This window comes from Salvelinus fontinalis, chromosome 34 (assembly GCF_029448725.1).
Source record: "Salvelinus fontinalis isolate EN_2023a chromosome 34, ASM2944872v1, whole genome shotgun sequence".
NCBI classification, from domain to species: domain Eukaryota; kingdom Metazoa; phylum Chordata; class Actinopteri; order Salmoniformes; family Salmonidae; genus Salvelinus; species Salvelinus fontinalis.
The window spans coordinates 4,981,610-5,125,788 of record NC_074698.1 but is presented as its reverse complement, the minus strand read 5'-3'; the positions used below and the strand labels follow the sequence as shown (position 1 = coordinate 5,125,788).

The 144,179-nt window shown below is 43.6% G+C and overlaps 4 protein-coding genes and 1 long non-coding RNA gene across 23 annotated transcripts; 3 read left to right on the top strand and 2 right to left on the bottom strand.

Annotated features, from left to right (window-relative positions):
- Positions 1-38,941: 38,941 nt before the first annotated feature.
- LOC129832906 (uncharacterized) lies at positions 38,942-46,752 on the bottom strand. Of its 4 annotated transcripts, XR_008756023.1 has the most exons (6): positions 45,628-46,739; positions 45,301-45,425; positions 40,987-41,101; positions 40,605-40,793; positions 40,159-40,323; positions 38,942-40,043 (listed from the first exon to the last, which is right to left on the bottom strand). It is a non-coding gene; the product is annotated as an uncharacterized LOC129832906 (long non-coding RNA). The 4 variants fall into 4 exon arrangements; XR_008756025.1 differs by having other exon boundaries at positions 38,942-40,323; positions 40,546-40,793; positions 45,628-46,752; XR_008756022.1 differs by having other exon boundaries at positions 38,942-40,323; positions 45,628-46,738.
- A 4,738-nt stretch (positions 46,753-51,490) lies between these two features.
- On the top strand, positions 51,491-74,092 carry LOC129832904 (chromobox protein homolog 1-like). Of its 2 annotated transcripts, none has more exons than XM_055897027.1 (6): positions 51,491-51,724; positions 54,149-54,301; positions 58,476-58,650; positions 66,237-66,420; positions 66,526-66,620; positions 66,778-74,092. In XM_055897027.1, exons 2-6 carry the CDS (start codon positions 54,199-54,201, stop codon positions 66,920-66,922), a joined length of 702 nt encoding a protein of 233 aa, XP_055753002.1. In that variant the 5' UTR covers positions 51,491-51,724; positions 54,149-54,198; the 3' UTR covers positions 66,923-74,092. The 2 variants fall into 2 exon arrangements, with proteins under 2 accessions (XP_055753002.1, XP_055753003.1); XM_055897028.1 differs by lacking the exon at positions 51,491-51,724 and adding an exon at positions 51,736-52,045.
- A 108-nt stretch (positions 74,093-74,200) lies between these two features.
- LOC129832902 (endoplasmic reticulum membrane sensor NFE2L1-like) lies at positions 74,201-88,498 on the bottom strand. The gene is made up of 6 exons (XM_055897012.1): positions 87,908-88,498; positions 85,671-86,456; positions 80,348-80,515; positions 77,885-77,974; positions 77,630-77,785; positions 74,201-77,490 (listed from the first exon to the last, which is right to left on the bottom strand). The coding sequence occupies exons 2-6, from the start codon at positions 86,205-86,207 to the stop codon at positions 76,150-76,152; spliced, it is 2,292 nt and encodes a 763-aa protein (XP_055752987.1). The 5' UTR covers positions 86,208-86,456; positions 87,908-88,498; the 3' UTR covers positions 74,201-76,149.
- Positions 88,499-88,611: 113 nt separating this feature from the next.
- Positions 88,612-102,574, top strand: LOC129832903 (coatomer subunit zeta-1-like). Of its 15 annotated transcripts, none has more exons than XR_008756020.1 (10): positions 88,614-88,779; positions 90,331-90,399; positions 90,550-90,634; positions 91,426-91,520; positions 97,526-97,581; positions 98,491-98,568; positions 98,796-98,919; positions 99,232-99,356; positions 99,881-99,919; positions 100,757-100,789. XR_008756020.1 is itself a non-coding variant. In XM_055897015.1 (10 exons), exons 1-10 carry the CDS (start codon positions 88,720-88,722, stop codon positions 101,982-101,984), a joined length of 687 nt encoding a protein of 228 aa, XP_055752990.1. In that variant the 5' UTR covers positions 88,625-88,719; the 3' UTR covers positions 101,985-102,574. The 15 variants fall into 15 exon arrangements, 13 of the variants coding, with proteins under 13 accessions (XP_055752988.1, XP_055752991.1, XP_055752989.1 ...); XR_008756021.1 differs by having other exon boundaries at positions 88,625-88,779; positions 98,868-98,919; XM_055897015.1 differs by lacking the exon at positions 99,232-99,356 and adding an exon at positions 101,937-102,574 and having other exon boundaries at positions 88,625-88,779.
- A 25,121-nt stretch (positions 102,575-127,695) lies between these two features.
- Positions 127,696-134,443, top strand: LOC129832901 (uncharacterized). Its single transcript, XM_055897011.1, has 7 exons — positions 127,696-128,044; positions 128,178-128,276; positions 128,925-128,984; positions 129,157-129,262; positions 129,470-129,741; positions 130,716-130,902; positions 133,630-134,443. Exons 1-7 carry the CDS (start codon positions 127,928-127,930, stop codon positions 133,794-133,796), a joined length of 1,008 nt encoding a protein of 335 aa, XP_055752986.1. The 5' UTR covers positions 127,696-127,927; the 3' UTR covers positions 133,797-134,443.
- The last annotated feature ends 9,736 nt before the right edge of the window (positions 134,444-144,179 follow it).

Below are 144,179 nucleotides of genomic sequence, written 5' to 3'. Positions count from 1 at the left end.
CATGGCCCCATTCTGCCAGGTGTCAACGGTACAGGCTGGTGGCAGTGGTGTAATGTTGTGGGGAATGTTTTCCTGGCACACATTAGGTCCCTTGGTACCAATTGAGCAACGGGTCCATGCCCCGAAGAATTCACACTGTAATGGATGCAAAGGGGGGGGGGGGGGGGGGGGGGGGGGTCCGACTAGATAGTGTACATAGTAACCTGGACATTGAGCGTATATCAAACAAGGATAATTGTAGTGGGCCTTTCAAAATATTGTGTATGATGATTTTAGCTTCTGCTTTGACTGACATCTGGCCCCACCAACCATCCAGTTACTGCCGTGATATAACCTACTACACTGCAACTATCTATGGTATTTCCATCAGTGATTTTGGAAAACCCTACACTTCTAAACACAGTTGGAAGGTTTCCAAAACCAATATACGGCAGATCTATGGCACCTCAATGAGACTACCTGGCACCGTACCTCCGGAAGATGGAGAGCGAGAGAGGGAGAGCGTGGTAGAGGGACAGAGAGAGGTAGAGAGAGAGACGGTGCTACCTCTCTCTGGTCCATCTCCTGAGATAATGACGGGGCTTCTCATCCTGCGCTGGGCTAAACGAGGAGCCGAACAAACGGCCGATCACACGCTCATACAAACACTTTGCTCTCGCTACGGGGAGAAAACAGAGATGACAGTGTGATGAATCTCCATTAAAAGACACTGGCGCCTTTTATGGTGACTTTGAAACTTTTACGGGAGGACAAGGTAGCGGTAGAGAGAGGGAGGAAGAGAGAGGGAGAAGAAGAAAGGGGGAGAAAGAAAGGGAGAGGGAGAAAGGGAGGAGAAAGATGGAGGTAGAGGAAGAAGTGTCACAGCTGTGGTTCTGTTTTTTATTTTGTATTATTATATCGTCGATTCCAGGAAGTAGTATGAAAGGGTGCATTATGGGGAGTATTGGATTGCGATGATGTTCTTCTAGATGGATGGTGGTATCTGTGTCAGCTCTGGGGTCATCGAAGGTCTCTGCTGTCAGAGTATCTGCCTGAGACCCTGAATATCTGCCCGAGACCCTCAGCCTATCAGTCCCATAGACAGAGCACTCAACAGCATCAACAAACAGCTGATGAAAACCTTGAGTGATGACTTAAAAAGGCCACAAACCAAGGCAGACGTTTTGGTGGGGCACTATGTTTCTTTGAACAACACCAAATGACTCTGAGAGAGTGAGCAAAGCTCAAGCCCTTAGCTGAATTGACACACCTTAGATTTACGCTAGCGCCACATGTCCCTGGGTCGTGCGTGGGAAGTAATGGCCCCTGCTGACTGAGCCGATCATTAGGACATTACAGGAAATCAATGCCATAGAGCTCGCCACTCATGTTTGTTTGGCACAAATTCGTTTGCGCCTCTTAATCTGAGGCTAATTAGCTAGCGATCGATACAGCAAATTGCCTGAATTCCCTAAGCCCGTAAACCAATGCTAGCGACAGACAGGCAGGCAGGGGTCTTAGTCCCTTCCACCACCCCCTTTGGACAGACTGACATCCCATCACTCATGATTTAACCAAGGTCTCAGTGCTTACTGTACTGCTTGAACTGTTGTTGACATTTATGTACTGTACTACGAGCACATGATGTGAGACCTACTGATGATCGAATGGAGAGTCTAGCTAACGCTAAAGTGCTAACTTCCACCTTTCAGGACAGGAGTGCAGAACTTTTGACTGGTGCTTTTCATCATCATCCCTCTTCTCTTTACACTGCTTACCTGTGGATAGGGTTGAAACATTTTCCCCAAACTTTCCCAAAAATGCCCCGTTTTTTTCTGGAAATCCTGGTTGGAAGATTCCCAGAATCAGAAGGGAATAAGCAGGAAACCCGGAATCCTCCGAATCAGGATTTCTGGAACACATGGGAAATTTGGGAAAGAATTTTGCAATCCTACTTAGGGTCATTCTTACAAAACTGACATTTGCCAAAACATTCTGTCATTCTACACAACATTTTCTCTTGGATCACTGAGATCAGGATCTGTACTTGTCATTACCACAACAGTTTTCAAAGTCCCAAAAAGTTATCAACAAAGTCCAAGCAAGTTATCAACAATTTTTTTACATTGCTCCCCTAATGAAAAGACCTAAAACTGAAAATAAAAATATTTAAAATGTAATTATTAAAATATATTTTGTAATTTATCTAATTACAGTAACAAATAACCCCTTTTCAATATTTTTGGGTCATAATCACTTGTTTATGTATTTTATTTATGTACACATATGTGAATAAAGTACAAAGTTTACACTATCAGATGAATCCAAAATTGCTAAAGTACATGTTTGATTTTTCGTAATATTTCCTAAATATTGGTGCATTACAGTAATGATGAGCAGGTTTTGGAGATGAGACTGCGTATTTCGGTACTGAGTGTTGCATAGTTTCCTATTGACAAACTGTGCTGATCTTTATCAAAGATTCAAGAACCCAACAAATCATCAAAGTGTGTCATTTGTTAATCACAAATGACTTGCATAGTACTAAAATCGCTGATCTTAATTAATGGACTCTACCAAAAATACCCCTCATTTCATTATAAGTATGTATTTTCAAAAGTCAAAGTGGACATAAACATATCAAATTGGCTTTTTTTATACAAGCTCTTTACAGGTAATATTGGTGTGTTAGGATGTGGATATTTGTGGTTGTAAAGTATTTTAGATGTATTTCTGGATTGAATGGGCAAACGGCATAACACAATATGCCTATAATGTATCAAAATACATGAGCTATGGTCCAAAAACTGTGTTTGGATATCAAACAAGAATATAGGTAAGTGTGAAAACAAGTACACATGTCCAAATGGGGGTTATCCTCCTTTAAGTGGTGGATACGTCTCTGTCCCGAAGCAAGCACCAGTTAGCCTGGTGCTAGCCTGGTGCTAGCCTGGTGCTAGCCTGGTGCTAGCCTGGTGCTAGCCTGGTGCTAGCCTGGTGCTAGCCTGGTGCTAGCCTGGAGCTAGCCTGGAGCTAGCCTGGAGCTAGCCTGGAGCTAGCCTGGAGCTAGGCCCATCTCCCGGCTAGCCGAAGAGATCCATCAGACAATTCCTGGACTTCAATACCTCTTTTGCCAATTGGCCTGCCGACACGGAGCCCCGCCGATCCATCATGACTGGTCTGCCGACGTAGCCGTTCGAGGGGGTTTCAACAGGCTCTCCCATTGTGACACCATTTAAGCCAGGTGAAGTCACCTCATAAGTGGGGGTGGAACTATTGTCTATTGCTGTTTTGGTTAGTGATTATTGTCTTATTTCACTGTAGAGCCTCCAGCCCTGCTCAATATGCCTTAGCTGGGCCTTTTGTTCCACCCCCCACTCATGAGGGGACTTCACCTGGCTTAAATGGTGCCTCTAGGGACAAAACCTCTCTCTCATCGTCACTCAATGCCTAGGTTTACCTCCACTGTACTCACATCCTACCATACCCTTGTCTGTACATTATGCCTTGAATCTATTCTTCTGCGCCCAGTAATCGGTTCCTTTTACTCTTTGTTCTGAACGTACTAGAAGATCAGTTCTTATAGCCTTTAGCCATACCCTTATCCTGCTCCTCCTCTGTTCCTCTGGTGATGTAGAGGTTAACCCAGGCCCTGCAGCCCCCAGCATCACTCCCATTCCCCAAGCGCTCTCATTTGTTGACTACTGTAACCGTAAAAGCCTTGGTTTCATGCATGTTAACATTAGAAGCCTCCTCCCTAAGTTTGTTTTATTCACTGCTTTAGCACACTCCGCCAACCCGGATGTCCTAGCCGTGTTTGAATCCTGGCTTAGGAAGGCCACCAAAAATCCTGAAATTTCCATCCCTAACTAAAACATTTTCCGACAAGATTGAACTGCCAAACGGGGTAGAGTTGCAATTTGCAGTTCTGTCATACTATCCAGGTCTGTGTCCAAACAATTCAAGCTTTTAAAAATCCACCTTTCCAGAAACAAGTCTCTCACCATTGCTGCTTGCTATAGACCTCCCTCTGCCCCCAGCTGTGCCCTGGACACCATATGTGAATTGATCGCCCCCCATCTATCTTCAGAGTTTGTACTGTTAGGTGACCTAAACTGGGACACATTTAACACCCCGGCCGTCCTACAATCTAAGCTAGATGCCCTCAGTCTCAAACAAATTATTAAGGAACCTACCAGGTACAACCCTAAATCTGTAAACACGGGCACCCTCTAAGATATCATCCTGACCAACTTGCCCTCTAAATACACCTCTGCTGTCTTCAACCAGGATCTCAGCGATCACTGCCTCCTTGCCTGCGTGATTAATGGAGCCGCGGTCAAACGACCACCCCTCATCAGTATCAACCGCTCCGTAAAACCTTCAGCGAGCAGGCCTTTCTAATCGACCTGGCCCGGGTATCCTGGAAGGATATTGACCTCATCCCATCAGTAGAGGATGCCTGGTTGCTCTTCAAAAGTGCTTTCCTCACTATCTTAAATAAGCATGCCCCATTCAAAAAATGTAGAACTAAGAACAGATATAGCCCATGGTTCACCCCAGACATGACTGCCCTTGACCAGCACAAAAACATCCTGTGGCCTTCTGCATTAGCATCGAATAGCCCCCGCGATATGCAACTTTTCAGGGAAGTCAGGAACCAATATACTCAGTCAGCTAGGAAATCTAAGGCTAGCTTTTTCAAACAGAAATCTGTTTCTTGTAGCACATATTCCAAAAAGTTTTGGGACACTGTAAAGTCCATGGAGAATAAGAACACCTTCTCCGAGCTGCCCACCTCACTGAGGATAGAAGACACTGTCCCACCGATAAATCTACGATAATCGATAATTTCAATAAGCATTTTTCTGCGGCTGGCCATACTTTCAAACCTGGCTACCCCTACCCCGGCCAACATCTCAGCACCCCCTGCAGCAACTTGCCCAAGCCCCCCCCCCCTTTCCCCTCCTGCTTCACCAAAATCCAGACAGCTGATGTTGTGAAAGAGCTGCAAAATCTAGATCCCTACAAATTAGCTGGGCTCGACAATCTGGACCCTCTCTTTCTAAAATGATCTGCCGAAATTGTTGCAACCCCTATTACTAGCCTATTCAACCTCTCTTTCGTATCGTCTGAGATCCCCAAGGATTTTAATTCTGCCACGGTCACCCCCCTCTTCAAAGGGAGAGACACTCTATACCCAAACTGTTATAGACCTATATCCATACTGCCCTGCCTTTCTAAAGTCTTCGAAAGCCAAGTTAACAAACAGATCACTGACCATTTCAAATACCACCGTACCTTCTCCACTACACAATCTGGTTTCCGAGCTGGTCATGGGGGCACCTCAGCCACGCTCAAGGTCCTAAACGATATCATAACCGCCATCGATAAAAGACAGTACTGTGCAGCCATCTTCATCGTCCTGGCCAAGGCTTTCGACTCTGTCAATCACCGCATTCTTATCGGCAGACTCAATAGCCTTGGGTTCTCAAATGACTGCCTCGCCTGGTTCACCAACTACTTCTCAGATAGAGTTCAGTGTGTCAAATCAGATAGCCTGTTGTCCGGACCTCTGGCAGTCTCTATGGGGGTGCCACAGGGTTCAATTCTCGGGCCGACTCTTTTCTCTGTATATATCAATGATGTCTCTCTTGCTGCTGGTGATTCTCTGATCCACCTCTACGCAGACGACACCATTCCGTGTACATCTGGCCGTTCATTGAACACTGTGCTAATAAACCTCCAAATGAGCTTCAACACCACACAACACTACTTCCGTGGCATCCAACTGCTTTTAAATACAAGTAAAACTAAGTGCATGCTCTTCAACCGATTGCTGCCCGCACCCGCCCGCCCGACTAGCATCACTACTCTGGACGGTTCTGACTTAGAATATGTGGACAACTACAAATACCTAGGTGTCTGGTTAGACTGTAAACTCTCCTTCCAGACTCACATCAAGCATATCCAATCCAAAATTAAATCTAGAATCGGCTTCCTATTTCACAACAAAGCCTCCTTGACTCATGCTGCCAAACATATCCTCATATAACTGACTATCCTACCCATCCTTGACTTCGGCGAGGTCATTTACAAAATAGCCTCCAACATTCTACTCAGCAAATTGGATGCAGTCTATCACAGTGCCATCCGTTTTGTCACCAAAGCCCCATATACTACCCACCACTGCAACCTGTATGCTCTCATTGGCTGGCCCTCACTACATATTAGTTGCCAGACCCACTGGCTCCAGGTCATCTATAAGTCTCTGCTAGGTAAAGCCCCGCCTTATCTCAACTCACTGGTCACCAAAGCAACACCCCCCGTAGCACGCTCTACAGCAGGTATATTTCACTAGTCATCCCCAAAGCCAACACTTCCTTTGGCCGCCTTTCCTTCCAGTTCTCTGCTGCCAGTGACTGGAACAAATTGCCAAAAAATCTCCCTCTCTAACTTTAAGCATCAGCTGTAAGAGCAGCTTAACGATCACTTTACCTGTACACAGCCCATCTGTAAATAGCACACCCAATTACCTCATCCCCATATTGTTATTTATCTTCTTGCTCTTTTGCACCCCAGTATCTCTGCTTGAACATCATCATCTGCACATCTATCACTCCAGTATTCATGCTAAATATGTTACATTTCTAGCCTTTATGGCCTCGTTATTGCCTACCTCCCTACTCTTCTACATTTGCACACTCTGTAGATAGATTTTTCTATTGTGTTATTGACCGTACGTTTGTTTATGTGTAACTCTGTGTTGTTGTTTTGCCGCACTGCTTTGCTCAATCTTGGCCTTGTTCTCAACTGGCCTACCTGGTTAAATTAAGGTGAAATAAAATACATTAAAAAAATAAAAATAATCATCTATACAATAGGTCATAGTAAATAAATGAAGTTAACAGCAGAGCACAGCCATTAGAATTATCTTATTATCATTATGGTTCTCATTACCGAAACGGACCTAAAAATGACATAGTAATGAGACGTTTGTGTTTCGTAATGAGTTGACCTTAGCTCAATATGCAAATAATAGGAGACATTATGAGTCAGCAAACAATTGACCCTATCTCTAAAGCCCATTCATGCCTCTGTGTTGGTAAGATAATGGTTCTCTGACTTTTTCCCAATTTGAGCTTTATAGCCGTTTCAGTAATGAGAAGGCCAATTGAGATAAAGGGGATGTTTGAGAATCTAATTCTGAAGGCATAAGTGAATAAATGAATTTAAGTTGTGCTCGTCTAAGGACTAATCTTCCAGATGATACATCATGGGTCAATAAAACTTTATTTGAAAACTGTCTGGAGTTTTTACAGGAACTTGAAAATGTTTTATGGTAATGAGACACAAGACACATTTACGTAATACATATTCTAGATTCATGTAAACTTCAACTAGTGTACAATTATTATGATTCATGGACAAACTACACCTAAATATTCAGTGTTTTATTCAAATAAATTAGTTTTTACTCATGTAAAATTGTATAAAATTACCAGAGAATAAAATCCAGACACGTTTTAATCCAGACACATTTCAGTAATGAGAATTTGGAATTTTTCAGAGAGTTGATTTTTGCAGATGCATCATGGTTTTGAAACTCAATTTGCTACAGACATGTTTAAAATTGGTTTCATGAGAATCACCCACCTGTGGAAAAACATCTTAGCAGAATATGTTACATTGACGCTGTCCTGTATTTTGTATCCTCTTGTTGTTCACCCCCACAACTTTTTAATAGTGACATAAAACTCAGTTAGACCGGACTGATGGAATCATGTAAAGTTTCCCCACAAAACCAAAGCCTCTGTCCTTCAATGACTTTTTGTTATTCTTTCCGTTCTTAAAGAAGCAGCTCTAGTTGCTGCTATTAAGCTAATCCACTCTAACATCCTGAGGAGCTGATGACAATTAATGAGGGTAATTTAGTGGAGAGACGTTCTGGACCAGCTCCTCTTCTCCTCTCGTTTGGACACCCCCATGCCCCCGTCCGCCCTGAGCTGGCCAGCGGGGGAGTAGCGTTGTGGGTGTGGGGCAGTAGAGGGGGGACAAGTGGGGGAGGACAGGGGCCCTGAAGCCTGGTTGGTGGAAGAAGTATCTGAATCGATGCTAATGCCCTCGCTGGGTCCTCAGGGTCCATTTGGTTATGAGGAAGTGTCGATGTCCACTGAAACTTTTCTACTGAGTGTCTGTGAGTGTGTGATTGTACTGGTGGCCCTGTGTAAGGGGACTTGTATGGGGATGTACGATGGCTGGTTACGGTGAATGAATGAGCAAGTTACTCCGATTTTAGTGGCCATGGGGTGCTACTTTTTGCGTTTGAGTAGGGCTTGTGAGAATGTGGCTCTGCATGTACAGGATATATAAGTGGGTTTGTGTGGGTATATATTCATGTGTGTGGATGTGTGTGTGTGTGTGTGTGGTGTAGGAAGCCACTGAGGGAGTAAACACCGGCTCTCTCTCCTGTCCAAGAGGAAACAGAAGCTGTCCTTCACTGGGACAGGAAGTGAGGTCACAGACACATGATGATGTACATACCAATATACTAACATATTGAAATATACTAAAGCCAATATATGATATACCCATGCCGATATGGAATAAGCAAATAATTTGGGTTTTACAATTACAATAATAGGGATCCAATAAGAATGCTTACTTTCGTTCCTCTTGTCTCATTCCCAGAACCTTAGAATCTTCAGGTATTATTATTTGTGTGTGCAGAGACGTTCCCAGCGTTCACGAACTGGGAGGAATGTCTGGAATGCCGTGGCGTTTCCCTTCTCTTACGCTCCGCTCCTAATGGGCTCTCAGGGAGAGCGTGGCAGATGGACAGCCGGGCCCAGGCCAAGGGGAAGTCTCCCGGTGACCTTCCTACAAGCGCCTCCTGCTTTTATTGGATGAGAGGAGCACTGGGGTCAATGGCGGGGTTGCCTTGCCACGTCAGAGGGGTTCGCTTCCTGGATAATAATTCTACCCAGGAGAGGAGCATTACTCTGCGGATGTTGTTTTTTCTGAACACACCGCCTCCCTTTGCCCCCCTCGTTCCCCCCCCCCCGCCTCCCATCCGTAGCGTGTGAGCCTCCCATTTAGGCAGCAGACCCAAGCATCCTCTCAAAGTGGGTGTCTCTCCACTATTTTAAACCCAACACAACACCAGACTGAGAGAGCTGAGGGACACAGCAGGAATGCTGCTGGTTCGATGTGACAATGATGTAAGTTCTATCCTGGGCTTCCCTGCACGCTACAGTACATACCGCGCTCCATCCATCCCTCTATTCTCTCTTTTTTATTCGCCCTCTCTTTTAAAACCAAACACATTGTTCACCATTCTTCATTCCTCTATTCTCTCCACCTCTGTCTCACTGGGGATACAATTGTCCTTCTTTTTCACTCCCCCGTACCCCTCTCCCTTTCTCTTTCTTCCTCATTATCTCTCTTCCTTTAACTTTCTCTATCTTTCCTTTTCTCTCTTTCTCACTCTCTTTCTCCCTCTACCCCGTCACTCCCCCTTTTTGGGCCCGCAGGGCTTGGTACCACACCACATTACCCTACGGTCTCTTCTCAGTGCCACGCTGGCACAATGTCCAGTCAGGCCAGAGCCCCCCAGTAGAGCTCCTGCCTGTCCTGTCCTGACAAAGGGCCCAGCTTGGCCACACTCGGCCCAGGGATGCACCCTGTATGCATTTCTTTTGAAGTAGTGCACTATAGGGAATAGGGTGCCATTTGGGATACATCCATAGACTCTGAGCTAGGGGCTATGGGCAATGCGCTTGTAACCAAAATGTTCACCGACATCTAGGAAAGTGTGTGTAGTATTTTAGCCCAAGTCGGGGAACATTTCAGACAGCAAATCTGCCGAACTATAGAATATGGAGAGACGGGTTGTTCCACCGTTCCGGTGCCTTTTGAGAAGTGTAACGTGGTCAAACAAAATCATAATAATAATGATTTCACCCATTTTAACATTCTGTCATAAAGAGCACTTGTTCCCATCTCAAGAGTTTTTGATTTTTTTTTAAATGACCATAGCAAATGCCAAATAAAGTAACAGTGTTCACCGTGATAGGCTTGACGATTTAATCTTAAATCAGCCATGATTCCCCTTGTGATAGCGGGAATGGATGCTTGTTGTGTGTAACAGGGGGGGGGGGGGGGACAATTGAAGTTTCACCAAAATGATTTAATATATGATTTAATAATAGAACTTCAAAACAGTTCTAGCCTGTCTATCTATGGGTAACAGGATTGGTTTGTTGAGTTCAGTTTTCCACCACAAAACACGGGAAAATAGCCAAAAAGAGTAGAACCGGCTCACCTGCTTTTACACCACGATTTGACCGTCTTTTTTTGTTAAAAAAATAAACAGGAATAGGTTCAATTCACCTAAAACGAGAGACAGACGTGTAACTGCATCACTAATCACACAAAATAAATAATCCCCTTCAGAAATGACCGTCAGAGCAACGATATAACCAGGGCTTTGCAATGATGTTGGAAACCTTGGACACATTTGGGGGGTTAAATCGGTCATATCTTCCTAGAAGTCACAGAGGTTGCACGGAGGGGCACGCCAAAGTACTTTAGCAACTCTTTACTCGTATATTTAAATCAGATGTATTGAATTATCCGTGGGGTCTTTATTAAGGGGTGCTTCGTTTAATATAACAGGATTTTAAAATTCAATATCGACGCGCAATTTCTACTTCAAATCTCAAAGGAACGACCCAGAACATGACCCGACAGGAGACAGATTTTGAACCCATGTGAACTTTTTTAAAAGTCCTGATACATTACTGCTCCATTATACCAGACAGGTCAATAATGCCAGTTCACTGGAATCCCAGCTGTCTGCAGATTTATCAGTCTGATATGTTGGGTGGTTGGTGGTATAGAAAAACACTCAAACATAATGGTACACTGGCCTTACAGACTCCTTCTTTCTTTACGAAGCCAGGCTGACTCCAAGACACTTAAGAAGTATGCCTCCTCAATGTAGGCTAGACACCCCCCCCCCCCCCCCCCCCACCTTCCACACACACACATACATACAAACCGACCCGACACACCACCTACGCCATCTCCACCACTGTCTCCTAACCCTCCCCTGATTGGCTGGAGTAGAGGCAGAGGGATCAATGCCGATAGCTCGGCGTGTCGTTTCCTGTCTAGCTGTGGGCTCATTTACTGAAGTGCAGGGATGGAAGATGGCGAGGTACCGGGGAACTGTGGCTCCAAGCTCTGGGCTCTGGCTCCGACTCGGTCTGGCACGGGGCCCAGTCGCATCGTTTGCCACCGGCGCAGACAGACAGACTGAGCAACTGGAGCGAGCCAGCGAGGCCACCGGTAAGTGAATTGAGAGAGAAAGCGGGGTAGACTTTGTGTCATAGAGTTCGGAGTAGGCATCGGATTGACTTGTGGAAATGTAACCAACATGACAAACTGAACCACAAAAGTCTAACATTCAAAGATCAACCAACAGTTATGCGCTTTCATAAATAACCAACACGGCGTGCCACACTATCCATCAAACCCACAACCTTAGAGGAGTGATAACCAGCTCAGTATGCATCCTCTATCATCTTTTATACCCTCCTCTCCTCCCCCTCTACATTTCTCATTTCTCCTCTATTCTACCGCTTTCATTTGCAGTTATTGTCCGCATAAATCAACCAGGAGACTCTCCTGTCCTGCTCCTGTCATTGTCATTTGTTTCTCGGACCGCAGAGTTTGGCTCACCCACCTGCCAACGAAAGTGAAATAAAATAAAACCTCTTCGTGACATGATGAGAATTGGCCAATTTGGAGCGTCCCCCACACAGACAGACACACACACACACTGGTTGTAAAACTAGCTACCTTGCTAACATGAAATATTACAGTTACGGAACTGTTATTGTCTAGTTTTCATTTTGTTTTGAGAGGGCAGGTTTTATACAAGCAGAGGTCTCCATTTGACATGATTGGACAGCCTATCAGATGAAGCTGGCAGCCTGGCCCTCCAATAAGATTAAACCATGTCGGTGTTGTCAGGCACATGGCAAACGGTGGGGCCCTTATCAAGTAGGAAGCAAGGACTCGTGAACAGACACACATCAGCTCACATGTGCGTACGCAGGAACACACGTACGCACACACGCAGTCACAGAGATATGCACACATGTTCAGCCTAATTTGATTTATGCGCACTCCGCTGGTAGGCTGGCATTTGCACACATGGCAGTTATTCAAGAAAACACATGCATGAGAAGTCATGCTGGGATACCGCTCCTTATGGTTTGGTTGAAGTGCACAGACCCTTCCTCTTTTCGACTGTCTCTCCTCATATGCTCCCTTTTTCCCCTTTCCTTGTTTTCACCGTATTTCCTCTCCTCCTCCCTCTCCCGTCTTCTTTTCCCTCTCCTCCCTTATCCTCTCCTCTTTCCCGCTGCTCTCACCACCTATCCTGCTCTCCCCACCTATCCTGCTCTCCCCCTTCCTCCCAGCTTATTGGCTCTCCCTTCCTCTCCTCTTCAGCTGCAGTGCAGACAGTAATGATGAGCTATGTGCAGTCGGCTCTGGGATGAGAGACACATCAATCTGTCCACACTGACAGACTTTACATTTGATTTGTTTTCTGTGTGACAGCGCTGTGTACCGGTACACACACACACACACAGAGAGACAGAGAGAGAGAGAGAGAGAGAGAGACAGAGAGACAAAGAGAGAGAGAGACGAGGTGGAGGCAAAACATGAGATGGAAAGTGAGAGAGAGAGGTCGATGGAGAGAGCGCGATAGGGAGAGAGAAGAACTGAAGGAGATTGAGTGAAAGATGAGTGCCCTGAAAGGGGGGGTGGTATGTCCTTTGATAAAGAGATAAATAGAGTGAGTGAGTGATGAATGCTTGACCGAAAGAGAGGTGGGGGGGTTAGGAGAGAGAGATACCTGTCCTCTGACAACCAGGCACAGGTAGAAACAAATTGTGATATGCCCTCTGATAAGCAGAAAGGGAGAAAGAGGGGGGGGTGCAAAAGTCAGCTGCAGCCATGGAAAAATATCCGAATGAAATCTCCAAATGTTCTTCACACTGTGTATATTGGCTGGTAAGGGTGAGACTGTGAACCTGTAGTGATTTACCAGTTGGCTCTCAGAAGCTGATCAAATTAGCCAGGCTGTTCCACACATCCCAGCATCTCAGACTGCACACCCACAAGGTAGAGGTAGACTACCACCATGTGTTAGTCTATTGGTTTGTGTTTTAAGAAAAAAAACTCTGGTTTTCATTAAACCTAAAAAGCTTTTAAACCTTCAATCTTTTGATTTATTTATTGGTTTTAGATCACAACAGAATCACAACAAATGATATATGCATTTACCTCACCCCCCACCACCCCCCATTTCATAAGACACTGTAATTGGTACTATGGTAGAAGTCATTGTTGACCCTAAGAAATAATAATAATAATAAAATTATACAAAATTATACAATGGGTGGGTCTAATCCTGACTGCTGATTGGTTAAAACCGCATTCCAGCTGGTATCTATTCCACAAGTTACAACCGGCTAAATCTATGACGTAAAAATGCCTATCTCAGGCCGTCATTGTTAAATAATAATTTGTTCGTAACTGACTTACTTAGTTAAATAAAAGGTACAAAAAAATCTATAAATAGAAAAAAAATCTAAAATGAGATTTACCATTTAAAAAAATAACAATACGTTAAAAAAATTAAAATACTACTCTGTTCCATCTGACTGCGCAATCCACTGTCTCATTAGCCCAGCCAGGCAATTTATAAACTTGATATCCATTATAAAAATACATTATCTCACATTTCTTTTAGACTAACATTTAGTTTTCAACAGCGGCGATTTGTATAAACCTTGCTGTCGGTCTCTCCGACATTTGCAACATTGTTTCAATATTCAAATTCGATCTCTTATGGATATATACAAAGAAATGTCAATTGAAAGAAGGTAAAACAAAATGAAATGCAACTAGTTTGCAGTCTTTCCAGCTTCAGTTTGAAGTAATCGTGTTAGCTGTGTTGTTGGCTAGCTCCTCTGAACAACAGTGTCCTGACACGAGAGCACATTTTCTATGCCAGGCGAAAGCGCGCCTCATTAGCTCATTGTTATGGATGTATCCAAATAATTGTCACTAGAAAAACAGATTAAACAAATGCAAATGCAGCTATTCTGTTATTCTGTCTGCACTGTTTGCCATGACTGTAAATTAGCCCTAGTTGACTAGCTAGCATACAAGGCAAAATAATGTTGCCAGCCAGTATGGCAATGGAACATTTCGAACGAACGACTGGGTCGCGTCCATAGATACAGAACAAAAAGACTGAACGACTGGGCCTCTGGCAACCGAACCGATAGAACGAATGACCAGCCGGCTTTGGTAGCAACCCTAGATTTGCGTCGGGACTATACTTGTGGAAGGATGAAATAGTATAATACATTCATCAAAATAACGTTTTTAATGAAAATATTTAAATCATTATTGGAATATGTTGGTAACCCCTTGTATAATGTGATAATGCCCTCGAAGCCGCACCCGAGCCAATATATCCTCCAAACACCGGCTTCGAGAGCATTATCACTGCAATGTATATCATTTGTTTGGCGTTGGCTTGGTCATTGAACATGTATCTGAAGTGTTGTTGTTTAATTTATGCACTTCAAAAAAAATCATAGATCTAAATCTGGGAAACCACTGACCAGAGATTTTCCATCCAATAAAGGATAAATGGAATGGAGCATTTTTCTCCATCTGTTGAGATGGTATGTACATGTACAGCACGCCTGTGAGGCCCGTTCCTTTCCCACATTAAAGTGAGCAGGATGCGCCCGGTGCTTCGGAAGAGAAACTACACAAGAAAGAGAGAGAGAGAGAATCTGGTGGCTTGTCGCTAAGAGACGGCGCGGTGTGGTCACCGGCGGGGATGTGCTGTGGCATAATGGGATCGGTGTACGAGGCTAAGGCTGTATTAAAAGGAGATAATTGAGTTGCTCACTCGGGCGAGACCGAGACTCTGTGTGTCGCTTTGTACTAAAGGTACAGAACCAGAGAATGAGAGAAAGAGAGCTCGTAACTCTACTCATCTCCCCTGTCCCCCTCTCTCAGAAAGCACCCTCCAATGAACACACACACACACACACCTTCTCTCTCTCTCTCTTTCTCTCCCTCCCTCTCACACACACACACACACACACAAACACACAGATAGTGTGAAGTGCACAATTCCACAATTTGCCTACCCATTCCTCTGAAGTGACCATGTGACCGAGCATAGTCATTAAAACTTTGTCTGGTCACTTACTGCAGACCTTAACCACGTCACTCAAACATGAGTCAGATTCTGTCCCAGATATTGTTTCGGGTTATATACTGTTAACATTATTTACTGTCACATATCCATTGTCCAGTAATGGCTCTATAACCCTGTCACTCTATCTCTGTCTTGGTTCTAAAGCTCTGTCTTTTCACTAAAACATGACACACACACACACACACACGTACACTGTCTTCTCACTAACACATGACCTGCTCAATCACTGTAAACACTGAACCGTCACTCAAACCCGAGTGCTTGTCAACATACTTTACTGCCATTACTACCCCCCATTCCCCCCAGACATTTAGTAGGTCTATCGCTGAAATACTGCCCTGATAAAAGTAGGCATACTACCCTACCCCCTGCCCCTGAAATTGTTTCCTGTCACTAAGCATCACTGTGGCGTGGTGAAAGTATTGTGTTCCCACTGAAACACTGTCTGACGGCTGGGTCACTGGTGGTCTCAACGGTAAAGTTGTGTCGCTACACCCGCTGGCAGGTGGCTAAAGATGTGTCATGTCAGGTCTCACAGGCAGGTTGACTGTAACTGATTTTTCTCTCTCTCTGTGTCTCTCTCTGTGTCTCTCTCTGTCTCTCTCTCTCTCTCTGTCTCTGTCTGTCTCTCTCCCTCTCTCTTCCCCTCTCAGCAACAGCACAGAATCCTCCAGAAACACGTTTATAACAAAGAAAAAAACACGTTCAGCTCCAACACTGAGTTGTGGTGGGATGCATTCCTCTGTACATAAGCACTCGTGTTGTATGTCTATAATTGTTTTTGGGGAGCATATGAGATTTTCCCCTTACAGCTAAATAAATAACAGAAGAAATAAGTGTAAAAATGAGGGGAAGGAGGGATGAAGGCAGGGATGCTGGGGCTCAGCTGCGACTCGTTCTCATTTTCAATCTCGTCCCAATTAATTTGGCTGAATTAATCTCACGCTGCGTGCAGACTCCGCTGCTACAGCACGCATACACACGCACACACACACACACGCGCTCTCTCCAACACACACTCTCTCACACACAATGCTCTCTCTCTCTTTCTCTCGCTCTCACACACACACACACACACACACACACACCCTCCTCCCCCTCTCCTCCGGCACCCAGCACAGTGAAACATGAAATAGTGTCTAATGCCACCATCCATCTGGCATCTTTACACCCTCCCCGCTCCGCAACCCTGCCACCCCTGCCTCGCCCTCCCTCTGACATTTGGAGAGAGGGGGCAGGGGGAGGAGGGATTTTATGATTTTCCATTTCTAATTAGAAGTAAGGAGCGAGTTCTCAGGTGGTGAAGTAGAAGAGCTTCTCATCTCCTCTGGCTCCATGGGAGAGAAGGGGAAAGTTGTCTTACGTGTGTAGACTCCCTGTCATAAATTCAAGTTACATTTGGCAAAAAGGTTGTCGGTTCTCCATACGATTGAAATGTAACAACTTTTAAAAGTGCATTACGTTCACTAGATACACAGATCTGCAACACACCAGCTAATCAGAATTCTGTGAGAAAAGCCAAGCCTCTCTTTCCACCAATGAGCATCTACAGTAGCTCCACATTTGATTGGCAGGTCACCTCTATGAAGAAGGCGGAGCTGAAGAACTCTTCTTTCATACACAAGTTCACCCTGCCACGCCATAGGCCCCTCCGAGGTGTCAGGGTTCTAATTTATGCATGTGGGACTGAAAGGTTCCTCCTCAGAGGGGGCAGGCCAACCGACAGTCTGCATTCCAGTGTTCCCACGGGCCAGATTTACGAGCGGAGGGATCTTGGCCTTCCCAGGTGCAGATTTTACAGAGATCCCCATAAGACTGTCTTTCTTTCCCCCTGAAATGGCTCCCTGATTGCCCCCTCTATTCTCTCTACCCACCCACCCCCCCTCCCCATCACCATTTTGAAAGCTCCCAACGTTGGGTGAATACTCCAGTTTAAGAGAAATACGCATTCAAGGGACATGGCAGAAGCTGGGTTGCTATTAAAACCTCTCTTCTCCCCCTTGTCTTCCTCTCCTCTTTCTCTTCTCCCTCTCTCCCCCCTCTTTGCCCTCTCTATTCTCCCTCTCTCCTCTCTTCCCTCTCTCCCCCCTTTGCCCGCTCTCTTCTCCCTCTCTCCTCTCTTCCCTCTCTCCCCCCTCTTTGCCCGCTCTCTTCTCCCTCTCTCCTCTCTTCCCTCTCTCCCCCCTCTTTGCCCGCTCTCTTCTCCCTCGCTCCTCTCTTCCCTCTCTCCCCCCTCTTTGCCCTCTCTCTTCTCCCTCTCTCCCAGCAGGATTTGGTGTCCCTTCAGTGGCTGTCCTGTGAGTCGATCCATCAGGCCAATCGATCCAGATAAAGCTGCCATGTTGGATCCCCCAGGCTTTAACTCAGTTACTGGAAGTCCCCACGTACACACATCATTTACAGTGTATTTCACGCTGCTCTGCATTTACCGTAGGGAAGATCCCGTCTTTTAGCTGTGTATATTGGCTGGAGTACTGGCTGAGGCTAGACCAGCATACCATGGTGTACACACCCTCTGAAGATCCAGCCTAACGTCAGTGTGATCTTCAGAATAGACATATGTGATATTGGTCAAGAAGGTTAGACTTTTCTGTTGTCCTCCTCACATTGAAGTGCCATGTTCAGTCACTACATCTGATGTGTGGTGAACATCCTGGTAAAAATGGCTGCCACAAGTGAGCAGGGAATGTAACAGCAGATATTAGCTGTGTGCTAGCTGGTGTGTAATAGGCAGTAAATCTCTCCGGCGCTCTCCTGGCAGGACGTTGCTCCGCTCATTAGATGGCTGGCCAACTGCCCCTTGGGTCGCTCGGCGACAGGTTACCCGGGTAACGGTGCCACAGGCAGAGCCCAGGACCCCGGCCACTCCTTATTGGTTGGTTGCAGCAGGGTGTAGTCAAAATGGAGGTGCATTCTTATTAATGTCGAGAAATGACTAAGAACGGCAAAAGAGGCTATACTTGCAACGTAGAGTGTGTGACTCTTTTTCTGGCCTGTGACTCGGAATGAGAAGGGTTCCTGTGGAAGCGCATGAGAGGATCATTGTTGGACTAAATCAGAATGAGAGTGAAATGAAAAGTGGGCTTCTTATGCGAGTCATATTATGTGGTACTGAGAAAGAGGCCGTTTGGAACGACGCTCCAATGCCACGGTCTCTAACGGTCACTGCTGACACCTAGGGGCCAAACCCAGGCACTGCCTTCCATTGCTACTGACACTGTAGGTCCATTGGAAAACAGAAGTGGGTTCATCTGAACTGTGACTGCTTCGGATTCGCCAGTCGTTATTTTCCTCTGGCCATTCTACTCAGTCTGACCCCTTGTGAGGTCAAGTGGTCCAAATGGGCAAAGGAACACAGAGCCCATCATGACTGAATGCAAAAATGGCAAAACAGGAAACCTCACTTTGACTTGTGTCTCTTTCACTGGTATGCCCTTGTTGCTATGTGGCTGGTCTTTTGGTCCGATCATCCCACAACACCGCTGTAGCCTATGTCAGCCAATGACCGTTCCCCGATGGCGCATCACACTGGCTCTGTTTCAGCAGCGCTAGTATGTGACGCGGGGCTCTCAGTGTACTTAGCATGCAGCGCTGCTCACTGATCTTTCACTGTAATGGCATGCTGATTTCATATGAGGCTACTCGCCACGGTGATATTATTATGGTGTGCATTGCATTGGTATAAATCAGCATACCGTGACACCAAGTGTGACACACACACACACATTCGTTTCAGTGTCATGATTAGGTTCAGGAGGTTCAAACTCCTGGCCTCAGCCTTTGTGCCCACTCTTCCAAAAAGCCCTCTGAAATACAGACTCTTATACCATAGCCTTGACAGGAAAGAGCATACCATATTGTGCCAATGTGGTCCAATGAGACGTCCTCGGTCAGGGGAAGTCCAGGGGTCAGAGGTCAACCCCAACTTATGGCCCAGCAGGAGGTCAGGCCATCTTTCCCTCCCTCACACTGACTCAAAGAATGGACAGAGTAAAAAAACCACGCTCTGACCTTTCACCTCAGGCTTGACTCCTTTCTCTCAAACTTCACTCTCCTCTTTCTGTGCCTTTCTCTTACTCTATCTCTGTGTCCAGTGGAGACCCACCCCGAGGCCTTTGTGTCCCCTAGTAGACGACCACAACTCCAAACGTCCACTTCGAGGGGGTCAACCATCGGCCATGGCGACGGGGTTGAGTCTGGGGTCGCGCTGTCATCGTGGGGACAACGATCATCTAACAGCCAGCTCCTCTACCGGCCAGGTCAGCCCGGGGTCACCTGCAGGTCAACCACAGCGTGTCATTGTCCGAACACCCCCCCCCCCCCCTCCCGGACATAGTACCCACCACCCCTGCCATCGCCATACACCCCCCCCCCCCCCTCCCTGGAGCGTTGGTCAGTCTCGAAGGCATGCGGTCCGATCCATCCAGGGCCTAATCATTACAAATGGAGGGGGGAGCAGCGTAAACAGCCATCATTACAGACACTCTGCAGCGCACTCACGTCCACTTTAAACGGCCATTATGGCTAAGGGGCCATCCGTAATGCCTGCTCAGTAGGCAGGAGAGAGGGAGGGAGGGTGTGTCCAGAGGGAGAAGGAAGAATGAGTGGGAAAGAGAGGCCTTTGTTGAGGCGTTACTGTGTCCTCTCCCGTGATGTTTTGTCATTGTATTCATGATCGCCTTCAGGCTTAGTCTCCATCTAACCTGTTGACCTGAGTGTTCCTCATTACGGCCATGCCTCCTCCAGAGGAGGGCGCTATCCCCTCAGAGAACTGGGCAAGGCGCCGTGACCCGGCCTTCACCTCTCCCCTCCATTCAGGGGGCATCGGAGGAGAGGTCACCAGACGGTCGCACAGAGGCTTCAAAATGGCCTCCATCGTTTTCTTGGGAATTAAAGTTGGTGTGCTTACCAAGGGTCGAGGGTGCCAAATCAAATTAGCCCTCCAGAAGGCTATTTGACGTGTGTTGTCAAATGTTGTCAAAGCATCACATGGACAGCACACAATATCCCTGTTAGCCGAGCAAACACAGACGTTGTAAAACCTAGATGTTATGATATTGTGGCCGTGGATCATGTTTAGAGGTCTTCCTGAGTTTGCATGAAAAAGGGATGAATTTCATTATGTTGTGCAAACAACGGCCGGTAGCAAGCTAGTGTGTGTGTGTGTGAGAGAGAGAGAGAAAGAGAGTGAAAAGGGGAGAGAGAGAGAGAAGGAGGGAGAGATGTAGGCTGTGGGTTCAACGACAGGGCAATGACAGACTTCCCATTCTCCATCACAACCCAGCCCTGGGGGCAGGCAACGCAAAGCAGAGGAGCGCTACTGTTAGCAACCAACTGCTCCGTGTGTGTGTGTGTGTGTGTCTTTTTAAGTGTTCAGAGGTACCAAACGAGCCCCATATTGTACAACAGCCGGAGCGATCGAGAGAGAACAAGATGGAGGACAGGAGAGAGGGAAGAGGCTGAATGTAGCGAATGACAAGAGAAGAGGACCAAAGAGGAAAGGAAAGGAGAGTGAATGAGGGCAGAAGGGACTGAGTAAAGACAGGCAAAAAGAAAGGAGAGAGAATGAAAGAGGAGAGAGATGGGTGACATTAGAGAGAAATGATGGAGGGTGACAAGTCGCCCTGTGATAAGTGACATCATCCCTCACCATCATCCACCTCCCTACCCTCACCCACACACACACACGCCATTACACTTCCAGTGCCAACGCACCCCCTCGGCGGTAAATACATGACATCACAGGTCCACCATTATAGGCGTTGTCTAGGCGACCAGCACCCCAACCCTCTCCCCTCCCTCTGCCCCCACACCCATCCCTTGATTTCTTGAATACATGTATGGATCCTTCCCTCTTTATACATCCCATTCCATGTCTCTCTCCCTCTCTTTCCACCTGCCTTCCACCCCATCAGCGGTGGGGTCGCTGCGAGGTTGGCAGGAAGAATCAGGCTCCCTTGTGGTGCTGCGCTGCACTGCTCTCTGCTCCCTCCGCCGATGAAACGAAAGCCCAACCTCCCTCCCTCGCTCGCTCTCCCCTCACTCCATTTGTTCTCATTCTCCTCTTATCTCCTCCGTACATTCTTCCCCCTTCCACATTCCTCATCCCCCCCCCTACCCTCCCTCCCCGTCTCTCTCCATCCACCCCAAAATGGAGTCACGCTAGTGATGCGGGTTGGTTCCCGTGGTGTCTGGGAGATGAAGAGCCCCTCACTGTTCTAAGAGAGAGTGTTCTGCCATAGCAGGGGGGGGATAGGTTTCCTCCAGACGTGACGCTTGGCATTCAGGCCAAAGAGTTAAATCTTGAGATTCCCACATATTTACCCTGATTTACACTGAGAGAGAGGTGATTTACCACGGTCTGACATGCCATGCCAGGGGGTATCACCTTGATGTATGGTGCTGGGAGATGTGAGGGCTGGTTGACGGGATGGATCTGTCTCCATCACATCAGAAATAAGACCTTTGTAGTCTGGGCTAGTTCAGTAGAAGAGCAGAGTGAATGTTAAGATTGATTTGAATTTGGTTGCTTATGGGTACATTGTGTGACTGTGTGTAATAAAGGGTATGTTTGTTTGTATGTAATGATGATGTGCGTATATATTGTACACTGTATATACAGTGCATTCGGAAAGTATTCAGACCCCTGGACTTTTTCCACATTTTATTACTTTACAACGTTATTCTAAAATTGATTGACATAATTTTTTCCCTCATCAATCTACACACTATACTATACCCCATATTGATAAAGAAAAAACAGGTTTAGACATTTAGACAACCAATAACAAACTGAAATATCACATTTAGATAAGTATTCAGACCCTTTACTCAGTACTTTGTTGATGCACCTTTGGCAGAGATTACAGCCTCGAGTCTTCTTGGGTATGATGCTACAAGCTTGGCACACCTGTATTTGGGGAGTTTCTCTCATTCCTCTCTGCAGATCCTCTAAAGCCCTGTCAGGTTGGATGGAGAGCGTTGCTGCACAGCTGTTTTCAGGTCTCTCCAGAGATGCTCGATCGGGTTCAAGTCCGGGATCTGTCTGGGCCATTCAAGGACATTCAGAGACTTGTCCCGAAGCCACTCCTGCATTGTCTTGGCTGTGTGCTTAGAATCGTTGTCCTGTTGGAAGGTGAACCTTAACCCCAGTCTAAGGTCCTGAGCGCTCTGGAGCAGGTTTTCATCAAGGACCTCTCTGTACTTTGCTCCGTTCATCTTTGCCTCAATCCTGACTAGTCTCCCAGTACCTGCCGCTGAAAAACATCCCCCACAACATGATGCTGCCACCACCATGCTTCACCGTAGGGATAGTGACAGGTTTCCTCCAGACGTGACGCTAAGCATTCAGGCCAAAGAGTTAAATCTTGATTTCATTAGACCAGAGAATCTTGTTTCTCATGGTCTGAGAGTCTTTAGGTCTTTTTTGTCAAACTCCAAGCGGGCTGTCATGTGCATTTTACTGAGGAGTGGCTTCTGTCATAAAGGCCTGATTGGTGGAGTGCTGCTGAGATGAAAATTCTCCCATTTCCACAGAGGAACTCGAGCTCTGTCAGAGTGACCATCGAGTTCTTCTCCCCCAATTGCTCAGTTTGGCCAGGTGGCCAACTCTTAGAAGAGTCTTGGTGGTTCCAAACTTCTTCATTTAAGAATGATTGAGGCCACTGTGTTCTTGAGGACTGTCAATGCTGCATAAATGTTTTGGTACCCTTTGCCAGATCTGTGCCTCGACACAATCCTGTCTCGGAGCTCTACAGACAATTCCTTCGACCTTATGGCTTGATTTTGCTCTGACATGCACTGACAATTGTGGGATCTTATATAGTCAGGTGTGTGCCTTTTCAAATAGTGTACAATCAATTGATTTTACCACAGGTGGATTCCAGTCAAGTTGTTGAAACATCAAGGATGATCAATGGAAACAGGATGCACCTGAGCTCAATTGAGTCTCATAGCAAAGAGTCTGAATACTTATGTAAATAAGGTATTTCTGTTTTTTTATTTGTAATACATTTGAAAAAAACTCTAAAAACCTGTTTTCGCTTTGTCATGATGGGGTTTTGTGTGTAGATTTCTGAGGAAAATTGTTTATTTAATCAAATTTAGAATAAGGCTGTAATTGTAAATAAGGCTGGAAAAACGGAAGAGGTCTGAATACTTTTCGGAAGGCACTGTAAATGCATTTGAGAGTATTCAAGGGTGCGTCAGTCTGTGTTTAGTTGAAAACCATTCTTGACTCTCTGGAAGTCGTGCTACGCTGTGCTCAGCCATACGGCTCAGTTTGAGAAACACCAGAGAGCGAAAACGTACGTAAAGCCAGAATCCCATTCAACCCAAAGCCTCACTGATCCCTCATACATAGGTCAAGAGTTCAAGGTCAGAATTCAGCTACATCATCAACATAAAGCTTGAATGAAGAAGATGAGTCCAAAGTGTCTCCAAAAACAGACTTTTGCTTCCCTTTTAAGGGAAGAGAAGCTACGGATTTCTAAGGAGTTGTACGTTTTCTCGCTCTTCAGATGATGCATCCATTTACAGTGGTTCACTCCCTCTGACTGCTCCCAGCATCGAGCTGCAGCAGTATTCATCACCACAGAACATTAACCCTACGATTACCCCTCTAACATACGACATACGCTATCGTTCAAAAGTTCGGGCTGACTTAGAAATGTCCTTGTTTTTGAAAGAAAAGCACATTTTTTTGTCCATTAAAAAAACATCAAATTGATCAGAAATATAGTGTAGACGTTGTTAATGTTGTAAATGACTATTGTAGCTGGAAACGGCAGATGTTTAATGGAATCTCTACATAGGCGTACAGAGGCTCATTATCAGCAACCATCGCTACTGTGTTCCAATGGCACATTGTGTTAGCTAATCCAAGTTTATAATTTTAAAAGGCTAATTGATCATTAGAAAACCCTTTTGCAATTATGTTAGCACAGCTGAAAACTGCTGTTCTGTTTAAATAAGCAATAAAACTGGCCTTCTTTAGACTAGTATCTGACTAGACTGAGTATCTGGAGCATCAGCATTTGTGGTTTCGATTACAGGCTCCAAACTTTCTTCTGAAACTGGCCTTTAGACTAGTTGAGTATCTGGAGCATCAGCATTTGGTTTTGATTACAGGCTCAAAATGGCCAGAAACAAAGAATCTTATTCTGAAATTCGTCAGTCTATTCTTGTTGTGAGAAATGAAGGCTATTCCATGCGAGAAATTGCCAAGAAACTGAAGATCTCATCCAACGCTGTGTACTACTCCCTTCACAGAACAGCGCAAACTGGCTCTAACCAGAATAGAAAGAGTAGTGGGAGGTGCACAACTGAGCAAGAGGACAAGTACATTAGAGTGTCTAGTTTGAGAAACCGACGCCTCACAAGTCCTCAACTGGCAGCTTCATTAAGTAGTACCCGCAAAACACCAGTCTCAACATCAACAGTGAAAAGGCGACTCCAGGATGCTGGCCTTCTAGGCAGAGTTGCAAAGAAAAAGCCATATCTCAGACTGGCCAATAAAAATAACAGATTAAGATGGGCAAAAGAACACAGACACTCGACACAGGAACTCTGCCTAGAAGGCCAGCATCCCGGAGTCGCCTCTTCACTGTTGACGTTGAGACTTGTGTCTACACTATATTTATGATCAATTTGATGTTATTTTAATGGACAAAAAAATTAGCTTTTCTTTTAAAAACAAGGACATTTCTAAGTGACCCCAAACTTTTGAACGGTAGTGTACATCCTCCTCTACACGTCAATTGCCTTCTCCTCTTCTTGTGTTATGTTTCCTAACACCATCCCCACCTCTCCCTTGACATTCCTAGAACCCCCCCCCCCCCCCCCCCCCCCGTTGCCCCCTTAACCAAATCAACCTGTTCTCCATCGTCAGGCCCGTGACAGAGCGGCTTATAGATGGTAGTTCAAGCGCCACGCCGATCAGAAGTATTGAGCATAGCGTAGCAGAGTCAAAATAAGTTCAATTGAGCGGGGATGATGGGTAATGGGTTAGGATGAGGCGAGGTGCCAAGGTCCTTCCCCTGGAATGGGATAGGCTGGCTTGGGCTGGAACACAGTGGGGGGGGGGGGTTAACATGGTGGATAGGGAAAGAGGGGAGTGAAGGAGAAGAGGAAGTGAGGGACCATCGGGGCCAGATGGAGTAGTTTTAAATTGCAGCAGGGGAGAGAGTGTGTGTGGGGGGGTTGGGAGGGGATGACTAGTAGTCACAAAGTGCAAACCGTATGCTCCCGAACTAACGTTGTCAAAGTACGTACCCTGCGTGAACTCGCTCAGTCTCAGTGAAAAAAAGCAGGAGAGGGTGAAAGGGAGAGCAAGGGCGTGAGAGGGAGAGTGGGGGACAAGGGGGAGCGGGAAAAGGAGAGAGAGCCGAGAGGGATAGAGAAAGGGCATTACATCAGTGCCTGGGTGCGTTGGCTCGGTGCATCTGGTGATGTAGAAGCACAATAATAAATACAACGTTGATCCTCAGAAAGCCCTTTTCTCTTGCAGCGGAGGGAATGTAGAGAGAGCGGTGCACAGATGGGCCGGGGAGATGCTAAAACCGCCTGTCACAGCAGAGAGAGGAGAGATGGAGAGAGGGAGCGAGAGAGCAGAGGAGGGGGGGGGGGGGGGGATTTGAGAAGGAGAAATAGAAAAGTCGAGGAGGAAAGAGGGGAATGGAAAGAACGGATTAGGACAACAAAAGGGACTGCGTGTGTGTAACAAAACATTTTGTTGGTCCCCACAAGGTCAAATGCTATTTCTAGGGGGTTCAGGGTTAAGGTTAGGGGAAAAACGTTCTATTTTTGTGACTATGTGCTCTAGCTACCACACACACACACACGTCTTAGTGTTTTTGCAGAATGCTTACACACTGAAAGTGAATGCTTCGACAAAAGCATCAAAACCTTAACTTTTGTAACCATGCCTTAAACAAAGGCACCAAAAGTACAAACACATTTTCTGCTTTGCACTCTGTTTGCAATTCTGCAAAACACTACACTGTTTCTTACATTAGACACTTCGTTCAAGAATGAAATCTCTTGCAATCATCGGGAAAACACTTCTATTCAAAATGCAAAACAGACAGAGAGAGAGAAAGGAGAGAGAGAGAGAGAGAGAGAGAGAGAGAGAGAGAGAGAGGACAAGAACAAAGAAGGGGACCAGGCAATAGACGGAGACATATTTCCGACGACATTAGGGCCACTTTGGTGGACCATGTCATAACTCATGGCCTGACGATGAGGGAGGCTGGGCAGAGTCCCAACCTGAGTCACTACACGGTAGAATCCAGAATACGGACATTTAGACTGGAGAACAGGTATGTCTTCAACTTTCTACACTAGACTGTACCTATGTAATTATTGCACATCATTCTGCATCACTGTACAATACAATGTAGCCCTACAATATTAGGTCTATGCTCCTCAATGAACAAAAAAAAAATAGGTATAGTACTGTGAAGTACATGTAATATAGTTTTGATGTTACTGTGTACAGTATGACAGTACAGTATGTAAAAAAGAACCTAATGACATCATATTCTGACATTTTCTACAGAACTGCCAGACGACCTCCTGAGGGTGGAAGGAAACGTCTGTTCACCATGAACAGGAACTGTCCGTTGTCAATCTAGTGTGGGCAAACAACACCATCCACCTACATCAACTACCAGAGCAAATCATCTCGGATCACACAACATTCCATAGTATCAACCGTGTCAGTATGTCGACACTCCGCCGCATCTTGCTTCAACACCAACCTACGATGAGGCAGATGTCCAGGGTTCCATTTGAGAGGAACAGCGTTCGATGTCCAGGGTTCCATTTGAGAGGAACAGCGTTCGATGTCCAGGGTTCCATTTGAGAGGAGCAGTGTTCGATGTCCAGGGTTCCATTTGAGAGGAGCAGCGTTCGATGTCCAGGGTTCCATTTGAGAGGAGCAGTGTTCGATGTCCAGGGTTCCATTTGAGAGGAGCAGCGTTCGATGTCCAGGGTTCCATTTGAGAGGAACAGCGTTCGATGTCCAGGGTTCCATTTGAGAGGAACAGCGTTCGATGTCCAGGGTTCCATTTGAGAGGAACAGCGTTCGACGTCCAGGGTTCCATTTGAGAGGAACAGCGTTCGATGTCCAGGGTTCCATTTGAGAGGAGCAGTGTTCGATGTCCAGGGTTCCATTTGAGAGGAGCAGCGTTCGATGCCCAGGGTTCTATTTGAGAGGAACAGCGTTCGATGCCCAGGGTTCCATTTGAGAGGAACAGCGTTCGATGCCCAGGGTTCTATTTGTCCAGGGTTCCATTTGAGAGGAACAGCGTTCGATGCCCAGGGTTCTATTTGTCCAGGGTCCCATTTGAGAGGAGCAGCGTTCGACGTCCAGGGTTCCATTTGAGAGGAACAGCGTTCGACGTCCAGGGTTCCATTTGAGAGGAACATGGGGCACCTGCAGCTTGTAGTTTTGACTGAATGTGTCTGACCCACCCCACCCCCCACAGACATTGTAGTCCTGTGTTTGAGTTACACCATATTCACGGTACAGTGTTTGCATTTTCTGTTACAGAGAGTCTTGGACTTTGATGCAGCTGCACAGCCTCATGAGTTCATTTCCATTGATGAAGCTGGATTCAATCTAGCTAAAACCAGGCGTCGGGGCTGAAATGTTACAGGACAAAGAGCCGTTGTGAATGTCCCTGGGCAGCGTGGGGGAAATATCACCTTGTGTGCCACCATTAGTCTGCAAGGAGTTCTCCATCACCATGGCACCCTGGGTCCCTAACATACTGCTCACATGTTCATATTTCTGGATGCACTACATAATGCAGCTGTACAGGACGGACCTGAGCAGCCCGGGTTTGTTGTCATCTGGGATAATGTTAGTTTCCACCGGGCTGCTCTGGTCAGGGACTGGTTCAGCAACCACAATAACTTCCCAGTTGTATACTTGCCCCCTTACTCCACAGTTCTCATTCCGATTGAGGAATTACTTTCGGCTTGGCGTGTGTATGATCGCCAACCACATGACCGCCTGCCTCTTCTGCAAGCAATGGAAGAGGCATGCGGAGACACTGAGGTGGGGTCAGTCCAGGGTTGGATGCAAGGCAATATTTTCCTCGTTGCCCAGCCAGGGAGGACATTGTTTGTGATGTGGATGAGGTGATGTGACCAGACCCTAACAGAAGGCGGGATTCATAAACCATCCACCCCATCCCTTGCTATACTATTTTTTGTTGATTATTTTTTACTGTAATTATTTTTACAATAATTTTACTGTAATTATTTTGTTTTTGTGAGTTTACAGTAACATATTGTATTGATTACTGTACTTCTACTTTTCTTTGTGTTTTTTGTTGTAAAAACTTGCAAAGGCCAAAAAAGTAAGCTGTATATATTTATTTCTGAAGCCTTTCTATTTTTTGTGTTCATTGAAATGTGAGTAGATGTACTGTGCTGGAACAATCTTTCACAGAAGCCTGTATGAGAAAAATGAAAAAGGTATACAAAGTATTAAAGACAGCAGTGTTTTGTATAAAGTCCATCAGTGTGTTGTTGCTGCTTTGAAAGAGTAATTCAAAATGGTGCAGGTGTGTCTCATTTTGTTGTAAAAATGCCATTTTGAAAAAGGATTGTTAGGTTTTGATGGCAGAGTTTCATTTAGACATAGAAGTGAGATATTTATCTCTTACTTGGCTTGTGTGTAGCGTTTGACAACAGTGAGCCAAATTCCGCAACAAGTGTGTAAGCATTCGCAAAACACTGTAATTATCAGCACCGTCTGAAATGGTTCAGGGTAGATGACATGGCTCCTAGTAGCTGACAAAAAAACAACTCTGTGACCATGGTAACATTAGACAGAGGGTGTCTTCTCTTGTCTCCCTCCCTCCACCAGAATGGTTGCCAATCGTAAAACACAGCTCCTGAAACAACTGCGATCCAAGTCATTACAGCATTTGGAGTAGAAAGAGGGAGAGGGAGGACCAAAGCGGAGGAAGTGGGCGAGGAAGCATATTTTAATTAGATCTGCTGCTGTTTGTCTGCATGTTCGGTTATTTTATTTGCCCCCCCTAAGTTTTATGAGAAATTCGTTTTTAATCGTTGTACATAAAATACTGTAAAAACACCAGTAAATCACCTCCAAGTGATAACATTTTTGTCAATCTGTTCCAAGTATTCCCACGCAGAATAGTATACAAACGTAAGCATGGTTTGAAATTATGTTTTTGTCAAACATTATATTTTTTGGGTCTTCTTGCTCCATTTCCAGTCTATAAAATAATTTGTAATTATGTTCTGGCCGCCGACCATATGCTCAAGACAAAATCGGTCCTCGGCTGAATCTACATATAGTTGACGATCCCTGCCTTACGGTATCAATACAGCTTTAATAAACCTTGCTCTGAAGCATCACCTCGTGGCCTAAAGCAGAAAAGCATATAGCTGTAAAGCATTCAGTATCGGACAGAGAAGGTATATCACGATCCCATTAACGCCTGGGGTGGGATATTCGTATCAAAGCCTGCTATTAGTAGTGGCTCGGTTTATGGCTTAGACAAGAGAACTGAGATAATAATGTATTGATTTTTCTTGTTCACTGTACCGACAGTGCAAGGACTCTACACACTAGACTAGATAGTATACTACAGGATAGGGGGAGTGAGGTCCAAAGTGATATGCACTCCCAAGGGCACATAGGCTGAGTATGCACTCTGTTCTGGTAGTGCTCTGCTTGTAAATATTGTTATGTTTGGGAAATGCGTATGTAATGCGTATGTTATACCCAAAAGAGCGCAGAAACATTCAGTAAATTGATTGTGTTTGGACACCTCATTTACCATTACTACTCTTGTGACCAATGCCTGATTCAGAGGGATTGGGTTAAATGCGGGAAATTTCCTCTCCGTGTGATCTGTACTGAGAGAGTCAGTACATTGGTTTTAACAGCTCACACAAAGGACAGTTTATATCTCTTTCAACTTGTACTTTAACTGCCACGAAGACACGTAAATCACACAATACTACCTAGTGCTACAGCAACATTTTACATGAACCCAATCACATCCAGCTTCCTTGTTAACATGGGATAACAGCTCCCACAAGCAGTCACGATACTCAATTAAAATACCCCTTTATATCACTTGATATACATGATTACACACACTGAGTATCCAAAACATTAAGGACACCTGCTCTTTCCCTGACAGGCTGACCCAGATGAATCCAGAATCCAGGCTGACCCAGATGAATCCAGAATCCAGGGTTAAACGCAATATTAGGAAAGTGGTCCTAGTGTTTGGTGTACTCAGTGTACGCTACTATGCAGATGCCCTACAGTCTGCTTTGCCTATGACAATGGTGCCACGGCTTCCCTTGGGCTGTAGTGTGCCAGAACCTTTTACTTCACTATAATGTTGGACGAAGAAATCTTTACAATTTTAATTGCAATTGTTCTACATTTTATTGTGTCAGTGACCACTCTCAGTATTTGTTTAAAAGAGAGCACTCAACACTATCCACAAGGTGGCAGCATTGAATAACCTTTGGAACTCATTCTTCCACATTAACCGGTGTGGACAATGCAATGGCACGTTCAGAAGATGTGCACTGTATTCCAATACTAACTCATGTGTTACTTTCCTCATCTCCTGCAGTGCCTCTTGACCCATGCTGCGTACAAAGTAGGGTTTTCGAGCACAAAACAGAGACAGAAGTGGGTGATGCCATAAAGGCATCGCAACATCATGACAACATGCAGTAATCAAAAGAAAACATAGTATTTGAATTCAAACTGAGATCATCCTAGAGCGTTATAACACATACAACGTATCCCAACACCACATGGTAACACTAAACACTCTACATTCTAAGAGTGGACCAAAAAACTACATTCTACACCAAATCCAACAGCTCTACGTTGCTACCAAAGAGAAAACACTCACTGCAATTTTGTGGATAAGTAAGTCTATTTGTATCATAAATTAGAGCTTCAACAGATTTGCCATTTATCCATAACTCTTAGCTCCAGTCTCTAAACTCCCATAGCAGACAGGTAATGTTGTGTGTGCCTCTGTGTCTCAAAGGATGGGTTCATATACATCCTATCAGCTTTGGGGTCCTCTCTCTGCCTTTGAGAAGTCCCTGTGTGGAATGTGGTGGAGCTTGGCCCTGGAGGAGCCTTCAGTGGACAACTCATCGGTCTGGGACCTCCATCCTGTCAACACCACTGATTGACCAAAGAGCCAATGACCTCAGTGTTTGACCAGGTTGAGCGTGCCATCAAAAGGCCCTCGCCCCATGGCTTTCAGCAGGCCTGTAAAAGGCCTTAGGGAGATGAGCCTCTCTCTCAGCCTCGACTGCGTCAGTGACAGGGCAATACTGCCCACTGACCAGAACTATGGAGACCTTTGCCCACTGTCCCACAACCACACTCCACGAGAGCTCTATATTTAACTAAAACATGTATACTCAATAAAACAGAATTGTTCTTTTTACAGTAACAACTGTTTTGTGCCTTTCATTTACTAGCGCTTACATTCAGAATGATGATATTCAGATACATTTCATTTTTAGAAATGTGTATTAAACAGTTTTATAAACTGCGTAGTTTGGGTGCTAGATGGCGCTGCAGTGGATAGCAGCCTTCTTACAGCCCCTGACCAATTCTGCTATCTTGTGTGTTTTTTTGTACACTGATCAGAAGTTTTTGTAATTTAAAAAAAATTATTATTTTTATTATTATTTTTTTAAATGTCTACTTCAACGAGTCGGCTGCTCCGGATGTTCCGTTTACTCCGGGACAGCCCCTAATCCCCAGGACTCGAAAGAGGAAGTGGCGGCGAAAAAGAGGCAGGCCAGTCGGTACCCTGATGAGACAACATTGGCGATCAAACAAGAAAATGCATATTGAAAGGTTTCTCTTAGCCGGTGATTTTAATGGAGGGAAACTGAAATCCATTTGACCTCATTTTTACCTGTGGAACTAGATGTGAAAAAACTCTAGATCATCTTTATTAAACACACAGAAACTCATGCAAAGCCCTCCCTCACCATCCTTTTGGAAAATCAGACCATAATTCTATCCTCCTGCTTCCAAGCAAAAACTCGAACAGGACATACCAGTTTCAATACGGAAGTGGTCTGATGACGTTTCCCAAGCACAGACTGGAATATGTTCCGGGATTCATCCCATAACATCGAGGAGTTTACCACATCAGTCACCGGCCTCATTAATAAGTGCATCGACGACATCATCCTCACAGTGACTGTACATATCCCAACCAGAAACCATGGATTACAGGCAACATCTGCACTGAGCTAAAGGCCAAAGCTGCTGCTTTCAAGGAGTGGGACACTAATCCGCAATAGTTAGTGAAAATCACTGGAGAAGCCAAGCCAGAAAAAAAAGCCATATTACACCTACGTGTTGTGATAATTGCGTTGTTTGCTGTATAACCCGTTTGTTCGTATGACTTGACACTGTGATATATAGGCCGAGACAATAGGAAGACACAGTGGCAGAATAAATTCAACCACACCTTTGTTTTATCACAACACCGGAGAGCAACATCTGTCCAGTAAAGTCCACAAAGCATATTGCATGTAACAAACAGTTACATTATCTACAGCATGTTCAAACAAGTTAATGTTTCCGACATTTTCAGACCACTAAACAATTGATTTAGAACCACGGAGAGTTACTGCAAGTCGCAAAGAAAACAGATGCTGCCTCCACTATTCACCACCATTTCAACTTCAACATAATCTAATCACCTATACTAATACAGTGACAACTCAAAGATACCAAAAACGATTTAGTCCAATAAACATAAGTTAAATATGATGTGGCTGTCCATGGTACTGATTTGTGTGTTTGTGTGTAAGTAGAAAAAAACATGTTGACTCACCCTATTTGTAGAGAAACGCCAATGCCAACCTCCTCTTTCCTGTTGCCTAAACGGTCGATGGCTGTCATACAGTACACACTTTTAGTTTTTGTTGTCCTAGGCTACCTGGCTAAAATGCTTGCTAGCTAGCCTAACTCCCTTTCATGGGCAACGATGCACCAGGCCAGCTAGTTAACATTAGCCTACTATATCTAGCTACATTTTGAATTACATCCTCTCAGGCAAGGGGCACAGTGTATGAATTTATGGTTGGATTAGAATCGCCATTATAATCATTGGCCAGTATGGAGAATGAAGTAAAACCAGAAGTCCAAATCCCTATCTATGCTAATTTAGGAAAGGGCCAATTTTAGCTAGCTAGCCACCGGAGGATAACGACACAACAATTCAAGTGTTTTTTCTGTCAATGACATTTGGCATCTGTTGTGATGTGATTGGTGCGAAGCCAAATCCCAACTGGCTTCCCTTTTGGGGTGTTCCAGGACCATTCGCAGCTGAGCTTATTCAGTTTAGCTCAATGCTTAGCGGCTTTTATTATTTATATTTTCTTATCGAGGGAGGCCAAATGCTCGCTGGCTTTCCTTGCATTCAATGCTACGGCGGAAACTATGTCATACTCTTTTTGACCAGATGGCATCAGATAGATGGGCTACACATACGACACATGCCGTTTCGTTCGCTTTGATGCTTTCTCCAGTGAGATTCATTCAGCTTCTTGCAAATGTAAGGACATTTATGAAACACAGACAAGAAAGATAAAACGTACAAAATAATGCAATATTTTTTTCTTGGTACATTTTTGGGGGAAAGCTGGCGTTCATTGGCATCTCCGAATACATGCCACTGCTAATCTGGACAGTTATATGAAATCCTGCTACAACCTCAGATGAGCCATCAAACAGGCAAAGCGTCAATACAGGGTTAAGATCAAATCCTACTAAATTGGCTCTGATGCTCAACGGATTAAAAAGGGCTTGCAAACCATAACGGATTAAAAAAGGGGAACCCAGTCATGAACTGCCCAGTGACACCAGCCTACCAGATGAGCTAAATACCTTATATATGTGCTTTGAGGCAAGCAACACTGAACCATGCATGAGAGCACCAGCTGTTCTGGACATCTGTGTGAGCTCGCTCTCCGTAGCCGATGTGAGTAAGACCTTTAAACTGGTTAACAGTCGCAATGCCGCGGGGCCAGACGAAATACCAAGACGTGTACTTAGAGCATGCGCTGACCAGCTGGCAAGAGTCTTTACTAATATTTTCAACCTATTCCAAACCCGGTCTGTAATACCAACTTGTTTCAAGCAGACCACCATAGTCCCCGTGCCTAAGAACGTCAAGGTAACCTTCCTAAATTACTATCTCCCCATAGCACTCACATGTATAGCCATGAAATGCTTTGAAAGGCTGGTCATGGCTCACATCAATACCATGATCCCAGACCCCCTGGACCCTCTTCAATTTTTACCCCCCTCAACAGAGCCAAAGATGACACAATCTCTATTGATCTCCACACTGCCCTCACCCACCTGGAAAAAGAGAATACTTTTGTAAGAATGCTGTTCATTGACTACAGCTCAGCATTAAACACCATAGTGCCCTCCAAGCTCGTCACCAAGCTCAGGACCCTGGGACTGAACACCTCCCTCTGCAACTGGATCCTAGACTTCCTGACGGGCCGCCCCCAGGCGGTGAGGGTAGGCAACAACACATATGCCATGCTGACCATCAACACAGGGGCCCCTCAGGGGTGTGTGCTTAGTCCTCTCCTGTACTCCCTGAATGTTTGTTAAAGTATGTCATTTTGAGAATATATTTTTTGTACATCTCAAAATAGCACTCTACTCGTTTAAGAGATCTGTGTTACAAAAGAGATATCAGCTGGCTACAGTAGGCTAGCCAAGGACGATGCTAAAGTGTATTTTTTGCAGGTTTCTTTTTGCAGACAATCAACAGTAACCAGCATATTGCTAGTATGTTGTTCACTACTTAAAAACTTCTTAGGGCTAGTCATCAACTTCCGCTGAAACTGGAGGGCGCACAATTCAAATAAATAAATCATAAAAACTAAGGATATTAAACATTTAGGTACATACATGTCTTATATTGGTTAAATTCTTGTTAATCTAACTGCACTGTCCGATTTACAGTAGCTATTAGAGCAAAAGTATGTCATGCGATTGTTTGAGGACGGCGCCCCACATCAAAATATTTTTCCACCGGCACAGATTTCATAAATTTACAAATAGCGATTAAATATTCACTTACTTTTTGAAAATCTTCCCCTAATTTGTCATCCAAAGGGTCGCAGCTATAACATGTAGTGTCGTTTTGTTAGCTAAAATCCTTCTTTATATCCCAAAAAGTCTGTTTAGTTGGCGCCATCGATTTGACTAATCCACTCGTTCAACATGCATAGAAAGGAATCCAAAAATATACCTCAAAACTTTGTTTAAACAAGTCAAAATACGTTTATAATAAATAAACTCAGCAAGTAGATTAAACGGGCGCTTCTTTTTGCTCAGGACCGCTTGCACATGCTGTGCGCGTAGCTATCAACTTCTGTGCTGCTCGAGAAGTTGCGAGTGACTCGTGGGAGGTTTGTGGTGCTTGAATGAACGGCCAAACATATTGCTAAATGACAAATAGCACGACTTTTCAGCATGTAGTTTCAAATGTTTTTGAATGGTAGGACTGCGACAGAGCAGGTAAATGTTGAACTGGAACGCAAAAATGAACTAAGAACTGGCCTGGTAGGTGCTACTGCTGTCGCCACACCAGATGGAAAAGTACTGGGGTAAATGCGGTTGAGCTCCCTGCCATCTAAGACCTCTATATCAAAGATTCCACACACCCTAGCCATAGACTGTTCTCTCTGCTACCGCACAGCAAGGGGTACCAGTGCGCCATGTCTGGAACCAAATGGACCCTGAACAGCTTCTACCCCCCCAAGCCATGAGACTGCTAAACAAGGCTGCTAAATAGCTATTCAAATGGCTACCCCAGCTACCTGCATTGACCCTTTTTTTAAATAACATTTTATTGGTCACATGCACATACAATTGAAGTCGGATGTTTACATACACTTAGGTTGGAGTCATTAAAACTATTTTTTCAACCACGCCGCAAATTTCTTGTAAACGAACTATAGCTTTGGCAAGTCGGTTAGAACATCTACTTTGTGCATGACAAGTAATTTTTCCAACAATTGTTTTAGACTGATTATTTCACTGTATCACAATTCCAGTGGGTCAGAAGTTAACATACACTAAGTTGACTGTGCCTTTAAACAGTTTGGAAAATTCCAGAAAATTATGTCATGGCTTTAGAAGCTTCTGATAGACTAATTGACATAATTTGAGTCAATTGAAGGTGTGGATGTATTACAAGGCTTATCTTCAAACTCAGTGCCTCTTTGCTTGACATCATGGGAAAATCAAAAGAAATCAGCCAAGACCCCAGAAAAAAAATTGTAGACCTCCGCAAGTCTGGTTCATCCTTGAGAGCAATTTCCAAATGCCTGAAGGTACCACGTGCATCTGTACAAACAATAGTACGCAAGTATAAACACCATGGAACCACGCAGCCGTCATACCGCTCAGGAAGGAGACACGTTCTATCTCCTAGAGATTAATGTACTTTGGTGCGAAAAGTGAAAATCAATCCCAGAACAACAGCAAACCTTGTGAAGATGCTGGAGGAAACAGGTACAGTGTCTATATCCACAGTAAAACAAGTCCTATAATCGACATAACCTGAAAGGCCACGCAGCAAGAAAGAAGCCACTGCTCCAAAACCTACGGTTTACAACTGCACATAGATCGTACTTTTTGGAGAAATGTCCTCTGGTCTGATGAAACAAAAATAGAGCTGTTTGGCCATAATGACCATCGTTATGTTTGGAGGGAAAAGGGGGAGGCTTGCAAGCCAAAGAACCTCATCCCAACCGTGAAGCACGAGGGTAGCAGCATCTTTTTGTAGGGGTGCTTTGCTGCAGGAGGGTCTGGCGCACTTCACAAAATAGATGGCATCATGAGGAAAGAAAATGATGTGGCTATATTGAAGCAACATCTCAAGACATAAGTCAGGAAGTTAAAGCTTCACAAATGGGTCTTCCAAATGGACAATGACCCCAAGCATACTTCCAAAGTTGTGGCAAAATGGCTTAAGGACAACAAAGTCAAGGTATTGGAGTGGCCATAAAAGCCCTGACCTTAATCCTATAGAAAATATGTGGACAGAACTGAAATGCGTGTGCGAGCAAGGAGGCCTACAAACCTGACTCAGTTCCACCAGCTCTGTCAGAAGAAATGTGCCAAAATTCATCAGGTGCTGTAGGTGTCCTGGAGAGCAGGCAGTGTGCCACCGGTGATGCGTTGGGCAGACTGCAGCACCCTCTGGAGAGCCCTGCGGTTGCAGGCGGTGCAGTTGCCGTACCAGGCGGCGATACAGCCCGGCAGGATGCTCTCAATTGTGCATCTGTAAAAGTTTGTGAGGGTCTTAGGGGCTGTTGCTCTTTCTTCACCACACTGTGTGTGGGTGGACCATTTCAGATTGTCAGTGATGTGTATGCCTAGGAATTTGAAGCTTTCCACCTTCTCCACTGCGGTCCTGTCGATGTGGATAGGGGCGTGCTGTTTCCTGAAGTCCACGATCAGCTCCTTCGTTTCGTTGAGGGAGTTATTTTCCTTGCACCACTCTGCCAGGGCCCTCACCTCCTCCCTGTAGGATGTCTCGTCATTGTTGGTAATCAGGCCTACCACTGTTGAGTCGTCTGCAAACTTGATGATTGAGCTGGAGGCGTGCGTGGCCACAAAGTAATGGGTGAACAGGGAGTACAGGAGTGGGCTGAGCACACACCCTTATGGGGCCCCTGTGTTGAGGATCAGCAAAGTGGAGGTGTTGTTTCCTACCTTCACCATCTGGTGGTGGCCCATCAGGAAGTCCAGGACCCAGTTGCACAGGGTGGGTTTCAGACCCAGGGCCCCAAAATTAATGATGAGCTTGGAGGCTACTATGGTGTTAAATGCTGAGCTGTAGTCAATAAACAGCATTCTTACATAGGTATTCCTCTTGTCCAGATGAGATAGGAAAGTGTGCAGTGCGATGACGATTGCATCGTCTGTGGATCTATTGGGGCGGTATGCAAATAGAAGTGGGTCTAGGGTGCCAGGTAATGTAGAGGTGATATGATCCTTAACTACCCTCTCAAAGCACTTCATGATGGCAGGAGTGCTACGGGCCGATAGCCATTTAGTTGTTACCTTTGCTTTCTTGGGTAGAGGAACAATGGTGGACATATTGAAGCAAGTGGGGACAGCAGACTGGGATAGGGAGAGATTGATAAAATGCCCGTAAACACTCCAGCCAGCTGGTCTGCGCTCTGAGGACGCGGCTAGAGATGCCGTCTGGGCCAGCAGCTTAAATGTCTCACTCGCGTCGGCCACGGAGAACGAGAAGAACGAGAGCCCACAGTCCTTGGGAGCGGGCCGCGTCAGTGGCACTGTGTTATCCTCAATTCGGACGAAGGTGTTTAGCTTGTCCGGGAGCAAGACGTCGGTGTCCGCGACGTGGCTGGTTTTCCATTTGTAATCCGTGATTATCTGTAGACCCTGCAACATACATGAAGACACATAGGGGAAGACACAAAGGCAAGAAGCTGCTACCTGCTGCAGTTCATACAGTACATAATCAGTCCAAAAATAATAGAATGTAAACTGACATGATAAACCAGCTACTCAAGTTAAAACATGTCAATCAGCTTTAATTCACCAAATAAATTAGCACGTATAGGAATTTGACTATGTGAAATGGTGCTACCACAAACACAATATACATAGATGCAAATCCACATACAGTGTGTACACTATGAGCACAATAAGCTACATTATAAATGATGCATGTGTAAAGGACGTCACGCTGCTTGCTTGGCGAGTACCTCTTCCTCCAGAGTCGGCCCATACCTGGCGGAAACTCAGGACCTCTGCCTCACACACGTCTCTCAAGCGTCTTAGCCAATCGCACCACCTCAAAAGCTAGTTAATAACAGGAGGAATGGACCCCCAAAAAATGCGCATCACTCGTTCACTTACAGCCAGTAGTCATCCAAAGCCCATCGGATCTACACGTATCACATAGGTCACCTATTTTGGATTCAAAAAGGCGAATTTCGCCAAAAGGTGACTAGTGTCATCCCTGTAATAAGGCGACACAAACGGGACACTTAAGGCTGAGGATTAAGTTTCACACATCCCCATGTGCTACACATGTACGAGATGTGAGGAGAGTCCAAAGAGCAATTTGCAGTTCTAGGATAATAGTCCAAGGTGCATCGTCTGTGGATGAATAGTGCAAAGTCCACAGATGAGAGGTTAATCGTGAACCAGGTGGATGGTTGGTGAGGGCCAAGGCACAGGGGAAGAAACTGTTCAGGTGGCTGGAGGTTTTGCTTGTGATTGACCTGAACCGTTTGCCAGATGGGACTTTTTGGAAGAGGGTGTGAAAGGGGGTCGGGCATGAAGGGGTTATGCAGGACCTCGATGGAGGAAAGGCGGTAGCCAATGACCCTCTCAGCAGACCGGACAATCCGTTGCAGTGATCGAGGAAGTGAGGATGGACTCGATGATGGTTGCATTCAAAGGACAAAACAACATGCATTCACCAAACATTGCACTGAGTGAAACAGATTTGTTTACAATAATTGTCTGATTGGGAACTACTATTGTCTATCAATTGTAGAATCTAAAATTATTTCAATTTGGCATGGGAAGTTTTATTGAATATATTACAGGAGTCAAATCGCACAGGGAGTCTCAGATCAGATGTTATCAGCAAGCCAGAGCCATCTGTGGAAAGAGCACAAGTTATAAGTGCAAACAGAATAAATGTATCATTCAACATGTTCCCACCTAAAACAATGACATGAGCTCTGTCCCAATTAATATCTGCTCAACTCCTCACTTCCTCTGCATGCCTCCTTCTCAAAACCCATTGGAGGAGGTCTGAGGCGAAGAACCTTGGGCCGGGGGGTTTTAGGAGGCACGATGGTCAGTCCTTGCATCCATAGCTGTGTCTATGAATTTGAGAGTGTTCAACATTTCTCCAGCTCCATCCCGTAGCTTTTTACTGAAACAGGAGCAGGGAAAGCGCTTTGTTATTGTTTTAACTGCTGATTGCCACTTTAAGAATCAGACATAAATGACCATACAACAGTGGTGGCTGCTGAGGGCAGAACGGCTCATAATAATGGCTAGATCAGAACAAAACCATGTGTTTGATACCATTTCACCTATTCCGCTCCAGCCATTACCACGAGCCTGTTCTCCCCACAATTAAGGTGCCACCAACCTCCTGTGGCATTCGAGTATGTTTAAGCATACATGACTGTTGGGAGTGTGGTGCCATACCTTTAGCTCCCAGGTGTAGCAGAGCTGACACACTGAAGACGAAGTTGCAGCAGATGTCTCGACCACCCTCTGGCTGTTCTCCAGACAGTGGTAACGCTAAAAGGTGTCCCAAGCGCCGTTTGTGACCAAGTCAGCTCCCTCAGAACCAATGAAGATCTCCAGGTTCTTACAGTGGGGCATCAGCATCATCTATACAGAGAGCAGAACAATACAGGAGATGGAATAAGATTAGGTATGGAGTCAAAGTCCCAACTTAAAATCCTTGCACAATCCTTAGACATTGGTAAAAAGGTCAACAAATGTAAGGCACTGGAGTTGGAGGAAGGTGGAGCGATACATTTGTGCTGAGTTGTGTGAAGCATAAGATGAGTTGGTGACTCACTGGTCCAAACTTGGCGTCCTCTGCCTCATTGGTGTAGTGGTCCTGGGCGATGAAGTAGAAAGAAGCCTGACGTATTCTCTACACATACACACACTGACATTTCTCCTGAGAACAACTGGAGTGAGACAGAGGAAAATCAGGTGTCAGAAATTAGAGTTAAAATGTGTTAACAAATTAGTGATGCACCGATGACATTTTTTGCCGATACCGATATCCAATATTTTCCTTGCCCAAAAAAACGATACCGATAACCGATATTTAACATTTTAGCGGCCTTTTAAGCATTCTAGTGCAGTTAAATGGTTAACACACACACATACACACGGATGCAGCGGTCTAAGGCAATGCATCTCAGTGCAAGAGGCATCACTACAGTCCCTGGTTCGAATCCAGGCTGTATCACATCTGGCAGTGATTGGGAGTCCCATAGGGCAGCGCACAATTGGCCGGTGTAGGCCGTCATTGTAATAAATAGTTTGTTCTTAACTGACTTACCTAGTTAAATAAAGGTTTTAAAAGAAAATTAAATAGTCAACCAAACTTTTGGAAAAAAATTGTGTTTGACCAGATACAATGCTATTTTACAGTGAACAAACTGACAAACTTTTAGCATGCTTATAGGGAAGGACATTCAACAAGCACAGCACTTACACAAATGACTGATGATTCGCTGAGAGAAATTGATGATAAAAAGATTGTGGGGGCTGTTTTGTTAGACTTCAGTGTGGCTTTTCACATTATCGATCATAGTCTGCTGCTGGGAAAACGTATGTGTTATGGCTTTATACCCCCTGCTATATTGTGGATAAAGAGTAACCTGTCTAACAGAACGTGTTCTTTAATGGAAGCCACTCCAACATAATCCAGGTAGAATCAGGAATTCCCCAAGTCATCTCTCTAGGCCCATTACTTTTTTCAAATCTTTACTAATGACATGCCACTGGCTTTGAGTCAACACTATACATGTCAGCTACTACAGTGAGTGAAATCACTGCAACACTTAACAAAGAGCTGCAGTTAGTTTCAGAGTGGGTGGCAAGGAATAAGTGAGTCCTAAATATTTCTAAAACTAAAAACATTGTATTTGGGACAAATCATTCACTAAACCTCAACTAAATCTTTAAAGAAATAATGTGGAAATTGAGCTAGATGACGTGACTAAACTGCTTGGATTAACCCCGGATTATGAACTGTCATGGTAAAAACATATGGATACAACAGTAGCTAAGATGGGGGGAAGTATGTTCATAATAAAGTGCTACTCTACCTTCTTAACAGCACTATCAACAAGGCATGTCCTACAGGCCCTAGTTTTGTCGCACCTGAACTACTGTTCATTCGTGTGGTCAGGTTCCACAAAAGGGATTTAGGAAATTTGCAATTGGCTCAGAACAGGGCAGCACGGCTGGCCCTTGGATGTACACAGAGAGCTAATATTAATAATATGCATGTCAATCTCTCCTGGCTCAAAGTGGAGGAGAGATTGACTTTGTCACTATTTGTATTTATGAGAGGTAGACATGTTGAATACACCGAGCTGTCTGTTTGAACTACTGGCGCACAGCTCGGACAGCCATGTATACCCCACAAGACATGCCACTAGAGGTCTCTTCACAGTCCCCAAGTCCAGAACAGACTATCGGAGGAGCACAGTACTACATAGAGCCATGACTACATAGAACTCTATTCCACATCTAGTAACTGATGCAAGCTGTAAAATTAGATTTTTAAAAACTGATGAAAATACACCTTATGGAACAGCGGGGACTGTGAAGCAACACAAACACATGCATTCACACACACACGATAACATACACATTATGCACACACGTACACATGCATTTTGTACTGTAGATAGAGGTCGACCGATTAATCGGAATGGCCGATTAATTAGGGCCGATTTCCATTTTTCATAACAATCGGAAATCGGTATTTTTGGACACAGATTTGGCCGATTAATTACATTTTACATTTAATTACATTTTTTTACACCTTTATGTAACTAGGCAAGTCAGTTAAGAACACGCTCTTATTTTCAATGACGGCCTAGGAACGGTGGGTTAACTGCCTTGTTCAGAGGCAGAACGACAGATTTTTACCTCGTCAGCTCGGGGATTCGTTTTTTCAATCTTCCGGTTACTAGTCCAACGCTCTAACCACCTGCCTTACATTGCACTCCACGAGGAGCCTGCATGGCAGGCTGACTACCTGTTACGCGAGGGCAGCAAGAAGCCAAGGTAAGTTGCTAGCTAGCATTAAACTTAAAAAACAATCAATCTTCACATAATCACTAGTTAACTACACATGGTTGATGATATTACTAGTTTATCTAGCGTTCCCTGCGTTGCATATAACCGATGCGGTGCCTGTAAATTTCTCATCGAATCACAGCCTACTTCGCCAAACGAGTGATTATTTAGCACTGTCGTTGCACCAAACCTAACCATAAACATCAATGCCTTTCTTTAAAATCAATACACAAGTATATATTTTTAAACCTGCATATTTAGATAATATTGCCTGCTAACATTAATTTCTTATAATTAGGGAAATTGTGTCACTTCTCTTGCGTTCCGTGCAAGCAGTCAGGGTATATGCAGCAGTTTGGGCCGTCTGGCTCGTTGCGAACTGTGTTTAGTCCATTTATTCCTAACAAAGACCGTAATTAATTTGCCAGAATTGTACATAATTATGACATAACATTGAAGGTTGTACAATGTAACAGCAATATTTAGACTTAGGGATGCCACCCGTTAGATAAAATGCGGAATGGTTCCGTATTTCACTGAAAGAATAAACGTGTTTTCGAAATGATAGTTTCCGGATTCAACCATATTAATGACCAAAGGCTCGTATTTCTGTGTGTTATGTTATAATTAAGTCTATGATTTGATATAACAGTCTGACTGAGCGATGGTAGGCAACAGCAGGCTCGTAAGCATTCATTCAAACAGCACTTTTGTGCGTTTGCCAGCAGCTCTTCGCAATGCTTCAAGCATTGAGCTGTTTATGACTTCAAGCCTATCAACTCCCGAGATTAGGCTGGTGTAACCGATGTGAAATGGCTAGCTAGTTAGTGGGGTGCGCGCTAATAGCATTTCAATCGGTGATGTCACTCGCTCTAAGACTTGGAGTAGTTGTTCCCCTTGGCTTTTGTGGAGCGATGGGTAACGATGCTTCGAGGGTGGCTGTTGTCGATGTGTTCCTGGTTCGAGCCCAGGTAGGGGCGAGGAGAGGGACGGAAGCTATACTGTTACTCTGGCAATACTAAAGTGCCTATAAGAACATCTAATAGTCAAAGGTATATGAAATACAAATGGTATAGAGAGAAATAGTCCTATAATTCCTATAATAACTACAACCTAAAACTTCTTACCTGGGGAATATTGAAGACTCATGTTAAAAGGAAACACCAGCTTTCATATGTTCTCATGTTCTGAGCAAGGAACTTAAACGTTAGCTTTTTTACATGGCACATATTGCACTTTTACTTTCTTCTCCAACACTTTGTTTTTGCATTATTTAAACCAAATTGAACATGATTCATTATTTATTTGAGGCTAAATTGATTTTATTGATGTATTATATTAAGTTAAAAATAAGTGTTCATTCAGTATTGTTGTAATTGTCATTATTACAAATAAATAAAATACAATTTTAATCGGCCGATTAATCGGTATCCGCTTTTTTTGGTCCTCCAATAATCGGTATCGGTGTTGAAAAATCATAATCGGTCAACCTCTAGTAGATATGTGGTAAAAATCTGTTGTTCTGCCCCTGAACAAGGCAGTTAACCCACTGTTCATTGTAAACTGACTGGCCTAGTTAAATGAAAGGTTAAATAAAAAAGTATATATAAAATAGAATGTGGTAGTGGTGGAGTAGGGGCCTGAGGGCACACAGTGTGTTGTGAAATCTGTGAATGTACCATAATTTTTTTTTAAATGTATAAAGGAAGAGTTGCTGCATTGGTAGCAGCTAATGGGGATCCATAATAAATACAAATACTCTGAAACTGTGGAATTTTCCTGTACCAATCCACACTACTTGTCAGTCAGCATGGCTCAGTATTGAACAGCCTGCTGTCATTTCATGCCCAACCCACTTCGTGGAGAGCTATTGTTTAGCAATGACTATCACATACATTCAGTATAGAACCATATTTCTAACCAATAGACAGCAGCTGGTAATCATCCTCTCAACGTGACAAATGTCCTATGCACAATGCCTTCATACAGCGTCAATGAGATTTGAGGAACTCTCAGTACCACTAATGATTAAGTTAAATGGGTGATTGGTGGATGTCATGGTTACCTGCAGGAAGTCTCCAGAGTGCTGTGCATACAGGAGAGCCAAGGTAACCTACTTGGAACAGTATCTCCCGTCTCTGTCAGCTGAGCTGAGAACAACTTCACCACCATATTTTGGTGACAGTGGACCTACATGGAAAGAGGGATGGAGAGAGAGAAATAGTTTAAGGTCAATCTCATTTATTGTAACTGAACAAAAAAAGTGAAAGTTACAAATCTTTATTTCAATCAGATTGTATATCTTAAATTATGCAGTTAGCAGTTTACAATAATGGCTATTATTTGATTAAGAGCCTGACCTCTCTTGGCTACCCATCCTCAAATCACTGACCTCTTCCCCTGTCGGTTCTCACCCCTCTTCTGCCACCCCGTCATGCTGGTCTTCCAAGTCCTCCTTTACTAAATCCCTACTCAATTTAGGTACAAAGCTCTTAGTTAAACCAGAGACGGTATATTAAACTAAACCACATGGTTAAACGTTAGCTAGCTAGCTAACCGTTAGCTAACGTTACCTGCTTTAATAACAGAAGACCAAATAACTACTTACTTCAATTTCAATATTGAAATCATAGTTGAATAGCTAGTACCTCTACTGAAAAACTATTGAATTTGTTTCTTCATTATTGTCAGCCATCGTTCATCTTTCACTGTAGTCGATCCGTGATTGGTCCAACAACCCGACCAAGTGGATTTTAGTGGACTGGTACAGCACAGGCTATGTTCATTTGGTGGGTATAATTTGTGGAACGTTCCAACAGGAATCTGTTCCAAAAACTTCGTAAAGTACAAGATTTCCAACAAACAACGCATAGAAAGTAACACGATCAATTCACCTAACTAACTAGCTGCCGAATAGGCATCAACTCACCGCGTAGTTTATTATTAATGTTTTGCCATAGGCTACCAGAGTGAGGACAGACATTTTTCGGAATAAACTTTGTGAGTGAAATACTTAATGAAATAGCCCACTCCCTAACCGGTATCGTAATTGTCCACTATACAACTTTGAATGCGTTGTTTGTTGGATTCCTGATGGAATGTTCCACAAATTATACTCACCCTGTTCATTGGCTAGAATTTCCACCTGTTATAAAATGATATTAAGCAGTAGCGAGGGCAAAATGGATTTTGGAGAGCAAACTGGAAAGTTGGTGAGAGGGAGAGAAGACATCCGTGTAGGAACGCGGCGTATTTCTGAGTGCAGTCATTTCTGAGTCTTGACATGTAGGTATTTCTTCAGGCGAACAAAATATCTGCTCTGTTATTAATTTACTGCATGCATAAATGAAGTTTACTCGCAAGCTCTCAAATTTAATTTGCGCACAACGCTGGCCTGCGTTCGCCAGACCCGTCCTCTGCTCGCTCGACAACATTTCTTCTCTCGCAACTCAAGTGTTTGTTCGCGCAATCGTATTTATTTAACTAGGCAAGTCAGTTAAGAACAAAGTCTTATTTACAATGACGGCCTACACCTGCCAAACCCGGGCGACGCTGGGCCAATTGTGCGCCGCCCTATGGGACTCCCAATCACGGTTGGTTGTGATACAGCCTGGATTCGAACCACAGTGTCTGTAGTGATGCCTCTAGCACTGAGATGCTAGAGGCTACTGACCGCTGCGCCACTCAGTAGCACCATCCCACCCCGTTCGACTTTTGAATTGAATTTGGCACAATACATGCACTACATGACCAACTACATGTCGAAAATCTCAATCCAAAATCATGGGCATTAATATGGAGTTGGTCCCCCCTTTGCTGCAAGAACAGCATCCACTCTTCTGGGAAGGCTTTCCACTCGATGCTGGAACATTGCTGCAGGGACTTGCTTCCATTCAGCCACAATAGCATTAGTGAGGTTGGCCAATTAGGCCTGGTTCGCAGTCGACGTTCCAATTCATCCAAAAGGTGTTCATTGAGGTTGAGGTCAGGGCTCTGTGCAGGCCAGGCAAGTTCTTCCACACTGATCTCGACACGCCATTTCTGTATGGACCTCGCTTTGTGCACAGGAGCATTGTCATGCTGAAACAGGAAAGGGCCTAACCCAAACTGTTGCCACAAAGTTGGAAGCACAGAATTGTCTAGAATGGCCTTAAGATTTCCTTTCACTGGAACTAAGGGGCCTAGCCCGAAACATGACAGCCCCAAACCATTATTCCTCCTCCACCAAACTTTACAGTTGCCACTATGCATTGGGGCAGGTAGCGTTCACCTGGCATTCGCCAAACCCAGAGTCGCCCGTCAGACTGTCAGATGGTGAAGCATGATTCATCACTCCAGAAAACGCTTTTCCACTGCTCCAGAGTCCAATGGCGGTGAGCTTTACACTACTCCAGCCGACGCTTGGCATTGCGCATGGTGATCTTAGGCTTGCGTGCAGCTGCTCGGCCATGGAAACCCATTTCATGAAACTCCCGACAAACAGTTCTTGTGCTGACGTTACTTCCAGAGGCAGTTTGGAACTCGGTAGTGAATGTTGCAACCGAGGACAGGCGATTTTTACACACTACTGGTTTCATCTCTTGGAGGTCCCTTTCTGTGAGCTTGTGTGGCCTACCACTTCATGGCTTAGCCATGGTTGCTCCTAGATGTTTTCAATTCACAATAACAGCACTTACAGTTGACCGGGAAAGCTCTAGCAGGGCAGACATTTGACAAACTGATTTGTTGGAAAGGTGGCATCCTATGACGATGCCAAGTTGAAAGTCACGGAGCTCTTCAGTATGGCCATGCTACTGCCAATTTATGTCTATGGAGATTGTATGTCTGTGTGCTCGATTTTATACACCTGTCAGCAACGGATGTGGCTGAAATAGCCGAATCCACTAATTTGAAGGGGTGTCCACATATTTTTGTATAGAAAGTGTAGCTACCTCAATTACCTTACACCCCTGCACATCGACTCAGTACTCCCTGTATTAGCCATGCTATGTTTTACTTGTTATTGTTAATCATTATTCACTGTGTATTTATTCCTCATGTTACTATTTCTATATATATATATATATATATATATATATATATTATCTTTAACTATGCATTGTTGGAAATTAAGCATTTCACTGTTAGTCTACACCTATTGTTTATGAAACATGTGACAGATGGGTCCTTGATGCTGATTGGCTGAAACAGCATTTCAGCCGTGTGTATATCGGACAATATACCACGGCTATTCAAAAATCCTTGTTTACTGTTCTATTTATGTTGGTAACCAGTTTATAATAGCGACAAGGCACCTCTGGGGTTTGTGGTATACGGCCAATATACCATGGCAAAGGGCTGTCCACTTCGCGCATAAGAATTTAGCTGTGGTATATTGGCCATATATATATTGCTGTGGTATATTGGCCAACTGACATTTACTCCTGAGGTGCTGCACCCTCGACAACTACTGTGATTATTATTATTTGACCATGCTGGTCATTTATGAACATTTGAACATCTTGGCCATGTTCTGTTATAATCTCCACCCGGCACAGCCAGAAGAGGACTGGCCACCCCTCATAGCCTGGTTCCTCTCTAGGTTTCTTCCTAGGTTTTGGCCTTTCTAGGGAGTTTTTCCTAGCCACCGTGCTTCTACACCTGCATTGCTTGCTGTTTGGGGTTTTAGGCTGAGTTTCTGTACAGCACTTTGAGATATCAGCTGATATACGAAGGGCTATATAAATACATTTGATTTGATTTACCACACCCCCTCGGTCCTTATTGCTTAATTATAATAGTCATTCCAATGGTAGCACATCATCTCTTGAAAGGTTGATCTCTTGCTGTTATCACTGTATGTAGATTGTAGACACGTTTTTCTACAACACATCACTTTGTCTTTATTTTCCTCTCTTCATCTGACCCTCTCTTTTCCTATTACTCTGTTTCTCTATATCTTACCCTTCTTTGTCTCTGTCTCTCTCTCACCCCCCCCCCCCCCCCCCCCCCTCTCTCATACCACAGGGCCACTGGTTCTAGTGAGTAATGGGGTAATTAGACCAATCAGGCTGCAGAGACACAAGATGAATTCTGTGTGCTCTCCTCTTTTGTTCTCCGCTAAAACCCAATCAGGTTTCTTTCCTCAACATTACCTTAGAGAGACCCTCTCACCCCTTATCCCCCTCCCTCCTTCCCCACCTCTCCCTTCACCCCTTCTCTCTCTATACCCTCTTTCATCCTACTGGGGTAGACTTCACCCCTCTCAACCTCGTTTATCCTCTCCTTTTTCAGGAAGATCTCACTTTTCCTTGTCCTCGTTTCCTCCCAGTTCGTTCACAACTTATTTCAATTTTTGTTCACCTCTTTCCTCTATTGAGAACTGAGATTGGTGGTTGAAGATAGATAGCGAATGGAATTTCTTTCCTACTGATTTTCAACAGAACATTGTGGCAAGTGGCAGCAACATGCTGATATATGACTGCAACTTACATTTGAATATAAAATTGGCAATACTAACTAAAACACAATCATTAACTACATAAATTAAGGACATGGACCAGACAATTGGAGAAGTTCTTTGGCCACTATATCATTTATATCATATACCATGAGGGTTAGGGTTTTTGAAAGTTCCCACAAAAGTCACCTCTTTCCTACTTGTAATTGACTTGGGATCCTGGGTGAATAATGGGCTTCCTGTTAAAAGGGGTTGCTATTGGCTAATGAAGCTGAACGTGTTGTTTTCCCTGTTCCCAACCCCCCTCCCCCCCCCCCCCCCTACCCATCTCCCTCCTCTCCCCCTCTGCATCTCCTTCCTCTTCCCACTTACTCATACTTCTAATGCAGACACCATATGCGTGCGTGTGTTTGTGTACATGCAAAAGGGGGGTAGGGGTGCAGATGTGTGTTTGGAGGGGGAATAGGTGTGTTTGCATGCATGTGCGAGTGTGTGTGTATTCATGTATTTGAAGAACACATATGTTACCCAGCCTCAGGAGACAGGGGACATGATCACACCACTTGTCATCCTGCCTGACCCTTAACGCTTCGCCACACAGTCAAATCAATTAGGGATCTACATAAACAAATACACATTATACCGTCCACCTGCTCTTATAGACCTATGAGTTCATTCCTTTTCCTCTAATTCAAGCCTATCCAATTGATTCAATTCATGGTTTTGATGGGAAATGGAGAGGCATTTGCATTTCCATTCCAAAAGTACAGGTATGGTCGGACACCTCTTTATTTTTAGTGTCAAAGGAACAAAGAGGATATGACCCTATGTGCTTTGACAAGATCGGATACTGTAGTTGTGGGAGAGCAGAAGATCCTGTTTAATGGCTTTGGTTCGTGCATTCCAGATACAAATAATAATCACAATATATCACACACACACACACACACACACACACCATCACAAGCACATACACATACACATACACACACAAACACGTTTGATACAGTGTTAGCTGCAAGGCCAAGCTCTGCAGCAGTCTAGTCTTGTTTTTAACAGAACTGTGACTGGTGCATGTGCAGGTAATGCAAGCGTTTTATTGATATTTTGTTAGTACGCATCACTGCCATGCTCTAAATCCTTTACACATTACTTTTATGTTTTTTCATCTGTTTTTTTGTATTTACATGACAACATAACGAATGCACATTTTGGAAGCATTGTTTGTCTGAGCTATTGCCTGTAAACTATTATGATTAATAAAAAAAAAAATGAACAGGGTGGCTTCTAATGATACAGAGACACAGAGAGGGTGAAGATGGCAGCTCTCATGGGTGACATCTTCATCAGAGGTCTGAGGGTTTTCACATACAGCAGTTTGTCAGTCGGGACATCGAAGATGCTATACCTTCAGAATGTGTATGATATCAGTGTCATTGCAGTCAGTTTAAAAATACATCTGGCCATGGAGAAGAAGGGAAAGTCTGTCATTCGCCTTTCACTGGCTGAAGTCAGTGAAGGCTAACCAGCCAACGGGAATAGAGAGAAACATGGAGAGCAAGGTGGGGGGAGACGAGTTCAGGCTTCCACAACTGATAATGAAATTCTAGAGTATAGAACCAAGCACAAGACATGGGAGGTAAAGTAATTGCTCTACCCATTGGCATGCTTGACCAATAACTGAACATTGAAAATGAAGATCATCAAACATCTCTGAATGATATGTTTATAATAGAGAAAATAAATAAATACAAATCAAATGTATAAAGACTTCATCTCCCATGGTGCCATATAATAACACGTTGCGTAGCCACGCTTTGCCAGAGTTGGCGGGTACGAGGGAGGCACTGGAGGGCTATTGTCTGTAGCTTTACGCAAAAACGAGAAGTGTCCTTTTAAAATATTTTACAAGCTGATCTTTACATAGGATAAGCACAACATATATATATATATATATTTTAGATAAACCATTGGTCTAATACTGGTTTTCATTTGATAAAATTAACCCAATTTCCGACAATTCATTCATTAGAGTCAAATCTCTGTAAAGGTAAGTGGCTAGTTACTTCACCATTGCCTTCTGCTCTTTAGCGGTCCCCCCAGCGTTAAACTTCTATTATGCACAATGGGTGATAAACATATTTCGATAGGCCAATATATTGACACGGCAATGTGCATCTTGCTACAATGTTGCATGCAGATTCTGTTTTGAGTGTTCAATTGTATTGTTTTCGCGCAAATTCGTGTAGATTGCTCGTGCTATGATTCAGGTCAACATGGACGACTAGTCATTCCATCTCGACAGCTCTGGGGGGAAAAAACCCCCAGCACCATAATGTGAAACGGGATCCGCTGATGGCATAGTGAACGGGTTGGTTAATACATTGCAATTGTGTGTAGCCCTTTACAGTGCCCGTGTATTTGACCCTTTTACTTTGTTGCACTGCGTGATTGCCTGTTTATTATTGAAGTAGGAAAACGATTAGGTTGCTACATTTCATTACCCCCTTTCAGGCAAGAATGTGGCTCATCGAATTGGCTACTCATGAAAGAGAGGAAACGTGCTGTAGCAAAGAGAGGACTGCTTACGAGACAAATATATTTGCATCGATTTACAAGTGGCTAAATTCACATCATTGATTGACATTGCCGGTTAAGAACATTATAGCCGCCAGCGAACTGCAGCGTGCACCTAAAATCAATTCTACCCCAATAGGGCAATGGAATCAAAAATCATCACCTTCTTGAAATGACTTACATTTTGAAACTAACTGTTGAATTGCACGTCAAAAGCTGGCACTCAAATGCGTCGTTTAGCCTACACAATATTTGATGATACTGAAAAACGATATGTTTTATTTAAGGATTTAAAAAAAAATCAATTTGTGTTTGTATGATAGTGATGCTTTACCCCTGCTTACCCCAATGTTGAGCTAGGAAGGGGTGGGGGTAAGCGTTTTCATGCTGTTGTGTGTTCCATAGGGTAAGAATCAGGATGTCTGTGTGCCCCCTTCCTCCTCCAGACATTCTCTTGTTCTCACCGTGTTTGTTTTCTACCAGTGGTTTGTAGTGATTGTGTGCCTAAGTTGATTTGTCTGTATGTGGCAAAACTGTGCCTTGATGTCTAGATTTAAAGCTTGACCCCTTCATGCCGAATCTCATGTCATTTTATGTGCTTGACTGCGTAATTGCTGGTCTGATTGATATGATTGTGCTTCTGACATTTTAAACTTTCCAAACATATTAGTTAGGTGTGCATTTGTCTACACCACATCAAGGCTACAGCCCAATGGAATGTTCAAGAACTCGTATAGTCCCTACCCCCTGCCTAGATCATGTATTCAAGACAGGTACCAACCCCTAGGGCTCTCCTCTGGGAATCACACCAACGGTGTACCATCATTTAGACCAGGGGTGTCAAACTCATTCCACGGAGGGCCTAGTGTCTGCAGGTTTTTGGTTTTTCCTTTCAATAAAGCCCTAGACAACCAGGTGTGGGGAGTTCCTAACTAATTAGTGATGTTAATTCATCAATCAAGTACAAGGGAGGAGCGAAAACCCGCAGACACTCGGCCCTCCGTGGAATGAGTTTGACACCTGTGATTTAGACGGTCTAGTCATAAATATTTCTGGAAGTAGTGATGACAAACCTAAGAGGGCTTCTAGTCAAATATTTGTTTTTCTGTGTATTTATTTGCATTAGTTGCAGACTTGCAGTACAATGCATGACAGCTTTTTTAATAGAAACATAATATATCGCCGCTCCATGCGTTTTAGTTCTGACCACGTAGTAGGAACTGTAGTCAAAGATGATTTTATAACTAACCCAAGATAGACCACAGCCTGTTTCCAATGGGTGCAAATTAATCATAGTAGGCAGAACAAACAAGGATGTGGGTGGAGCCAAGCACGAGCTAGCGAGATCCTATTGGCGCGTTTTTGCATGTATTTGCATATTTCTGTTAGGGAAAGCCTACTCTGAAGTGCACGTGCAGTAACTCATTTTGTCCTGATCAGAATTTTTTTAAACTTTGGCGAAGGATAAAGTTTACAAAGCTTAGTCCATTCTGTTTGTAACAGATTGTAGTTTGTCACAGATCTGTATTGAGATCAAATGTTTTATAGATGAGAAAATAAGCAGAATGTCGCCCAAAATCCATCTCGCTCCATCTTCTCCCACTGCCAACCACTGGTCTTCCTCTGGTCACCATATTTGGTGGTGAGTGGAAATGCCAACTGGATGCTTCACATGTATACAGCCGATGGAACATCTGTCTCATTGTTCTATCTGTGCTGTAGAGGTATGCATGCATTACACGTTAGTAATCGATTTGACTGTGAGAGATGAAACCATGTGTTGTTCTTACCAATGCCATTCTCTCCTGCCTTCTGTGATATCTCCCTGATGCCTCTGATCCACGACCCCCGGTCCTCCCATCACCCATGCCTAAGTAACCCCTCTCACCCTGTTTAGCTCTGCTGACAAGGTACCCGCTGGTTCCACTGCCTTCGCCCAGCCTAAAAATGAGTGAGCCTACCGCTACAGAACCCCCTAGCGATGTGACCCCCAGTGTTACTACTGGCGTTACCACTGAAGTTATAGATCAACTTTCTACTAATGAAAACGGTAATCCATTGTTTCTGTCTTATGAATACCATAGGGGTGGGTGGTGGACTGGCCAGCTTCGGCAGAACTTAAACGCCCGCGAGCGGAAATTCACTTCTTGTGGGGTAAAAGACGATACCCATGATGTTGCAGAAGGATTTAAGTCGGTCGCTTTAGTCAAAGTGTTATATATTTGGGCTTGAAGTGATAACTTCAGATATTTTCCATGTCAATGCCGTGTATTTCACCTATGAGTTGACGTGCTAATACTTTTCAGTCTCAAGTTTTTCCACTCCACGTGGAAATCACCTCTGGAAGATCTCAATTGCATAATCCTCGCGTCCTCTCTCCTCGTCTCCTTCTCAAAACCCATTGGAGGATAAGGTCAGAGGGGAAGGACCTCTGGCTTTCTCATCCAATGGGTTTTGAGAAGGAGATGAGGACGTGAGGGTTATGCAACTGAGATCTTTCCCTCTACATTCCTACTCAGCTCTAATTCTTGAATATGTAATGTTGCTTGTATCATTCTTCAGCGGTGGAACATAAACAAGCTTTTCCGCTCTAGAAGAGGATTTACCTCAAATTTATTTTTGTGGGGCCTCCAGAGGATTCTCTCTTACTTGGCTGCCCACCTTGACAAGATTAGGGGGATATGTACTAGGCTTGGGCGGTATCCAGATTGTCATACCTTCATAGAGACCTTGTGCCATACCGGGATATAATACTGACACTGAACACAAGGGGCCATGTTTTCAAACACCACTGATACTCGGTAATCTGAAGGTTAGCAATGCTAAAAAGTACATGTAAAATTCCATAGAGAATACTAACTAAATGCTAACAAGCGCATTGCAAACATTTTGTATAGTTTCTGACCTAAACTATACAAGTAACTCAAAAATGATACTCAGTTTGCTGCACGCGAATAACAAATATTAGCCAGCAAGGCTCTTGATCCCAGAGGGGGTTTTCTGCTGTTACCAAGCGAATGCTTGATTTTGGAAGAAGCTAACCACTTCGCTAGATAGCTAACTAGCTACTAAATTAGCATACTAAATGCACAACTGCGGAGCATTTAGCACATTTAGACAGTTAACTTAATAGTTGTAAGAGATCTAGCTGGCCAACATTTAACTGTGAATTCCATACTGTAATTAGATCACCTGGCGCATGCTGCACAACAGTGAGTGACTCAAGGCTCCGCTCTCTCGTCTTTGTGTGCTTGTAAACAAATCACATGACAGTAGACTAACGTAAGCCTCATAATAATGTGACACCAGAAATCTAACGTATTGCAGAAGTTGACTGCGGGTATTTACTTAAGTAGCTAGAAATATTCCAATTTATTAAAACATTTCAAATAAATAGTTTAAACAGTATTGACGGTATTGGAAAAACCATCCCATAGCTTTTTCCAAATACCCCGGTATACAGTATAGTGCCCAAGCCTAATATGGAATGCGCTGTGTCCACCCTCTACACACACACACACACACACACACACACACACACACGCATTCGTCAACTATGCACTCATCTGTGACTGTTTGCTTTGGTCGTCTTCCTTAACACCAACTTGTCCATCCTATTTCAGATATCCAAGAATATTATAGGTCGTGCCTTTTACTTTTTCAAGGGTGCAGACCCGCCCTTTGATATTATGGTCCACGCTAGAGGTGGACCATAGTTTCAAAACAATTGGTAACACTTTTTTGTTGTTGGCTAGTCTAACTGTAGATGCTCTACAGACTATCAGTAACATTTCAACTAATTATCTGCCAAACCTTTATCCTAACTCTAAACGTCGCCCTAACCTTTACCCGAAACCCTTATTCTAAACCTAACCTTACCAAGCAGTTGCTTATCAACAGATAGTTTGTTGATAGTTCGTCTGTAGATGCTCTACAGATAATATCCAAATAAAGTGTGACCGAAACCTTTCATTGGCTGTGTGACACCTCTTATCCTTTGCCCAACCTGTATGTCTATTTGGGCTTCAAATCAGCAATGATAGTGCATCCCTCTCCATGACAGTGTATATACGCTACCGTTCAAAATTTTGGGCTCACTTAGAAATGTCTTTGTTTTTGAAAGAAAAGCAAAATATTTTGTCCATTTTAAAATACCATTGAATTGATCAGAAATACATTGTAGACATTGTTAATGTTGTAAATGACTATTGTAGCTGGAAACAGCTGTTTAAAAAAAATGGAATATCTACATAGGCACACAGAGGCCCATTATCAGCAACCATCACGCCTGTGTTCCAATGGCACGTTGTGTTAGCTAATCCAAGTTTATCATTTGAAAAGGCTAATTGATCATTAGAAAACCTTTTTGAAATTATGTTAGCACAGCTGGAAACTGTTGTGTTGATTAAAGATGCAATAAAACTGGCCTTCTTTAGACTAGTTGAGTATCTGGAGCATCAGAATTTGGTTTCGATTACAGGCTCAAAATGGCCAGAAATAAATAATTTTATTCTGAAACTCGTCAGTCTATTCTTGTTCTGAGAAATGAAGGCTATTCCATGCGAGAAATTGCCAAGACACGGAAGATCTCGTACAACGCTGTGTACTACTCCCTTCACAGAACAGAGCAAACTGGCTCTAACCAGAATAGAAAGAGTAGTGGGAGGCCCGGAGCACAACTGAGCTAGAGGATAAGTACATTAGAGTGTCTAGTTTGAGAAACCGACGCCTCACAAGTCCTCAACTGGCAGCTTCATTAAATAGTACCCGCAAAACACCAGTCTCAACGTCAACAGTGAAGAGGCAACTCCGCGATGCTGGCCTTCTAGGCATAGTTGCAAAGAAAAAGCCATATCTCAGACTGGCCAATAAAAGTTTAAGATGGGCAAAATAATACAGACACTCGACAGAGGAAGATTGGAAAAAAGTGTTGTGGAGAGACAAATCTAAGTTTGAGGTGTTCGGATCACAAAGAAGAACATTCGTGAGACGTGGGAAAAATGAAAAGATGCGGGAGGACTACTTGACGCTATCTGTCAAGCATGGTGGAGTAAATGTGATGGTCTGGGGGTGCTTTGGTGTTTGTTAAGTGGGAGAATTGTTCAGGGTTAAAGGGATCTTGAAGAAGGAAGGCTATCACTCCATTTTGCCGTGCCATACCCTGTGGACGGCGCTTAATTGGAGCCAATTTCCAACTACAACTGGACAATGACCCAAAGCACAGCTCCAAACTATGCAAGAACTATTTAGGGAAGATGCAGTCAGCTGGTATTCAGTCTATAATGCCAGCATAGTCACCGGATCTCAACCCTGTTGAGCTGTTGTGGGAGCAGCTTGACCGTATGGTACGTAAGAAGTGTCCATCAAGCCGATCCAACTTGTGGAAGGTGCTTCAGGAAGCATAGGGTGAATTCTCTTCAGATTGCCATTCTAGTTGTCAATTAGTTGAGGTAAAGGTCTGCAAGGCTGTAATTGCTGCAAATGGAGGATTCTTTAACGAAAGCAAAGTTTGAAGGACACTATTTCAATTAAAAATCATTATTTATTACCTTGTCAACGTCTTGACTACATTTCCTATTCATTTTGCAACTCATTTCATGTATGTTTTCATGGAAAAAAAGGACATTTCTAAGTGACCCCAAACTTTTGAACGGTGGTGTATGTCCTTGAAATGTTAAATCCTCGGGTCCAGTCCCCATACCGGACACCTTAAAACTACCCCAGGAGTACCCCAAGCTCATCTAACTCCCTCTAAAAACAAATCCATGAGGATCAGTTGGAGGATCTCTCTTTGAATACAGAAACCCATTGCCATGGTTTGGTTATATTTACAGAGTTACAGAAACCCAATTTGAAAGTGGATCAGCCAGATGCTAGTGATTCAGAGCCAGAGACCTTGAAGCCTACATCAGAGAGCAGCATAGTCCTCTACAATTCCATGAATCGTAATGAAGAAAGGGTTGGCAAACAGGGTTGACGATAAAAAGGTACAAAGGTTGCCATGCTGGCACTGCAGCTTAATTGCATAAGAGACCACCATTTGTATTTTGATTGGCAAATCAAGTCCGACAGACTTGATTTGGACGTGAATCCAACGTTTTGCAACGAATCCCATCTGTGTAATCTGACCGTAGTAAAGTGTGCCCATAATCAGTGGGGCTTATAGCCGTGAACAAAGTCTTTGGAGTCTAACCAAACTGTTCTGCACTCCTTCCCTTCACCAGAGGCCCCCAAGGATGAGGTCAAGTTGGCGGCAACAGCAGGGAAGAAGCAGACCAAGAAGAAGGTGGAGGAGGTGGTAGAGGAAGAGGAGGAGGAGTATGTGGTGGAGAAGGTGCTGGACCGACGGGTGGTAAAGGGACGCGTGGAGTTTCTGCTCAAATGGAAAGGCTTCTCCGAGTGAGTTGAGACTTAATGCTTGTAATAATACAGTCACAGAAATGAAATTATCATACATTACATACAATCCTGTATACATTTTTTATTATAATTTTGCATCTCTTTATTGGTACCTATGGGGTAGTGGCGCTTGGGGTAGCTGGGGGTCTTGTTGCCATGCAACAGGAGTTGTAAAACCCCCTGAGCCCTCCGGATCTGCAACAGGTCAGACATATTGGTCGCCATTTTCCTCACAGAGCATGTTGCGCAAGGTCTACAATGGTCTCTAATGTCTCTGGCTTGAGACAAGTCGTGGTGTGGAACGCTTGCCAGTGGTTGGCAAGTACAGTGCATTTGGAAAGTATTCAGAACCTTTGACTTTTTCCACATTTTTGTTACGTTACAGCCTTACTCTAAAATAGATTTTTTTTTAAATCCCACATCAATCTGCACATAACTCATAATGACAAAGCCCTTTTTTATTTTGCTCATTTTATAAAAAAACTGATATACATTTACATAAGTATTCAAACGCTTTACTCGGCACTTTGTCGAAGCGCCTTTGGCTGCGATTACAGCCTCGAGTCTTCTTGGGTATGACGCTACAAGCTTGGCGCACCTGTATTTGGAAAGTTTCTCCCTTTCTTCTCTGCAGATCCTCTCAAGCTCTGTCAGGTTAGATGGGGAGCGTTGCTGCACAGCTATTTCAAATCAAATTTTATTTGTCAAATGCGCCGAATACAACACAGTGAAATGCTTACTTACAAGCCCTTAACCAACAATGCAGTTTTAAGAAAAATAAGTGTTAAGTAAAAAATAACAAATAATTAAAGAGCAGCGGTAAAATAACAGTAGCGAGGCTATATATAGGGGGTACCGGTTAGTTGAGGTAATCTGTACATGTAGGTAGTTTAAGTGACTATGCATAGATAATAAACAGAGTAGCAGCAGTGTTAAAGATGAAAGGGGGGGGAGCAATGCAAATAGTCTGGGTAGCCATTTGATTAGCTGTTCAGGAGTCTTATGGCTTGGGGGTAGAAGCTGTTAAGCCTTTTGGACCTAGACTTGGTGCTCCGGTACCACTTGCTGTGTGGTAGCAGAGAGAAGTCCATGACTAGGGTGGCTGGAGTCTTTGACAATTTTTAGGGTCTTTCTCTGACACCACCTGGTATAGAGGTCCTGGATGGTAGGAAGCTTGGCCCCAGTTGTATACTGGGCCGTTTGCACTACCCTCTGTAGTGGCTTGCGGTCGAGGCTGAGCAGTTGTCATACCAGTCAGGATGTTCTCGATGGGGCAGCTGTATAACTTTTTGAGGATCTGAGGACCCATGCCAAGTCTTTTCAGTCTCTTGAGGGGGATTAGGCTTTGTTGTGCCCTCTGCACGACTATCTTGGTGTGTTTGGACCATGATAGTTTGGTGATGTGGACACCAAGGAACTTGAAGCTCTCAACCTGCTCCACTACAGCTTCGTCGATGAGAATGGGGGTGTGCTCGGTCCTCCTTTTCCTGTAGTACACAATCATCTCCTTTGTCTTGATCACATTGAGGGAGAGGATGTTGTCCTGGCACCACATTGCCAGGTCTCTGACCTCCCTATAGGCTGTCTCATCGTTGTCGTTGATCAGGCCTACCACTGTTGTGTCGTCGGCAAACTTAATGATGGTGTTGGATTCGTGCTTGGCCGTGCAGTCATGAGTGAACAGGGAGTACAGGAGGGGACTGAGCACGCACCCCTGTGTTGAGGATCAGCTTGGAGGATGTGTTGTTACCTACCCTTCCCCTTCCCACCTGTCGGCGGCCTGTCAGGAAGTCCAGGATCCAGTTGCAGAGAGGTGTTTTGTCCCAGGATCCTTAGCTTCGTGATGAGCTTTGAGGGCACTATGGTGTTGAACACTGAGCTGTAGTCAATGAATAGCATTCTCACATAGGTGTTCCTTTAGTCCAGGTGGGTAAGGGCAGTGTGGAGTGCAATAGAGATTGCATCATCTGTGGATCTGTTGTGGCGGTATGCAAATTGAGGTGGGTCTAGGGTTTCTGGGATAATGGTGTTGTGAGCCATGACCAGCCTTTCAAAGCACTCCATGGCTACAGATGTGAGTGCTACTGGTCGGTAGTAATATAGGTAGGTTCCCTTAGTGTCCTTGGGCACAGGGACTATGGTGGTCTGCTTGAAACATGTTGATATTACAGACTCGGTCAGGGACAGGTTGAAAATGTCAGTGAAAACATTTGCCAGTTGGTCAGTGCATGCTCGAGTACACGTATCCGTAACCTGTCTGGCCCTGCGGCCTTGTGAATGTTGAACTGTTTTAAGGTCTTACTCACATCGGCTACGGAGAGCGTGATCACACAGAACAGCTGATGCTCTCATGCATGTTTCAGTTTTGCTTGCCTCAAAGCGAGCATAGAAGTAATTTAGCTCGTCTGGTAGGCTTGTGTCACTGGGCAGCTGTACTTCCCTTTTTTTAGTCTAATAGTTTGCGTGCCCTGCCACATCCGGAAAGCGTCGGAGCGGGTGTGGTACCATTCAATCTTAGTTCTGTATTGAGGCTTTTGCCTGTTTGATGGTTTTTTAGGAGGGCATAGCGGGATTTCTTCTAACTTTCCAGGTTAGAGTCCCGCTCCTTGAAAGCGGCAGCTCTACCCTTTTAGCTTAGTGCGGCTGCTGCCTGTAATCCATGACTTCTAGTTGTGGTATGTACGTACAGTCCCTGTGTGGACCACGTCATCGATGGACTTATTGATGAAGCCAGTGACTGATGTGGGGACTGATGTCCTCAATGGCATAGGTAGAATCCCGGAACATATTCCAGTCTATGCTAGTAAAACAGTCCTGTAGCTTAGCGTCTGCTTGATCTGACCACTTTTTTTATTGACTGAGTCACTGGTGCTTCCTGCTTTCGTTTTTGCTTGAAAGCAGGGATCAGGAGGGTAGAATTATGGTCAGATTTGACAAATGGAAGGCGAGTGAGAGCGTTATATGCGTCTCTGTGTGTGGAGTAAAGGTGGTCTAGAAATGTTTTCCCTCTGGTTGCACATTTTACATGCTGGTAGAAATGAGAAAAAACTGATTTAAGTTTCCATGAATTAAAGTCCCCGGCCACTAGGAGTGCCGCCTCTGGATGAGCGTTTTCCTGTTTGCTTATGGCCTTATACACCTCATTGAGTGTGGTCTTAGTGCCAGAATTGGTTTGTGGTGGTGAATAGACAGCAACGAAGAATATAGATGAGAACTCACTTGGTAGATCGTGTGGTCTACAGCTTATCATGAGATACTCTACCTCAGGTGAGCAAAACCTCGAGACTTCCTTACTATTAGATTTCGTGCACCAGCTGTATTTTAAAATATACATAGACCGCCACCCCTTGCCTTACCAGAGGTGGCTGTTATATCTTGCCGATGCAGCGTAAAACCCGCCAGCTGTATGTTATTCATGTCGTCGTTTAGCCACGACTCGGTGAAACTTAGGGCATTGCAGTTTTGAATGTCTCCATCGTAGGATATGCGTGATCGTAGTTCATCTATTTTATTATCCAATGACTGAATATTGGCTACAGCGGAGATAAACCTAGCCATTGAGTGACATTGAGAGAGAGAGGTTTTGTCTCGAGGCACCGGTTAAGCCAGGTGAGGTCACTGCATGTGTGGGGTGGTGGGACAAAAGGGCTATCTAAGGCATATTGGACAGGGCTGGGGGCTCTACAGTGAAATAAGACAATCACTAACCAAAACAGCAATAGACAAGGCATATTGACATTAGGGAGAGGCGTGTGTTGCCGAGTGATCATAGGGTCCAATGAGAAGCAATAGGTGATTCAGGGAGCCAATTCAGTAGTCGCTACTACGCTAGGCGAGCCGGAGACTTGGCGCTAAGGCTAACTGGTGCTTTCTTCGGGACAGATATGTTAGCCAGGAGTGTCCACTCGGATTGCAGCTAGCTAGCTGCGAGGATCCGGTGTAATGGTCCAGAGCTTACGGTAGGAATCCGGAGATGTGGTAGAGAAAAAGCAGTCCGATATGCTCTGGGTTGATATCGCGCCGTGCAGACTGGCAGGTATTGACCGAGCTGAAGCTGGCTGGTGTCCGAGTTAATGGTGAAGACCGCTAGCAGTGGCTAACTGACTACTAGCTAGTTAGTTGGCTAGCTCTGATGGGGGTTCCGGTTCTAAAGTATGAAAATAGCAGATCCGTACCACATTGAGTGAAGCGGGTTGTAGGAGAGTATTCAGTCTGTAGATGGATAGTGAGATTAAAATATATTCGAAAATACAAGAAACTATATTTACAACGGGACAGTATGGGACAAGACGGGACACACTTCCGACTGCTACGCCATCTTGGAATGAGGGGTTTACTGAGGGATTTACCATCACCAAATGGACAGGCAGAAATCAACACCAACTAGCGATGGAGAGGAACCACTATTACTGCTCGGCCATCCCTAATTCAACGAGCCAGTCAATTGGGCATTTCTGCAGCATGTCCAGTTCGTGATGGTAAATGCCCATTGTAAGACATTGCCAATGGACAGTGTACAATTGTACAATTGGAAATGTATAAATGAGGGATTTAATATCACCAAATGGACAGGCTTGAAATCAACACCAACGAGCGATTGAAGAGTGTCCACGACACATATGCTATATTGTCAGTGTGAACATGCTCTTCTGCAAGTTGACAGTGTCCGTTGCATATCCATAAGGACTTCCCATTATGAAATGGACATGTTGAATCGACATCAACCTCTCCTTCCAGTTCTCTGCTGCCAATGACTGGAATGAACTACAAAAATCTCTGAAACTGGAAACACTTATCTCCCTCACTAGCTTTAAGCACCAGCTGTCAGGGCAGCTCACAGATCACTGCACCTGTACATAGCCCATCTATAAATAGCCCAAACTACCTCTTCCCCTATGGTATTTATTTATTTATTTTGCTCCTTTGCACCCCAGTATTTCTACTTTGCACACTCATCTACTGTCAAATCTACCATTCCAGTCTTTTAATTGCTATATTGTATTTACTTCGCCACCATGGCCTATTTATTGCCTTTACCTCCCTTATCTCATCTCATTTGCTCACATTGTATATAGACTTATTTTTCTACTGTATTATTGACTGTATGTTTGTTTTACTCCATGTGTAACTCTGTTGTTATATGTGTCAAACTGCTTTGCTTTATCTTGGCCAGGTCGCAGTTGTAAATGAGAACTTGTTCTCAACTTGCCTACCTGGTTAAATAAAGGTGAAATAAAATAAATAAATCAATGAGAAATTCTTACTTCCTATGATCAAACTTGACAAATAGACCTTCTAGGTTGATTCGGGGCTTAATAAGGTGATCTATCATTTGGTCAGTATATATGCCATTTGGACATTCCTTATGCCATTTGGACATGGTTCACTGACTTTTGGGTTCGGAATCTGACTTCCTATGATCATTTATGGCAAATGGTCCCGTGTGGCTCAGTTGGTAGAGCATGGCGCTTGCAACGCCAGGGTTGTGGGTTCAATTCCCATGGGGGGACCAGGATGAATATGTATGAACTTTCCAATTTGTAAGTCGCTCTGGATAAGAGCGTCTGCTAAATGACTTAAATGTAAATGTAAATGGACAAAACATGGGCCTTATGGAACAACTCAATAAAATAAGACAAATGTATATCCATAAAGTTTCTACATATGTATAATTGACAAAAAAAATCCTAATTTTTTTTAACAACAGTCCAAAAAGTGCCAAATGAGGTTTTAAAAGTTTGAATTTATTTTGAGATTTTGAAAATGTCACCCTTGGGACCTGACTTTGACCATTTCCCATATGGACAATATACGGTGGAGCGCACTCACCACCTTTGGGATTTTTGGAGTATGACACTTGTCATATGCCATGTTCGGCTTGCAATATGTTTTTGAAGAACTGCCGTTTTATTTGTGGTATTTGCGATTGGGAATATGGTTCGCCCAATGCTAGTAAGATGCCATTCATTTTTGCCCATTTCATGGGGGTCTCCCCTTTACTTGTCTTCATGGTTGTCTCATTGTCATGATGACCATCTAATATCAACATCAAGCATTGAAAAATTAGGTTAGCTATTGCTCACCAGTGGCCAGGAATCGCAGAAATGCTGTCCTTGAAATGAGTGTCTTGCTTCCTGATTTAGAGGGGCCACCAACTCCACTAGCTTACGGAATTGTTCAGGATACAACCGGGAAAGATTATGGAACTGGGGTACATCACCCAATTCCAGCTCCCTACACAAGTTTGCGTATGCTCCTTTAGGGCCCTATATATATATATTTTTTTTTCTAATTCCTTTTTTTTTTCCCTTAATTTTTATATAGAACAAAATTGGATGTTGTAAGTCCACAACAGTGCTTAATCCACACCTGCAGACCACTTTTGAGGTCTGGGAAAAATGTAAATTTTGGGGTGTAGATACCCTTTTTTATATTCAAGTGTGCAGCCTGGCAGCAGCAAGAGACCTGTAGCACACATGATTTTAGATTTGTTAAACAAATCACCACTGGATTGATGCAAATAATAATTCTGCCAGGTAGGCATAGACTACTTTGTAGTAAACATTTAATTGAGAAGGTTTTTGGGAAAGCCTTTCCATCTACCAGAAGACGGTTGTAGTTAGCATCACCGCTAATGGCTATGTGGTAGACAAACGCGCGCACACACAGGGGCATTCCCGGGCCATTGCCTCTTCAAAGTTAAAGGAAAATATGAATCCCTTATGCTTTTAGTTCGTCTTATTATAATCTTGGGAAAATACATTTTCTAAATGATAGGACATAAACTAAGTTCAATACATGTTGGAATATTGTTGAATTCCATTTTAATGTCTGGATTCTGTCTGGGTTCTCCATATCGCCCTGATCTTTGGGCTTGGCACTGCATCAGTGGGCTCCCGAGTGGCGCAGTGGTCTAAGGCACTGCATATCAGTGCTAAAGGCAACACTACAGACCCTGGTTCGATTCCAGGCTGTAGCACAACCGGCCGTGATTGACTGCGCACAATTGGCCCAGCGTCGTCCGGTTTAGGGTTTGGCCGGGGTAGGCCGTCATTGTAAGTAATAATTCATTCTTAACTGACTTGCCTAGTTAAATCAAATTAAAACATCTGCCAAGGCCTGCTACCTAATTCTAGGATTTTTTGAACCATTGTGTTAAATTGCAAATTATTAGTATTTTTCTTTCCTTTGGTTTGTTGTTGTTCCTCGTCGTTCTACAAAAAGTCAATAGCCATTACAAACATTTCCATCTTTTTCTGGTCCACGGTGACACAGAGAGGGACTTGCTTGGTTGGTCTTCAACTGCTGTATATTTGGCATCCGTCTGTTTTACTACTTCGTCTTCCAGTGTTGCGGTGGTAGTCCTGCCACCTCGGGCCCTGACCCCTTTTTTTTCTTCATGTGCTTTTACGACCATATCGGAATAATCTCAATTGTTAGCTGGTCCATGGGCTGGGGAATTTTCGATCAGTTGGTTCTGGGGGGGTTTGGAACCGAATCTAATTGTTGTAGCCCAGGTATAAATGGACCTTTTTCAGGTAGTGTCTTATGTTGTAGCCTTTTTAACCTGTATTTGTTCACCACAGTGAGGACAATACATGGGAACCGCAGGACAACCTGGATTGCCCTGACCTGATTGCGGAGTACATGCAGAATCATCATAACAAAAAAGAAAGTTACAAGAAAGAGTCTGGTGGCAAGAGGAAAGCTGGCGAGTCTGACACAGAGGCAGGGGGTGAAGAAGGCAGGCCCAAGAAGAGGAAAGATGAGGTAGGGGCCTGTACTTGGTTTCAATATTAAAGAACATGCCTGATACTATAGACCGTGAACGTAGCCCTGTACTGAACCTTCTCTCCTTATCCGTCACTCTTTCAGGCCGAGAAGCCCAGAGGCTTTGCTCGTGGTCTTGACCCCGAACGGATCATTGGAGCCACAGACTCCAGTGGAGAGCTGATGTTCCTCATGAAATGGTGAGTTCTGGGCTGCATTGGGATTTTGACTTTTTTTGGGACTTTTCACTATACGGTACTGGGAGAGTGGAAGATTGGTAAAATACTAGTTGTCCCCTCCAAAAAAGTGGGACATAACTGATTGAAGTGGCTTCACCCTTAAATTCTGTCTCCACAGGAAGAACAGTGATGAGGCGGACCTGGTGCCGGCCAAGGAGGCCAACATTAAATGTCCACAGGTGGTCATCTCCTTCTACGAGGAGCGTCTGACATGGCACTCCTACCCCACCGAGGAGGAAGAGAAGAAGGATGATAAGAACTAGCCACAGGTCCAGGATGAAGGGGGTACAGAGGTTGGGGTGGAGGGTGTGGGACAGAGAAGCTGATTTGTTTCAAAACCTTTCTGCAAACCCGGACTGTTAAAACTAAAACAGAGGTTGACAGATGGGTAGGGATGATAAGACTTGTTAAGGAGGTGGGTTGTGGGGGGGGCATGGGTAAATAGAACTCCTAAGTCTCAAGATCACTTTATCAGGCCTCACTTTTGGGTCTCATCAGATAGAATCATGGGATATGTCGTTTTCAGTCCCTGAGCACTGAATTGCTTCAAAATCACCAGCTCCTCTTAGTGTAGTTTCGCCTCAGAAAAGCTTTTGTCAAGATACCTCGCTAACTCAAAAGTGTATCACTACAGCAGCTGAGTTTACAAAATGGAATGGTCCGATTCCAAAACACGATCCAGCAAAAGTTCTCAGCTAATAGAATTGAAATAGCCAATCTTAATTTCCAGTTTTCTTGCGTGAAATGTTGAAGTTGATTTCTTGTCAGAACATTATCTTGTACCTACACATCCCTCATCGAGCAACTTGCAGTGCTTTTTGTTTGTCTTTCTACTTTTTATGAAACCTGTTTTAAGTGTTGGCACCTGCCTTCCCTTGCCATATCATTATCATATAATGTGTAAATAGTTGCGGTTATATTTGGTTAGTTTTAATTGGTTATGAGAGCGATCTAAGAAGGATTTTATTTGAATTTTTGGGATGTTCAGACTAGAGTTCATTTAGATTCTGGTCTTTAAGCGTTACACATAGGAGGTGTGTAGAGGTGTGAACAATGGTGTGGAGCAGGGTTTCCATTAGCAAAACATGGTGCTGGACATTTGACGGGCAGCATTTTAATTTACCAGACATTTCAGACGTTTTCCCGACCCATATGCATTGTGTGCGTAATCTGATTAGGGCGTACAGCCACGGTGCTCAGAATGACGGATCACATTTTAGATTATGGTCATTTGTTTTAAAAGAACATGCAAATCGAGGATGCAACAGCGTGCATCTTCACCCAATTCCGATGCGCACTTTGAAGATGTTAGAATAACTGTCCGCTTTTACTTTTTCTCAGCCAGCAAGGTGAGTAACAAACAGCAAAATCACTAGCCTATGTCAATATACTATTCCCCATAGTAGAACATTTGACCTATTTATTGGTCAGCTTGTCGTTCTGTGCGAGGAAAGAAATGGCCTACTCCAGACAGACTCTGGGACAACAGATCCCAAATGCATACAACCAGTAGGCCTAGGCTACATAACATTATTTCTGAAAATAACTTTCAAGCAATGATGCTGATGCAACCGATCAGAACATTTCGCTTAAAATGTTGATTAAACTATAATTTCTTACTAGTCAGTACTAGTCACCCTTGCCGTTTTTCCTATTTTGTTGCATTACAACCTGTAATTAAATTGTGTTTTTATCTGGATTTCATGTAATGGACATACACAAAATAGTCCAAATTTGCAAAGTGAAATGAAAAAAATTACTTGTTTCAAACAATTCAAACAAAACTCTGAAAGATTGTATGTGCATATGTATTCACGCCCTTTGCTATGAAGTCCCTAAATAAGATCTGGTGCAACCAATTACCTTCAGAGGTCACATAATTAGTTAGATTGCACACAGGTGGACTTTATTTAAGTGTCACATGATCTGAGTGTGTATATATACACCTGTTCTGAAAGGCCCCAGAGTCTGCAACACCACTAAGCAAGGGGCACCACCAAGCAAACTGCACCATGAAGACCAAGGCGCTCTCCAAACAGATCAGGGACACATTTTTGGAGAAGTACAGATCAGGGTTGGGTTATAAAACACATCCCACAGAGCACCATTAAATCCATTATTTAAAAATGGAAAGAATATGTCCCCACAACAAACATGCCAAGAGAGGGCCACCCACCAAAACTCACGGACCAGGCAAGGAGGGCATTAATCTGAGGCAACAAAGAGACCAAAGATAACCCTGAAGGAGCTCCACAGCGGAGATTGGAGTATCTGTCCATAGGACCACTTTAAGCCGTACACTCTAGAGAGCTGGGCTTTATGGAAGAGTGGCCAGAAAAAAAGCCATTGCTTAAAGAAAAAACTAACCAAACACGTTTGGTGTTCGCCAAAAGGCATGTGGGAGAGTCCCCAAACAGCAACATGCTGTGGGGATGTTTTTCATCGGCAGGGACTGGGAAACTGGTCAGAATTGAAGGAATGATGGATGTTGCTTAATACAGGGAAATTCTTGAGGGAAACCTGTTTGTCTTCCAGAGATTTGAGACTGGGACAGAGGTTCACCATCCAGCAGGACAATAACCCGAAGCATACTGCTAAAGCAATACTCGAGTGGATTAAGGTGAAACATCTAAATGTCTTGAAATGGCCTAGTCAAAGCCCAGACCTCAATCCAATTGAGAATCTGTGGTATGACTTAAAGCTTGCTGTACACTAGTGGAACCCATCCAACTTGAAGGAGCTAGAGCAGTTTTGCCTTGAAGAATGGGCAAAATTCTCAGTAGCAAGCTAATAGAGACACCCCGAGAGACTTGCAGCTGTAATTGCTTCAAAATGTGGCTCTACAAAGTATTGACTGAATAGTTATGCACGCTCAAGTTTTCATTTTTGTTTGTTTTTGGTCTTATTTCTTGTTTGTTTCACCCAAAAATATTTAGCATCTTCGAAGTGGTAGGCATGTGTAAATCAAATGATGCAAACCCCTAAAAAATCAATTTTAATTACTGGTTGTAAGGCAACAAGATAGTATTCACCCCCCCCCCATGGCATTTTTCCTTTCGCAAGCCACTGTATGTGCAGCAATGTACACAAGGCAGTAGGCTTCGCGTGAATGTTCATTCCAAAATGCAATTAGCAGAAAACACTCGCACATGCGAGCGGTTTTCATGAGATTAAAATATCCATTAGATCTCCCCTCTTAATCTAAAGATGCAACAACTAGCATGGGTTGCTAATATGACTAGGATTGTGCCTTTGATTACTGGAAAATGAGAGTGAGTTGATTTGAAAACCAATAGAACATGAGAGAAATAGGCTACTGGTTTCAATGGCATATGGAACTTTAAAACAATTGCCTTTACGTTTCTATGGTCCGATCTTAGCTAGGCTACTTTGACGCAAGGGAAGACAAGTCTCATATGAAGTAAAACATTCAGGTTTCAAACAATTACGAATGTTTTCTAAATGCATACTGCCTCCATTTCATTGGAAAGTGGTGTCTGAAGCCTGCATAGCGTTGCCTAGGCACTTAAAATAAGCACGCTTCAATTGTCAGTTAAGAAATACAAATAGTTGCTATTTTTAATGGTGGCCATCAACTTTTTTAACACGCAATTGCATTTAGAATTGTTGGGCTTGTAAAAGCGCATTTTACTCCAGCAGCAACAAACATGCGGTTTGAGAAGCTTTACCAGCAGCTCCTCAAACCGCAGATTTTTCCGCTTAAATTAGCCTCTGCATCTGTATGCTGTGTGCCTGTGATAAATAAGATGCATAAAGACTAACGGAAATACACATGCAGCAATTTAATTATGCAAATTAACCTATAGACTGATAAGCTTGACCGGTCAAATGTATTTGCATCGACTGGTATTTCCATCAATGAATAAGCTAAAGAGCATTATTTTGCAAGGGGATTTTTTTTTTCTCTCACAGACAATTGGCTGGTCGGACATTTTATTTATCGGCTTTTCACTTCTTTCATCTGCCAAAAACCGTCTATTACCGGCTAACAGAAACCCTGGTATGGAGCTACTAACTTTCTTGTGGAGCACCAGAATGACCTATGTAACCTGAGTTGTTTGTGGTCTCGTACCCATGGCTAAAAAGACTTGATTGGTGTGATCTACTTTCCTGCCAGATAACACACCCTCAGAAAACAGGCACCAAGTAAGAAGCTAGAGATGAAGATGCGAAAGATAGGCTTTCACTCAGATTAATCTTTGGTGGAAAGCTTTATTTACTATAACGCCCACATATTCTGTCCTTATTTCTTGTCGAGCTATTCCCATGTGCTGCACATGCTCACCATTCACAGGCTTCCTTGAGGGGATTGGGGCTTTTAGGAGGTTTGGTATTGTTGTCAAACTGCACTGGAAATACGTGGATTTGGATTAAGGTGGTGGGAAGGGGTAGGCTCAGTCAAGGCCCATGGTTTTAATGTGGTTGCGAAGATGAGGGATGGACAAAACAAATGTTTTTTATTTATTTTTTAAATGCAACCAAATCTATCCCAAGAGGTATACACAGAGGAAAATGTAGTGTCTATGCCAGGGCTCTCCAACCCTGTTCCTGGAGAGCTACCATCCTTTAGGTTTTCACTCGAACCCTAATCTAGCGCACCTGATTCTAATAATTAGCTGGTTCATAAACTGAATCAGGTAAATTAAAACGGGGGTTGACGAGAACCTACAGTTGAAGTTGGAAGTTAACATACACTTAGGTTGGAGACATTAAAACTATTTTTTCAACCACTCCACAAATTTCTTGTTAACAAACTATAGTTTTAGCAAGTCTGTTAGGACATCTACTTTGTGCATGACACAAGTAATTTTTCCAACAATTGTTTACGGACAGATTATTTCACTTATAATTCACTGTATCACAATTCCAGTGGGTCAGAAGTTTACATATGCCTTTAAACAGCTTGGAAAATTCCAGAAAATTGTCATGGCTTTAGAAGCTTCTGATAGGCTAATTTACATAATTTGAGTCAATTGGAGGTGTACCTGTGGATGTATTTCAAGGCTTACCTTCAAACTCAGTGACTCTTTGCTTAACATCATGGGAAAATCAAAAGAAATCAGCCAAGACCTAAGAAAAAAGTCTGGTTCATCCTTGGGAGCAATTTCCAAATGTCTGAAGGTACCACGTTCATCTGTACAAACAATAGTACACATGTATAAACACCATGGGACCATGCAGCCGTCATACCGCTCAGGAAGGAGACGCGTTCTGTCTCCTAGAGATGAATGTACTTTGGTGCGAAAAAGGCAAATAAATCCCAGAGCAACAGCAAAGGACCTTGTGAAGATGTTGGAGGAAACAGGTACAAAAGTATATATATCATCAGTAAAACGAGTCCTATTTTGACATAACATGAAAAGCCGCTCAGCAAGGAAGAAGCCACTGCTCCAAAACTTCCATTAAAAAAAAAAAGCCAGACTACGGTTTGCAACTGCACATGGGGACAAAGATTGTACTTTTTGGAGAAATGTCCTCTGGTCTGATGAAACAAAAATAGAACTGTTTGGCCATAATGACCATCGTTATGTTTGGACGAATAAAGGGGAAGCTTGCAAGCCGAAGAACACCATCCCAACCTTGAAGCACGGTGGTGGCAGCATTATGTTGTGGGGGTGCTTTGCTGCAGGAGGGACTGGTGCACTTCACAAAATAGATGGCATCATGGGGCATAAAAATTATATGGATATATTGAAGCAACATCTCAAGACATCAGTCAGGAAGTTAAAGCTTGGTTGCAAATGGGTCTTCCAAATGGACAATGACCCCAAGTACACTTCCAAAGTTGTGGCAAAATGGCTTAAGGACAACAAGTCAAGGTATTAGAGGCCATCACAAAGCCCTGACCTCAATCCTATAGAAAATTTGTGGGCAGAACTGAAAAGGTGTATGGGAGCAAGGAAGCCTACAAAGGCCTACAAACCTCAGTTACACCAGCTGTCAGGAGGAATGGGCCAAAATGTAACCAACTTATTGTGGGAAGCTTGTGGAAGGCTACCCGAAACAACATTTGACCCAAGTTAAACAATTTAAAGGCAATGCTACCAAATAATAATTGAGTGTATGTAAACTTCTGACCCACTGGGAATGTGATGAAAGAAATTAAAGCTGAAATAAATAATTTTCTGGTATTATTCTGACATTTCACATTCTTAAAATAAAGTGATGATCCTAGCTGACCTAAGACGGGGAATTTTTACTGGGATTAAATGTCAGGAATTGTGAAAAACTGAGTTTAAATGCATTAGGCTAAGGTGTATGTAAACTTCCGACTTGAAATGTACATGACAGTAGCTTTCCAGGAACAGGTTTATAATGCCATTTACATTACATTTACATTTAAGTCATTTAGCAGACGCTCTTATCCAGAGCGACTTACAAATTTGTGCATTCACCTAATGACATCCAGTGGAACAGCCACTTTACAATAGTGCATCTAAATCTTTTAAGGGGGGGCAGAAGGATTGCTTTATCCTATCCTAGGTATAAAGCAATCCTGGTCTGGTCTATGCACATGCACCTCTGTTTTACTAAACCCCTGTTTTAAATACAGACGACGTGTCCCTAGGTAGTCTATATTGTGTTTCAAAGTAAATAAAACGGTTTTATGGTGGTCTGTTTCATAGTGTAAAGTAAATCTATCCAAGGTGTTGGCAGCCATAGATCAATCTAGCAACTTATTCATCTCGCACAACTGACAAACTGAAATCGCAAGACCAGTTCAAGACGACCTCTCCAACTAAGCTAATTCTCCTTTCAGACTTTACTGTTGAGCTCTGATGTTAATTCTCGCCGTGTCTGGATCTGTTATATTAAAATGAGCTGCCAATTTAAAGAACTGACCCTCACAGAGGTGGGTGGGTTATATTCAAGTTTGGTTTGCGGGGCTTCGCTACCTCTGGATTAATTGAAGAATTGTTCACTGCTCTATTGCGTCTGAATTATCCCTCTTCTGGCATCTTTTAAATCCCAAATTGTTAAGTAAAGAATGTAATTGATTCATCACAGCTAACAATAGCTTGTATGAAAAATTTATGGTGTCTAACATTTAAATGTTTAGGTACTGAAGACAACCACCATTACCAGGGGTTTTACAGCCCTGGTATAGACCATGTTGCCTTGGATTGATTTTGCATTTGGGTATTTTACAGCTCATTTTATCATGACAAGTCTAAGAGGGCTTGCGTGTCTTTTCTAATATACCAGACCGGAAGATATCTATATATACATTATACCCTAGTCAAGTGGCTCATGTGTAACCTTTTAGTTATTTTGTCTTTGACTCTTTCTTGTGTCTACTGAAGAGGCTTCTCTTGTTGCATGTTTTTTGCTTTCAATCAGTCACCATTTGCAGTGGTTACTTTTACTTGTTTAAATGTTTTTTGGACAATAAATCATTTTTTTGTTAACAATGGTGTTTCATATCGTTTGTCGAAACAAGTTAAGCTTGTAATTCTTTGGTATTAGTATTCCTAGTAATATCACTAAATTGTCAAGAAATAAGGGATCAAAAAGAGATGTAGGTTGAAAATGTTTTATTCACCCAAAAGCAACATCCCTTGGTTGCCAGCAAGTATTCAAAAGTATGAAACCAAATGGGGCGAGAACACCTCCTAAAACAATATCTTGTTCTTTTCAAACCAATAATACAATAAAGCACCTAATTCAGTGTTTTTGTTAAATACTTTTCTGTTGCTGATATTGGACACTTGGAAAGTGCTTGACAAAGCATAGCAGTAGTGTGAGGACACAATCACAGTACTTGTAGTGGCATTTAAAACTTTTTAACGTTTATGAAAATGCTGTGATATTTTATGCAGCTTTAACAGCTGTATTCCACTATGATGACCGGTGATAAGGCATTCAATTTCAACTTGTTACAAATCAAAGTCCACAACCATATCATTAACACAATATTGTTAGATACTATTAGTAGATACTATCTCCAGGTACTTTAAACTAGTTATTTCCTGAATATCATTGTACCATGTCATGCAGTCACATCCCCTGAGAACCACAGATAGCTGTGTGGGTAACTAAGGCTTTACTAAAGGCACTATCCAACTCCTTCACTACCAGTTAATGGCAACTTGTGTTCGGTTGGCTTTAGACAGGAGCAAACCTTTTTGGTTCCCTTTTGTTCTCAACCAGGCTCCCCTGTCTTACCCTTTTTACTTGGGTATACACTCACCGGTCAATTTTTAAGGTACACAACCCCCGTTCATTAAAATGGATCACTCCTACAGACAGTGAGTCTTGTGGCCAAGGCTTACTATATAAACCAGGTAGATGGGCATCGAGGCATTCAGTTACTGTTTGATTGAACATTAGAATGGGCAACGAGTGCCCCAAGTGACTTTGAGCGTGGTATGATCGTCGGTGCCAGGCTCGCCGGATCCAGTATCTCAAACGTCCGCGCTCCTGAGTTTTTCACACACAACGGTGTCTCGGGTTTACCGAGAAGGTTGCGACAAATAATAAAACATCCAGTCAGCGGCAGTCCTGTGGGCAAAAACAGCTTTTTGATGAGAGAGGGCCACAAACAGATAAATCACGCCGTAGTACAACAGTGGTGTGCAGAACGGCATCTCGGAATGCACAACTCGTTGATCCGTGTCACGGATGGGCTATTGCAGCAGACGCAATACCGGGTTAAACTCCTATTAGCTAAAAACAAGTGACTCCAGTGGGCATGTCATCACCAACACTGGACAATTGAGGACTGGAAAAACATTGCCTGGTCTGCTGAATCCCAGTTCCTGTTGCGTCATGCTCATGTCAGAGTCAGGACTTGGCATAAGCAGCACGAGTCCATGGACTCATCCTGCCTGGTACAGGCTGGTGTAGGTGGTGTACTGGTGTGGGGAATGTTTTTCCTGGCACATGTTAGGTCCCTTGATACCAATTGAGCAACAAAAGTTTCCGACATCTTGTAGAATCCATGCCCAGAAGAGTTTGTGTTGTTCTGGAGGCAAAGGGGGGTTTGAGCCGGTACTAGATGTATACCTAATAAACTGTCCTGTGAGTGATGACTTCAAGGAACCTAGGCCCAACCTCTCAACATACAGGCACTGGAAAACCGGAACAGCAATGTGCCCGCATTGCGCTAAGGGCCCGGTCTTGTCTTTTAGCTGAAGGCCTTATGCTAGCCCTTCCTCCTTGTCACCTTTTAGTGTTTTATGTACTGTATTTCTTTGGAAGGCTGACATGGTCCTCCCAACAGTTATTTTGCTCCTGAGACAGGTTTTCCCTTTTGTTTTTCCATGATGCTCACAAGATTCTTGCATGATCATATTTGTGCTACATGTCCTTTCCGGCAAATAAACTATCGGAGCAGATTAAACCGATTTTAGGAAGAGCATCCTCTTGCATCTTTCCTTTTCAGTTCCCTCTTATTGTGAGAAATTCTTGTAACTTTACAGCCATCTCCTTGTCAATCGACTCCAAACTACACACCGAACAAATTTTTTCACTTTTTTCCGTCCTTCTGTTTCTTGTGGGGCTTGCAGTTTTGCTCACTGGCTGAACCGTTCCGTGTAGCAAGCAGGACCTGTCCATCATTGCCAAATTGGAGGCTGTAGTCAGTGGCAAGCAAGGGTCTTCCTTGCTCATCCCGCAGACGGGAAAAAACCTCCTGGTACAGACCACTGAGCCGCTGCTTCATTTCCCGGACAGAGCGAAGGTTCTCTGCCTTTTCCTTCAACAGGCGGGCCTTGTGGCGGCATAATCCTTCTACCCCCTCTTCGAGCCCAAACAGGACATCAAGCTTGCGCCGGCGGCAGTTCTGAGCGGCCATCTTGTTTTTGCCCCGCCTGCGAATGTCTCGGATCAGGTTGAGCTGGGCCTCACTGAGACGATGCTTGGTCAGAAGTTCGTTGAACTCCTCCACGGGCAGGTTGACGATGAGATCGTTGGAGAAGGGGATCTTCATGGTGCGAGCCCGGCGCTCATCACGGCCCCAAAGCTTATCGGAAATGTCATGCTCGTAGGGTTTGCTGTAACGCGACTTTGGTAGCTTGAGGGATTTTCCCTGCCTGGGAGAGGTGGCCCTAGGCTGGTTGTAGGTATGGTCGTGGCCCACTTGTTCCAGCCAAGGGAGGTTGTTGAAACGCCCAGGCTTCTGGTAGCTTGTGCTGCACATCTTGCTGACTTCTGGGGAGTAGCCTCCCACAGCACCCTCCTCTCGCTCCACAATAACCTCCATGTCAGAGCTGTAGCCCACAGCCCCTTCTTCAGAAAACACAGAAGAGTCAGACGATGAAGAGGACGAAGAAGAGGAATAGGATGCCTCCGAGCCGCTAGGGGATGCAGGGCTGTGGCTGAAGTTCAGAGAAAGTCCAGAGTCAGAGTCTAGCTCCTCCTCAAGTTGGGAGGCCTGTGTTGGGTTGAAGCCTTCCTCCAGAGCCAGGCCCTGGAAGCTAAGCTCATCCAGCAAGGCATCATCCAAGAGGGAGCCGAGTGGGCTAGGCAGGACTGGTTCCTCCAGAAAGAGACTTGACTGAATGGAAGGCATGGGGTTGCCAACTGTGCCATTGAGTGCCAAAGGTAGGGCGCTATCTGTCAGGTCAGAAGGGCCAAAGGTTAAGTTAAGGTCAAAGTCAGGTCCACTGGAGGACTGACTGAGCAGGGCTAGCTGGAGTGGGGACTCCAGGGGAACACTGCCCCCGAAGCTGGGGTTGAAGGGGTAACTATCCTGGCTGCTTCTGGGCAGGATTGCCTGCTGAAGGCTGACATCCTGGTGAACGGGGTCCATCAAGCTGGAACTCTGAATAGATCCAGATTGCATTACATCTCTGTCAAGGTCCATATCCTTCCAAAATAGTACAAGAAGTTAGATTAGATGTTCTTTTAAATTACTTTCAGGGCAAGGGTATTTCAAAGTTTATACACTTTTCAACATTTTAAATAAATTATGAAGGGGATAAAATCAGAAACCACTTAGGACATACTTCTGGCTCCATGATGGCGAGAATATCATGCCACTGCTGCTCCAAGTCCAGAGAGGGATCCTCGTGGGACGACAGGGGGGACAGAAGAAGCTCTCGGACAGGGGTTGGGTCCTCTCCGCTTGCTTCCCTCAGATCTATGCCAACTGGGTCTGACGGCTAAAAACAGAAACATCACAATGGTCATCCAATGATCAACAAACCTATCAATGGTCATCTCTTACCCTAGTACCATCAAACAAAACAACTGTGCTGTACCTCTGTCTCCTCTCCAAAAGGGAAGGTGTCTTCCAAGAGCCGTAGACATTCCTGGAAGGACATTGAGGACTGAGCTTCCAAGCTGGCAAACTGATGGAGAAGAGAACAGGAGTGAGCAGAGAGCTACCTGGATGTTCTGGATGGTGACAATGGATCCTTTCTTCTGGGCTGAACTGACACAGATGGTGGAGATGATTCGGCTTTTACAAAACATGTTATGGCAAGAGGGTAAACTAAACAGAACAGCGTGGCTTTATCTGAATCATTTTGTAGTGTGGTATCGAATGTCAATTTCATTTCACTATACTGTGTTTCTCCTTAGGTCAAGCAATCTCATGCTCCAGCTATACACCACCGAGGAGTGCAAATGCCTTTGTATTGATATGTGGCTGCCCCTGTCCCCAAAATTAGGTATAGCGGATAAGCAAAGGTTTCAGGTCTCTTCTAACCCGTAGGAGTGCAAGAGATTGTGGTTAGAAACTGCCCTATAAAAGGGAAGGTTTCTCTGTTATGTTGTTATTTTACACACTTGGGAAGACTGTTTCCTATCTCCACCTCATCTACCCCAAACACTCTATCCTGCTTCACGACGCACAGCCAGGATAGAAAACCCATATTTTGTTTCAAGCAACCGAAGTGTTATGCTTCCCGAAAGTGCACCTGTCAGGGCCTCTCAATCGGTCTGTGAGCTGAGGCGGAAAGTTTCCAGTGTTTGGGGAAAGCGGCTCCTATTCCATCTTGTATGCCAGTCTTGCCATGTCTAACATTTCAGCATGTGCGTTTATAACATAATTGAACCAGGATGTCCAAGTGTACAGGTATACATGGCATATGGACATTTTATAGTGGCAAGAAAAAGTTTGTGAACCCTTTGGAAATACCTGGATGCCTGCGTAAATTGGTCATAGAATTTGATCTGATCTTCATCTAGGTCACAACAATAGACAAACGCAGTCTGCTTAAACTAATAACAACATCACAATTATAGGTTTTCATGTCTTTATTTAACACACTGTGGAAACATTCAGTGCAGGGTGGGGAAAAGTATGTGAACTCTTGGATTTAATAACTGGTTGACCCTCCTTTGGCAGCAATAACCTCAACCAAATGTTTTCTGTAGTTGCGGATCAGACCTGCAAACGGTCAGGAGGAATTTTGGACCATTCCTCTTTACAAAACTGTTTCAGTTCAGCGATATTCTTGGGATGTCTGGTGTGAACTGCTCTCTTGAGGTCATGCCACAGCATCTCAATCGGGTTGAGGTCAGGACTCTGACTGGGCCACTCCAGAAGGCGTATTTTCTTCTGTTGAAGCCATTCTGTTGTTGATTTACTTCTGTGTTTTGGATCGTTGTCCTGTTGCATCACCCAACTTCTGTTGAGCTTCAATTGGTGGACTAATAGCCATACATTCTCCTGCAAAATATCTTGATAAACTTCATTTTTCTGTCGACGATAGCAAGCTGTCCAGGCCATGAGGCCGCAAAGCAGCCCCAAACCATGATGCTCCCTCCACCATGCTTTACAGTTGTGATGAGGTTTTGATGTTGGTGTGCTGTGCCTTTTTTTCCCTTTTTTTTCCTCCACGGATAGTGTTGTGTTCCTTCCAAAGAACTCAACTGTATTTTCATCTGTCCACAGAATATTTTGCCAGTAGCGCTGTGGAACATCCAGGTGCACTTTTGCAAACCTCAGACATGCAGCAATGTTTTTTTTGGACAGCAGTGGCTTCCGTGGTGTCCTCCCATGAACACCATTCTAGTTTAGTGTTTTATGTATCGTAGACTCGTCAACAGAGATGTTAGCATGTTCCAGAGATTTCTGTAAGTCTTTAGCTGACACTAGGATTCTTCTTAACCTCATTGAGCATTCTGCAGTGTGCTCTTGCTGTCATCTTTGCAGCATGGCCACTCCTAGGGAGAGTAGCAACAGTGCTGAACTTTCTCCATTTATAGACAATTTGTCTTGCCGTGGACTGATGAACATCAAGGCTTTTAAAGATACTTTTGTGACCCTTACCAGCTTTATGCAAGTCAACAATTCTTAATCTTAGGTCTTTTGAGATCTCTTTTGTTCGAGCCATGGTTCACATCAGGCAATGCTTCTTGTGAATAGTTTTTTTTTACAGGGCAAGGCAGCTCTAACCAACCTCTCCAATCTCGTCTCATTGACTGGACTCCAGGTTAGCTGACTCCTGAATCCAATTAGCTTTTGGAGAAGTCATTAGCCTAGGAGTAAGCCTACTTTTTCCAACCTACACTGTGAATGTTTTAAATTATGTATTCAATATAGACAAGAAAAATACAATTATTTGTGTGTTATTCGTTTAAGTACACTGTTTGTCTATTGTTGTGATAGATGAAGATGATTGTTGTGACTTAGATGATTTATGCAGAAATCCAGGTAATTCCAAAGGGTTCACATACTTGTTATTGCCATTGTAAGCCTCAGGACTGAGTCCCACCTGATCAGATAAATCCTGTGCAAGTTCTCTATTCGCACGGTCGTAAGAGCGTCCACCATCCCTCCAGATTTCTCTCCAGGTGTCCCCCACCAGCTCCTCCTCCTCTCCCTCCTCAGGCCACTGATGGCGTCCACGATCAGAGTGATCCTGCCAAAGCGTATCTGTATCCTGTGAACACACAATAATAATCGAAATGTTAGGCGAAGCAACGTTATCTGCACCTCCTTATTAAGCATAATAACTATGACATTCAATCATCCATACAATGCCCTATATATCGTTGTATGTTTGATTTAAGTTATCGCTGTACTATTTTTTTTGATGGGACACATGCCAGGGACAAAAAGAGGGGATCGGAGCCACCTTGCGTTTTATCTATTATTGTTTAATTTTTCCATGACGGCCCATACATTAGTAGACATTGCATACAAACAGTGGGATGGCTAGACTTAACCTTTTCCTTAAGTTGGAGCTCAGTGATACCAACTGATCCAGTCATGTCCCTAAACCAGTTCTAAATTTGCAGCTGATCCTCTCGCCCTCCACTGAAAGGGACTACTGGAGTTGGGGATGTTGCCCTTTGTGATGCCCCGATTCTACCTTACCGTACAGCGACCTGAGTGAAACTGACTAGCTGGCCTCTCCTTGGCTTTGACACTTTGACTGATTGGAACATTCTGATCTTGTGACCCCTTGAACCGTATTTGACAACATGTTTGACGTCTGACCAGGGGCTGGAAACTAAATTATATACTACACGTTAGGAATATTTTGGTAACAGAAAATACATTTTTTAACTGGTTCTCAAGGTTAGAAAATAACGGTTCTGTTCCGGAAGAATAGAGATCACTTTGGTTCCTGGTTCTGTTTCCCTTCCGCCAATTTTGTCTCTCTCTGGTTTTCTGTTCTGTTCCCTGAACTGGTTCCAATCCCTACCTCTGACCATTCCCTGAGGCCTGTGGTCCTGCTACTCTGGCATCTTTGGGTAAATGTACCTGAATGTGACTGGAAGGGATTGCACAGCATGTTTTCCTCAAGCATAAGCACAACATGAGAAGTGTTGGGTAAGGGGGGTGTGAGGCCAAATGCAGCAGCTCTGGACAGATTTGGGCAGTGGATGGGGTCCATGGGGCTATGTGTAGAGTGCTCTGGGTATAGGGCTATACATATACATGCACCTGTCTGAAGAGGTCATATACTACTAGCCCAAGTCAGTAAACAAGCGTTGCGAAACCAAAGGTATAACTGTGTGCTAGAATGATGCCACCTCGTGTTACAAAACAAACAAGCTGTGGTCACAGGGCCAATGTTCTGATTGTAACATAACTACAAAGCTTCCAAGTTTCCAAGACAAACATCTGTGGTTTACAGCAGAGCTGGCGAGTCAATACTGATGTTGTCAGTTTGCCACCTTCCACAATATTGACGTCACAATATTACTGCCCTGAGATGCTCAGATAGATGAACTTGGCAGCATTTGTGTTTCATTGAGCAAGTCAAGGTAATAGAGCAGAGATGAGTTGTAATAGAACTGAATAACAAGTCTGGGAAGTTAAGACCAATTATAGCACTTGGCCTTAGGAGAGGTCCTTGGCCCCTCTGTACGAATGCACAGAGAGAGGGGAGGGCAACGGTTTCACAGAGCACTATCCCAGAGGAAGCTTAGTTGACTTTTCTCCTCTCACATAATACTGTAGGACTGGTTATGTCTGGCACGTTAGCCATGTCCAGCCTAGCCCTGTAACAATACCAACACCTATAAGAGGGGGAGATGTGGTGGCATGCCCCAGACCCAGACGGTACCACACATTGCTGCCATAATATGATGCAGCTGGAGTTGAAAAACACAGCCCAGCTGTCTCGGTGCGGTTGCCGTTTCACTGATGAGTTAGTCCGGGTGAAGATCGTTATCAGGGACACTTAGATCCTTGGAAGGAACTAAGTGTATCGGTATGTCTGAATCGTTACATCACGATTGCAGCACCTAACTTGGTCTCAGATGCTCATTTCAATATCACTTACTGGAATCTGGGTCGACCCAGAAAGCATAACCATCTATGGTAGTAAGAGCCTCAAGAATATATATTTTTAACTATGTTACAAAATATTTGTCAACAGGACTGTATTCGTGGGGGGTTGGTGGGAAAACATGAGGCATGTACATTTTACACTGAGTACCAGTTAGCAATGCCAAAAAAACATGTCCTCCTGTCCAGAAATAGCCAACAGGGCTACACGTCCAGTCTGAACTTCATACTTGGTCAACTGTGACAGTGGACATGCCAAATGACACCACTTTCTCTGCCCTGAGAGTGGCTTCTGATTTGGGAGGCTAAACCTAAAGCCTCCGGTGTCTGTGGATGTCTGCAGTCGTCGTGGTTGAGACTGGGTACGCAGTCAAATAACCCAAAAGACCAGAAGCCAGGAGATAGCAATGACACGCAGAGGACTAAAACAAAACAACTCTCATACTTTCCCCAATCCAAAACAAGCTCATTATGGAGTGTTGATGAGTCCAGTGTAGGGTGCATACTCAGGCATGTTGCCAAGCAGATATACTGTATATTTAGACCCTACAGTGACTGAAAACTCCCTACACTCCCAAAGTGACTAATATTCTACCTCAGTGCTAAATGAAAGTGATTTTGGAATTCCCCTTCAAGGTCTAGGTTAGAGCAGTAAAAGTTGTCCCCTGTGTTTGCAATATTCAACAAATGGAGAGTAAATAAATAAATACATGTTTTAACTGTAATATTTTAGGTATCTTCCGATACATTTATTTCCATAGTAAAATCAAGTATTATTGTGATTGGCGTATAAACATCAGAAAATACAAGAAGCAGTTGTTTCATGATATCAATGAATTAATGTCACAATGTAGAATGTTTTAACATTGTAGTAGGAGTATTTTAATGGTGTCACAAGAATGTTTTAACATTGTAGTAGGAGTTTTTTAATGATGTCACAATGTGAAAAGCTCAGGTTGCCCAGCCCGGCGGAGATACAATCTTCGGCAAAATCATTCGCAAGGAGATTCCTGCAAAATTTTTATTTGAAGGTGACACATATCCTACACGGAATGTGTGTACTTCATCAGTTTATTCCTACATCAAATCTGCTGGGCTTCGATGGGTATGGAAAGCTGTATGTATGGTGCAAGACTGAATACCCAGTGGCTAAAGTGGGACATATTTCCAGTCACACACCCCTCTCTGGCCTACTTTCCTCTGACACAGAGTAGCCTGGGCCCCGGCCAACGCGCCCCTCACAGTTAGTGGACCATATCAACAAGCAGCTCTCCCTCAGCTGTTGGAAAAACAAGGGGAAGTCCAGCCAAGCTTTGGGCATGCTGCTGCACTCACTCCCCGTGATTCTGTCATTCAATGCCCAACACTGTTGCTCAATGAGTGTTTCGGGTTCCAAAACAAAGGCTCGAACAAAAGTGAGCACATGCTAAAACATAATGACGGGGTTGTGACTTGAGTTAATTGTAATTTCTTACAATTACTCAAATGTAACTGTTGCAATACAGTTGGATATCCACACTTATCAAGAATAGACTGGATAAAACAAGACTGTCGATATCTTTCCTGTCTTTAAAGTGATTTATGTCGTATTTTCAAGTTCAGCAAGTCCTCCGAGAGTAAATATTGACTACTAATGACCTAAATGGTTTGCCTCGTCATATTGGTCATGATACTAATGAGTTGAAATCTGAAGAGGTCAGCCCACCAAACACCATGCCAAATATACAATCCCCGGGAACTTTTTTACTAGAATTAAACAAATGTTATAACAGGAAAAATGTGTCACTTTAAGGCCTTCCCACCCTGTACGTCGGATTCAGCCTTTTACGATTATTACATGCCACACTGTGAGATGTTACCAAATCAGGTTGTATGATTTGCTTCAGTTTTGTTGTCACATTTCTGCGATTGGCTTGAGAGGCTACGTCAGCCGACGTAGGCTTGGCCAACCGCAGCGGTGTATTATCAGCACATGTGCCAGCAGTGCAAGCCTCTTTCTATGCTTACGCACGAGTGAAGTGAACGTGTGTGTCTGCTAATTGTTTTCACATTCAACATTTTTACACGTCAGAATCAAATATGCGTCCCAAAAAAAAACATGGCCACTGTGGTATAACGTTTATTTTGAGTTGCGATTTTTGTTTATTTATCAAAATCCAATTAGGTAGCCCGATTTTTCTGATGTCATGTAAAAGATGAAAGATTATTCGAGAAATCGTTCTTCTTGCAAAGCATGTAAACGTTGAAATCAAACTATTATATTAATCTGACACTTCAATCTTGTTGTTGTGTGCGTACTTCGTGCCGGCTGTGTTCCTATTGGTCGGGCACGGGGATTGGCTCGTAAACACCAGCCCACACTACACGATAAAGGCTCAACACTTTGTCAGAGCCTACGACTGCACATAAGTGGCACTTCATCGGCAGACCTAGACCCTGTCGCACAACAACCGGATGTTCCGGTTTTCAGGGGAAATGGAAAGAGCCTGTGACGAGACTTCCTCTTGTGGGCGTTAACAAGGCGACACTCCATCTTAACTCCTCCTCCACATTTACTTGATCAGTGCAGAAGGGAACCTCCCCCAACATTTTCTCCCCTTTCTCGTCAAGACCAGTATGTAAGGGATCTAATTTCAGGCATGTCTTTTACGCCTGCTGAGTCATGTTAGACACACTGAATAAGCCAAGACGTCTGACAATCGTTTACGACCAGTCACGTATTCTGAAAAGTAACCTACACTTCATTCTTGACTTGCAATCTTAGATCCATTCTCTAACGCTGTAAATTAAGGGAGTTATAAATAGTAAATATCTCGCCTTGTGTGCATCGCAATCTCTTAGTTATGCAGGTTTGAAATTAACAGCATGTTACAGCAAATACAACCAGGAACCTTTCGCTTGCTTGAATCCGAGGAGGGTGGGAATCCCCACTATGTTTACAGAAAGGCTGTTTTCATACAAGGGTGCCCTTCTCTCCCAGTTAAGCCTCCTTTTTTATAGTGATCTCAGCCTCCGGTAAATCCTGCCCTTGATCCCTAATGATATATGACCGGTGTATCACTTGCCTTCTGTAAATCAACAGTTTGATAGTTGCCTAATTGAACACACTTCCCCAGTGGCAGAGTCTTGGACTGATTTGCAGTAATGTAGTTCCCTATTGTGAATTCATTTGTTTAAGGCACTGCATTGTATTTGAACATTGAATAAGCTCTGACACAGCCAATTCTCTTGAACACCACTCTATGCTGCCACTGGTCTTACTGACATAGAGTGTAGAAGAGTTCACCATAGTTTACCTCTTCATAGAGATCCTCATCCTTATCCTCCTCCTCGTGGCTTCTTCTTAGAAGGGGCGCCACGGTGTTCGGACTGTCCTCTCTGATTGGCCCGTAACCCGGCTCCTGCGACCCCGCCACCACGCTTGACCTCATGACCGACTCCACCTGGTCACTCGCATGATCCTCCAACCCACCTGCCCCTCCCTCCAGGGGGGCTGGCTGGCCAGGAGCCCACACCACCAGGGCATCAGGTTCGCGCCGCACCAGCCAGGTTTCTAGCTCCGAGCTGGGCACCCAGAGGCGGTCCAGGGAGCGGACCCAGCCCAGAAGCCTCCGGGCTGTGAAGAAGCCGTCCAGGTCTACAGTCTTGGGGTGGAGGTCCTGGCCGTCCAGCTGGTTGTGGAACTGGGTCTGGGTGAGGGCTGAGGTGGGGCCCAGGATCATCTCGTGTGAGGGGGGCAAGTAAGAGCCCACATCTACTCTGACACCAACCAGGCTGAGCAGGATGGCTACTTGGATCAAGCCCTCTGTGAAATATTTCTTCAGACACATCATGTCTTGTCTTCAGAGTTTTACAGGGTGAGTGCAAGAAATGAGGGAAAGGGAATGGAGACGTGGTGGGTGGCAAAATGCCAAGTGTAAGCCTCAGAAGACGTATTGTCTGTTGATGGGTTATCTATAGCTTCAAGTCAATGTAATAAAGAGGCAAAATAAAGCTATTTAGGATACACCAAAATAGACACTATGGTGAGATAAAAAAGTGATGTATCCTCTCCTCTTCACCCTTCCAAATATCGTTAAATCCTATACGGACAAACACAACATGAAAGAATAAAGTTAGATAATACAATTAATTGATTAGTTATTTCAAAAGAATATCACATTGAAAAGACAATTCATAAAATAAGAAGTAGTGAATCCAACATAATTGATGAAATAGCAGAGGAAAAGGCTGCTGAATTGAACACCATAAGATCAGGGCCGCTTCCAGGCATAGATCAGGGTTGCTTAGGGCCTACGGCCGCTAGGGGGCCCATAACCCCAATTTTTTTTTTTTGTTGATTACTAGTTAGTTTAGCCAGCTATCTAAACTTGTAGTAATCATGGCTGAATACTGACTGGGCACGTGGGCCTGACCTCAATGGGGCCCCCAATGATTTCGTTAGTCATTTTCACTCCCGAAATTATATTAATATGCCTAAGTCATTATAAAATGTGTAGAATTGCATGAATGTGCTTTAAAACTGCAGAAATGTCTCTCCACCCCATGGCAAAATGTGTAGAATTGCATGAATGTGCTTTAAAACTGCAGAAATTTCTCTCCACCCCATGGCAAAATGTGTAGAATTGCAGGAAATTTTCCAAGAAACAGATTTTTTTCTATGCCCCATGGCAAATGTGTAGAGTTGCAGGAAATGAACTTAAAAACGAATAAATGTCTCTCCATCGTTAAGACTGGGGCCACTAAAATGTTTTGAGTGAGGTGGGAGGCCACCCAACCAAATCTTGCTTCGGGGCCCCAAAGGGCTTAAGTGTGCCCTATATACGATTATTGTATACTTGATGACCCAAGGCGAATTTAAAAAAAATATTCCTAAAGATAACAAACAGGGGAGTGTTCTTATTATCAACAGATACCAGTGACTTCACTTCCACTTACTTCCTTCTATTCGTTCTAGAAGTTGTTTGGTACAGTAGTTAGCGCCAGGGCGGCTACTAGACACACAGTGGTAATCACACTGTTACCCGGGAAATAACAAGCATATTCTGCCAATCAATTGCAGTTGTTCCTGCATGAAACATGTCACATGAGGAGCCCGTTCAACCAAAACTGGATTAAATTACTGAATTTGAACCTGTCTGACAGGGAGAACGTTGATCATTTAACCTGTAGGCTACTTCATCAAAGGACACTGAACGACCCCGCGAAATCATTAGAAGTTCATTTGAAAATATCTGGAATTATGTATGAACGTGAAGGATCTAAAAACCGTTGACAGTAATTGTTCACCCTCATTCTTCAGAAATGTTCCACTTTTATTGGCAAATAGAAATGGGTCGAGCAACTGAATATCCCATGTAAAACTGTTATCAACTGTCCTATAAACTCCACTTCATCTCAATTTAAGGTATACAATGTGTATAGCCTGTTTACATATTTACTTACAGTAATAACACCCATATTAGGCCTACATAACTGCCAAATAACACAAACAAGTGTAGGTAATGTTAGTTTCCTGGTTTGACTCTCTTACCGTACTATGGAGACAGAAGTTGTCAAAAATGGGCACATCAGTGGAAACGCAGCGAGCCCAATCCTTTTGGAAGATTTTGGATTATGACTCTAAATCAGAGAGTGAAGAATTTTAAAAACCTGCTCAGTTCACGGAGCCGTTCGCTGTCCCCTCCCTACATGACGTAAAGCCTACCATTTCACTTTTCTGTTTACTATAACTCCGCGGCGTCAAAAACCATACCCCCCTATAGGCAATACCGCCCATCTATATCAACCCTGCCAAATCAACTGAACACACACACACAGCCACACCGTAAGCAGGCTCCAAAGTAGAATATCCTACTGTCTGTCTGTCAATCCATCCATATGTGCATTGCTGCCATCTGCCGTGCTAGAACGAACTAGAACAGAAAGACATCCACGCTGCTAATCCAGACGAGCCTCGCAACATGGTTTGAATCATATTTTTTTTAAATAAAGTAGGCTATCATTTGTAACAAGAGTAGGTCATTTATGACATATTCTATACACATAAGATTAAAGATAATACTGATAGGATGTATATGCATAATGTTCCATAATTCACTACTTGGCCATATGAAGTAGGTGGTCATCAAAACCCTAACGGTGTTCATTTTGGAGTGACGCGTAAAAACACCACTATAAGAAACTGACGCCATTGTGGTTCCTAGAGAACGAGGACCTAACACCATTCACGAATTTGAGGGAGCCAACATGGCCGACTGAGGGGCTTGGTTTCGCGGAGCCTCCTCTAGGCCAGCAGGGGATCCGCCCACCCATGAGTCAGAGGATTTTGCGAGGTCTACTAGAATGACAGCTCAAACCTGTCCACGTCAACACCAGAGAACCACTATGGAGATCGCGTCTTTGGTAAGCAATCGGTAGGGATATGGAGCTTTATATGTATTTCTAAACGAGTTTTACCTTGAAAATGCATGATTAGGCCTCGTTGGTCATTGCTTCAGTAGCATTCATTGTAGCCCTTTGCTGCGTAAAATGTTGTATTCAGTGTTTTTGCATCATGCCCAGCCTAAGTGATTTTTTTTGAGGTCTCACTGGCTGGATCTAATATTTTCAGGTACGATAGCAGACATTAGGAAGTATTGTATTCTGCACGACTATCGTTGTAATCTGAATGTTGTCTATGCGCTATTTGAGTGTGGCGTACTGAAATTCCACAACCAGCTGCAACATGTGTTGCACTTTTCCTCGTCAATGGGCAATTGCTGTTGTACAAACTCGAACAGTTGCCAAATTATCCCAGAGAGAGGGGCATACTGTCTAAAAAGCTACCCCATGTCACATATCTGAGATTATAATCTAATTTGTTATGATTTACACTTAAATGAATGGCATGAGTTGTCGGCTATCCGTTATACTTGTATTATAACTGTGACATCAGCCTGCCCAAGCATTGAAGGGTGAACACTGGATATATTGTGTGCCACGTCTACGATATTTGGTTTCAACCGGAGGAGCTGCGTTTCGGAGCATTTTACGCGTACCAAAAACTTGATTCCACAGGTGGGTTTTTCAACTAAATATGCATAGAATAATTTTACACTTTTGAACTAAACTCTAGACAGATGATCATTGCACTACGATAAATTGTTTGTGTTAAGTTTTTTTTACTGTAATTTAAATTTAGAATAAAACAAGCAGCGCTGGACAAGGCCGCAATTACTTTTCGTTGATTAACCAACCTGCTGTACTTGACCCTCGGCCTCGAAATATCTCTCTCTCTATATATTTTTTTTTTACTGATATCATTTTATCTGATGTATTGTTCAATGTAAATTGGCAGTGTTTTCTGTTAGTAGGCAGAGTCATTATGGCTGCACAGTACAGTACCAGGATGTGTACTTCATAAGTGATGCACTCTTGATATTGATATTCACTGTGCTTAATGCATAAAATAATGTTGCACAAAGGACCATGGGACTGGTTACCTGACACCTGCACCTCATTGAACTTTTCAAGGAATTAGTTCGACTACGGACTGCTTCTAATTGGCACAGACATCTGGATGACTGGTTTGGACTTTCCTCCAGTTCATCTCAATTCAAGGTCTAAAGTCCTGAATGTGATGTTCCTGGCCCAAGTTCTGTGATACACTTAGGCTCTGAGTCTGTGGTAGTCAGTGCATAACAGAACTTTGGCCTGGTTCATACAATCCACCGCGGGATGGAAAGAACTGAAGGATCTGCGACCGTCGACATCTACACTCACGTCTCTTTCTGACATTGTCATATCCCTGGTGTTTTTGAATAGCGTGACTAGATTGTATTATCATCACCAATATCATCATCATCAGCAGTGTTCCTCTTAATAACTGTTAGGAATGGGTTCCGTATGCCTAGGTCCCATGGAAATGCAAATGGTCCTTTATTCTCGTCAACGTGTGGTCATACTGTCTTTCAGGAACCCTCGCTGTACACAGTGAAAGCGGTCTTCATTCTGGATAACGATGGCGACAGACTTCTATCAAAGGTATGCCAATAACAGTTGTCCAATAGCTACCCACATTGGCTATTGTTGTGGAGTCGAGACATTGTGAGAACTTCCCCAAATGAGCACTCTTGTAGATGGTGTATTTGTCATAACTAATGCGTCTCATGTCTTGTCTTTGGTGCGTTTTAGTACTACGACACAGAGCTCTACCCCTCCATGAAGGAGCAGAAGAACTTTGAAAAGAACGTTTTCAACAAGACACACAAAGCTGACAGTAAGTTTTTCCCCATTCAAAAGAAATGACCCAGGAGACTATTGGAGTAGATGGTTGAGCTTGAAGCCTAATATTCTATTCCATGTTATAGTTTTAATGAACCAATGAGGTTAAGAAAAAAGAAGCTTCTAACAATGTGGTGAGAAAGTTGATGTGCACCGTCAGTGAAATCAGTATCGACGGCATCATAATGTAAATCAATGCATATGTGTACCAGTCTTCTTTGACTTCACGTTAATAGAAAACTGTGTAAATAATGATTTAGTCAGGACCCGTGGTTCACACACCTTTTGTGTATCCTTCCACCATAGAAAAACACGAGACTGTGTTAGCTGTATAGCGTTAGCCTGCGGCTCAATCCTCATTGGTCAGTTTGTCTAAACATGAGAAACAGTATTGGTTCCTCTGGGTGCTTCAGTCCTCCCAAGCTCGCGTTACATCGAACAAAAGGGGAGGGAACCAGTTCAGCGACAGACAGCTCTCGCACTCTTTTGTTCCAATGGAATTCACAGCAGTCATCCGACACCCCGGGTCCACCTGCCCCTAAGGAGGATGCCCACTCTCTATCTCTATAGCCCTCCTTCCTCCCCATCCCTTCTTCCCCACACACATAGGAGTTGAGCATTTTGTATGACAAAACTCACATTTAAATTGGAACCATAAAACAGAAAAAGAACCATAAAACCTCTCACTTGGGTATATCCGTAAATGTGATTAAGGTGTGGATGTGCTTTAATGTTTACTTGGTGGCTTGATCTCTCTTGATCTCTCTCCCCCCCCCCCCCCCCAAGCAGATGAAATTGCCTTCGTGGAGGGGATGACGATTGTGTATAAGTGCAGCATCGACCTATTCTTCTACGTGGTGGGCAGTGCACAGGAGAATGAGGTAGGTAATGTGATGCAGAGGGAGTACAAGGCTAGACTGGTGCTTCAAAGACTATATGGCCCGGATCCTTTTTGCACAAACCTTCCATTGACATCAATGCATAATTCACACAGTCTGAGTTAAGCGCTCACATATCAATTTAGAATTCGGGATCTCAGAAAGCAACATGTCATTTGTAGTAGCGGTGCATGGGTATAATCACTGGGGAAGCCCAGCCTCCCCCCCACCCCCATTACAACCTATGTGTTGTGAGAATTGCGTTGTTTCGTCTTTAGCCTGTTAATTAATATGCCTTGCGACCATGATTATAAGAAGACGATAAGAAGACAGTGGCAGAATGAATTCAACCACACCTTTTATTTTATCACACAACCGGAGAGCAACCTCTGTCCGGTGAAGTCCACAAAGCGCTGCTTTCACTATTCCAGCACCATTTCAACTTCAACATTTCATCATCAAATCTCCTCTTTCTCTAATACAGTGACAACTCAAAGATACCAAAAACAATTTAATCCAGTCCACGTAAGCTAAATATGATGTGGCTGTCCATGGTTCTGATTTCTGTGTGTGCGTGCGTGTGCGTTTGTGCAAGTAGGAGAGCATGTTGACTCACCCTACTTGTAGAGAAACGCCAATACCATGCTCTTCTCACATGTTGACGAAATGGTCAATCGATCTGTCATACAGTACACGCTTTTATTGTTTGTTGTCCCAGACTACCTGGCTAAAATAAATGATTGCTAGCTAGCCTAACTTCCTTTCATGGGCAACGTTAGCAAATGAACATTAGCTTTCTAAATCTAGCAATACACTACCGGTCAAAAGTTTTAGAAAACCTACTCATTCAAGAGTTTTTCTTTATTTTGACTATTTAATAGTGAAGACATCAAAACTATGAAATAACACATATGGAATCATGTAGTAACCAAAAAAGTGTTAACCTCTCTTGGGTACGTGAGACGTTAGCGTCCCACCTCTTCAACAGCCAGTGAAACTGCTGGGCGCCAAATTCAAATACAGAAATACTCATTATAAAAATTCAGAAAACAAAACATATTTTACATAGGTTTAAAGATGAACTTCTTGTGAATCCAACCACGGTGTCAGATTTAAAAAATGCTTTACGGCGAAAGCATACCTTACGATTATTTGAGAACATAGCCCACTAGACAAATCATTACAAACAGTAACCAGACAAGTAGAACAAGTCAGAAATAGAGAAAATGAATCCCTTACCTTTGATGATCTTCATATGGTTGTACTCAGCAGACGTTCATTTACTCAATAAATGTTCCTTTTGTTCGATAAAGTCTCTTTATATCCAAAAACCTCAGTTTTGTTCGCGCGTTTTCTTCAGTAATCTACAGGCTCAAACGCAGTCAAAACAGGAAGACAAAAAAATCCAAATTGTATCGTTAAAGTTCATAGAAACATGTCAAACGATGTTTAAATTTAATCCTCAGGTTGTTTTTAGCCTAAATAATCGATAATATTTCAACTGGACAATAACGTCATCAATTTAAAAGGTAAACAAGAAAGGTACTCTCTCGGTCGTGCGCATGAAAAAGCTCTGTGACACTTTAGGGTCCACTCATTCAGACTGCTCTTACTTCCTCATTTTTCAGGATACAAGCATGAAACAATTTCTAAAGACTGTTGACATCTAGTGGATGGCATAGAAACTGCAATTTGAGTCCTAAGTCAATGGATACTATAATGGTATTGAATAGAAAACTACAAAACCAACACAAAAAACGACTTCCTGAATGGATTTTTCTCAGGTTTTCGCCTGCCAAATCAGTTCTGTTATACTCACAGACACTATTTTAACAGTTTCGGAAACTTTAGAGTGTTTTCTATCCAGATCTACCAGTTCAATGCATATCATATCTTCTGGGCCCGAGAAGCAGGCAGTTTAATTTGGGCATGCATTTCATCCAAATTCCGAAATTCCTACCCTAGAAAAGTTAAACTAATAAATATATTTGATATTTGATATTTTTCAAATAGCCACCCTTTGCCTTGATGACAGCTTTGCAAACTCTTGTCATTCTCTCAACCAGCTTCACCTGGAATGTTTTTCCGACAGTCTTGAAGGAGTTCTCATATATGTTAAGCAGTTGTTGGCTGCTTTTCCTTCACTCTGCGGTCCGACTCATCACAGACCATCTCAATTTGGTTGAGGTCGGGGGATTGTGGAGGCCAGGTCATCTGATGCAGCACTTCATCGCTCTACTTCTTGGTAAAATTGCCCTTACACAGCCTGGAGGTGTGTTGGGTCATTGTCCTGTTGAAAAACAAATGATAGTCCTACTATGCCCAAACCAGATGGGATGGCGTATCACTGCAAAATGCTGTGGTAGCCATGCTGGTTAAGATTGGCTTGAATTCTAAATAAATCACAGACAGTGTCACCATCAAAGCACCCCCACACCATCACACCACCTCCTCCATGCTTTACGGTGGGAAATACACATGCTGAGATCATCTGTTCCGCCACACCGCGTCTCACAAAGAAACGGTGGTTGGAACCAAAATCTCCAATTTGTACTCCAGACCAAAGGATACATTTCCACTGTTCTAATGTTCATTGCTTGTGTTTCTTGGCCCAAGCAAGTCTCTTCTTATTATTGGTGTCCTTTAGTAGTGGTTTCTTTTCAGTAATTTGACCATGAAGGCCTGATTCACACAGTCTCCTCTGAACAGTTGATGTTGAGACGTGTCTGTTACTTGAACTCTGTGAAGCATTTATTTGGGCTGCAATTTCTGAGGCTGGAAGCTCTGATTTATGAATTTACCCTCTGCAGCAGAGGTAACTCTGGGTCTTCCATTCCTGTGGCGGTCCTCATGAGAGCCAGTTTCATCATAGCGCTTGCTGGTTTTTGCGACTGCACTTGAAGAAACTTTCGAAGTTCTTGAAATTTTCCTTATTGACTGACCTTCATGTTTTAAAGTAATTATGGACTGTTGTTTCTCTTTGCTTATTTTAGCTGTTCTTGCCATAATATGGACTTAGTCCTATTTTGTAAAATACCATCTTCTGTATACCCCCCTACCTTGTCACAACACAACTGATTGGCTCAAAAGCAAATCAAGGAAATAAATTCCACCAATTAAGTTTTAAGAAGGCGAATACCTCATGAAGCTGGTTGAGAGAATGCCAAGAGTGTGCCTTGACGACAGCTTTGCAAAGGCGGGCAATTTTAAGAATCTCAAATATAACATTTTGATTTGTTGAACACTTTTTGGGTTACTACATGATTCCACATGTGTTATTTCATAGTTTTGATGACTTCACTATTTTTCTACAAAGTAAAAAATAGTAAAAAAATAAATAAAGAAAAACCCTTGAATGAGTAGGTGTTCTAAACCTTTTGACCGGTAGCGTATATTGAACTTCCATCCTCTCAGGCCAAGGGCACAACAATATATTAATTAATGGTTGGATAAGAATCGCCATGGCCAGTACAGAAAATGAATTACAACGACAAGTCCAAATCTCTATTTCCATTCATGGCTAATTTAGGAATGTGCCAATTTGAGCTAGCCAGCTAACCACCGGAAGACAACAATACAATGAGATGTTTCTGTCAATGACGTATGCTCTTATTGCGATTTGATAGGAGTGATACCAAAATCCAAACTGGCTTCCCTTGACACTTTTTTTTGGTGCGCCAGGATCATTCACAGTTGAGCTCGGTCAGTTTAGCTCAACGCTGATTGGCAGATTTTGTATACTTTTTTAATTGAGGGAGGCCAAATGCTCGTTGGCTTCCCTTGCATTCAATGCTACGGGCGGCAACAATGTCATACTCGTTTGGACTAGACTGTATCAGATAGATGGCCTACACATAGAGAAACAGAGGGGCGCTGTTTCGCAGGCTCGGATGCTTTCTCCTGTGAGATACATTCAGCCTCTTTTTCAAATTGAAGGAAAATTACATATACAGTGGGGAGAACAAGTATTTGATACACTGCCGATTTTGCAGGTTTTCCTACTTACAAAGCATGTAGAGGTCTGTAATTTTTATCATAGGTACACTTCAACTGTGAGAGACGGAATCTAAAACAAAAATCCAGAAATTCACATTGTATGATTTTTAAGTAATTAATTTGCATTTTATTGCATGACATAAGTATTTGATCACATACCAACCAGTAAGAATTCCGGCTCTCACAGACCTGTTAGTTTTTCTTTGAAGCCCTCCTGTTCTCCACTCATTACCTGTATTAACTGCACCTGTTTGAACTCGTTACCTGTATAAAAGACACCTGTCCACACACTCAATCAAACAGACTCCAACCTCTCCACAATGGCCAAGACCAGAGAGCTGTGTAAGGACATCAGGGATAAAATTGTAGACCAGCACAAGGCTGGGATGGGCTACAGGTCAATAGGCAAGCAGCTTGGTGAGAAGGCAACAACTGTTGGCGCAATTATTAGAAAATGGAAGAAGTACAAAATGGCGGTCGATCACCCTCGGCCTGGGGCTCCATGCAAGATCTCACCTTGTGGGGCATCAATGATCATGAGGAAGGTGAGGGATCAGCCCAGAACTACACGGCAGGACCTGGTCAATGACCTGAAGAGAGCTGGGACCACAGTCTCAAAGAAAACCATTAGTAACACACTACGCCATCATGGATTAAAATCCTGCAGCGCACGCAAGGTCCCCCCTGCTCAAGCCAGCACATGTCCAGGCCCGTCTGAAGTTTTCCAATGACCATCTGGATGATCCAAAGGAGGAATAGGAGAAGGTCATGTGGTCTGATGAGACAAAAATAGAGCTTTTTGGTCTAAACTCCACTCGCTGTGTTTGGAGGAAGAAGGATGAGTACAACCCCAAGAACACCATCCCAACCGTGAAGCATGGAGGTGGAAACATCATTCTTTGGGGATGCTTTTCTGCAAAGGGGACAGGACGACTGCACCGTATTGAGGGGAGGATGGATGGGGCCATGTATCGCGAGATCTTGGCCAACAACCTCCTTCCCTCAGTAATAGCATTGAAGATGGGTCGTGGCTGGGTCTTCCAGCATGACAACGACCCGAAACACACAGCCAGGGCAACTAAGGAGTGGCTCCGTAAGAAGCATCTCAAGGTCCTGGAGTGGCCTAGCCAGTCTCCAGACCTGAACCCAATAGAAAATCTTTGGAGGGAGCTGAAAGTCTGTATTGCCCAGCGACAGCCCCGAAACCTGAAGGATCTGGAGAAGGTCTGTATGGAGGAGTGGGCCAAAATCCCTGCTGCAGTGTGTGCAAACCTGGTCAAGAACTACAGGAAACGAATGATCTCTGTAATTGCAAACAAAGGTTTCTGTACCAAATATTAAGTTCTGCTTTTCTGATGTATCAAATACTTATGTCATGCAATAAAATGCAAATTAATTACTTAAAAATCATACAATGTGATTTTCTGGATTTTTGTTTTAGATTCCGTCTCTCACAGTTGAAGTGTACCTATGATAAAAAAAATTACAGACCTCTACATGCTTTGTAAGTAGGAAAACCTGCAAAATCGGCAGTGTATCAAATACTTGTTCTCCCCACTGTACATATATAATGTGTATATGTAAAAATACAAATAAAATGGGGGAGGCTGGCTTCCTTTGGCATCCATGAATACACACCACTGGTCATTTGTCGGCATGACGTCATCATTGGAGACCCTATATATTGCAAATGCCCATGAGAATAAATGACTGATAATTCGATTTTCTTCAGCACACTTCTTCAGTTGCTATGTACGTTGCTAGCGAAAGACCAGTCCCTTTATGGCAAATTGGCATTCATATTCTACAAGCAGTGTGAGTCAACCACACCTGACTTTTCTCTCTCTCTCTCTCTCTCTCTCTCTCTCTCTCTTTCTCTCTTTCTCTCTCTCTCTCTCTCTTTCTTTCTCTCTTTCTCCCTGTCCCACAACCTTTCTCTGTTTACTTCGCCTGGCTTCCATCTATACTTCTCATCCTCCCCTCATCCACTGCCCTGCTCTCTCTTCCTATAGCTCATGCTCATGGCTGTGCTGAACTGTCTGTTTGAGTCCCTCAGTCAAATCCTAAGGTAAGTGTTGTCTATGTTGAAGTAACCTCCCTTTTTAAAATGTGAGAATGTCGGTCACCTTTAGGGGCTAACGATTGTAGACACATTGAGTAGAAAATTGTAACAAAGTCAACAGCGATGCAGGAAACGATTTAGATTTTTTTTTGTTAATTATTAGAGAGCATCACTCTCTCTAACCTTTATTTAACTATGCAAGCCAGTTAAGAACAAATTCTTGTTTACAATGATGGCCTAGTAACAGTGGGTTAACTGCCTTGTTCAGGGGCAGAACGACAGATTCTTACCTTGTCAGCTCGGGGATTCGATTCAGCAACCATTCGGTTACCGCTCTCGCCACTAGGCTACCTGCCGCCGCTAATATGGGGACAGGTCAACAAAATTAGAAAGAAGTAAATTTGTGATTTGACAAGCTCTGGTGTAATTGTTTCCTTCGTGCGTTCAAAATATGGGGAACCATATCAGTTGAAGGCTGCACTAAGTTGTTGATCGTTTATTTTGGGTTATATATATGATGGGATGACAGTGACACACCCTTGGCCTCTCGGTGAAAGGGAACAGCTTGACAGGGGCTGGTGCCGTTACCATAGAAACCAATGCAGTAGCAATGCAGGTAGGGAGAGAGTGAATTAATCTATTTGCTTCCTCTCTCCACTCCGTTTCATGCAGTTTTCTCCTATTTTAAAAAAAAATGCCAACTGTTCGGTATCATTTCAAACCTTGACAACTGGTGCTTCGGGAAGTTAATTTAAGTCTGTGTTTTTTAAATGTACAGAAAAGCCTAAGGTTTTATGAGCCCTACATTTCTGGTCCACCTGGCAATAATATGAGAGCCAATCACAGGTTTCATCCCTATTGGCTACACATACTAACTACAATTCAAGTCAGTCATTGAAGTTTTCTTACTCACAGGAAAAATGTGGAGAGAAGGTGTCTATTGGACAACATGGACGGAGTCTTCTTGGTAGTGGACGAAATTATTGACGGGGGGTAACGTATAGATCACATTTGGATTACTCTTACATTGCTATTTGGGTTGAAAATTGGATTCGTTCCGACATTTCTTGATTTCTTGTTTTGGAGCAAAAAAATCTGATTGTATGTGTACCTGTTTGACATTTTACTGCATTGTTAGGAGCTAGTAACACTGCACCCGCAATAACATCTGCTATACTGTTTATGCGACCAATACACTTTGATTTGAGGTATCATTCAAGGGATGGAGTTGGGAGTTACTGGTACACTATCTTGTGTTCTCTTAATGACCGCCCTTACCGTCGTGTTACCAGGGTGATCTTGGAAAGCGACCCCCAACAGGTCATCCAGAAGGTCAATTACAGGGTAAGACAGCTACAGTCACTGACTGTGTCTACTGTATGGATTAATACATGGATTCTGATATGGGGACAATACTTGAAGACACAGATGACTATGGGAAATTGTGATTTTTTTCAGACCGACAGATGTAGGGATTGTCTAGTGGATTGTTGTTGACTCTGATAACCTGTATGTTTGAGGAAAATTAATTAACTTATTTGATGTCACAACACCAAATGCCAGTCTTCAGCACCCCCCCACCATCCCCTCAACACCCAAGTCCATCTTCCTCTTTCATGTGTCCTCTCTCCCCCGACCCCACCCTCACATTGTCAGCTGGATGGTTCAGAGCAAGCCTACGGCTTCGACCTCTTTGATTACATCGTTGGTAACATTGATGGACAGACGGACAGAAGCCAGTGTGCATAGCAACAGACTGCCCCTACAACCAGAGATGACGGGTGAGGGATAGCGGGTGAGGGATAGAGGGTGAGGGATATCCAGTGCAGGTAACTGCGTGATGAGAGAGCATATCACTTTAGGTTCTGATAACCTCCAGATAACTACCTCACAACGTTGGAACAACTGTCCACTAAGTCTGTGTCTTGCTGTGGTTTGTCAGGGGTTAGCCTGAGGTTGCCCAGTGTTTCAAGGCGTCCGTATGTGGTTCTAGGAAATACCATAGGTGTTGGTACACTAAGAGCAGCAGGGCCCTTTGTTGTACTCCCTTGCACAATGCATGCCTTGTGTGAGACAGCCATTTTGATTGGATTGTGGTGGTCACTGACATATTCACCAGTGTCGGAGTGCATTTACATTCGCAGTGCAAGGCTTCAAATGACTGTTTTAAGGGCATTATTGTTATCTTACACAGTTGTTGCATTGCTTTATGTGTTTGACTCCGTACACACACAGCCCCTAATGGTGTGTGTGCTTGATTGCTATGACGTCACGTCCCCTCTTTCTTTGACTCTCTCTATTCCAGGCGGATGAGAACCCACTGTCAGAGCAGAGCGTGGCTCAGGTGAGGTCATACACACGCGCCCACACACAAAGCAACGTCACCCTGCATGCGTGGTATGATGCCCTTTTCTATGGATAGAACTTTAGCCATTCATTGCAGCTCACACCTGACGACATAACCTTCTGTTCTGCTGTCATATACAGTACATGAATTGCATATAAACTATAACACGGTTCTTATCAGGGTCGGGGGTCAGTTCCGTTTTGAACTCTAGTCGATTCAGGAAGTACACCAAAATTCTAATTCCAATTATCTTCAATGCGTTGAAATGGAATTCGGTTTGCTTTCTGAATTGACTGGAATTTAAACGGAACTGACCCACAACCCTGATTCTTACCTTTCCAGTTACCCATTTTCGTCATTTCTATACTAAATTCTCTGCGGAACAAAGCCACAGTAAACAATATATGGATAATTGTCTCCCAGTGTTGTTAAATTTTAAAATGATTGAATATTACTACTCATAATACCGGGTTGATTTAAACGATAGGGTCCAGTTGTATGACATGCCGTCAATACTACCATAGGATTTACATTTGACTAAAGTCACTGCATTCAGACATAGATTCATCCATTTGAATCAGGTATTCTTCATGAGTGCCAAACACACTGCATTCATACGTGCCTTCAATATCATTTAGGAGAATTGCCAGCTTTGCCAGCATGTACTAACCTGCATCTGAACTTGATGCCATGCTCACACCTGCATAGTCAATGATGGAATGGCTCACATTGCATGGTCAGCGTGGCTGTTGAATTGCTCTTAGCTTCGTGCAATGTTCTGCCTGTTACATCCTCTTTCCTTCTTCTCCTAACCTTTTGGTTTAACCCTCACAGCACATTACGGACAAATTGGCTATGACCTCCAATGTAAGTCCTCTCACTCCTCACCTCTCCGACCTGGGACATTTTGAGTCTCCTGGGGCTTGTTCAGAAGACCAGAATGTCCAGAATATTGCAGATATAATAATATATATTTTTAAATGTAACGTTTATTTGACTAGGCAAGTCAGTTAAGAACAAATTCTTATTTACAATGACAGTGGGTTAACTGCCTTGTTCAGGGGCAGATTGACAGATTTTTACCTTGTCAGCTCGGGGATTCGATCCAGCAACCTTTTAGTTACTGGCCCAATGCCCAACGCTGCCACCCCTAATAGATAGATGGATAGATATGAAGTATATAGAATGGACACATCATGACTGTTCTATACTGGTCATCTCTATGTGTGACTTTCAGACTGCCCTGTACTCCTGAGTCAGACCCTGCTTGCAAGGAAGGGTTCATATCCAAAGCTATTAATTAACTATTTGCCTTGTGACAGTTTCTCTCCCAAGTTGGAACCAAACTTTAAATGACAATACCTTGAAAACCCTCTAAGAGACATGGAATTGTCATGGTGCCTATATATAAAAACTAGACCTAGACAATAAACCTAAAACACTGAACTTAACAGTAAACTACAAGACGTAGACACTAAACACTAGACACAAGTTCATAATTTTACCTGGGTTCCTTGCGCCCCTGGTGCATAGTTTTATGCTCTGCGTCTCTGTTTCAACAGCCCCCCAAAAATGCTGTTTTTCTTGTGGAATTTCATTTTAGCAGGGAGAGTGACGATTATAAATCACCGAGGCACACTTGCATCAGGTCGTTACCGATCTTGAATATAATTGAATTGTGTTTCTAAGCTAGATGAAAATGCATTTTAAGTCTGCTCAGAGAAGCCAACTCGCTTTGTTTTGTGTCTACTACACAAAATACACTTACAAAGTTTGTTACACTTACGAAGCTTATGGGGCTCATATTTCATGTAAAATATGAACGTTTGAGGAGTTCCATTCAAATTCACATGAATACAATAGTGACACCTACTGGTTGACTTGTGTCACAATTAACAAAAAATATAACACACTACTACAGTATACTATAATAGGCTACTAATATTGATCTGTGATAATGTTGTTTGTCCACACTCAATCTGAAAAGGTGTTTTCTGTTTTTTTCTCTCTCCAGATAATGCAGTCTGCCAAAGAACAAATAAAGTGGTCAATACTCAAATGATCTACACTGCCTGTCCAAAGGTCAAAGGTCTTACAGTAATGGACAGTACGAATTTATGTGTAAATATTAAGGGGTGTATTTAGCGTTTATGCTTAAATAGACTATATTTATAGTAATTAGTGGCAAATACAGCGTTTTTCCTATGACGGCAAGAAGACATTTTATATTTATTATATTGGAAATAATCTGTTTAATTTATTTGATTTGCAATAAAAAAATCTGAAGAATTATGCTAGATTATAGCATATGATTTTGTTAATTTCCCTTAACCCACACAAAATGCTCTGTAAAGAATGTTTTAACCGAACCAAGAGAACTGAATGTTGTTTTAATGTGCGCAGGCCTACACAACTAGGGGAACTGTTGCTTAGGCTTCAATGATTATGAAGTTAAGTTACAGAGAACTTTAAACATGACGTTTTGATATACTACATCTCAAAGCGTTGTAAGTTTAACAGAAAAAAAGGCAATAGCCTGTGTATTGTTACCGTAGTTCAGTTTCTAGTTGTTAGTTTTGTTGATTTATTTTGCCATCTGTTTTCTCATTCGAGTCTGCCTGTTGTCAAGCTAATTAAACTATATTTTTTGTATTTTGTGTTGTCAAAATGTCTCTTGTTCCATATTTATCGTATCTAATTTGACCCAATATGTTTTTTATTGTTTCCTCGAAAAGTTTTCCTGTGAGCAGCGAAGGCTGTATGTAGCCCAGTGTCTTTTGAAATGATTATTTTGAATGGTAATCTTAGTTGTTAATATTCATGAGACATGGAATGTGGTGTCTGTTTTGATTGGATGTCAGGGTCTGACGTCATAATCCCCGCCTTTATATCAAGAGCCAATGAAGCGTTTCAGATGTTAAATCTCAAAATTTGATTGGATGTGTCTGGTGCAGGGTGGTGCTTTCTGTATTCCATATCATTCTGTGCTAAATATCGTTTTAATTGTTCAATGTAGGCTGTAATTAGGGAAATTTAGCATGGACAATGAAGATGTGTCTGTGGTGAATGTTATAGTATATGTAAAGACATTGAATAGCATACAAAGCTGCTTGTAGGCCTATTTTAGATTACATTGCGATGCTTTAGATGTAAGAATTTGTAGAACTGGTTCGCTTTTATATAATTGGAAAACATTATTATTATAGGTTTAAGAATTATTTCGATTCTGAAATGATAATGTTTAACGAATTTGATGGCAAGGGGGCATATAGGTCTCTTAAAATGAACACCTGGTCCAAATGTACAAGGAGCACCTGCGATGGAGGAAAAGGAAACGGATTACATTATATTTATTTTTCCTACACATCTAAAAAACGAAGTAACTCTCTAAATCTTTAGTTTACGATGTTATATGCAATTTTACTGCCATTCGTGTTTAGCCTATTTTCGTTTGAAAATAATATGCACAATTGCATTATAAATAAAGAAATGTATTATAGGCTACATACGCTTCGAAACGCTTGTCAGTCTGGCGTTTTAAAATGTATCTATATGAATATAAATATGTGATAGTGAAAACAAAATGCAACATGTTCACTTCACAGGGTCTGTAAGCTATAAATTGTGTTATGCTACAGTGGTCCATTTATTAGTTTTAACGACACCAAAAACGAATTAATCTTTATTGAGCGCATGAAATTGCCAGCTCATAATTATAATCGGCCTAATGATAAGACCTGTCTGCGTACACTGCCCACCAAGGATTAGTTTCCCCAACCTTGGCATTGCTGCCATCTAGTGGCGTATGACCGCCTTGCAGCATTTCATGTGGAGTAATTTCCTCTCTCCCCACTGAAAAGTCACTGATAGGGATATCATTCACATAAGATTGGGATTGACAAACTACCATGACATTCAATCTCATAACCAAGCCCAATCAAATAGTTGGGAGTATTACCAGAATATCTCCATCTCATCATGGATCGCCTAGTACTAGTGCCTTGTAGTAAGGTAGGCCTATACTTATAGCCTGTCACGTTTTGTTCATTACCATTATGCTTATTACAATTTCCATAAACATAGGCTAATAATAATTGAAAAACCATATAGGCCTAGGTTATTTCAGAACCTTTTATAATCCAATAATAGGCTTATTGTAATCTGTATTTATCTACAAAGATTGAAACGTCAGTTTTGTAGCATAGTTCACTTTTCCTCTGTACTGTAGCCAAAGCTTTTATTTCGAATCAAATCAAATGTTATTTGTCACATGCTTTGTAAACAACAGGTGTAGACTAACAGTGAAATGCTTACCTACAGGTCCTTTTTCAAAACAATTTAAGATAAAGGTCAAAAAATAGAAAATAAAATACAAATATTGACACGGGAATAAATACACAGTGAGTAACAAATCCTTTTAAAGAGTCAAAATCACATGGCTATATACAGGGAGTACCAGTACAGAGCCGATGTGCAGGGGTACGAGCTAATTGAGGAAGCTATGTACATATAGGTAGGAGTAAAGTGACTAGGCAACAGGATAGATAATAGACAGTAGCAGCAGCATGTGTGTCGTCAGTATGCATGTGTGCGTATGTTATGTGTGTGTTGCGGTGTCAGTTTAAGTATGTGTGGGTAGAGTCCCGTGTGTGTGTGCGTAGAGTCAGTCCATGAGAGTTAGTGCAAAAAAGGGTTAATGCAGGTAGTCCGGGTAGCCATTTGATTAGCTATTTAGCATTTTGTTTAGTAGTCTTATGGCTTGGCGGTAGAAGCTGTTCAAGGTCCTGTTGGTTCCAGACTTGGTGCACTGGTACTGCTTGCTGTGCGGTAGCAGAGAGAACAGTCTATGGCTTGGATGGCTGGAGTCTTTGACCGCCTGGTATAGGGGTCATGGATGGCAGGGAGCTCGTTCACAGTGATGTACTAAGCCGTACTCACCATCCTTTGTAGAGCCTTGCGGCCGGGTGCTTTGCAGTTGCCGTACCAAGCGGTGATGCAGCCAGTCAAGACTCTCAATGGTGCAGCTGTAAAACCTTTTGAGGATCTAAAGGCCCATGCTAAATCTTTTCAGAGTGGGGAGAGGCGCTGTCGTGCCCTCTTCACGCCTGTGTGGGTCTGTGTGCACCATGTTAATTCCTTAGTCGATGTGGACACCGAGGAACTTGAAGCTCTGCCTCATCGTCGTTGGTGATCAGTCCTACCACCGTCGTGTCGTCAGCAAACTTGATGGTGGTGTTGGAGTCGTGCGCGGCCATGGAGTCATGGCTGAACAGGTGTTAAAGAAGGGGACTAAGCAGCGCACACCCCTGAGGGGCCCCATGTTGATGGTCAGCGTGGCGGGTGTGTTGTTGCCTACCCTCACCGTCTGGGGGCGGCCCGTCAGGAAGCTAACGATCCTGTTGCAGCGGGAGATGTTCAGTCCCAGAGTCCTGAGCTTGGTGATGAGCTTGGAGGGGACTAACCTGCCTAAATGACTATCGACCCGTAGCACTCACATCTATAGCCAGGAAATGCTTTGAAATGCTGGTCACCTGTGGATCTGTTGGGGTGGTATGCGAATTGGAGTGGGTCCAGGGTGATGTGAGCCGTGACAAGCCTTCAAAGCATTTATCGGCTATAGATGTGAGTGTTACTGGGCGTTAGTCATTCAGGCAGGTTAGCTTGGCATTCTTGGGCACGGGGACTATGGTGGTCTGCTTGAAACAAGTTGGTATTACAGAACAGGTCAGGGATAGACTGTCAATGAAGACACTTGCCAGCTGGTCAGCGCATGCTCTAAGTACGCGTCCTGGTATTCTGTCTAGCCCTGCGGCCTTGCTGGGAATCTTGCGGCTGCGTTTCCCTTTGTAATCCGTGATAGTTTGCAAGCCCTAGCACTTTCGTTGAACGTCAGAGGTCGGCATAGTAGGATTGGATCTTAGTCCTGTAATTAACGCTTTGCCTGTTTGATGGCTCGTTAGGAGGTCATAGCTGGATTTCTTATAAGCGTCTGGAATAGTGTCCCGCTCCTTGAAAGCGTCAGCTCTATCCTTTAGCTCATTGTGGATGTTGCCTGTAGTCCATGGCTTCTGGTTGGGGTATGTACGTACAGTCACTGTGGGATGACAACGTAGAGGCACTTATTAATGGAGCCGGTGACTGATGTGGTGAACTCCTCGATGTTATCAGATAAATCCCAGAATATATTCCAGTTTGTGGCATTACGTGGCATTAATCGGTTAATTACGTGGGATGATACATTTCCTGAGCGAAAGGGTCAATCACAACATCCTCTCTTCTCCTGAGCTGCACTCAGCACCAGCTATCGTCATCAACGCACCAGTTGACTGTGAGCCCGCGACGCACGTGTGCCACATCCTCCGGAAACTCGCAACATCCATTATGGCCTTTTAGAAGCGAGGCGTGAGTGCTAATAGATATCAGATACATCTCCATCTGTCACGGCGAACTCAAAAGCAACCCAGCTGGCCTTTTTATGAGATTTTTTTTTTGCTCTACGAACATCTGTTTTCCAAACGTTTTCTCAAATGCGTTCACGTCCCGCCACTGTCTGAACTGTACGGGGAAATAAAACACACACAAACACGTGGCAGATGAGAGTGCTGAAAGGTCAGTTCAAATTCACGAGGAGATGAAGAATAAAATAGCATCTGTAGGCTAGCAAATGCCCCATAATTAAATTAAAACAGACACTTTAACAGACATCAGATATGAAACTTTTTTTTATAGCTTGATAGACCTATAGGCCTTGGCCTAGCAAATAGGCTTACCAAGTAAAATTATGAATTCATATTGGTTTCAGCCACAATATATGTACATATATATAATATATATACGTACATATATTTTCATATTTTACTTTTCTCTGTACGTATACATATATATTCATATTCATATATATTCGTATTTTACTTTTCTCTGATTAGCTCTGTGGCTGAAACCAATATGAATTCATAATTTTACTTGGTAAGCCTATTTGCTAGGTCAAGGTCTATAGGTCTATCAAGCTATAAAAAAAAAAATATATATATATATATATAGAGAGAAAAAATTTAAAAAAAAATGCCTTTCACGCCACCCTTTCCCATAAATACCTAAAAAAGACATCTTATTTACGTTGTATGATCTTTTAGCAGCTTGAGTTCAGAGAAGTGGCCATATCATCAGTCAAAATGTGCCCTCAAACAGCTGCCAGTGACTGGTGAGAGGATGAATGAGGAGGGCTCTCTGGCTACAACCTCCCTAGCCCCCATCCCTGTGACGCCCACTGACAGAGCCTAAGTGGGAGTGGGAGTTTGACAAGGGGTTTTCACACAGGGATAGGCTACAACATGAGAGAGCGAGTGAGAAAGAAAAAGTTGAGAGAAATGGAATGAGAGAGAAAATACACAGGGAGGGAAATTGAGAGGGAGTGAGGGAGGGAAGCAGTGATAGGAGAGAGAGAGGGACTATGAACAATAGACAAGCGCACACACACACACACACACACACACACACACATGCAACCCCATGGTCTGGCCTCCATCAAAGCAGGTGTGACGCAGAGGTCCGAGGCTCTGAGCACAAGTGGGAAGCGCACACTTACACACATTCAGCCCCCTTTGTGAGAGAGCCAAGTCAAACAGGGTGAATTATGTTACACAGCTCTGACAGTGACAGGGGGTGATTTGTACAAGCCAGGCAGAGGCAGTGCGTGGCCACGATGGGGCCATGGTGCTCTGGGTAATGGGAGGGGTTCAGGAGGAGTGTCCAGGAGTAGAACGGGGATCTGGGGCTGAGATTCCTGAGATACATGGACTGCAGTCGGGCCGTTGGGTCCGATTCTCCCAAACCTGGGTCATAGGATTATCTAGGGTGCACTTAGCTAAGACAACACTGGACAGTGTTACAGACAGACATAGAATGTGGTTATGTCATTCTGTAAATCCTGCCCTTGTCCACTCGATCAATGTATTCTCAGGCTGTTGTGTTGTGTAATGTTACTAATGTGTTATTAACGTTTTTTTTTTATGTTCTTAACGTAGGATACCTAAGTAGTTGGTATTGACAAAATACAATTCAGAAAGGACATCCACATAAATAGGTGTGTATATTCATTCGTTCTGCCTTTTTGTTCCACTAAGATAGGCCTACATCCCAATACACAAGTCATCTAGTTCGATCAACTCCATGCCTGGTATCCATCAATACGCCTATAACATCAGCCTCAAGGTATGTTCTGCTCAGTTTCATTTAGTTCCATACGATGATCCAGCTGGCTCCCAACTGTCTATGTGACAGATGCAGCTCAGGTCCAATATATATATATATAGCCATGGAGCACAAAGGCTGACTCTTATTGGCTCGAATGTATTACCATATCTTTCGCTGATTGGTGTGTGACCTGACATTGACAAATTGGTCTCCAGCTGATTGGATATTCCAGTGATGATGTAAAAGTGGGCTGAGCTGGATGGAGATAGGGAAGGGTGGGGTGGAATAGGGGGTAAACTGTCAATCATCAACTGTGATCAAAGGAAGACATGCTATTTTTTAGTTTTTTTCTTTAAATACGACTGTGGGATTGCATAAAGGTTGTATCATGTTCTGCAGTCTAACATCTTGTTATGTGTTGTCTATAACAGAATAAACAAAGAATACAAATGGAAAGTGCTTTACTGATTAACTGGCCTATGAGAACTAAAACCTCTTATGGAATTACAATTTATATAAGATTGTAACATTTTCACAAATCCCATTTTATTTTCTAGGCTATAACTGTCAAATGCCTCTGCCTTATTGCTGTACACTTTAATGTGAGCCCTTCTACCCTGTAGGTCTATTGTTGACGGTCTGTGGAGTATAGACCATCATCATGTTGGAACTATAATTTGACTGGAAGTACGCCCTATATCTATTATGTTTTAAGGAGTGCATTTGTTTTTATTGCACAATCAATAACCCCCTTCACAATCTAATTATCTTGCAAAGATTGAATTCGTTCAACACGAAAGTTGAATTTCATATTTTCACCTGCGCTATGGAAGCACAATATGTCCTACAATTAGCACGTTTTAAACTCTCCAATATTTGTCCATTGTCCAACGCGTTAGCCTGTGATATGTCATATTTAATGTAATCTTGAAATGTAATTATATTTCTATGAAGTTCCAGCTGGACATATAAAATTCATTATCACATCCACATGGGGTTGCGAACGACGCCATAAAGAATACGGACAGCCAACAGCCCGCACTCGAGGCCAGTCAGTCTCTGTGCCCGGCGCCCGGCCCCGTGGAAACAGGCGGGTCTGTTTCAACAGAACACCAGTCCTGTCTCCTGCATCTTGTCAAAAGCCGAGCCAGGCTGCCAAACTCTCGTCTCTCAATCAGCGACGGAGGACCACATGCTCCTTGGGGCCGTTTTGGACCCTAGCGTGCCACATGCTCCATTTCAAATAAACACGTAGCCCTTTTTGGCGCACCAAAGCCCACCATCTGCCCAAACAGAGCGCGCGGGATATAAATGATGGCCCCATTCTTAAACAAATAAACTCGCACACAATCTCAGACCGCGGACGCACAGTCTTCGTAAAATGGAGCCAAATTAGAAAAAAAATAAAACGATTTATCGTCTTGAGAGGTAAACAAGCGACAGGTTTCTGAAAATATTAGGTGACAGGCGGGGCTGAGAGGTTTCACCAAAAAAAAAACATAATTAACAGGAAGTCAATCAAGCGAAAGTAAATTCGAGCCTTATGTTGGAAATTAAAAGCTGAAGTAGGCTAACGTAGACTGCCATGTTTCGAAAATGGGATTCTCAAAGCCATGTAAGGCTGAGGTTTGTAGGCTATTTTACCAATATTGGACCTGGACACTCGGTCTCCAAAACACCACATGCTGTCACTAAAAGACCCAGAGCGTCCTAAAGGCCTCTATATTTAGGCTATGTCACCATAATTTTATGTGCTTCATTATATATATATATATATATATATATATATTTTTTTTTTTTTTTTAATAAAACATAGCCTCTATAGCCTTGCTTTAGGGCTACACTTTACACATAAACTTTGACTTCCGTTTCAAATTTATTCAAATTATGTAACGTATATGGTAAGCTATCTGAAAAATTAACATGTTAGGCGTCAGTTACATTTGATAATCTATTGAATTTTTTTTTAAAGCCCTACATTTCCCCAAATCTGGACATTGCAATTGTTTTGCCTACCAACTGTTTATGTTTATAATGGTTCACATCAAGGTCCATTTCATGCTAAATATTGAGGGCCAATTATGGAGTTTTTATTCCTTCAATGCATACACTCCAACACACATGTTTGACAACGATGAAATAAGTGTTTGGTACGCTACCATTTGTTTGTTTATAACTAAGTAACCCCTCATCAATTAGTAAAATGTATTACACTTACATATTTAAAGGCTTATTCATAATTATTTGATTTTGGGGAACAATAAATTATTTGTAGTATCTCATAGAAAACAAAAGCTGTTTTCCCTCTACACTGAGTATACCAAACATTAAGAACACCTGCTCTTTCCACGACAGGCCACTCAATATTGAGATGTTCCTGATATTTGTATACTCAGTGTATCGATAGGCTACGTAAACATGATGGGCATGCAAGTGGTACTTCCTTTTGGCCAGTAGATGGCAGAAGAGTACAATGGTCTTTAGAAAAGCCAAGCACACTAAAATCACTCCTCAGTCTTTTAAATATATATATATATATATATATATATATATATATATTTCACCTTTATTTAACCAAGTAGGCCAGTTGAGAACAAGTTCTCATTTACAACTGCGACCTGGCCAAGATAAAGCAAAGCAGTGTGACAAAACAACAACACAGAATTACACATTAACAAATGTACAGTCAATAACACAATAGAAGAATCTATGTACAGTGTGTGCAAATGTAGAAGAGTAAGGAGGTAAGGTGATAAATAGGCCATGGAGGCGAAATAATTACAATTTAGCATTAACATTGGAATGACAGATGTGCAGATGATGATGTTCAAGTAGAAAATAGAGATACTGGGAGGCAAAAGAGCTAGAGGATAAGTAACAATATGGGGATGAGGTAGTTGGGTGTGCTATTCACAGATTGGCTGTGTACAGGTACAGTGATCGATAAGCTGCTCTGACAGCTGATGCTTAAAGTTAGAGCGGGAGATATAAGACTCCAGCTTCAGTGATTTTTGCAATTCGTTCCAGTCATTGGCAGCAAAGAACTGGAAGGAAAGGCGGCCAAAGGAAGTGTTGGCTTTGGGGGTGACCAGTGAAATATACCTGCTGGAGCGCGCGCTACGGGTGTGTGTTGCTATGGTGACCAGTGAGCTGAGATAAGACGGGGCTTTACCTAGCATAGACTTATAGGTGACCTGGAGCTAGTGGGTTTAGCGACAAATATGTAGCGAGGGCCAGCCAACGAGAGCATACAGGTCGCGGTGGTGGGTAGTATATGGGGCTTTGGTGACAAAAGGGATGGCACTGTGATTACATCCAATTTGTTGAGTAGAGTGTTGGAGGCTATTTTGTAAACGACATCGCCGAAGTCAGGGATGGGTAGGATAGTCAGTTTTACGAGGGTATGTTTGCCAGCATGAGTGAAGGAGGCTTTGTTACGATAGGAAGCCGATTCTAGATTTCATTTTTGATTGGAGATGCTTAATGTGAGTCTGGAAGGAGAGTTTATAGTCTAACCAGACACCTAGGTATTTATTGTTGTCCACATATTCTAAATCAGAACCGTCCAGAGTAGTGATGCTAGTTGGGCGGGAGGGTACGGGCAGCAATCGGTTGAAGAGCATGCATTTAGTTTTACTAGCATTTAAAAGCAGTTGGAGGCTTCGGAAGGAGTGTTGTGTGGCATTGAAGCTCGTTTGGAGGTTTGGTAGCACAGTGTCCAACGAAGGGCCAGATGTATACAGAATGGTGTCGTCTGTGTAGAGGGGGATAAGAGAATCACCAGCAGCAAGAGAGACATCATTGATATATACAGAGAAAAGAGTCGGCCCGAGAATTGAACCCTGTGGCACCCCCATAGAGACTGCCAGAGGTCCAGAAAACAGGCCCTACGATTTGACACAATGAACTCTATCTGAGAAGTAGTTGGTGAACCAGGTGAGGCAGTCATTTGAGAAGCCAAGGCTATTGTGTCTGCCAAGAAGAATGCAGTGATTGACAGAGTCGAAAGCCTTGGCCAGGTCGATGAAGATGGCTGCACAGTACTGTCTTTTATCAATGGCGGTTATGATATCGTTTAAGACCTTGAGCGTGGCTGAGGTGCACCCATGACCAGCTCGGAAACCAGATTGCATAGTGGAGAAGGTACGGTGGGATTCGAAATGGTCGGTGATCTGTTTGTTAACTTGGCTTTCAAAGATGGATATAGGTCTATAACAGTTTGGGTCTAGAGTGTCTCCCCCTTTGAAGAGGGTAATGACAGCGGCAGCTTTCCAATCTATGGGTATCTCATACGATACGAAAGAGAGGTTGAATAGGCTAGTAATAGGGGTTGCAAAAATTTTGGTAGATAATTTTAGAAAGAGAGGGTCCAGATTGTATAGCCCAGCTGATTTGTAGGGATCCAGATTTTGCAGCTCTTTCAGAACATCAGCTGTTTGGATTTGGGTGAAGGAGAAGTGGGGGGGGCTTGGGCAAGTTGCTGCAGGGGGTGCTGAGATGTTGGCCGGGGTAGGGGTAGCCAGATGGAAAGCATGGCCAGCCGTAGAAAAATGCTTATTGAAATTGTCTATTATTGTAGTTTTATCAGTGGTGACAGTGTTTCCTACCCTCAGTGCAGTGGACAGCTGGGAGGAGGTGCTCTTATTCTCCATGGACTTTACAGTCTCTGGCCGGCACATCTCTCACTCCATCTGAACATAAACTAAAACTGTTGATGTGTGTTACATACAAACGACACGAAGACGAACCAACGTGGGCTCATATCTTTATTGTGAGATGTAATGACGGTCTCCACCTTGACTGAGAATGCATCTTCAGAGCTTCTTTCTTACATTCATTGGCTTACGTTCAGTCCAAAGTATGAACACAGTCACAGTCATTCCAGAAGAATCTTTCCAAAACAAAGACATTTACTTCAAACATGAGACAGTTTGAAGACAAAGGAGGACGATTAAAACATAAACAGCTACACGGTGTGGGAAACACAAGGTAAACATACAAAGTAAACATACATGGTAGAGGTTTACAGAGCTAAAGTATATTTATAAGTTCTTTTCAGTACGATTACAAACCATTGGTTAACAATGCGTATCAATTGCCGGAGTTTTATCAAAATGTCATGGTGTGTCATGTAAACAAGCACTCTCTCACCAACCCCCATCCTATACTCCATGATAAACTCAATAGGAAGGCATACGTGGAATGCAGCGTTCTTAAAACGTTGCCATGACGTTACTTTGGGGTTTGACACCCATGGGTCTAGTCTGATCGGGTCAGATGGGGACCAAAAGCTCATTCAAACTTTCAAACGCTGCCGCTGTCAAATGCTTTCAATGGCCATCACTTGCCTTCAACTGCAGTTATTTAGCTGGACCGAATAGTGGCGGTGACTGAGAGGTGAAGGCTTCTTGCTTGGCTGTGGCTGGCTATGATTGACAAAGCATGGCAGTTAGGGCGGTTGTGTGGGAGACTGATGTCGCCTCAGTACCCCGTCACTGGTCAGATTTACAAAGGCCGACAGAGTTGACAAAGGCTTGTCAGAATGCTCACACAGGCGCAGACAAACACATTTTTCTGTCTTTGTCTCTGTCTGTCTGTCTGTCTGTCTGTCTGTCTGTCTGTCTGTCCTTGCGAAATAGGGCGGAGAAATTGGTGGAGGGCTGTCTGAGTGTTGTGATGTCAGACGGTGGGTGTGACTCTCAGACACACATGTAATTGGTGGCAGGCCTTGGCAAGAGAAAGAGAGAGAGGGGGGAGAGGGATGTCAGCGACGGAGAAAAAGGTTTGAGAGGGAAACCAAAAGTGATCGAGAGAGAGGTTTAACACAGCGCCCAGATTACACCGTTAGAGCGTTGGACTAGTAACCGAAAGGTTGCAAGATTGAATCCCCGAGCTGACAAGGTAAAAAAATCTGTTGTTCTGCCCCTGAACAAGGCAGTTAACCCACTGTTCCTAGGCCGTCATTGAAAATAAGAATTTGTTCTTAACTGACTTGCCTAGTTAAATAAAGGTTAAATAAAACAAAAAAACAAAACACACCTGCTGAATGAAGAAGTCGCCATTCAGAGGTTACAGTAGTCCAAGCTGTTACATAACTTTGGAGATTGTTGCAGGGCCACATAGAGGCCCATGATGCACCCCTGGGAGTATAGTGAACTTAGAGCAAGATCGTTAACCACTGGTCTGGAGAAGCATAAATATTTAGCATGACACTGTCATCAAATGCTTTGTTAGTCCCGCAAATTGTAAAGACAATGGTGTCTGTAAATGTTTGAGAAGAGTCCACAAGCAGACACTGTGGCAGTTACAGGACACACTACATTCAGACACACACAGATAGTTGGTTCATACACAAAGCAGCCCCAAGGATGTTCATTCTCATGTACTGTGCTCGACTCTTCTTTATCAGACTGTGTGAAGGCAGAGTGAGATATATTTCCACGCATTCTGTGGACAACAGTAACAGATAGAGTCAATATCGAAGAGCATGTTTAGCTCAAGCACGTAAACTACCTCGGCTTTGCACAGAGGATGCGGTAACGCTCAGTGTAAAAAATGGATGACACACTTTCGACTATGTGTGCTTTGTCTATTTCTGCTGACTGGTGAATCAGCTGACTCGCTCTGGGCGGAACTGCTCTGTTCTTCTAGGAAGTCAGACGCCATGAGTGGCTAGCGTGTACCAGGAATCAGCCACCACAGACAGTAGAGGTCTCCCCACTCTGAGACTTTGACGAGTTCATCTGTTTTCTTTTCTCAATGTCCCTTTTCGTCTAACTAATTATCTAAACTGTTCACTTAAATGCAAGAGAAATATATAAAAATAGAGTTTGATATGGTAGCGTGAGGATTTGAAAATCACTCGATGGACAACAGATAGAATTGAATGCTAAATATTTCAATTGGCTCACATGCTGCACGAATGGGGGACAAAGACCCTCTTGTTTTGTGTTACGTATAGAAGTACAAGGTCGGAAAAATAACCCCTCCAGGTGTGGTGTGACCGGACACAGCCTGCCTCCCGAGTCCCCTTGAGGCCATGCCAACACTGGAAAGCAGGAGACCAAAATGGCTGTCACAAAATGGAACAACAACTAACCAATGTTTCTCCCTGAAAAGAAAGAGGGATGACCTGAGATGTGACTAGAGGTAGAAGGTAGAAGAAACGTAATGCCAATACACTGGCGGATAAAAAAAAAGACGGGCGAGTGATTGGGTGCTCCTCAATAACGTCAACCTGTCACGCTCAGCGGATCACTCGATAAGGCGCATGAAGGGGGCGAGACCTGCCGTGACACTAAATCAATCCGCCAACCACGCTTCATCCCGGGGCCTCTGGTGCTGTATTATGACACGCTAGGCAGCTCACACGGGCGTCCGCCGCGTTGCAGACTCCGCTGGCCTCCTCTCCTTCCCCTGTGCAAACTCCTACCTTTAAGGATCCGATAAATTCCGCCGGCCCCCGTAGGGTTTTGACAAGGCGCGGTCTAGCGTGGTCGTTTATGGTCGAGGGGACAGCAGTCGGTGATTAAGGCTGATCCGAAGGATGGACGGGGATCAATGGAAGAGGGTCGGAGTGGCAAAGGAGCGGAGGACGGGCCAGTGTTTAATGGGCGTTGGGGGAGCAGGGGGCGGGGGGTTCTAATTGAGCTAATCGCGAAGCAGGCTCCTGTTATGATATTAGAATGGATCCAATGTGCAAGAAGCTACGAGGTATGAGGGATGAGGATCAATGAGCAGGACGGGATGGGACAGAAGGCCTTAGAGTGCAGGTCGACACACTGAGAACTCTGAGGAGAACCATGGAGGAAAGCACAGGCAGGCAGGCAGTTACATGAAGGAGTGTGCGAGTCTGAGTGCGAGTCGAGGACGTATTCCCGCCTGAAGGAAGAGCAAACTCCGGACATACTGTATGTCAGACGTGCTTATGATAGTAAATGCACGTCATGAAGCGACTGACTTGATTGTCACGGAGTAGCCCAAACTGTCAAGTGAATCTATTGGCATCGGTGCATAATATGTAGCCTATGCTGATGTCAGTGGAAGATTTGATTGAAAGCTTGACTTACTGGCACACCTCAAGTCAATGGACCTCCGAGAGTGTGTGCCTGAGTCTAAGTACAAGCGGGCGTTAGTATCAGTGTCTGAGGCCATACTGGCGGAGGGCTGAGAGAGATTTATGATCAAAATGATGCAAATTGCACCCAGCAGTTTGAGGCGGGAGCTGTCTCTAGTCTTCCCCCTCACCCCCACGTCAGCTGTCCACTTATGAAACCATTACGCGTTGTAAAACATCCAACCTCCACTGGTTGGAACGCTTGTTTATGTCATACAGGAATTAAAATACACCTCTAGGACTGACACAGGTCACACATCCCACCGTGGGTCATTCTTCTCTCTCGAACGCAGAGCCGCGTTTTTGCTAATCAGGACCCCGCGTGCGCTTGCAATAAATCTCCGGGTCTTGACGGGCCTTGCAAATAAAGCAAACAGCCCCCATGGTTCTGTCGTGATGTTTGATTTCCATCCGCCCACTGGAAAGTAGGCCCCAGCCATCTATCACCCGCTGGATCTGCCTGCCTCTCAATCTCTCGGCACTCACCAGAAACGAGACCCAGCCTGATTGGGCTTAATGTCAAACACATGGCTCTGGTTGGCCGGCGCAACTTTCCCACCAGAGCTCCAGAAGAGGCGCCCTCGCTGATCAAGAGAGGAACCAACCAAAAGCCAAGCGTCGTAGACCACCTCTTTGGCAAGCGGTAAACAAAACAAGATTTTTTTTCTCAGGGATTTTGACATGTGGTTTGGTTCGGGAATGTTTATGCCTTTGCGTTTTCTTTAGCTATGGTGGTGGGTTGGATTCCGATGAATAGGAAAATAATTTATGTTTGGATGGATGGTGTTTGAAGGAATTGGTGTGTGTGTGTGTCTATTGTCTGTAGTCCTGACTAAGGGATCTTGATTGAACCTCCCAGCACCCCCCCCCCCCCCCCCAACCCCCCACCCCCTCTCTCTCTTTCATTCATTCACAGTGAGGAAGGCCTTTGGTGGGCAGTAAAAGCCTTTTAACCTGGAAGTGCTCTGATTGGACCAGGGGTCAGTCTGTAGACCTCTAAAGCCGCTCTGCCCCATCCGTCAGTGTCACACCAATATTAGTGCTATTATCATCAAAGTCACACTGTGAATTATAGCACATGCAAAAAGCCCGCTGTCCGGATTCTGCAGTGACCTGCGCCAAATGATTTAACAGGGGTGAAACTCCCATTGGTGACATCACTGAGGGGAGAGGAAAAAAGGACTCTGCTAAGATGCTTACACAGAGGCTAAGATGGCTGACATAGAGGCTAAGATGGCTGACATAGAGGCTAAGATGGCTGACATAGAGGCTAAGATGGCTGACATAGAGGCTAAGATGGCTGACATAGAGGCTAAGATGGCTGACATAAAACGTGACAGACTGGCTGAGAGGGTTTTGGCGGGGTGAATGGCATCTGGACAACTAAAGCACCCAAAACTATACTACTAGTCAGACACCTGAAGACAAAATGGCTAACTTCTCTGAGACATTTGTAGTCATGTCCTGCATCTGGGACGTTTGGCATCAATCCAGTCTCAGTATCAATTAATTCAGCAGATTAATTTAAATTCTCTTCAGATTTATACCAAGGCCATACATTGCCATATAGTATTTGTAGATGACTGTGCTCACAACTATCACAATAGTGCACCTTGGCCAACCAAATCACATCGCTATATTTTCAACCAAACTACCTCCATACAATTACAACCAAACCACATCCCTACATTTTCAACCAATCTACCTCCATACATTTTCAACCAAAATACCTCCATATATTTTCAAACACCATTAGTCCCGTTGGAGAAATAGAAAACATGATCTTTATAATGGTTTTGCTGAGCAGCTGAAGCTTCTGCTCTCCACATGGTTTCTCATGTCTGAGGCCTTTCCCTCTACTTGTATCTCAGGAAGAGACGTTCACTGTTCACAGCCTGGCCATGCCTGTGTCAGTCTTAGTTATGGCCAGAGAAATGCTTCTCCCAGAAAACATTATCATCCCCTTAAATCAGCCGCTGCATATTCATGAGGGGCGAACAAAACGGTGTCGGCGGAGAGGAAGAATCGGCACGGTGGGGGTCTGATCTGAGAGACAGAGCGTGGAACGTTCTCTAAACATTAGCTTTCAACCTGTCCATCAACGCTAGCCCTGTGGACTTGAAGCACAGCAGGTTAGCCACAAACTCACTCATGCTACACTCAGAGAAGCACAGGCAGCCAGGCACACACAGATATAAACTACGATCACAGACACATATGCCCAGCAGAATGAAACAAATAGACTCACATTTCTTTGATTCACAATCACACACTAGATAGAAATAAAAGAAAGAGAGCAGAAAATGATTAGATACGTCTATGTTGGATTGTGTTATGTGTCTATAAGCATCAATTCTTGCATTCATGTGTAATGTACAGTGCATTCGGAAACTATTCAGAGCCCTTCACTTTTCCCACATTTTGTTACGTTACAGCCTGATTCTAAAATGTCTTAAATGTAAAAATGTCCTCTTCAATCTACACACAATGCACCATAATGACAATGCAAAAACAGGTTTTTAGAAATTTTAGCATTTTAGTTACTGTTTTTAAAAACAGCCTGTTTTTAAAAACAGTAACACCTAATTTACATAAATATTTGCTATGAGACTCGAAATTGAGGTCAGGTGAATCCTGTTTCCCTTAATCGTCCTTGAGATGTATCTACAACTTGATTGCAGTCCACCTGTGGTAAACTCAATTGATTGGAGGTGATTTGGAAAGGCAAACACTTGTCTATATAAGGTCCCACAGTTGACCGTGCATGTCAGAGCAAAAAACAAGCTATGAGGTCAAAGGAATTGGCCCTAGAGCTCTGAGACCGGAGTATGTCGAGACACAGATCTGTGGAAGGATACGAACAAATGTCTGCAGAATTGAAGGTCCCCAAGTACACAGTGGCCTCTATCATTCTTAAATGGAAGAATATTGGACCAACCAAGACTCTTCCTAGAGCTGGCTGCCCGGCCAAACTGAGCAATCGGGGGAGAAGGGCCTGGGTCAGGGAGGTGACCAAGAACCCAATTGTCACTCTGACAGAGCTCCAGAGTTCATCTGTGGCGATGGGAGAACCTTCCAGAAGGACAACCATCTCTGCAGCCCTCCACCAATCAGGCCTTTATGGTAAAGTGGCCAGACAGAAGCCACTCCTCAGTAAAAGGCACATGACAGCCTGCTTGGAGTTTACCAAAAGGCACCTAAAGGACTCTCAGACCATGAGAACCAAGATTCTCTAGTCTGGAGGAAACCTGTCACCATCGCTATGGTGAAGCATGGTGGTTGCTGCATCATGCTGTGGGAATGTTTTTCAGAGGCAGGGACTGGGAGACCAGTCAGGATTGAGGGAAAGATGAACGGAGCGAAGTACAGAGAGATCCTTGATGAAAACCTGCTCCAGAGCGTCCAGGACCTCAGACTAGGGCAAAGGTTCACCTTCCAACAGGACAATGACCCTAAGCACACGGCCAAGACAACGCAGGAGTGGTTTCGGGACAAGTGTCCTTGAGTGGCCCAGCCAGAGTCCGGACTTGAACACAATCGAGCATCTCTGGAGAGACCTGAAAATAGCTATGCAGCGATGCTCCCCATCCAACCTGACAGAGCTTGAGAGGATCTTCAGAGAAGAATGGGAGAAACCCCCCAAATACAGGTGTGCCAAGCTTGTAGCTCCATACATAAGAGGGCTCGAGGCTGTAATCGCTGCCAAAGGCTTCTTCTTCAAAGTACTGAGTAAAAGGGAGTGAATACTTATGTGAATGTGATATTTCAGTTTTTTATTTTTGATACATTTGCAAATAAAATTTAAAGCCAGTTTTTGCTTTGCCATTATGGGGTATTGTGTGTAGATTGATGAGGGGCGAAAACAATTGAATCAATTTTAGAATAAGGCTGTAACGTAACAAAATGTGGAAAAAGTCAAGGAGTCTGAATACTTTCCCGAATTCACTGTATGTGTGTGTGTGTGTGTGTGTGTGTGTGTGTGTGTGTGTGTGTGTGTGTGTGTGTGTGTGTGTGTGTGTGTGTGTGTGTGTGTGTGTGTGTGTGTGATTCAATGTGTGAGTGTCTAGGCCTCAACAGTGGTCACTGATCCCATGTGAATATGTGTGTGTGTGTGTGTTTGTATAAACGTGCTTGTGTGTGTCTACCTCGGCCACCACCGGCTCTGTTCATCAGCACAAAAATCATTTACAGCCCTCCAGGGCTGCTGGGGGAAGGAGTCAAAGTTCAACCCTGACGCCCCCATCTGGTCAATCAAAACCCACTCAATGCCAAAGTCCAGCCTCTCTCTTTATGGCCCCATTCATTCTATCAATCTGTAACGGGGGGCCAGGCCGGGGAGGGAGGGAAAAAGTCCTGCTTCTGTTGGATGGAGCCTTCGTTTTTCAATTATCTCCAGGGGCACGGGGCCACAGTTTCAATTTCACTCCGGAGGAGAGGTTCCGTGTGTAACCTTATCGCCGCCTGATAAACATGACTTTTTCCTTTGAACCCCCACTTTGGCCCCTCTAATATCGCATGTAATCTGTGTTTGGCTCTTCAGCTGTCAATAGGGACACCCCTGAGTGGGGCAGTCAGGGCCCTGAGCAGGGGCCAGTCACCTGGATTGGTGGAGATAGGCTTCTTAAAATAAGTGTGATTGTATGGGAAGAAGGGAGGTGAAGCAAACAAGCTATAACTGTGGCTAAAGACGTGTCATGTCAGGTCTCACAGGCAGGTTCACAGAGATGTGTGTGGGAGTGACTGTCACTGATTCTCTCTCTCTCTCTCTCTCTCTCTCTCTGTTCTCCATCAAAGACAGGAGGCAAAGTATAGATTCGATGGCTTGCTGGTGCTCTGCGGACAAATCTTCCTCAGAGAGAACAGTAGATGTCGATGTGTTATCAATATTCCTGCTTTTTCTGTGTCAGACGCACTTAAGTGTGAAAAATATGCAGTGGATGGATCAATAGGTTATTCCCAGGGGGAGCCGCTCTGAGACACAATTGCTACAAGGGGAGGGACTGTTACATTTATGTAAATCCTTTATGTCTAGCTAGAGTCAAAATATACACTTCTTGGATATACTTATTCAATATTCATGTCATAGTTCAATGCCACGCTTTTGATAAATTCTGGCATTTTATGTCACAGATTAAGTTCTACAAACATTTTATTAGAAGGACACAAAGGGAACTATCATGATATCAGGAATGAACTGGGCATGAATGAAAAGGCTATTGATTCGTATTGCACATCAGGGGACAAGTTGTGGGTCATATTGTTTACTTCAGTGGTTATTATGAGTCACTGCACACTGGGCACAAACAGCATTTCAGCGTCTGATTTGGATTTACATTCGGTTGACTTGTCAAGTAACGTGAATTCAACGTGAAATCAACGAAAAATGTCACCATGTCATTGGAATTAGGGTTAAAAGTGGGTTGAAAAAAAAAGACACAATTCTTAACGTTGAGGACTTTTTGCAAATCCAATCTGTTTTCCACATGGTTCAACATCCTCACGTTGAATTTCTTTGTTGAAATTAGATTATAATTACAATGTTGATTCAACCAGTTTTTGCCCAGTGTCTAGAAAACACCAAGAATACATTGGCATGATAAGATCTTGATAAACCACACAACATGCATCTGGTCACAAGTTACAACCCGGGAATTGGCTACACATCACCAATTAGGGAACTCTGATGCAGAGTATTGTGGTGCCGTTTTGTTTTGTTTGTTACGAAGAGGAACCACTAGTGATCTGTTTCCAATTCAACAAATTGATCACAGACAGTTTCTCTTTCTATAGCAACCATCAGATCAGGGGTACCAAAACGATTGGACAGTTCATACGAGAACCTACATTATGGTGACGCACACATACGCGCACACACACACACACACACTCTCTCTCTCTCTCTCCTCTGATCCCTGAATCTGTTTCCTCTTTTGAAAGCTCATGTGCTTGTGGATGACATTTTTTTCTTTTTTTTGTATCGCTTCGGTGCAATTTTCACAAGTGTGCGGTACATTTTCATAACTCTTAGTAAGAAACTCAAAACAGATCATCAAAAAAGGCAGTTGTGACAAAACTCGAAGCACATTTTCAACTAAAGTGCAGCACAATAAAATCATACAGTCACTTTTTCACCTTTTTCATCTCAAAATCCATGTTTCACATTGCAGTACGTGTTCGTAATAAAGTACTTGCCTTTCATAATGCGACGCTCGCATGACTTTTGATATGATTATCTTCTCTTTTGTTGAGATACATTTGACTTTTACTTAATCCGACGGCTCTTAATTGATGATCACTTAATCATTTGGCAAATCTATAGATTTTATGCCTACTATAGATTTTATGTCTACTATAGATTTTGAGAACTACATAATGAAAACCTATTTCGGTAAAGTAGAAACATAAAAAGTATGATATATACTGAATATACTACTATGATGATGACTATCATGATTTTACTCCACAGTAAGTTCAAAAAACAAACACATATTGACGAGACCAGAGATGTATTGTATGTAAACCAATCAAATCAAAGTTTATTGGTCGCACACATAGATCAGCAGATGTTACAACAGCTACAGCGAAATGCTCGTGTTTCTATATCAACACAATACAATACCAATACGCAAATTAAAGTGTGGCTGCTTTCGCGAGCCATACTAATGATCCAGAAAGTCCAAAATAAGAAGGACATCCGATACAGTAGTCCTGTATCCAAAATGAAGTAGCTTTTCCAAAATTGCATAGGCCAACACAGTACTGTAATAACTGGCAATTACGTAGCAGACACTTTTATACAAAACGATAACAGTCCACACATCTCGGTATGTGACCCCAGTCGGGATTCGAACCCACAAATCTGGTGTTGCTAGTGCCATGCTCTTACGAACTGAGCCGTGTACAGGACCCCTACAATACATATGTCCAATACAATACTGTAAAATACAATACACAATTACAATACAGGTGGACATAGAGAAGTAGAAGTGCTGAGGGTGCTACAGCAACCACTGATAAATAAATAAATAAATGTGAAGAATTTTTTTTATTTTTTATTTTTTACTTCATGTGGAAACTAAAGAGACACGTGAGGTCAGCTGTTCACATGTGAAACCATATGTTCACATGTATTCAATATAGAGTTCACAGGTTAACGCCAACGTTTCAGATGTGAGGAGGATAACATGTTTTCACGTCACGTGAATTGCAGATTCACATGTGAAATTTGCCATTTTACACGTGAAAACCTAACTCTCACATGTGGAATTTGCAGTTTCACATGTGGAAAAATGTCACATGAAAATCTAACTCTTACATGTGTAAATTGGAATGTTGTCACGTGTAGTGGCACATGTTGACATTTTGCATCCCCATGTTGTTTTCTTAAGGGACAGTAGCCTAGCCTAAACTGTAGGGTACTAGGGGGTAACTAGCCACCTGGGGTAACTGCCCCCCCCTGTAATTCACATTAACAACACCAAATTATTTTTCCAACACGCCCTGGCTGCCACTGCTCTTGCTCAACAAAACATTTCCTCTGTGCCATCACAACTTTTGGAGATATTTAAACAAAACAGTTTGTGGTAAAAAAATTGTAGATATATTCCAACAAAGTTAGATCTATATACAGTACCAGTCAAAAGTTTGGACCCACCTACTCATTCAAGGGTTTTTCTTTATTTTTACTATTTTCTACATTGTAGAATAATAGTGAAGACATCAAACTATGAAATAACACATGGAATCATGTACAGTTGAAGTCAGAAGTTTACATACACCTTAGCCAAATACATTTAAACTCAGTTTTTCACAATTCCTGACATTTAATCCCAGTAAAAATTCCCTGTTTTAGGTCAGTTAGGATCACCACTTTATTTTAAGAATGTGAAATGTCAGAATAACAGGAGAGAGAGAGAGCACTATTTATTTCTGCTTTTATTTATTTCATTACATTCCCAGTGGGTCAGAATTTTACATACACTCAATTAGGATTTGGTAGCACTGCCTTTAAATTGTTTAACTTGGGTCAAACGTTTCAGGTAGCCTTCCATAAGCTTCCCACAATAAGGTGGGTGAATTTTGTCCCTTTCTTCCTGACAGAACTGGTGTAACTGAATCAGGTTTGTAGGCCTCCTTGCTCGCACACACGTTTTCAGTTCTGCACACACATTTTCAGTTCTGTTTGTACCTGTTTCCTCCAGCATCTTCACAAGGTCCTTTGCTGTTGTTCTGGGATTGATTTGCACTTTTCGCACCAAAGTACGTTCATCTCTAGGAGACAGACCTCCTTCCTGAGCGGTATGACAGCTGCGTGGTCCCATGGTGTTTATACTTGCATAGTATTGTTTGTACAGATGAAGGTGGTACCTTCAGGTGTTTTGAAATTGCTCCCAATGATGAACCAGACTTGTGGAGGTCTACAATATTTTTTTCTGAGGTCTTGGCTGATTTCTTTTAATTTTCCCATGATGTCAAGCAAAGAGGCACTGAGTTTGAAGGTAGGCCTTGAAATACATCCACAGGTACACCTCCAATTGACTCAATTAGCCTATCAGAAGCTTCTAAAGCTATGACATAATTTTCTGTAATTTTCCAAGCTGTTTAAAGGCACAGTCAACTTAGTGTATGTAAACTTCTGACCCACTGGAATTGTGACACAGTGAATTATAAGTGAAATAATCTGTCTGTAAACAATTGTTGGAAAAATTACTTGTGTGTCATGCACAAAGTAGATGTCCTAACCAACCTGGCAAAACTATATTTTGTTAACAAGAAATTTGTGGAGTGGTTGAAAAACGAGTTTTAATGACTCCAACCTAAGTGTATGTATGCTTCTGACTTCAACTGTTGTAACCAAAAAAGTCTTGCACAAATCAAAATATAGTTTATATTTTAGATTCTTCAAAGAAGCCACCCTTTGCCTTGATGATAGCTTTGCACACTCTTGGCATTCTCTCAACCAGTTTCATGAGGAATGCTTTTCCAACAGTCTTGAAGGAGTTTCCACAAATGCTGAGCATTTGTTGGCTGCTTTTCCTTCACTCTGTGGTCCAACTCATACCAAACCATCTCAATTGGGATGAGGTCGAGTGATTGTGGAGGCCAGGTCATCTGAGGCAGCACTCAATCACTCTCCTTCTTGGTCAAATAGCCCATGCACAGCCTGGAGGTGTGTTTTGGGTCATTGTTCTGTTGAAAAACAAATGATTGTCCCACTAAGCGCAAACCAAATGGGATGGTGTATCACTGCAGAATGCTGTGGTAGCCATGCTGGTTAAGTGTGCCTTGAATTCTAAATAAATCACTGACAGTGTCATCAGCAAAGCACCCCCACACCATCGCACCTCCTCCTGCATGCTTCATGGTGCGAACTACACATGCAGAGATCATCTGTTCACCTACTCTGCATCTCACAAAGACAATGCGGTTGGATCCAAAAATATCACAGGACAGATTTCCACCAGTCTAATATCCATTGCTCATGTTTCTTGGCCCAAACCAGTCTCTTCTTCTTATTGGTGTCCTTTGGCAGCGGTTTCTTTGCAGCAATTCGACCATGAAGGCCTGATTCACGGAGTCTCCTCTGTGTGAGAGGTGTGTCTGTGACTTGAACACTGTGAAGCATTTATTTGGGCTGCAATTTCTGAGGCTGGTAACTAATGAATTTATCCTCTGCAGCAGAGGTAACTCTGGGTCTTCCTTTCCTGTGGCGGTCCTCATGAGAGCCAGTTTCATCATAGTGCTTGATGGTTTTTGTGACTGCACTGGAAGAAACCTTCAAAGTTCATGAGAATTTCCAGATTGACTTAAAGTAATGATGGACTGTCGTTTCTCTTTGGTTATTTGAGCTGTTCTTGCCATAACATGGACTAGGTATTTTACCAAATAGGGCTAGCTTCTGTATACCAACCCTACCTTGCAACTGATTAGTTCAAACGCATTAAGAAGGAAAGAAATTCCACAAATTAACTTTTAACACGGCATACCTGTTAATTGAAATACATTCCAAGTGACTACCCATGAAGCTGGTTGAGAGAATGCCAAGAGTGTGCAAAGCTGTCATCAAGGCAAAGGGTGGCTACTTTGAAGAATCTCAAATATAACATATATTTTGTTTTGTTTAAAACTTTTTTGGTTACTACATGATTCCATGTGTTATTTCATAGTTTTTGATGTCTTCACTATTATTCTACAATGTAGAAAAACCCTTGAATGAGTAGGTGGGTCCAAACATTTGACTGGTACTTGAGTAAAGAAGTAATATGTTGGATGAGTGTATTGCTCCCCCTGTTAGCGCTGGTTTATGCTAACTTGCTAGCTGCAACTTCACAAGCAGTAAATAGTTAGTTAGCATGAGCTGCTAGCTGGTGCTAACTAGCAACCTTACTACTAGATCATCTGAGGTAAAATACATTAAAAAAGGTAACGTGACTTAATTGCAGTTGTAAACGTTTCCACTAGCGACCGATAGCTGTACAGTTGATGTTACTTTATAGCATTTAAGCTATTTTACACTGCATTATATGTCATATAGCTAAATAGCTAGCTACGTTTTTAAGAGAGAGGTTTCAATTGGCATCTCACCCCGTTTTCAGTCACAGGTGGGGTCTGAATTAGGTGTGAGCATTGCAGGAGGTGGGCCCATGAGTTGTGCTCCAATTTTACTGGGGATAGCTTTATCTGTGACCTACAGGTACAAATTACAATTGAGCAATAGCAGAGCAAAAGAGAGTTGCCACATCAATGTTAATGTTAATTAATCTGTTAAGTTATGAGTTATTCTTATTAATGCTTATATTCCAATGTTATTAGATATATTCCATTCCAATAAAAAAAATTTTTATGAATTAAAAACAACTATTAAAAACCTTTTGCTCCTGAATGTCATTTTAAAGACGGCTGGGATAAAACATATTGCAATATTCAAATAATATTTTGTGCAATTGTACATAATGGATTGTATGGAAAAGGAACAAAGAAAGAACAAAGGAAATTAATGTGCAGGTGAGTTAAAAAAGAGGGACTTTACATCATATCTGCTCATAGTGCGTATATTAATTGTGACATGTGAAACAACATTTCCCCCCATATTCTATTTCAATAATTCAAATAAGACAAGTAGACTTAGCTTTTAAGTATTACTTACTAAATAATTTCGGAATAAAACGGATTAAATGGATTTTAACACAATTGTGTGAAACCCTATCCCAAAGTCTTCTACTGGGGTAACTTTTTTTTATAGAAAGCCCCGAGGGGGGGGTCTAGTTACCCCCTAGTACCCTAGTAATGCAATTGAAATTAACATAGTGTACTTTATCCCTTCGAATAAACCCTCTCATTCAAATAATTGTTAAATAAATAAACAATAAATGTACTTGAAAGTCATGATCATGCCCAAAGCTATAACTGCTGCTTTCATCTTGAGCAGGCTTTGTCCAATCTTGCCATGTCATGCCACGGTACATTTCACCGAAAAACAGCTTAAATCAAGTGTGTTGAACACAGTTCTACTAACTGAGATGCAATAAGTACACAAAGTAGGACAACCGTAACAAATATTGTTCCCCCGCACCACGGCTGATGTGGGTGCCTACCCAGCATTGACGCGAAAGTCTGGGAGCCGAGCACAGTGTATTGACCAGCATGTTCAAGAAGCAGCCAGTGTTTCAGCGGGGGGAAAGGATAATGGGAGAAAGATGAGAAGGAAAACAATAGCAAAGCGCATTTTCGACCTCGAATATGAAGAAGAGGAGGAGGAAGACCCCAAATACGAAGACTTTGGCAACACGACATCGCACAGCCAGCCTCTATGTGTACGTAAACGTTTAACGGTTATTTGTAGTCTGGTCTTCATACAATAACGATAACTGCCCATTCCGTGAGGGGCGAGTATTTGTCGCTCACGATTTATGTCGCTAATTACCCCACCTGGACTGTCTATTACAGCACAGACTGCAGAAGAGAAGAAAGCACACACACCCGGTGAACGAGAACGTAGAAGAGAATCCACCATGCAACATCGCTCTCCAGAAGTTGAAAACGAGGGTTTGGGTCAACTATTATCATATCATATTTTAGGCGACAAAGTTTTCTCTATTATCTGTCGGGGTTGGCACGCGTCTGCTCATTGTGGTGGCATCATATGCGCATGTTGACCGACCGACATGAATCCTATTTGTACGTTAGTAATATAGCACCCCACCTCCTCACTTAAGGGGTTACAACTTGGAACCACACGGCTGTAGTAGTAGTGACACAGAGAGCATTCACCTCTCAGCTGTGTTTTGTTCTAATGGCGCATATGTGAGAGAGGGGCATGGTGAGGGCAGCCATTGATCTCAATGATGGAGAGGAGGAGGAGAACACAAACATTTGGCAAGGGGAAGTGGGGAAAAGAACGACAAGCCAAGACAGCAACAAGTAACATGTTGTTGCTACTCCTAAATAAAGGAAGGATGCTGAATCCAAGCTTGACAACGACACTTTATTTATTTTCTGTCAAGACAAAATCATTTATGAAGAAGAATAGGGTATCATCATCACAGGGATTTGCTGATGCTTCAAGCTGGCTGTGATTTTTCACCATAGCAGACCATAGCTGACTATACATAATACAATAAATAACATTTAAAAACTGTGACAATTACATACAAGTGAGACAACGTATATGACTGATTTCTTATCTCAAAACAGATACCAGTGTCAGACAACCCCAGTGTGGAACGCATCGAGGAGGGTGACTTCATGGCAGAGGTACACTGGCTGATGGCAGTGTCTGTGTGAGTGCTTCTGAGTGTGTGTGTGTGTGTGTGTGTGTGTGTCTGTGTGTGTGTGTGTGTGTGAGTGCTTCTGAGTGTGTGTGTGTGTGTGCGTGCATGTGGTTTAGACTTTCTATGTATGACTTTTTGACTTAATGTCTCTAAAGGGTCTTGGAGGCCTACAGTCACGTTCAAAGGCTGACCTGGTTGCCATGGTGCTGAGCATGCAGCGAGAGATGGACAACCTGAGGGAGCAAATCAGATGCCTCACAGGTGAGGACCAGGCAGGAGAATTAGGAGGAAGTTGCCCATAGACACTGATCTAAGTTCAGTTTTTAATTTCCCTTGCTAGTGGTTAAGGTCAGGAGTAAGGGAGGGTATGCTGTTCCTACATCTGTGCCTAAGAGCAACCCAGGACGCTTTAATCTCTTGAATTTTTGTGAGATTCATGCTATTGACTGCCATACTATCGTATGCTAGCGTGTGGAAAGTTGGCACGTAACCTGGAGGCCCTGATCGAGAGGACGGAGGTGTGGTCGAGCAGCACGGACCGGAGAACTACATCTCCCAGCATGCCTGAGATCCTGGTGAGGAGTGGCGCCATGACAACGTCGGCCCTGCTGGCCTCTCCAGGGGTGCTGAACGGGTGCTGGGCGGCCAAACTAGAGCCCCTCCACCACCACCAGAATGGACAACCTCTGGGGTCTCATGAGGGGGGTTCCCAGATCAATGGACCACCTCTCTATCAGGAGGTGATGAACCACTTCAAGTGTCTTTGACATCAAAAACATTTAGCAACATTTTCGGGAGAGGTTAAAAACTGTACTAGAAGTCACTTTTGATATATATAATATATCAATATACAAAATTATATGTTTTCTTTGAAGTTGACTGAATAGGCCTTTGGTCTTGGTCTTATAGCAGAATGACAATATACAGTGGGGTCCGTAATGATTTGCACCCTTGATAAAGACGAGCAAAAAAGACTGTATAAAATAAATTTGACAAATACTGAGCTATATTGTATGCAAAAAAATGAGTAAGTAATAGTAATAATGAGTAACAAATAAAATAAAATATAGGTGTCAAAATTATTGGCACCCCTGTTTTCAATACTCTAGCGCTCTCCCCTTGTGAGGATAACCACACTGAGCCTTTATCTAAAATGTGTTATGAGATTGGAGAACACATCGGGATGGATCTTAGACCATTCCTCCATACAGAATCTTTCCCGATCCTTAATATCCTTCAAACCACAGGTTTTCAATGAGGTTCAAGTCCGGAGACTGAGATCAAAATGTTGATTTTGTGGTCAATGAACCATTTATTTGTGGATTTTGAATAGTGCTTGGGGTTATTGTCTTGCTGGAAGATCCACTTAAGGCCAAGTGTCAGCCTCCTAGAAGAGGCAACCAGGTTTTTGGCTAAAATGTCCTGGTACTAGATAAAGTTCATGATGCAGTTGACCTTAACAAGGGCCCCAGGACCAGTGGAAGCAAAATCATTTTGACCCCTATCTCTTTCTCTGAGCAATTGTATTAGTATAAAATAATATAATTTCCTTTTTTTTTTTTGCATACAGTATAGCTCAGTATTTGAATTATATATACAGTCTTGTTTGCTCATCTTTATCAAGGGTGCAATAATTACAGACCCCACTGGATCCCTAAAATGGGATGGGCCACTACAATTTTAAAGATGGAACCTAATGTCTTCTACCCTCCAGTTCATCACTGCGGAGCTGCTTGACCGCTGTAACACGGGGACCACTGCCCAGAAGCTGACCAACGACCTGCTCCGGGGCCTCTATGAGAGGGACTGCCTGGCCTCTCACTCCATCTCCGGCATCGTCAACAACAAGAGGGGCCAACCCAAGCCTGCCCTGCCTGCAGACGAGATCCAGGCAATACTGAGTAAGGTCTCGTCTGTACTGCAGCCTGAGACAGCTAGACACACCCCCTCATAACAGCTAGGCACACCCCCATACCGCAGTTGAACATGTCACACTTCCCGCCCTAACCTCATGCTACAATGTAAATACTTTTCACATCAACTTCACACTTTCCTATTAAAGTTATGTGACAGCGGTGGCTGTAAGTCGATCTGGATAAGAGGGTAGCAGTGTTGTTATTTCCGTTTGACCTCCGCCATTGCCTGGGACTCGAACTGTCGTTTACAGACCGCGGTAATCTTGGTACAGGCATAGAGATGCATAGAGATCTCGACTTTGTATCTGTGCCATTATGACAACGTGGGCTGCGCCATTGAGGCTCTCTCCTTTTGAAAGATTTTGATGAGTTTTAAGTTTGAAAAAAAGTGGGACGCTAATATTGGGGATTTACCGCCACCCGCAGTGCTGGAGTCTTAAACCAAATCTTATCATTCATTTATTCTGCCCACTAGATCGATGGCAGTGATACAGCTTAAAGCCATTTACAAACTAGGCAAAACAATTTGCTGAAGAAGACACCATCGTGCCCACAAAGCGTATCACTAAGCTAAGGACCCTGTGACTAAACACCTCCCTCTGCAACTGGATCCTGGACTTCCTGACGGGCCGCCCCCAGGTGGTAAGAGCAGGCAACAACACATCTGCCACGCTGATCCTCAACACTGGGCCCCTCAGAGGTGCATGCTTAGTCCCCTCCTGTACTCTCTGTTCACCCACGACTGCGTGGCCAAGCAGGACTCCAACACCATCACTAAGTTTGCTGACGACACAACAGTGGTAGGCCTGATCACCGACAACGATAGGGAGGAGGTCAGAGACCTGGCAGTGTGGTGCCAGGGCAGCTACCTCTCCCTCAATGTGAGCAAGACGAAGGAGCTGATTGTGGACTGTAGGAAAAGGAGGGCCAAACAGGACCCCATTAAAATCGACGGGGTTGAAGTGGAGCGGGTCGAGAGTTTCAAGTTACTTGGTGTCCACATCACCAACAAACTATCATGGTCCAAACACACCAAGACAGTTGTGAAGAGGGTACGCAACACCCTTTCCCCCTCAGGAGAATGAAAAGATTTGTCATAGGTCCCCAGATCCTCAAAAAGTTCTACATCTGCACCATCGAGGGTATCCTGACCGGTTGCATCACCACCTGGTATGGCAACTGCTCGGCATCCGACCGTAAGGCGCTACAGAGGGTAGTGCGTATGGCCCAGTACTTCACTGGGGCCAAGCTTCCTGACACCCAGGACCTATATACTAGGTAGTGTCAGAGGAAGGCCCAAAAAACTGTCAAAGACTCTAGTCACCCAAGTCATAGACTGTTCTCTCTGCTACCGCACAGAAAGCGGTACCGGAGCGCCAAGTCTAGGACCAAAAGGCTCCTTAACAGCTTCTACCCACAAGCCATAAGACAACTGAACAATTAATCAAATGGCCACCAGGACTATTTACATTGACCCCCCCCCGTCCGCTCTGTTTTTACACTGCTGCTACTTGCTGTTTATTATCTATGCATAGTCACTTTACAAATTACCTCGACTAACCTGTATCCCCACACATTGACTCGGTACCAGTACCCCCTGTATATACGCTACCGTTCAAAAGTTTGGGGTCACTTAGAAATGTCCTTGTTTTTGAAAGAAAAGCAATTTTTGTATCCATTAAAATAACATAAAATTGATCAGAAATACAGTGTAGACATTGTTAATGTTGTAAATGACTATTGTAGATGGAAACGGCAGATTTTTAATGGAATATCTACGTAGGCGTACAGAGGCCCATTATCAGCAACCATCACTGTTCCAATGGCATGTTGTGTTAGCTAATCCAAGTCGATCATTTTAAAAGGCGGATTGATCATTAGAAAACCCTTTTGCAATTATGTTAGCACAGCTGACAACTGTTGTCCTGATTAAAGAAGCAATAAAACTGGCCTTCTTTAGACTAGTTGAATATCTGGAGCATCAGCATTTGTGGGTTCGATTACAGGCTCAAAATGGCCAGAAACAAAGACCTTTATTCTGAAACTCGTCAGTCTATTCTTGTTCTGAGAAATGAAGGCTATTCCAAATGAGAATTTGCCAAGAAACTGAAGATGTCGTACAACGCTGTGTACTACTCCCTTCACAGAACAGAGCAAACTGGCTCCAACCAGAATAGAAAGAGGAGTGGGAGGCCCCGATGCACAACTGAGCAAGAGGACAAGTACATTGGAGTGTCTAGTTTGAGAAACAGACACCTCACAAGTCCTCAACTGGCAGCTTCATTAAATAGTACCTGCAAAACACCAGTCTCAACGTCAACAGTGAAGAGGCGACTATGGGATGCTGGCCTTTTAGGCAGAGTTTCTCTGTCCAGTGTCTGTGTTTGTTGGCCTATCTTAATTTTTTATTTTCATTGGCCAGTCTGAGATATGGCTTTTTCTTTGCAACTCTCCCTAGAAGTTCAGCATCCCGGAGTCGCCTCTTCATTGTTTTATTCGGCCCATGTGACAAATGCAATCTGATTTGATTTGAATTGACAATGCTCTGATCATTGGCTGATCGCTCCCAACTCATAGGAACCCCCACCCAGTTGACTACTTTAAAATGGTGGAACCCCTCAATGGCAATGTCCATGCAAAATCGGGTTATTTCCAAAGTAATGATAACTTTACATCTCTATAGGTTTCTGATCTTTGACCTCTCACCCACAGGGGCGGTGCAGCACTACTTCCCAGGGAAGACGGACTCGGAGATCAAGGGCTACATCCGCCAGAAGCTGCAGAACGAAGCCAAGCGGCTCCGCAAGAAGCCTCATCTGGCCGTGAAGGTGGAGCCAGAGGCCGGGGCTGAGGGAGCGGAGACTACTTTCTACACCTAAGCGGTGTGGCCCCGCCAAACCCCACCCCCTGTTCTACCCAGGGAGGGAGGTGCCCCGCCTCTGTCCAGGTTAAAGTGCAATTATGGGAGGGAGACTCACGTAAAAACTGCTGTGAGAGGGAACCAAAATGGAGCAGCCTTATCAACACCAGTCTAGTCTGTTTGTCTGTCCATTCCCAGCCACGTCTCTGGGCTGGGAGAGAAATAGTCTAGTGAGGGAGGAGTCTATTTGTCTGACAATGTGATCATTCCAGGGGAAGTGTTATGGACTCCAGTCTGATTGAGACTAGTTACTGCTCAGGTGAAGTTAGATGATACTGTAGCTTATTCTTCCTCTGCCCTCTGGCATCGTTCTCAAGCCTCAGCCAGCTAGCCAGCCAGCAGTAGTAGGCCTAGTAGATGGCAAGTGATTTGTTACCAAGTGTAGTACTCTTGTTTCTGTGAAAGAGGTAGCAGTCAGTCGGTGCTCTGTAGAGAAGTCGTAACAGAAGCCCTGAACAACCTGGCCGTCAGCGAAGCTGCGCTGCACTCTGTGCCACTTCAGTTCGATTTACAGTATTGTCATTGACCTCGTGAAATGAACCTAGCCTTAGTATTGAATTAATTACAATGGTGCTGAATAAAAAATGCCTGTTTCCCCCCCCAAAAGCATCGTTGTGCTTTTTTAAAACATTTTTTTAAAAACTAGAACTGATACTTACACGTCACGTTATCATAGCAGCAATACCCTCGAGACATTTTAGAAATGGTATCTTGTAAAACATAACGTTGAAATGATTTTAAAATGAAGAGATCCCCAACCCACCCTTTTCTAATGATTACTCTTTACGTTGCATGCTGCATCAAAATAAACCCCTAATTATTACCCAACAATTATGCCAATGCAACTGGAGACCAATAACTTTACCAGATATTGGCCGCCAGATTCAGCTGTCTTTCAAAAGAACCTGTGTTCTTCCTGAAGCCCCAGGATGAACAGGAGTTTTCCCCGGGTCCTCAGAGGAACCCAGCCTCGTCCTCACTCACCACCTGTGCTCCTCACAAAAGACCCACAACGGAGAGGCTCCCACCAGGAACAAAGGATAGCGTGGGAACCACATATGCTCCATAATCAATACACCCCTATGCTATCTCTCTTATCCCACACCCGCACTCAGTCAGACAGACATATGTACGCCACACATTTGCTTCATCATTATCCGTGCTGCAGGAAGCTAATCCGTTTCGGTGTCAATAACACCACAGATAAGTGTGTAACAATGGTTTGTGTAGGACCAGGGTTGATTTAGACCTGGGTGGGACAAGGGAGTGTCTCTTTTTGGACAATCAGTTATCTCAGCCATCAAATCAAATGATTTTTGTCTCATGCACCGAATACAACATGTGTAGACTTTACCGGGAAATGCTTACCTTACGAGCCCTTTCCAAACAATGCAGAGTAAAAAAAAAAGTTACAAGTAAAAAAGAAAAATGGATGGTAACACAATAAAACACAAGAAAATAACAATAACGGGGCTGTATACAAGGAGCATGGTACCGAGTCAATGTGCAGGAGGTAGTTGAGGTAAAATTTACATGTAGGTAGGGGTAAAAGTGACTGCCTTGTTTTGCCACTGTATCTCTGTCCTGCAATATTCATGACTGAAATGCCTTCCTGCCATTTTCTCAGCAACTCATCAAAGATGTCGCTTTAGATCTTGAAAATATATATATGCTACCCAATGCATCGCTCTGTGACACTATACATATTCATTTGTGATACGGAGATCTTCTCTTTCAGTCGATTTTTGAGACCATCTAACATCAAAATAGTCACCTCTCAATGAAAGGAATCAGAGGTTTCTCCTAAGGTGTGGCGGTAACGACCGGGCCTAGATAACAGTGGCCCCTTCAGGCCCCTCTTCTCGAAACCGTGGGGGCCATAGATAGATGTATAACCTCACCATGGCTCTCTCCCTGAACTGGGTCAGAAACAGCAGGGAGGGAAACGCAGATTAGACGTGTATTAAAAGTGAATTGAGTGTCTTACCCCTGCTGTGATTTTCAATATATCATTTACACCACGTTTCTGGTGGCAAGCAAACATATCCCAAAATGACTTGGGACGCAGGGCGCCAGGGTACCCACAGTGCCACACTCGCACAACCCACGCGCCGCGTTTGCTTTATATTCATCTTCCATCTCTGTCAAACCGCAGAAAAAATATTCTGGGGGAAAATAAACTGTCTAATTGACAGAACAATGATTTGTCTTTGTTGTGAGTAGTTTGGCAACAATACGTTTCTTCCAAACAAAGTATTTTAGATTTGTAGCTCTGGAAAATATTGTTTTCTTCTGTAATACTAATGTATAACTGTTACAGTTAGGATTGTAAGTTGTTCTCTGCTCAAGAATGCTGTAAACTATGAGCAATACTTCTTCAAATCACCTTTATCCCAGTGAATGTATGTGGCCAGTCAGTTGGGCAAGGCTGTTTAGGGAACACATTGCTTTCCCAATGTCCTCAAGTCTGACGTGTCCCATAGACCGAGCATAGAGAGGCTTACAGACATTACAGTACTCAGAAATAGGACAGTATGTCATCTAATAACGCTGATAAAAGTGGCTAACACTGTAGCTGTCCACTCATCTACGCTATAGCACTGCTACCTTATTCATTTCACATGACACTCAGCAGACAAACCAGAGCCCTGTGATGTCACAACAACCATGAGTCGTCACAGCAATGCAGGAACATGTTGAGATGGGGTCATCTTCCTCAAGTCCCAATGAGGATGCAGGCTAGGGGTCGGAACAGAACAGGATGAGGCTCCTAGGACAAGGGTCTGGTCTGCATGATTGAATGGCTAGAGATCCGCTTCTCTGCTCTATTTAATAGCCTGGCGCGCTCTCTCTCTGAGAAACAAAGAGAAAGGGTTAGGACACTCGTAAACGCTATGTTACGAGAGGGTAGAATAAAGGAATTGACGTTTGTGTCAATATGTGTGTGTGTGTGTAAACTGGACGCACATTTTGTCTTTGCGTACAAAACCGCTGCGATCCGTAAGTATTTGGAGACATACCAATGAATGCGTCAGTACTCAAGCATGTACACATGTCCATGTGAGTGTAATCTCTTTGTCGTGGTGCAAGGAGCAGGGGTAGTGCTCTTTCTGGTGGTAGCCGCTCCTCTTGGGGACGACTCAGTGTCTGTCTGTCTGTCCACCGGTCTGTTCGTCTGTCTGGAGCCCAGGCGGTAAAAGAGGTCACCATCGCCCCCAGCAGCCAAACACACAACGCACCGATCACCACCGGCATGGCCGGTTGCCAAGGCAACCCCAGCCCCTCGAGATGGCCGATCGTAGATCGTGTGTGTGTGTGTGTGTGTGTGTGTGAGGGGAGAGGAGGGGGATGTCTGACTCTGAACCAGGGGACAGGGCTCGACTCAGTCCCGGCCCTGGTCTGCCTCACAGAGCACTAACACCTGCCCACTCATGATCTGTGGGGAATTGTGGCAGAGAGCAGATGAGGACCCTTAAAATGTAGTGAGGGGTAAGAGAGAGAAAGAAGGCAAAGGGAAAAAGGGAGGTGGGCTGGGTACGTAGGCAGGCAACTAGGCAGGGTCAGGGCCCAAATGAGAGCAGCTGTCCAATGAGAGGAGTGGAATTTATTTATTGTCTGCTTGGAAGAGGTTGTTCCACAGGGTGGTTTGATTAATGTCCAGCCCTCCATCTTGTCAGTCTGTTTTTGTCCGCTGAAAGGAAAACAAAGCGCAGGGGGCCAGGGGGATGCAGGGAGGGGTGTGGGGTGGCGGTTAATGGCTGCCGCCGCCACTCCTTTTCATGTCGTCTGGGCCTGTCAGCCCTGATTGATGGCTCCGACAATGATTGGACAGACCCCCGGCTCAGTGCTTATCATGGGCGGCATCGTGACAGAGAGGGAGCGGAGGAGATTTTGACTCGTCCAATGGTGTAAAGAGAAAAAGGTACAACTCACCAATAGCAAGGGAGAAGCAGATCGAGCGAGAGAGAACGGAGAGAGAGAGGGATTTGGTCGTCCAATTGCGTTGCTGGGAGAGAGAAAGAAAGAGAGAGAGAGTGAGAGAAAGAGAAAGAGGAGGGAGGGATTGTGAGAGGTTTTGTATTGAGCCTGTCCAATTACTCTAGATTACATATTTGGATACAACATTCACAAAACGTGACTAGTGTGTGCAAATCTTTGTCTTGGCACAGTGGGCACTGACACATTTGGTGTTAGTGTATTAATCTGCCACCACCAATATTGCTCAGTTTACCAACCTGCTTCCATTCCTGCTGTTTCAAAACCCCTTACCTCTGTCAACCTCATTGGGTTATACAGAGTACACGGGATCACTGAAACCGAGTCATGTCGTAGAGCCAAAATTAAAGAATGCAAAATGAAAACGACCCTGGAAACCAGATGGTATATGTACTTGTTTCAATTAAGATGAAAGAAAAATAAAATCTCATTACAATTACATAGGTAATTTACATTTACCAAGTCAACACTAAATAAATACCAGGCAATTAAAGGACTGTAAAATAAAGTGTAACTCGTGTCATATTTATAATTACATACATGACACTGTAACACAACAAGCTTCAAATATTCAATATGTATAGTTTTCTTAAAAGTAATGCCAGCTGTCATAATCTGCCCTGATTTGTCATGGCCAGATTTACACTGAGTATACAAAATATTAGGAACACCTTCTTTATTTTGATTTACACCCCACACCCCCTTTCTGCGCTCCGAACAGCCTCAATTCGTCGGGGCATGGACTCTACAAGGTGTTGAAAGCGTTCCACAGGGATGCTGGCCCATTTGGGTGGTGTACTATTCTTTATGCACACAGCAAAACTGTTGAGCGTGAAAAGCCCCGGCAGCGTTGCAGTTCTTGACACAAACCGCTGCACCTGGCACCTACTACCTTACCACTTTCAAAGGCACTTAAAAATATTTTGTCTTGCCCATTCACCATCTGAATGGCACACACACAATCCATGTCTCAATTGTCTCAAGGCTTAAAAATCCTTCTTTAACTTGTCGCCTCCCCTTCATCTACACTGATTGAAGTGTGTTTAACAAGTGACATCAATAGGGGATCATAACTTCCAAATGCATTCACCTGGTCAGTGTATGGCATGGAGAGAACAAGTGTTCTTAAGGTTTTGTACACTCAGTATATATACAAACACACATTCACATGGGATCAGTGACCACTGCTGAGGCCTAGACACTCACACATGACACACACAAATAGAAACACACACACAAACACATACATTGCACATGAATGAAAGAAGTCATGCTTATAGACATATAACACAATCCAACATAGATGTATTTAATAATTTGCTACTCTCTTTCTTTTATTTCTATCTAGTGTGTGATTGTGAAATAAAGAAATGTGAGTCTATTTGTTTCATTCTGCTGGGCATATGTGTCTGTGATCGTAGTTTATATCTATGTGTGTGCTTGGCTGCCTGTGCTTCTCTAAGTGTAGCATGAGTGAGTTTGTGGCTAACCTGCTGTGCTTCAAGTCCACAGGCCTAGCGTTGATGGACACGTTGAAGGCTAGAGAACGTTTGTTAAGCGTTAACCACGCTTTGTCTCTTGATCAGCCTCCTGCCGCGCCGATTCTTGCTCACAATGTTTTGTACACTCAGTGAATGTCATCTTGTGACAATATTTATGTCAGCATAGTGCCGTGTAGGGATATGTTATGACTAAGGGGCAGGAGTCTGACCACATGACCAGACCAGACAAGGAAAACATCTGTGACTGGTTCTGGTCATGTCACATGATCCGGAAATACCCAGAAATACCCAGAGCCTTAGTTATGACAGTAGATTTCTGCGGAAATGTCTCAGGAGGTTGTACTGTCACTATGGTATTACGGGGCAAGACTTCCTGGTGAACCCTAGTCTCACAAGTCAGGTAGCAGCACGGAAATGAAAGACAGACTTCAAGGCTAGGTGAATCTCTCTGGATAACACTCAATACAGAGGAGACTGGGAGATAACCCCTTTCTCCTTCAATTCTCATATTTTCCACAAGTTCTTCAGTGCTTTCCTCAGTTATCTATCTTGAAAGCAACACCTTTCAGCATGCGAAAGATTACATAACCCCTACTGCACTGACTCCGAGTGATCAGAGTCCTGTCTGGTCCGTTAGCGTTGCTTCATTTGGACCCCCCACCCTTCCTGATCAAAGCTGTCAAAGGGGAGAGATGAGGAGAGAGGAGGGGGTCTCCCAGGGCCCTCTGAGTCACTGTGATTAGGTTTGGGAACTGGAAACATATGCAAACGGAGCCTCGGTGGCTGGGGGGGGGGGGGGGTCCTGATCCTGTGGCGCATCCCGGTTCCTCCCTCCCCCCCCTGCCCAGTGGGCCAAATGGATCCACAAATTGAGTTAGTTCTGCTTAGAAAATCAGATTTAGCATGGGAGGGCCCCGCCATTACTGGGCTGTACTGTGTTTAGGGTCATCTGGGTTAGTTGGGGAAATTGATTTTTGTGTTTTAGCCCCCTTGTCCTCCTCCTGTTTCCCTGCCACCCATGCACACGTTTCTCCCCTCTTTTTGACCTTTTCTTTCCCCATGGCTGTCTCTGTTTCTCTTGAAGTGAGTGTGGGGTCTCCGAACTGGTATAATTTGATACCTCAGTTGAGTGAACCAGAAACTCCCAGCCTGAGCACATTGGAAGCTGTAAGTGTAGCGGAGGTGTTTGAACTAACCAAAAAGTGAAGTGTGTCAGGACGTATATATGTAACAGTATAACTTTAAACCGTCCCCTCGCCCCGACACGGGCGCGAACCAGGGACCCTCTGCACACATCGACAACGGTCGCCCACGAAGCAGCGTTACCCATCGCTCCACAAAAGCCACGGCCCTTGCAAAGCAAGGGGCAACACTACTTAAGTCTCAGAGCAAGTGACGTAACTGATTGAAATGCTACTAGCGCGTACCCGCTAACTAGCTAGCCATTTCACATCCGTTACATATACACAACTTCCCGTGATTTCGCAACTAAATTGGACGTGACCAGTCGTGTTTAAAATGCTTCATGTTTTTTAATCGAGAGATAAATTCAGCAAAAAAAGAAACGTCCTCTCACTGTCAACTGCGTTTATTTTCAGCAAACTTAACATGTGTAAATATTTGTTTCTGAACATAACAAGATTCAACAACTGAGACATAAACTGAACAAGTTCCACAGACATGTGACTAACAGAAATGGAATAATGTATCCCTGAACAAAGGGGAGGGGTCAAAACCAAAAGTAGTCAGTATCTGGTGTGGCCACCAGCTGCATTAAGTCCTGCAGTGCATCTCCTCCTCATGGACTGCACCAGATGTGTCAGTTCTTGCTGTGAGATCTTACCCCACTCTTCCACCAAGGCACCTGCAAGTTCCCAGACATTTCTGGGGGGAATGGCCCTAGTCCTTACCCTCCGATTCAACAGGTCCCAGATGTGCTCAATGGGATTGAGATCCGGGCTCTTCGCTGGCCATGACAGAACACTGACATTTCTGTCTTGCAGGAAATCACGCACAGAACAAGCTGTATGGCTGGTGGCACTGTCATGCTGGAGGGTCATGTCAGGATGAGCCTGCAGGAAGGGTACCACATGAGGGAGGAGGATGTCTTCTCTGTAATGCACAGCATTGAGATTTATTTATTTATTTATTTATTTACCATTATTTTACCAGGTAAGTTGACTGAGAACACGTTCTCATTTGCAGCAACGACCTGGGGAATAGTTACAGGGGAGAGGAGTGGGATGAATGAACCAATTGTAAACTGGGGATTATTAGGTGACCATGATGGTTTGAGGGCCAGATTGGGAATTTAGCCAGAACACCGGGGTTAACACCCCTACTCTTACGATAAGTGCCATGGGATCTTTAATGACCTCAGAGAGTCAGGACACCCGTTTAACGTCCCATCCGAAAGACGGCACCCTACACACAGGGCAGTGTCCCCAATCACTGCCCTGGGGCATTGGGGTATTTTTTAGACCAGAGGAAAGAGTGCCTCCTACTGGCCCTCCAACACCACTTCCAGCAGCATCTGGTCTCCCATCCAGGGACTGACCAGGACCAACCCTGCTTAGCTTCAGAAGCAAGCCAGTAGTGGTATGCAGGGTGGTGTGCATAAGATTGCCTGCAATGACAACAAGCTCAGTCCGATAATGCTGTGACACACCGCCCCAGACCATGACAGACCCTCCACCTCCAAATCGACCCCACTCCAGAGTACAGGCCTCGGTGTAACGCTCATTCCTTCAACGGTAAACGTGAATCAGACCATTACCCCTGGTGAGACAAAACCGCGACTCGTCAGTGAAGAGCACTTTTGCCAGTCCTGTCTGGTCCAGCGATGGTGGGTTTGTCCCCATAGGCGACGTTGTTGCCGGTGATGTCTGGTGAGGACCTGCCTTACAACAGGCCTACAAGCCCTCAGTCCAGCCTCTCTCAGCCTATTGCGGACAGTCTGAGCACTGATGGAGGGATTGTGCGTTCCTGGTGTAACTCGGGCAGTTGTTGTTGCCATCCTGTACCTGTACCAATGGTGTGATGTTCGGATGTACCGATCCTGTGCAGGAGTTGTTACACGTGGTCTGCCACTGTGAGGACGATCAGCTGTCCGTCCTGTCTCCCTGTAGTGCTGTCTTAGGCGTCTCACAGTACGGACATTGCAATTTATTTCCCTGGCCACATCTGCAGTCCTCATGCCTCGTTGCAGCATGCCTCAGGCACGTTCACGCAGATGAGCAGGGACCCTGGGCATCTTTCTTTTGATGTTTTTCCAGAGTCCGTAGAAAGGCCTCTTTAGTGTCCTAAGTTTTCATAACTGTGACCTTAATTGCCTACCGTCTGTAAGCTGTTAGTGTCTTAACAACCGTTCCACAGATGCATGTTCTTTAATTGTTTATGGTTCGTTGAACAAGCATGGGAAACAGTGTTTAAACCCTTTACAATGAAGATCTGTGAAGCTATTTGGATTTTTACGAATTATCGTTGAAAGACAGTTTCTTTTTTTTTGCTGAGTTTATGTCGCTGATAATATGTTAGTGGAAGAAAAAACCTTTGCTTGCGGTTAGGCGACACAGTTCCTTAGAAAACCTACTACAAAAAAAGAAACAGTTTTAATGTGTTCTTTTATTTTCCTTCCACTATGCTGCTTGAGGATGAAAGACAGACACTTCAAAGCAACGCCACCCGTTCCAACCACCTTCCGAGAGCTACAACACCTCGCTCTCGACCGCAGCTCTCGACCGCAGCTCTCGACCGCAGCTCTCGACCGCAGCTCTCGACCGCAGCTCTCGACCGCAGCTCTCGACCGCAGCTCTCGACCGCAGCACTCGACCGCAGCTCTCGACCGCAGCTCTCGACCGCAGCTCTCGACCACAGCTCTCGACTTCCATCAAGATCCTAATGAAAGACGCTATTTATCAGGGATTCCAACGTTTTGCTGGTTTATAGCTTATCCCCTGCAATTCCACACACGTTGTGATGGGGTGCAGAGAAAAGCTCATGTCTAATGTGTATGCATGTGATATATGAGGGACTCAAACACTACAACACTATCTATAGTCTAAAAAAAACATAGCAAAAAAAAAATTCGCTGACATGGGCTAGTTGATCTGGCCATTTCCGACAAGTTATAAATAGCTCTCGAAGGTCTGCGATGACTAACATGACAAGAGGAATTGATGATGCACTACCCAATTATCGAAACTGCGCTTTGCGCATTCTACTATTACAACTTTCAAGAGTAAGTTGAAAGCCAGACTGAGGGTTCGCCCTCCCTGCCGAACCCTCAGTTTGGGAACCACTGCTATACTAGCGGCTAGAAGTGCACTGCTGTTGTTGTTCAAGTGAGTCACACACCGCAGGCACAGTTTTAATAGCTACATGGTAATAATCAATTACCCCAAATTAATTAACACCCCTGTCTCATGACAATACTCCCAACCATCCATCCACCCACCCACACACACACAGAGTCACACACACTTCTTCTCCCTCTCTGGGAGTTGGTCACACACGTCCAGGGAAGACTGACTACAGCGAAATACAAAGTTCTCGAGCCAATGTTGAGTCGTGGCCTGGTAAATTATACAATCGCTTTGCATGCTATGCTAACGATATGAACGCCAACCACACTGTTACGTACACTCTTAGGGGAGAAAAAAGGGTTCCCTTTTATCCAAAGGAACTAAGTCATACGTATGGGTGGCCCCAGCAGGAATCAAACCCACGACCCTCGGCATTGCAAGCGCCATGTTCTACCAACTAAGCCACACGGGACTGCTCACGGCCTGTTATGTGATGATGTTGGGGAAGCATACGGGATTGTGGGAAGTGTTTCCTAATGT

What these genes read in the sequence shown, in the direction of transcription:
- LOC129832904 (XM_055897027.1), top strand. Translation starts at nt 54,199, where the DNA reads ATGAGTGAGCCTACCGCTACAGAACCCCCTAGCGATGTGACCCCCAGT. An exon ending in CCAAGAAGAGGAAAGATGAG is followed by an intron (nt 66,421 to 66,525) that starts GTAGGGGCCTGT and finishes TCACTCTTTCAG; the next exon opens with GCCGAGAAGCCCAGAGGCTT. An exon ending in CTGATGTTCCTCATGAAATG is followed by an intron (nt 66,621 to 66,777) that starts GTGAGTTCTGGG and finishes CTGTCTCCACAG; the next exon opens with GAAGAACAGTGATGAGGCGG.
- LOC129832902 (XM_055897012.1), bottom strand. Translation starts at nt 86,207, where the DNA reads ATGATGTGTCTGAAGAAATATTTCACAGAGGGCTTGATCCAAGTAGCC. An exon ending in ATGAGGATCTCTATGAAGAG is followed by an intron (nt 80,516 to 85,670) that starts GTAAACTATGGT and finishes GTGTGTTCACAG; the next exon opens with GATACAGATACGCTTTGGCA. An exon ending in CACAGGATTTATCTGATCAG is followed by an intron (nt 77,975 to 80,347) that starts GTGGGACTCAGT and finishes CTTCTCCATCAG; the next exon opens with TTTGCCAGCTTGGAAGCTCA.
- LOC129832903 (XM_055897013.1), top strand. Translation starts at nt 88,720, where the DNA reads ATGACAGCTCAAACCTGTCCACGTCAACACCAGAGAACCACTATGGAG. An exon ending in GCGACAGACTTCTATCAAAG is followed by an intron (nt 90,400 to 90,549) that starts GTATGCCAATAA and finishes GGTGCGTTTTAG; the next exon opens with TACTACGACACAGAGCTCTA. An exon ending in TCCCTCAGTCAAATCCTAAG is followed by an intron (nt 97,582 to 98,490) that starts GTAAGTGTTGTC and finishes TCTTACTCACAG; the next exon opens with GAAAAATGTGGAGAGAAGGT.
- LOC129832901 (XM_055897011.1), top strand. Translation starts at nt 127,928, where the DNA reads ATGAGAAGGAAAACAATAGCAAAGCGCATTTTCGACCTCGAATATGAA. An exon ending in CGCACAGCCAGCCTCTATGT is followed by an intron (nt 128,045 to 128,177) that starts GTACGTAAACGT and finishes TGTCTATTACAG; the next exon opens with CACAGACTGCAGAAGAGAAG. An exon ending in AGGGTGACTTCATGGCAGAG is followed by an intron (nt 128,985 to 129,156) that starts GTACACTGGCTG and finishes ATGTCTCTAAAG; the next exon opens with GGTCTTGGAGGCCTACAGTC.